We start from the raw sequence: 114,686 nt of genomic DNA, 5'->3' as shown, positions 1-114,686 counted from the left end.
ATAACCGAGACTATGCAAAAATTTCACCGGCTTCTTTCTCGGCTCATAGTGGATCAATTTGACTGAAATTTTCAGCAAATTACCTTTACACTATCTAGTTTTTAACTATTATAGCGGGAACTGCCATCTCTTTATCTTATCTCCCATAATGTATCTTTAAATCATTATTTTAAGTAAATTCACAGCACGAAGGGTATTAAAAGTTATTTACAATTCGTCTTGTTCCATATGTTGAGATAACATGAATAGGTCATGCTAGTTTCACTATTATTAAATGGTGATATCCTGTAATATACTTTATAAGGGACTGACTATAATATGAGATGGTTTACAGTACAGTGAAATCATGTAGTATATTATATAGGGAACTATAATTGGGTGGTTTGAAGTACAGTTGAATGTAATATATTATGTAGTAGACTATAATCAGGTGGTTTGCAATACAGTGAATTCATGTAGTATATTATATAGAGGATCGACAATAATTAGGTGGTTTAATTTGCAGTGAAATTATGTAGTATGTTGTATAGGGGACTGACTATAATTAAGTGGTTTGCAGTACAGAGAAATGTGGTATATTATTACATAGGGGACTATAATTAGATGGTTTGCAGTACAGTGACATCATATTGTATGTTATATAGGGAACTGACTATAATTAGGTGGATTGTATTGCAGTGAAATGTGGTAGGCCTATATTACATAGGGGACTATAATTGGGTGGTTTGCAGTACAGTGAAATTATGTAGCATGTTTTTTTGTTATATAGGGGACTGACTATAATTAGTAGACTAACATCAATGTGAAACCCCCAGTGTAATAATACTATACATATGTATGTTTATATTGTATATATTTATTTTGTTTAGCTGTACAAACTGTGTGTGGACCAACAACGTTTACCTGTACGAGAAAGGCATGTGTACCATTGAATCAGGTGTGTGATTATGCTGATGATTGTGGTGATGGCAGTGATGAAGCAAATTGTGGTAAGATGATCATCAATATTTAGACATATTATAATTATGATCAGATTTCTGTTATTTTTTTCTTGAATCCTATTTCAGTTTCCCATTTCCAATTCTACCATTAAAACTGTCCATCACAGGTGATGCATTGGGGACAAAAATTGAATATGGGTCACTTGTGATGCTATTGTAAATACCTAATCTATAAGTCAATTTTTACCATAACTGAAACTCAGTTTTTCACTCTTAGGGATCACATACAGTTATAGTCCATAAGATAAAGTTTCACATTATTTCCTTTGAATTTTAGTTATAAGCCATATCACGGTATGTATTTGACCTGGTTTAAATACATGTATTGACCAGATCCAGTGATATCTGCAGATCATTATCTCATTTCAGGAAGCTACCCAGGCAGATGTGATTTTGAACAGAGCATGTGTTCCTGGTCACAGGCTAAAGACGACGATTTCGATTGGAGAAGAACTAAAGGTGCTACAGGATCAACTGGAACTGGACCATCTAGAGATCATACTCGTGGAACAAAATCTGGTTACTATTTATACATAGAGACATCTCGCCCACAAAGACCTGGTCAAAAAGCCAGAATAATCAGCCCAACATTCTTTAAATCTGTACCAACTGGAACCACAAAAGACATTTGTACGGTATGTTTTTGAGGGTGCTATTGGTTCAAAATCAGAAAATGAAATTATAGTTTATTATAGGAGACAGTTTATAAGAAGCAATCACATTTTGCTCTTTATAAGAAAAGTTATTTATGACAAAGCAATTGTTCATGATATTGATATCAAAGTTTATTTACAGTTTATTTACTTTTTGTCAAATGATGTTATTATTCTAAATTAGAAAAAAAAGTTGTCTTAAAAAGGCTCTTAAATTTTGCAAGAATTCAGATTTGTTTATTGTATGTTTGTTTATAATATATCAGATTGCTATGTTTGTTTATTATATAGCTACGTCTCTTCTATCATATGTATGGACCAACAACAGGAAGATTAAATATCTACACAAGAACAGCAGATGGTGGTCAGCTAACTTTAAAATGGACCAAGTCAGGAAATGTTGGTGACTTCTTTGAACGTGTTGATCTCCAGCTGCTAGAACCAGCCGCTTTCCAGGTAATGGCTTTGAAAATTTCATTTTTATACACCTTCACCAACAGGATTTGGGTATCTGTTCTCTCGCTCTCTCTTTTTTACATGGTGCATATACTGGAAATTTTAAGTGTGATATTTTCTATTGTAGGTTGTCATAGAAGCTACAGTTGGAAATGGTTACCAAGGTGATATAGCTATAGATGATGTCTCATTCACTAGAGCTTGTCAGATGTCAGGAGGTAAACAAATATATTCATTTTCTTTTAAATTAACAATTATTGTGGCAATTTTATGTTGCTAAAATAAATTTGACGTACATTAATTTTTAAGAAAGTCATAGGTTTCGCATTTAAATCAACATCAATATGTTTCTCTGCACTTTCCTCAAACTTTTGTATGTTTTAGGAGGTTTAGTAACGTCATCACAGATACCATCTACAACACCTAATCCTTGTACAACCTCCCAGTTTAAGTGTTCAAATGGTAACTGTATATCAGCAAACCTGGTGTGTGATTTTGTACCACATTGTAATGATGGAACTGATGAACTCAACTGTGGTAAGTAAATCGTTTAAATGCATCAATCATGTAATGAATGAATAGTGTTCCACCATAGAATGATCGATCTCCTGTTTAGTGAACCAGCTTCTGAACTAAACTGCTGCTCCCTCTAGCACCCCAAACCACTTGATTGTGAGACAGGATATGGACCGTCTTCTGTAACAATATTTGGGTTGCTTTTGCTACAAAATTTCAATGTGGAATAAACCAAACATTTGTTTTTTCTCTATAGGAACATGTGATTTTGAGAAAGATTTATGTGGCTGGACAGATGGTAGTTCAGGAAAATACAAATTTGCTCTTGGATCAGGTGTTAATTCTACAGGTGGACCTAGTGTTGATCATACAACCAATAAAAATACAGGTATTTAATTACTTATTTTCTTGAGGTATAGTGTAAGGTAGTGAAGAAGCACAGAGGTAAACAAGCTAGATGTATAAAAATATTGTTTTTTAATCCCTAAATTCAGTCGGGATTTTATAACAACTGTAAATTTTAATATACTAGTTTACCCAATCTTTGTCCATGTCTGTATTTTTGTTTGCAGTAAGAAGTGTGTTTTACCCTTACAAGAGTTCTGTCCCATATATAGTTGCCTTAATGATATTTTTTGTTATTTTAGGTCATTACATGTATGAAACTCAAGGTTCTGGCGTATTTTATTCAAGGGCAAGACTTGCCTCTCCTATTTTAGGTATGATAGGTCCAAGTTGTACAATGAAATTTTCCTATCATATGAAAGGAATTAGTGCAGGTTAGTAGATCTAATATTTATATGATTATTATAATATTCTATTACATATATATTCAGAGTTTGTTTATATTATTTATATTATATTATTTTGATCTAATGAATTTGTGCTATTTTTTATCTTCCATTTTTTATTGGTTCAGCTGTTTATACTTGTAACTCCAAATCATTTTTACCCCAATTTCTTGTCTTGTTTTTTTAATTGATTATATATCTTTTTTGATTTAGTTTATATATGACAATGATATTTTTTAAAATTTAAATGTTGCAGGTAATCTTCGAGTACTGATATCAAATTACAAGAATAAACGTGATTACTCAAGATTATTTGGTATAACAGGAGATCAAGGAAATAACTGGAAAACTATGACAGTTGATTTAGGATTCCATAATCCAGGTTATCAGGTCAGTTTTAATCTTCAAATTAATATAATATCATTGATAGTAAACAATCAAACAAAGGTATAATAGGCATTACATTTTCAAAACAAGACTGAAAACTATTCATACAACACTATGGATGAAAAGGAACCAAAATGTATAACTTTTCAAGCACAACTGGAACTCCTAAAACAAGTATTTATTGCACTATACAAATTTGGATGTTATGTTATAGTTAATTATTTGTACTAGAAAAGTACAAACTAAGGATTGGTCATTTTCCGTTTGGGAAATTAGCAATAAACTATCAGTAACAATAATAACTGCTGAGGTTTTGACATCCTTATAATATAATGCCCTGCAACAAAATAAAAAAGACTGTTATAAAAGTAATCTTTATGTCCATTATCAACTTCCGCAATAATAATCCTGCCATGATGTATCAATAACATAGAAATTAAACAGATTTTTGAAGAAAAAAACAAAGATGTATTTAAAAAAAATAGTGGATGGATAAAACATTTAAAATTATTAAACAAAAAATTTAAAAGTTGTATAAAATTATGTAATGTAGAAAATCAAATAGAATATAAATTCCTTAAAAATAAAGGGTTTATTTTCAGGGATTTGTCCTGTTTTGGGACTGTGTACAAATGGGTCCATGTAGAGATTTTATTTTTTTCTCTATTGTTTTTTCTTCAGGTGATTATTGATTCTGCTCCATCCCCAGGATTTAGTGCCAGCTATGATGTAGCTATTGATGATATTATTTTCTCTAATTGTGCTGCTTCACAGAATGATAATGCCAGTAAGTATCTGTAGTTTAATCTAACTGGTTGATCTTTCTATTTGATAGTGTCTGTAGTTTAATATACTTGGTAGATCTTTCTATTTGATAGCCTGAGGTGATTGTTATTAAAGCTATATTAACCCATTAGTTATTAATTTGGTTGTATTACTAATTTGATCGGATTAGCCTTTTTCTTGTGCTAGGCTTATCATGAACAGTGTTTAAAGGGAGACAATCTTATAAAACTATTTGGCATTACCCGCCTGCTACTTTTCTAAAGTGAAATTTTATTTTTAGAATTTATAATATTTTTGTAAATGTCAATTTCAGAATAGTGTAATTAAATAAACAATATTAAAATATTATCCGTATGCATTAATTTTCTCAATCAAATTTTCTTATTTTTACAATTTTAGGTCTAAACTGTAATTTTGAAAATGGTTTCTGTGGATTCTATCAGGATTCTAGTGATGATCTAGATTGGACTAGAACGAATATCTCAACACAAACAGCAGGAACTGGTCCAGATCGAGATCATACAACAGGAAGAGGCTTTTATCTGTACATGGAAAGTTCATTGCCATATCATAATGGACAAACAGCTGTTTTAACAACTGGATATTTAAAACCAACACCAGGTAAAGAAATCTGTAGTTAAAAACAATGGCATTAAAACAAAAATGCAATGAATTATATTTACTAGCATTGTAGTAATATTTAAGCAATTCTTTTGAATGCTTATAAGGATACTAATTCTTACAGTGATCACAATATCGCTCTTTTTTAGCTATACTTCATTATACTTCCAATTTGAGTACAACTTAGATCATAACTTTTGTTTACTCACCCCCATACATTGACCAGAGATTTTAAGTGTGAGGTAATTTCCAATTGAGCTTTTCAATTTAATTTTGTACAGAAATTACCTAGGCAATGATAATTACTAGGGTAAGTATGAAAAATTCAAATCAGATGTACATAAAATTTCCAATTGTATGTATTTCAGGAAAATGTCTGAAGTTCTGGTACCATATGTTTGGAGCTCATGTTAATTCACTAAATCTCTACACTCGTGTTATGAATAGTAATAATAGAACTTTAATCTGGACTCGATCTAAAACACAAGGTAATATCTGGAGAATGGGACAAGTCACCCTATCAAGTGATGTTAATTTTGAGGTAAATATACTTTAAAATAATTTATTCAAATGCTTACTGTAATAGGGATTGTTTATCCCATAATTAGATTTATCTATGTACATAGAAAAGAGAGAGAAATGGGGTTTAATGTCTACTCGACACAAACTAGGTCATTTCGGGACTAACACATGGTTCAATTTTATTTCAATAATTTGCATGCGCGTATGGGTCTTTAGCTGTCGGAGGAAACTGGAGGAACCAGAGAAAACCAACAGGGTTGGACAGGCGGCCCTACTCCTCGTCACGTACAACCGGGGAATCAAAACCACACCATTTGACTCAATGATACAGCGCACACATGCTAACCATTCGGCCATTCAACCTCCCCCATAGAAAAGACATTTAATATCTTTGAAATTTTATTAAGTAGTTGGTTATTGAAAATAAACAGGAAACAACAAGTGAAAGAAAAACTGGCACTGTGTGAGTGAGAATTGTCCAAAATAATGGCATCACAAAAAATTCCATTGTACTGGAATTTCTAGAAATTGCTCAATGTCCAACAATTTTTTTATTTAAACAGTATTTTATTCATGTGATACCAAAACAGGCCAATGTCTTATATAAATTGACTTCTAATTATAACCATAATGGTTACAGAGATTATTAGAAGTTCTCCATTTGTGAAATAACATCCTATAATGTGTCAATGTTGTATACATTCAACAGGTTATAATTGAAGGGGTTGTAGGTGTTAGTTGGCAAGGCGATATAGCTTTAGATGATTTTGCTGTATTTGACGGTGCTTGTGCCCCATCTAGTAAGTACAAAACATTAGTTAACTAGTTTGTGAAAATACAGGATTGTTCCCATTGTACTTTCCTCTCATTTTTCATGACAACTATCTTGTTCGTCTCAAACTAAGTGGAATGGAATGGATTGATCATTCCAAAATGCAAGGTTAATGTGTACACAGATTGGATGGACCACGTTTTTCTTACCATCCAAAGGACTAGGCATTGTGATGGTCGTTCTTTACACAGGTCAGAATTCGAACCTGTGACATTCTAATTGAGTGGCTAGTGCTTTACTACTTAACCACCGTGGGCCTGATCCCAAATAGAATTACTATAAGTTGTTACATGTTAAATATATGAAGATCTCTTTTACAAAACACAATAAGCACCATGCACACCTTCCTTTTTCAAATTATTTTGTTGCTGTATGTTCACACATCTCAGATATATTAAACAGCAGTCATTTGAAAAATTTTGAAAAAAAAAATTATTTCATCAATTTGAATTTAGTTTTTTCAAATATAACTGAAAGATGTATTTATTTTCTTGTAGAAATATGTGATTTTGAGGTTGATTTCTGTGGCTATAAAAATGATGTTAATACTAACTATGATTGGGCCAGAAATCGTAATGGATCAACACGTGCTGGTAATGGACCACAAATAGATCATACTACTGGTAATGATGAAGGTATGTTTGCATTGTTTCCTACAAGTTAAGATTTTGACAAATTTTTCATTAAAGGTATAAAAATATTAACATGAATAAATAGATAATAATCATTGTTGAAAGTAGCCATAACACCAGAGAAATGTGCACTGCCATCTCACTAATGAAATAGACCATATAAAATATTGGATGTATGATCATCAATTAAATTATTTTAATCATTATAACAAAATATGTACAATTGTGGGTAAAAATGAAATGAAATGGGTTTACCATGCTACTGTCATGCTCAGGTTGGCATATATAATGAAGACGGGTTCAGGGAAAAAAGAAAGAAGAAATAATCAATTATTGAAAATTATAACAAAATATGTAAAATTAAAGATTTAAAAAAAAAAGAAGGAACAAGCAAGTATTGGAGAGAGAGAGAAATGGACACAAACTAGGTCATTTCGGGACTAACACATGGTTCAATTTTATTTCAATAATTCGTTTGCGCATAGGGGTCTTTAGCAGTGGGAGGAAACCGGAGGACCCAGTGAAAACCCATGAGGTTGGACAGGCGACCCTACTCCTTGTCACGTACAACATTTGAATCAAAACCCCACCAGTTGACTCAATGACAGGCCATATGATACAGCGTGCACATGCTAACCATTCGACCATCCAACCCCCCCAGCAAGTATTGGAAATTTGTGAAAATAGTGCTGAAACCAAAAACAGCATGTTATATAAATCAGATTTGAATAAATGTTAAAATGATCTTGTTCAATATATTGTTTCATTTCATTACAGGTTACTATCTTTATGTCGAACGATCACCTACTGTAAGTTCAGGAAATACTGCTAGAGTTACTAGCCCAATGTTACAGGGTATGCCACAGAAAGAATGTCTTAAGTTCTGGTATCATCTGCATGGTTCAGTAGGCAATGTTCTAAATGTTTATGTTAAAGTAGGAGGATTGATGAATTCCCCAGCATTGAGTTTTTCAGGTGAACAAGGAGATATGTGGCTGGGTGGATTTCTAACAATATCTCAACAAAGCTCTTATCAGGTAATTTGTTAAATATTATATTTTGTTTTCATTTTGATGCTATGATGTAGGGCTTTCATTTCAAAATTTTAACTGACAGTCCATTTTTGACATATGGAGGTTTAACTCAGATTACAAAGATATGACACAAAATTCCTTTTATGATGTCTTTTATCATGTTTCATTCCTCGCATTTATCACAAAATATGATTTCATATTTTATAAGAAAAATTGATTATTATTGCCAGTGTACGAATTAAGTCAATTGAATGGGGATTACAGGTAAATTCTTGTAGTGAGGTGAATTCTTGTAATGGGGGCTGTAATATTGAATGAATAGCATATTAGATTTGCAACAAGAATGTCTTCAGTTCGATTTCAAGACCCTGTTTCTTTGAATATTGTAAAAAGAAAGACTGCTGTATCCTCCTTGTAACTGGGGATATAACCATTCAGAATATAATTCTTATAGCTTTGGATCAAAATTACCTTGATTAAAGATGGTTTCCATGAAATTATGGTTCACATTTGAATTCTCATAACAAAATGAGATCAAGTACATCAATATTAGTTGTTCTGGAAATGGTATATGCTTCAAGTATATTCCATGCACTGGCCTTCTAGGTTACTGGTTCTCTTGAAGTCTGATCACTAAAACTTTGTATTTGTGTTTTAGATTGTATTTGAAGGATTAAGGTATGCATCTGGTGGAGGAGATATAGCAATTGATGATATAGTTATTGTACCAGGAGCATGTCCACCAATAGGAAGCTGTAATTTTGAATACGATATGTGTGGTTTTGTTAATGGACAAACTAAGAATGATGTATTTGATTGGGAACGATCTGCTGGAGGAACATTGACCACTGCAACCGGACCCAGTGTGGATCATACAACTGGCACAGATCATGGTTGGTATTAGTTTAATTTTTAGAAAAAGAATTACAACTAGATGAATAGTCTACCATTCTACTGTATAAAGCATGATCTACCCCTCTCTGAAATATTCACTTTTTTTGTGCTACTTTTATTTTATATTGCACTAGTGTATAAAATGTCTTTTTCAAGGACACATGAATTTCATGCAAGTTATAATCAAAGAATGCAGAATTAGCTAGTTAAAGCCTATTATTTTGTTATAAATTTTTTTTTGATAACCTATATTTTCAGGTTTTTATGTGTATGCTGAAGCTTCTGGCAGAAATGCTAAAGACAGGGCCTGGCTGTTCAGCCCTTATTTACATCCAACTACTCAATCGTGTATATCTTTCTGGTATATCATGTATGGAAGAGGTATAGTAGTATTTTTGTAAATACTAATTTGAACAGTTTTATTAACTTTTACATTTCGTCATGTAAAACAAGAAGTCATATTCTTTTATATTGTTTGAATGGCATTTACCGGTAGTAATTGGGACATAAACCTCTATTTATGGATAACAATTACTATGGTTTATTACACATTTCAATAAGATTTCACAAGTCTTTATTAATCATATATCAACCCAAATGAATAAAATGAAATGATAATAAAAAAGATATGGTTAAAAGAGCAGTGTCAACTACCCAATTTGTGATGTAAAGCAATGAAAATAAATATGATAGACTGTCATAGACATGATTACCTGTCCGAATTGATTATATTTTAAAGTCTCGTTAGTGACCGTATGGTGAGAAATATTGCAAGAGGACATCTTAATTTATTTGGTTTATATTATAATTCATTACAATATTTTAATTTCTAAAACTGTATTTCTTCTGTAACAAGCCTTACTGTGGCATGAAGTTAGTGGTAGTGGGTTATGAAATGGAAACAACTATGTATTTGTTTCACAATTCACTTTCTAAAAGTTCAAAAGTTTGGAGTGAAATTTGAATTTAACAAAAGAAGGATCTTAAGATTATTTTTAATTTTAGATGTTGGTACACTGAGATTGTACATGCCAACACCGAAAGGTACACCTTTGTTATGGAATAAAACTGGAGATCAAGGTTACATATGGATGTATGCCCAGGTACAAGTCAACAGTACATCAGGATTCCAGGTAGATTTGATTAAGAAATATTATGTAGGAAGTTGTAAAGAATCAGATTTTGTACATTAGCATTAGCCTTTTATCTGCCATAAACATGGACCCTTTGATATACTTTGTGAATATTTTTACAAAATTAGACTGGTTAATAATGCCAATATCCAACAGTTATAATGTACTAATATATCACGTTGTCCAATTTCCTTTTGCAATCAGGCTGGTTTCAGTTGCTAAAATCAAATCAAAATTATGGTTGGAGATATCCACTATGATTGACACCTAATCTTGATTACCAATCTGTGAAAGAAATAATCCTTGTCCAAACTATTGCTCTTATAACTAGTCACAAACAAGAAATAGTATGCTTAATCTTTCTAAAATACCTGAGGAGTTCACATAACTGACAATTTTTGTTGTACTCTTGTAGCTCATATGGTGTAACAAGACTCGACTTATAATCTACGCTAGTAACCGGGTGCAAAGTCAGCCAATAGGGAAAAATTGAAAGGATTATATAAATATTAAAAACATAAGGCAGCAATCAATCAGCATGTATTCAGTTTTTGATGCTACCCAAAATGTTTTAATGTGTATTTTTTATGTGTTCTCGATTAGACATGAAAGTGAATATACTTATTGAAGCGGTTGGGGAATTGTTTAGTAAAACCTGTATAATTCTGTTTGTTTTAGTTTACATTTGATGCTGAGATAGGAAATGGTTTCCGTGGTGATATGGCTATAGATGATATTAGTTATTATAAGGGTATTTGTACACAAGTGGTTACAACAACACCTGTACCAACACAAAATACAGTCACATATCGTAAGATATTTCTCTTGATAATATATCTAGTTATGAAATAAGTCACATTTTTAAATCATTATTCATGGTTCTTTATTCTCTAAATGATCATGATTATATCCTAGCTGGATCAAGTTGTTAATGATGCATTATTTAAGATTTAGATAAAGGGCTGGCCATTCTTGCTATAATGGTTCAATAATAGATGACAATAAATGAATATATTGAAATTTTTAGTCAAATTTACTTTATTCTGTGCAAAGTTATGAGTGTTTGAAGTTTTGACAAATTGTAGCGTAGATTGTTTATTGTCATAGCTACGGTACTTGACAATTGAGACTGAGTTTTGATTATTGCTTTTATTGCTTTTATTGCTAAACTCTTAAATGACTATGATGTTCTAATCTACTTAAAATCAAAGCCATCAGATGATCCAGAGGGTTGATTATGGGCTTATCATGTTAATAAATGTTTAAATAATAATTCATATTAATGATGCCAGAAGAAAGACATGCAATAGGCAGATTTAGCTTTTACATAATGTATCTTCAAGGACTAAATTGTCGTTAACTCCTGTCTGCCCATAATCTTCAAATTTGTCAGGATTGTTTTGCTTGTCTGAAGCGGGCACCCTATCAAATGTTTGCAGAGTTACTGCCCCTAACCATGAAATCATATCTACTGGTACATTGTTTACTCCTTTGCAGCTCCTACAAACCTTGATTGTACTTTTGATCAAAATAATATCTGCCATTGGACACAAGATAAGACAGATGTGTTTGATTGGACACTTCAACATCACGCTACTGTCTCGTTTAATACTGGTCCTACTGCTGATCATACTCTACAGAATAATAAAGGTTTGAACGTTACAGATTAATTATATTTTATTTCCAATATTACCCTCGTTAAAAGTAGACCCTTCGGCCACCTGTCTGTAAAATAAGGTTGTATTAGTACACTTTTCATAATTGTCCAATTTTAACCTATTCATTCTTTGATGTTTGGTTAAGAATGAGAAAGATTTTGGATTCAATCTTATTAGCGTGACATTTTTAAAACGTTAACTACCCCCTATTGTGTAATTAGTTTGACGAAGTGACGAAGAACTATGTACAATGTTCTAAGAATAGGTTGGGGAAAATACCTCCAAGGCATTATATTACGCCCTACACACAGTGAGTGGCAGTTGTCCAGGACGTAATATAACGTCCTTCATGTGCTGCGATCGTGGGGGGAATCCCTTGGGACGAACTATGTTCTAAGAATAGGTTGGGGAAAATACCTTCAAGCCGTTATATTACGCCCTACACACAGTGAGCGGCTGTTGTCCAGGACGTTATATAACGACCTACGCACTTAACGGGTTAAAGATATTTTACTCAAAATTTATAGGTGACATTGGCTTGTTTGTATCATGTCAGTTGTTTTGAAATTTTCTATTTGTTGACCTATGTGTGGAAGTACGTTCATGTGATAGTATTGGATAGCTTACCCAAACTTGTATTCTATTACAAATTATATTCTATGTATTAAACAGGTTATTATATTTACACCGAATCATCTCAGAGACAAGCCAATGATACAGCTCGTATTATAAGTCCAGATTTACCAATTGATACTTCTGGTCAGTGTCTTATGTTCTGGTATCACATGTACGGATCAAAAATTGGACAGATAAATATTTACGGCAAGCAAGGTAAATTGATAAAGTTGTCATTTCAAAATGTATTTGATGTTTATTTTCTAATTAATACTTTAGACTTTGTTCATTTTCCTGCTAGCAAAGTTTATACTTACTTTAATGGATTTAAATGATATTGATAGTAATCTATAGCTACCAGTGAATATTTTGTATAAGCTTTCAAGAAAATTGATCCCACATAAAAGCTGCATGCATTAGAAATTTTAACAGTCTGGATGTATGGACTGTTTCAGTTTCTATGCAACCACATTTTTAGGTGGACGTGTATTGTCATAGTCCCTGCCTCCCCGGACATCCATTCACATTTGTTTATGGACACTCGACAGGTTACAATTTTTATCAGATTATTATGAAACTTAAATATAGGTTTATCTTCCAAGAATCTCATTACCTTTTGAGATTGGCATGTATCAGACTGTAACTTCATAGATTGTGGCCCCTGATTGTACGAAAAATCGAAAAATTATGTTTTTAGCTTGTACATACTGTAGAGGTCACATTTTTTGTCCGATATTGATGAAACTTAAAATGTATGTTAACAACCCAAAAATCTTGGTTCCTTAAACTGTTTGCACATATCGGACCATAACTTCCTTTATTATGGCCCCTGATTGTACGAAAAATCATGGTTTTAGTTTGTGGTCCCTCTAGGTCACAATTTTATCCGATTTTAAATGCTGTCATATATATCACTGTTACACCCTAATGACGGCTGATCTAGGACTTCATGAAAATCGGACTGAAATTGCCCACCAAAATGACTGCTCCTGGTAGACAAATAGTGTAAAAGTTTGTAAAATCACATTTTTAGCTTATATAGCCTCTAGAGGTCAATCACCCTTTCATCATAAGGATGGTTGAGTTTGAATTTCTTGAAAATCGAACTGAAACTGCACGACAAAATGGATGCTCCCCGTACGCAAATAGTTTTAAAGGTATGTAATACCAAGGTTGTGGATCATCTAGAGGTCAAAATTGTTGTCCGATTTTGAAGAAACTTAATATATATGTTTATATCCCAAAGATCTGGGTTCCTTTCGATACTTGCATGTAACGAATCAAAATTTCCTTTATTATGGCGGCCCGATTGTATGAAAAATCAGGGTTTTTTTGTCCAGCATGTTCTCTGTCCATGGCAACCGCTTGTTTATATCTAATGTAATTCTTGTTCTCTGTAGGTCCGTCTGATCTACTGAATAGTCCAATGTGGACCAGGCGTGGTAACCAAGGCAACCAGTGGATGTATGGCGATGTTTATTTTACTCCACAAACTCTACCTAACCCACAAACTCAACAGACAACAATAAATGTATGTATATTTATATATGAACATGATACTGATTGATGAAATTTTGTGAATATGATACGGTACAGAATCCTATCTGGTTTTAAGATATTCAAATCATAAATTTAAAGCATGTTTTTCGAATAATCTTGATAACTAATCCATATTTTATTAAATAAAAAGTAAAATGGTACATGACAAAATCTAAGTCCAAACAATGGTGGCATCTGTGTCCATTTACATATGATTTTGTTTATGACTTACGTAGATTGTGATTGAAGCCGTCATGGTAAATGGTTATACTGGGGATATAGCATTAGATGATTTTAAATTGAAAGATGGACCTTGTCCTACTGACAGTAAATATTTAACTCAGTTGTTTCAATGATTATGCACTTCAATCCATACCTTTCACACAGAAAATGAGGAGAAACCCTATCCTATAGCTTTGACATTTTTATCTTAAATGTACTGACTGATTACAAGATCGTCAGTTGATTCATATGTGCTTGTTGATAATAAATGCTAGCATATTTATTTAAACATATTTTTTTGTTCTTTCGTCTGTCGTCCTGAGATTTGTATTGATCGTTCATTGAGTCAAAAGTAAACCATTATCAAAATTCAGAATAGCAAATTCCAGAGTTATGCCCCCTTTTAAATTCATTAAATCTTGTGAATGTGGTACTGGTACACAAGAGAGTTCTAGCCAGAATGTTTTAAAAATTGGTGTGATTGTTCAGTGTGGGATAAGAAAATAGCTGTTTCAGATTTTGACTGTTAAAGTTGGTAAACATGATACAAGACAAAAATCTTGCGCTGGTGGGCATATGGGGCACCTGACACACCCGTCTATATCCCTGATTTCTAGACTCCATTTGGCTTACACGTGTCTAGAATTTAGGAAATTTCTAGATCAACATAAATTTTGCATTACTTATCAAAGACATAATGAAATAATATTTGGTGAATTAAAATTGCTTATTTAACCTCACCCGTTGCTTCATTTAGCACACCCATTACTTCATTAAGCACAGCCATTACTTCATTAAGCATACCTATTACTTTATTAAGCATACCCATTATGGTACTTCCTTAAGCACACTCATTTTTCTTACTAATTTTTTAATTACAATTAGAAATTAAGTTAAAAGTTGCATGTTGTTTCTTTTTGCTTACTTAATCCACAACTTCTGAAATTAAAGCTTATTACCAAACAAAAATTTGTTGTCAGCTTGTTATCATCTTGTACAAATTTGTTATTATCATAAAGATGTATTCTGATATTATATTTCTAGCTTAATAAAATTGAATTCTGAATATTTCTAGATGTCTGTGACTTTGAAGGAAGTGATATCTGTGGTTACCAGCAGGATACTAATGATGATTTTGATTGGACAAGAAACCATGGTACAACTAAATCAACAGGGACTGGACCAAGCTCAGATCATACATATGGAACTCCAAATGGTAAATAGAAACTGTTTAATGTTGATAAGGAAGATTAGATTAAGATTTGTTGAAAATGGGGTATTAATTTAATGACGTGTCTCTTTTTTATATCCCTAAAGCAATGCTAATGATCATTATATATCAGCTTATAACATTGCTAACATGTGGTATATCTTTATCTCATGAATTCTCTTATGCACAGGGGGGTTGAATGGTCGAATGGTTAGCACGTACGTGCTGTATCATAAGGCCTGTCATTGAGTCAACTGGCGTGGTTTCAAATCCCCGGTTGTATGTGATAAGGAGTAGAGACGCCTGTCCAGCCTCGTGGGTTTTCTCCGGTTTCCTCCCACTGCTAAAGACCCCTACGCGCAAGCGAATTATTGAAATAAAATTAAAAACCATATGTTAGTCCCGAAATGACCTAGTTTGTGCCGAGTGGACGGCACAAGTGTTTATTTCTCATATCTGGTGTACACGACTCAAATGTGTTTACCCGGCCTGTAAGTTCATAATGTTAACTGCATGCAGGAAAAGATAACTCCTCAGAAACCTGACTTGAACGATAGATGCATCAATAATTGTCAGAACAATGGCTGTCAAGAACAAAAAAGTTTTATTATCAGGATGAAAAATGTCCTTTGAATACAGTGCATATAAGAAAACCATAAGAAGTTAAAATTCTATAATGTAATGACACCATTGTCCAGAGAATTGAAATGTATTTTTCATGTGTTTACCAGACATTTAATCCCATTCATTATGTTTCTTTATTTAAGGTTATTACATGTTCATTGAGGCATCATTACCACAGAAATCTGGAGACATAGCTCGACTCATCATACCACAACTACCTAAAACAGATGGTTCATGCTTACAGTTTTATTATCATATGAATGGTCTTAACATCGGAACACTGAGTGTCTACAGTCGCCAGTACAAAAGCCAAGCCAAATTGTGGAGTCGATCAGGGAATCAAGGCAATAGATGGAGGGCAATTAAAATTGACATCCATACTTTCACAGCATATGATGTAAGAAATTTTTAGTAGTTATATATATGGTGACAAATACAATTATCATTTCTGTCCATCTTTCTTGACAAGTTTTTCATTCAAATTTGCAGAGATTGTTCATTGGGTCATATTTTGTTTTATTGTAAATCATAAAGTTAATTCTCCATTTAATTTCAAATTTAAGAACACACAATACAAGAGAGTTATCTATAATATGTTGTTCATTGTGTCATTAGGATGAACTTGGCCAATATTCAGAGTTATACCCCAGTTTATGATTTAGCTTTAAATGACTAGATGTTGTTTGATCCCAAACCCTCCGTTTTGCACAACTGACAGAAAATCCTGAGAAACCATCACTGGGAGGGGATCCAAGACCTCCTGGTTAGCGAGCCAGCAATTTACTCACCAAGCCATCACTGATTGTGATTGGAAGAAAATATTAAATTTTAATTATATTATAATGGAATGAGATATAAAGCTCAGAAGAAATTACATTTCTGTCCATGTCAAGTATATCATGTAGTAGTTAATTAAAGTATTTACTGTCAGTGTCAGTCAGATATATATTTTTTGAATATTTTTTATTTCAGATTATTTTTGAAGGTGTAATAGGAAGATCATTTCAGAGTGATATTGCTATTGATGATGTACAGATATTACCCAATCCCTGTCCTCCTCCTGGAACTTGTGATTTTGAATCTGGCGTATGTGGATGGTCAAATCACAAGGATCATGATGATTTTGATTGGTTGCGAAATAAAGGTAGCACCGCTACTCCTGGCACTGGTCCAAAAACAGATCACACTCTATTAAATAGTAATGGTTAGTATCATTTAGAATTTTATTTCTAAAATTTTCAATATTTTAGACAGTTTAAAATCATTACCTTTTTGATGTGGCTCCTCCTTGACATCGCCTAGCCATTCGGACAGTACGAGAGAAAAGCAAGGTCTTGTGTACACATTAGCTTGCACATAAAAAACACCCTTCAATTGTTGTCTGAGCAAAATTGCCTTTAAAGCACACTGTATGACATATGCCCATCTTCATTCGTCCGATAGATGCAAAAAAGTGGAATGCTAAACCCCATTCATTCATTCATTTTTAAAAATCAGTACTGGACTTTAGTATGATTAATTTGAAAAACCTGTGATATGAAATTTGTTTTATGTTCATTTTAATATCATTAGTAAAAATGACACCGGAATTTGTGTTCAGCAAATGTAACCTTTAGACATTAAATTACAATTTTACAAATATTCATTTTGTTTTATAGGTTACTACATCTATATTGAGTCATCCAAACAACAACCAGGTGATAAAGCTCAGTTAGAATCAGAAGTACTGCTTTTGCCTTACGGAGGATGTCTTTCCTTTTGGTACCACATGTATGGAAGTAGCATTGGAAGTCTTAACGTGTATGTTAATCTGCTGAACACATCTGCAACAGCACCACCAAACAGAATATTTTATCGCGATGGTACAAATGTAAATAAATGGCAGTATGCATCTCTGTTCATCCCTGCATCTGGAGAATTCACCCTTATATTAGAGGGTGTTGTTGGAAGTGACTTCCATAGTGATATTGCTGTTGATGATATTATAGTGGCACCAGGACAATGTGCAAACATAACTCCTGTGGATGCTCCTTATAAATGTGCTAATGGTGATTCCATCTTTTTGTCTCAGGTGTGTGATTTCTCTCAAGACTGCAAAGATGGTTCCGATGAAAAATATTGTGGCAATTGTGATTTTGAGAAAGATCAGTGCAAGTGGACGGATCAGAGTAAAGGAAGCTCTTCATGGTACCGAGGACAGAATGGTTCAATAAGCAGCATTGATGGACCTGGTATCGATCATACCTTCGGAAACCAAACTGGATACTATATGTTTACGAGTTACTATAATGCGCAGTCTGTTTCATTAGGGATCCTGCAGAGTCCAAGATTACAGAATTCCTTCTCAACTTGTCAGATCCAGTTTTATTATTTTGTTAATACATACAGACCGTCATTTGAAGTGAACATTCAGCAAGGTACCAGGATAACCAATATTTTGAGACTTAACAGCCAGCGTTCACCTGTTTGGCTCAAAGGTGTTGCAGATATTGGCAGAATATCCGGAGAGTTTTATGTTCTGTTCCAAGGTAAATATGGAATAGCAATAGATGATATTCAACTTATTAACTGTGCACTGCCACCAAAACAGTTATCATGTCCCAGCAACCTTTTCACTTGCGATCGTGGTTCCTGTGTTTCGAGAAGCCAACTTTGTGATTTTACTGATGATTGTGGGGATCGAAGTGATGAATCAGATGCTGTATGTGGTTCGGCACTGGCCTGTACATTTGAAAAATCTTCTTGCTTTTGGCAACAAAGTAAAGTTGATACTAAAAATTTTGATTGGCTAAGACACCATGGACCAACAACATCCCGATTAACAGGTCCATCTCTTGATCATACAACTAAACTTAGCACAGGTTTCTTCATGTACATTGAGGCATCAAGTCCTAGAAAAAGAGGAGATAAAGCACAGATACTGAGTCCTGTTTTATCACCGACATCTGCATCTGATAACTGTTACTTCACTTTATATTATCACATGTATGGATCAGGAACTGGAAATCTTTCTGTAAGCACTTGGAACCAAATTGGAGGTCTACAACAGCAATTATGGAAGAAACAAGGCAATAATGGGGATTTCTGGGAACGTAAAACTTTGTCCTTGATCAGCAATGTTGACTATCAGGTGGTAATAGAGGGTACAGTAGGATCATACAATGGGGATATAGCTATTGATGATACCGTTTTTTCCCCAGGATGTAAAGTAACTGGTGTGACTCTTGCCTCGGCTATAACTCCACCTCCAACAACAGCAGCTACCACTAACTCCTGTCCAACAAACCAGTTCCAGTGTAAAGATGGCAGCGCTTGTTTGCCAATGGCTTATGTGTGTGACTTTAATCCTGAATGTGATGACAGCTCTGACGAGCACATGTGTGGTCCGTGTGATTTTGAAACAGATTTATGTGGATGGAGTGATGCCAGCTCCGGAAAATATAACTTTACTTACATGCAAGCTAATCCTACAACAATTAAAGTTGATCATACAACAGCACAACAGAGTGGACATTATGTTGCTGTTAAAAATTCTGATGGAGTGTACTACACCCCAGCTATACTCAACAGTCCTCCCATGCCCCAAGCCTCCAAATATTGTACTATGTATTTCTATTATTATAAAGTTGGAACAGTTTCAGGAACTCTATCTGTATCTGTTAATTATAATCAAACATCCAAAACAATATGGTCAAATCGATACTATAGAAATGGCATTTGGGTAAGAGGAATTGTATATTTGGGAAATAGAATTCCTGGTTTAGAAAAAGGATTCCACATTCAGTTTCAGTCAACTCCAGCGAAAGGGTTTATTCCTTCACAAACTAATAGTATTGCCATTGATGACATTTCCTTCAACAATTGTGATCCTAAGATAGTTCCCCCTGACATAGGATGTAACTTCAATGTTGACATGTGTAGCTGGGTTCAAAGCACTGATGATACTTTTGATTGGACACTGAGAAATGGAAGCACACCTACGACTGGAACTGGACCACCATTTGATCATTCTAATCGGCGAAACGGAAACTATGTCTTTATTGAAACATCAATACCAAGAAAATTAGGAGATTTTGCACAACTCACTAGTGTTACATTGGGACCCACACCAACAAGTGGCCATTGCTTCAAATTTTGGTATTACATGTACGGATCCACCATTGGAAATCTAACGATCACACAGACAACTGGTCAGAATTCAACATTGTTTTGGTCCAAGTCAGGATCTCAAGGAGATAGATGGATCAGTGGCATGAGGACGATTTATTCACAAACAGAGTATGTCATGGTCATTTCAGCAGTAGTTGGAAATGGTTTCCAGGGGGATATAGCCCTGGATGATTTCCAAGTCTTACAAGGTGAATGTCCAGCAGATAACAATTGTAACTTTGAAGATAACAACCTTTGTCAGTGGACACAATCAAAAAATGATACATTTGACTGGACTATCACTTCACAAAAAACACGAACAGTAGGAACAGGACCCACTAGAGATCATACCTTTGGGTCGCCTACTGGGCATTATGCTTACATTGAAACATCTGCTCCACGACGTCTAGGTGACAAGGCCATTCTTATCAGTGCATCAATACTTAAATCTTCGGCTTTTAGGAACAAATGTTTGCAGTTCTACTATCATATGTATGGCACAACAATAGGATCTTTAGGAGTGTACAGACTTGATAATGGTACTAGTACTCCAGTTCCCCTTTGGAGTTTATCAGGAAACCAGGGTAATTTATGGAGAAAAGCAAGCATAGCTTTCCGTGCTTATAAGCCTTATCAGATGATGATCGAGGGGGTTAGGGGAACAGGTTATACCGGAGATATTGCCATTGATGATGTGGAATTGAAAGATGGCTACTGTCCAAGTGCAGGAACCTGTAACTTTGAAGATGATGTGTGTGGATATGTGAATATTCAATCTGGAGATCAGTTTGATTGGTTAAGAGACTATGGTGGAACACCATCTGTGAGCACAGGACCCAAAGTTGATCACACCACATCATCCTCTAAGGGTTATTATATGTACATAGAAACATCTACCCTTGGCCGGAAACAAGGAGACAAAGCCTGGCTAGAGAGTGAACATATTCAGGCATCATCTTTAGGTCTCTGTTTATCATTCTTTTATCACATGTATGGTGCTGGAGTAGGTTCACTCAATGTGTACACAAAATCAGGAACAGACAACTCTAGCTTGATATGGTCTGTGTCTGGAAACCAAGGCAATGTTTGGCAAAAAGCTGTTGCAAGAATTATTTCTTCAACCAATTTTATCGTTATATTTGAAGGTGTACATGGAGGCAATTTTACTGGAGATATTGCTATTGATGACATAGTGCTTGGTCGTTATGGTTGTTATGGTATAACTACACCCATGCCCACAACTGTAGAGGCCACGATCCCAGTCACCTTCCCACCATCAAGCTTTGATTGTGACTTTGAAGTTGGTTTTTGTGGTTGGTCACAGGATAAGACAGACAAGTTTGACTGGACAAGACATGCCGGAGCAACTTCTTCTGGTAATACTGGACCTGTGACAGATCACACCATTGGCAATGACAAAGGATTTTACATTTACACTGAGGTTTCCTCCAAGACTCCAAACAGCACAGCAAGATTGATCAGTCCATCTTACCCCATGGACTCAAAAGGAATTTGTTTAAAATTTTGGTTCTACATGTATGGGGCTAAAATTAATAAGCTGAGTATTATAGTAAAGAGCTATTCAAATGAAAGTGAAGTCTGGTCAAGAAGTGGAAATTTTGGACCACTGTGGAAGTATTCACAAGTACACATTGTGACCACTGCTGGACCAATGAATGTGGTTTTACAAGGTTTATCTGGACAGAACTATTTAGGGGATATAGCTGTTGATGACGTTTCAATGAATCAAGGAGACTGCCCTTCAGCTCCAACATGTGATTTTGAAGATGGTAACTGTGGTTATACCCAAGATGTGGATGATCAATTTGATTGGAAATTACAGGCAGGTATAACACCCAGTACTAGCACAGGACCAAGGGTTGACCACTCTTTTAAAACAACTTATGGCCATTACCTATTCATTGAATCCTCTCGACCAAGGCGACTTGGTAATAAAGCTAGAATAACATCACCACTAAATGAAGCTACATCTGGTTCTTGCTTGCAGTTTGCTTATAATATGTATGGTCAAACTGTAGGATCACTGAATGTATATATGAGGTATGGAGCTAACTTAGGAAAACCAATATGGACAAGTTATGGAAACCAAGGAAATGAATGGCATAATGCACAAGTTCCAATAACATCCAATAACAAGTACCAAATTACTTTTGAAGGGGTTGTTGGAAGAGGATATACAGGAGACATTGCTATTGATGACCTGGATATACTTCCCAGAATATGTGAACCTATGGGTAACTGTGACTTTGAATTTGGTCTATGTGAGTGGGAAAATGTTCAAACTGGAGATAACTTTGACTGGAACAGAATAAAAGGAACTACATTGTCTCCAGGAACTGGTCCACCTAAAGATCATACCCTTGGAACCAAATATGGAGTCTATTTAAATATGGAATCTTCGGCTCCGCAGAAAGCTGGTGATAAAGCCTGGTTTGTTTCCCCACCATTTAACAATGGAACAGTCAAATGTATGAATTTTTGGTACCTCATGTCTGGCAAAACTATGGGCTCACTGAATATTTACTTATCACCATTTAGTGGACAAATGAAAAAAATATGGAGCAAATCTAATGATCAAGGAACTCTTTGGAAGAATGATTTAGTAACACTGAACTACACTCAGGGTGATTACACAATCATCATTGAAGGTGTTGTTGGAAATGGCTATTTGAGTGACATAGGTTTAGATGATATCACTATGATGGATGGTGATTGTGGCTCTATTCCACCAGACAGACAGTTCACTTGTCCAGAAGGAATCACCATATATGGAAAGGAGGTGTGCGATTTCACAGCAAATTGTGCCAATGGTTTGGAGGAGATCAACTGTGGATATAACTGTACCTTTGACAATGGTACTTGCAAGTGGACTAATAACAAAGGGGGACCTTTCAGCTGGGTAAAATATCGAGGAGCAACACCTGACTCGAACACAGGCCCTTCAATTGATCATACTACCTTATCAGCTGTAGGCTACTACATGTATGTTGATGCAAGTAATGGAACAAGATATAGCACTGCTGTTTACAAGAGTCCAGTTTTTACAATTGCGTCATCTTCCTGCGTGATGACCTTTTGGTACAGTATGTATGGAAAGTATATAGGAAAACTTCAAGTTTACAGATATGAAGGCAGTCTTCAAACTGTTTTATGGACTACTGCATCTGACCATGGAGACAGATGGGTCCAAGCTGTAATACCGATTGGTAGAATGTCATCAGATTTCTCTATAGGTATTGCTGCAAGTCGATCTTTCAGTGTCTTGGGAGACATTGCCATAGATGACATCCAATTTGAAAATTGTGCAATGCCGAAAAAGGGTTCAGGAATTTGTCCAAATGGTCAGTACAAGTGTGACAACATGGTTTGCATTGATTCCAGTCGAACATGTGACTTTGTTGATGACTGTGGTGACCAATCTGATGAAAAAGACTTAGTATGTAACTCATACAAGAGATGCAATTTTGAAAGAAGTTTATGTGATTGGAATCAAGATATCAATGATGATGATAACTGGAGAAGAATAAGTGGCAGTACACGAACAAAGATGACTGGTCCAAGCTTTGATCACACTACCAACACATTAGCTGGGCATTACATTTACTTAGAAAGTTCAAACCCTAGAAGGAAGGGTGATAGTGTTAGACTCTTCAGTGCCTCCCTTCAAGCTGACCCAATTAAGAAATGTTCCATGAGGTTTTTCTATATGATGTATGGAAAGGGTATTGGCTCTTTATTTATCTATAAGAGAACTTCAGTATCAGGACCTTTGTCTATTTTATGGAAAAGAACAGGTGAAATAGGCAGCTACTGGGTAATGCAGGTTATTGATATAGCAGAAACTCAGCCATTCCAGATTTTAATTGAAGGAACAGTTGGAAATTCTTATTTAGGTGATATAGCAATAGATGACATCTCTTTTACACCTGGTTGCACCGCTTATACTGGTATATTACCAACAGGAATTCCCCAAATTGTCACAGGTCCAACTAATACATGTGGTTCTGGAAAATGGACATGCATGGATGGAAGCTGTATTCCGCAGACAGGATTATGTAATTTTGTTCAACAATGTCATGACGGATCAGATGAGATGAATTGTGGACCATGTGATTTTGAGAAGTCTATCTGTGGATGGCATGATATCAGTGTTGGTATATATAAATGGGAACGTCATAATGGTAGCACACCTTCGGCCGTTTCTGGTCCTATAAATGATCACACTCTTGGAAATAAGGCTGTCGGTAATTATATATTTGTAGATTCTACTAAAGGATCTCAGTTTGGAAGAGCTGTAATACAATCTGCAATATTTGGCCAAACTCGTGCCAGTTGTGAAGTTCACTTCTGGTTCCAAAAATCAGGAACACAAAGAGGGGTCATGCAACTTTTCTTAGTTCCTCCAGGAATTAGAGCGGATGATCTGGATAAGACAATATTGCTTTGGACAAAACTTGGTGATCTTGGCAAGCAGTGGGTAGAGACAACAGTTGGAATTGGGGCTCGTCCTGCAGGATACAGTCTCTCATTCCAATCCTTACAGATGCAAAAATCTGGCGATATGGCTATTGACGATATAACGTTTAATAATTGTGACATACAGAACAGTTCTTGTACCCCAAACCAGTTTCAATGCTTGTCTGGTTCTTGTGTAGACATGGCTTTCCTCTGTGATTATAGTAACGACTGTGGTGATTGGTCAGATGAGAGGGCTTGCGCCAAGTATGTAGAAAGATGTAATTTCGAACAGGACAACTGTAATTGGGAGCAGGAAAAAACAGATAATTTTGATTGGACTCGAAAGCAAGGTCGCACAACAAGTATTGGCACAGGACCAAGCTTAGATCACACTTATGGAAACCAAACTGGCACCTATCTGTACATTGAAACCTCAAGACCACGAAAACCAAATGAAACTGCATCACTTATGAGTGTTGTGTTTGATAAAACTACAACTGGTTCCTGCCAGATGAGATTCTTTTACCATATGTTCGGCATACAAGTCAATAGCCTTAACATCTATATGATATCAGTAGTGGTGGGACCAAAATATCTTGTGTGGGGCAAACAGAAATCTGTAGCTAATGAGTGGAGAAGAGGTACAGTGACATTGTCAAGTCCAGTTCCATTTCGCCTAATGATAGAAGGAGTAACTGGCACAGGCTTCAATGGAGATATAGGAATTGATGATATATCATTTACACCTGATTGTTCTTTGGCAAGGGGAGTAACCCTTCCACCGGCCATCACCACACCAGGACCATGTGGTATTGGTAAATCTCAGTGTGTGTCTGATAGCTCATGCATCCCATCTACAGCTGTATGTGACTTCAAACAAGATTGTCCAGATCTATCTGACGAAGTCAACTGCCCAAAAACCTGCAGCTTTGATACAGACTTATGTTCATGGCACAATCCCCTAAAACCTGCTGATTTCAATTGGACATTGGGATCCTCAACAAATGCCATTCCGTTAACAGACCATACATCAAATACCCAATCTGGAAAATATGCTATTGTGCAATCAGTGAATGGTACATATGGACAAACAGTGCAGTTAATCAGCCCTTTGTATTTCAGAGCAGGCACAAATTGCCAGTTTTCCTTCTGGTACGCAAGAAATGGTTCTGGTTTTAGTGCTGTTAGTCTTATATTGTCCAGTGGTGGATCTGAAAAAGTACTATGGAATCTTAACAGATATATGACAAAATCAAATACATGGTATAATGCTACAGTGACTTTGCCCTCTTGTTCATCTGAATTTAGATTGATCTTCACTGCTAATGTCTTCACATCTGTCAATTCATACATGGCCATTGATGATGTTGCATTTACCAACTGTGGTCTGCCAGACATCACACCATCCTGTGGGAACAATCAGTTAAGGTGCGGTTCAGGACATTGTATTGACAAACAATTCCAGTGTGATTTCCAAACCGACTGTTGTGATGGTACAGACGAAGACAGCAAGATTTGCCAAGATTTTAACATGTGTGACTTTGAAAAAGATCTGTGTGGCTGGAAACAAGATGCCAAAGATAATTTTAACTGGACAAGACACAGTGGGAAAACATCATCCTTTCTAACTGGACCTCAAGATGATCACACACCTGATACACCTTCAGGCTACTACCTGTACATTGAATCTTCTAGACCACAGAAACCTAATGACACAGCTCGACTAACTTTTGATCTGCCTGCTTCGGATCAAGAATGTTCTCTTCATTTTTGGTATCACATGTACGGAGTTCATGTAGGAAGTTTGAATGTTTTGAGAAGAAGTATTGAAATCCCTGAAAAATCCTTGTTGTCGTTGACATCAGACCAAGGAAATGTTTGGATACGGCAAACTGTTGTATTAACTAGCCCAGCACCATTCCAAGTAATCATTGAAGGAATTGTTGGAGTAGGATATAGAGGAGATATAGCCATAGATGATGTGAGCTTTACACCTGGATGTGGAGTAGGGGGTATACCTGCCCACATGACTTCCCCAAAACCAACTTTTCCACCATGTCCATCAGACCAGTTCCAGTGTATATCAGATGGACAGTGTGTCAAGATAACAAATGTTTGTGATTATAACAAAGATTGTAAAGATGGATCTGATGAATCATCCTGTCCATCAACCTGTGATTTTGAACAAGATGCATGTGATTGGCAGTATACAGATCAGAAATTTAATTGGCAGAGAGGAACAGGGGCTACTACAAGTGTAAGCATGGCTCCCAGTATTGATGCAACTATGGGAAATTCTAACGGTCATTTCATGTACATCAACGATCAGACTGCTGGACAACCAAATCGTATGAAAGCTGTTTTGACAAGTGCTAACTTTGTTACAGCAAAGGCAGATTGTAAAGTAAGATTTGCCTATTACATGCATGGTCAGATTATTCAATTACTCTCTCTTACTATATTAGAAGACAAATACTCAACTATGCTATGGTATGCCCGTGGTGATCAAGGCAGTGATTGGAACTATGTAACAGTGGGAATAGGAAGAAGGCCAACAACTTTTTCCCTGGCTTTTAATTTTTTCTCTTCCCTAAGATATAGTGGTGCAGTAGCTATCGATGATATCAAATTTATGGATTGTGCCATGCCCCCTAAAAATGGACAATGTAGGCAAGGGCAGTTTCCATGTAAGAATGGAGCTTGTGTTGATAAAGATAGAACATGTGATTTGGTAGATGATTGTGGTGATGAAAGTGATGAAATGGATGATGATTGTGTTAACAGCATCCAGTATGATTTTGAAGCCAATATTGGTAATTTGAAGCAGGGGGTCAATGGTGTTGATGATGATTTTGACTGGATTCAGTGGGCGGGAAAAACGCCAACTACTTTTAGTGGCCCAGACAGAGATCACACCACAGGATTAGCTAAAGGACATTACATGTACATGGAATCATCAGCTCCCAGAAAATACAACCAAAAAGCCTGGTTAATCACAAACCCAATGCAGATCATGAGTGGAAAAACATGTAATTTAAGACTTTTCTATTACATGTATGGAAAGCATGTCAATACATTAGCAGTATACTACAGACTTTACAACTCAGGACCACCAACAAAGCAGCTGTGGTCTCTTAGCACAAGCCAGGGTGCTTATTGGCAGAGAGCTGTGATACCTCTGAACATGACCACACCCTTCCAAATAATCTTTGAAGCCCGTGTTGGAGATAGTTACCAAGGTGATATTGCTATTGATGATATTTCATTTACTTCTGAATGTACATATGGAGGAGTACTGCCTACCCCACCACCCTATTTGACTTCCTCCATGGGACCTTCTGCATCTACTGCACCTCATAAATGTGATCTGACCTACCAGATTAATTGTATCAGCGACGGTATGTGTATAGATAAAAACCAACAGTGTGATTTTATGGATGATTGTAATGATGGATCTGATGAAGCTCATTGTGGTGAGTAGGGAGAAAAGGAATTTTTTTATTCGTTGTGCCAATTAACGTATATTTGTAGGCAGATTATATACAGGCAAAATGACTGGTCAATTAAAGATTCCTAGAAATTCAATTGGACCTGTTACTAAATTCTCCCATAGAATTAAATACTTTGTCTTAAAGGACAATAACTTTTGGTCTTCGAAGGAATTATTAGTGAGCAGAAATTGTTATCACTCGTCACTTCAGTCATTTATAATATTATATAGAAGGATAACTCATGTTTTCCTTTTATCACTCCCGTTACTTGAAATCTTCATTACGCATCTATCGTAGCAATGATCTCTGTGTTAAAATTACATTTGTAACATGTTTAACCAGTTCTGCCAGATATGTGATAACTAGAAGAATGCCCGGCTTCGCTCGGGGGTCATAACCCCGAAACCTGAAGTGGTAGACTAACGCCACCTGGCCTATGTTACTCCCCGGTCCGAGCAACCCTATACCCCAAATTTCAGACTCGGGGCAGACCTAGTGTAGCCGCCAACCGAGAACAGACAGACAAATGACAGTCACAAATATTAGTATAGATAGATGACTGACACCAATATTGTCCTTTAAACAGACCAGAACGTTAACTATTCATTTTATTGTCGTAAATAACATTATCAGAATTCTCATTTCAACTCTGTTCTATTCACAGCAAAAGCCAATTGTAATTTTGAATCAAACAATGCTTGTGGTTGGAAAATTCCTAATTTAGCTTTAACCGGACCAGATGAAAAATATGTGTGGCGGGTGGCTGTAGCCAGTAGTGTTACAGCGGGAGATTACGTACCAAGTACAGATCATACTTTTAAACAACCATCTGGTCATTACATCTGGGTTGACAGCTCACCAGGTTGGTGTATTTTGCTGCTTGTAAAATATCATTACTTCCCTAGTTAACAAGTGGTTGCCATGCATGATAAGCCCACATTTTGCAAGAGATGGACAAAGAATAAGCTAGAAAAAAAAACTGGTGATTTTTTGTACAATCAAGGGCGATAATCCAGGATGTTACGGTCCGACATGTGACAATATCAAAAGGAACCAAGATCTTTGGGATTTTAAGTTTCATCAAAATTAGATAAAAATTGTGACCTCTAGAGGATCGACAATCTAAAATCGTGATTTTTCGTACAATCAGGGGCCATAATCCAGGAAGTTACGATCCAATATGCACGGGTATTGAAAGGAACCAAGATCTTTTGGATATAAACATTTATTTTAAGTTTCATCAAAATCGGGTCAAAATTGTGACCTCTGCAGGATTGCTGATAATCACCGGTCTACAAGCTAAAAACGAGTGGCAACTTTGTCAGGCATTTTTGGACCAATTTTCATGAAATTCAAACTCAACCGTCATTATGGTGTAGCAATTTTTTAAATCAGATAAAATTTGTGACCTCTAAAGGGTCCACAAGCTAAAAACATGATTTTTCATACAATCAGGGGCCATAATCCATTAAGTTACATGTACGTTCTGATATGGAGTTTAATATATGTTATAGTGTGTTAAATGAAGTTTCATTTTCAACCTCTTTCAAAATTTTACCCCCTATCCCACATGGCCAAAATTGAAGGAGAAAATGGGTAAATTTTGTACATTTTCAGTGTGCAATGAATTTCGAGGCTGAATATTCTGAAGAAAAGTATAAATCCCATCGACTCCAAATTTTTTGTAAATTGATAACAGACCAACTTACATTAAATATACCAATTTTGGAGGTTATGTATACCGTAGTGACTTTGCCATGGGCTGTGGAGATCTGGGAAAAAAAAGCGATTAGTTCATTTGTTCCACAAATTTCCACCTGGGGGCGTGAAAATGAATTGCACGTTGGAGGTGATGCTAAATTCGTAATCTACACCAAAAGTTGTCTTAGATTACAAAGATAGAGAGTTCTTCACCATTAGAAATGAAATGGTGTTTAACGTTCTACTGTTCTGCTCCTATACTGGGCTAATGAAGACAGGCATACGCCATACAGTGTTCTATGAGGGAAATTTTGCCCGGGCAGCAGCACTATCGCCTGCTCTTATATCGAATTCCAACTGCCAAGGGATCTTTTATGTGCATTCCAATGTATACACAGGAACTCGGTTTTCCGTCTCATCCAAAGGACTAGACAGCTGTCCTTGTCAGGCCCTCCGTCCTGCATCACTGACAAGGGGGAACCACGCCGGAAAATCTGGATGAACTTTTTCGTCCAATGCAGGGATCGAACACCCGACCTCCAGGCTAGCGAGCCAGCGTCTTACCCACTTAGCCACGTGATCCCCCCTTCTCCATTAGAAATGAGAGTTTAAAGCACCCGAAAACCTGAAAAAAACTACTGAATTTATGAACCGTTTCAGCAACCTAATTTCAAATGGCGTTTTTGACCCAGAGAGGTAAAATTTCGGATTTATTACTTTAAGGCCATATACTATAAGATATATTTTTTTTATAATTTTGGGGGGTGGTGGAGTGGGGGGATGTGTCTGTAACCCAGGTATCATTTAATCTTGTGTATTTAGCACTAATTTCTTTCACATTACTATAATAAGAAATCTTTGTTTAAGAATTCGTAAAAATCATTTAAAATCACCGAAACAAAATCATCTAATTTGTACTTGTGTCCAGTTTTTAGCTTGTGGACCCTATAGAGGTCATAATTTTTATCCGATTTAAAAAAACATATTATTATATGACCGTTACACCATAAGGATGGCTGAGTTCGAATTTCGTGAAAATTGGCCCAAAATTGACAGACAAAATGGCCGCTGTCGTTTTCAAATAGCGTAAAAGTATGGTATATCAAGGTTGTGGTCACTATCCGATTTTGTTGAAACTTGAAATGTAAGTTTATAACCCAAAAATCTTGGTTCCTTTCGATATTTGCGCATATCGGACCGTAACTTCCTGAATTATGGCCCCTGATTGTACGAAAAATCACGTTTTTAGCTTGTGGACCCTATAGAGGTTATAATTTTTATCCGATTTAAAAAAACGTTTTATTATATCACCGTTACACCCTAAGGACAACTGAGTTCGAATTTATCAAGTATATCAAGGTTGTGGACCCTATAGAGGTCACAATTTTTATCCGATTTTGTTGAAACTTGAAATGTAAGTTTATAACCCAAAGATCTCGGTTCCTTTCGATATTCACGCATATCGAATTGTAATTTCCTGAATTATGGCCCTTGATTGTAGGAAAAATCACTTTCTTGTTAGCTTGTTCTCTATCCATCTCTCGAAAATGTGGGCGTATCCTGCCTGGCAGCCGCTGGTTCTAATCTATAAGAAAATTTACATCACAGGTCTTCAACTAGGTGCTTTAATTTCATTTCATCACAAAAATTAATTAAATGGTTGATTTTATTTTTGTATGTGAAAAACATTTGAAAGATAAAAAAAAGACAAATCTGTAATTAAACTATTCATACATACACAAGATAGTTTTCTAAAAATTATGTTACAAAGGAAAAAAGGAGTTTAAATTAATTTTTCTGTGTCCGTTTAGGTTCTTACAGAGATATTACTGAGTTAAAGACACCAACTATTGGTAAGACAGGACCACAATGTAAACTTGACTTCTGGTATTTTATGAATGGAATATCTGTTGGATCCCTAGAAGTTATATCTAAGTTCGGAGACCAGCAATTGACTCTATGGACAACAACTGGAAACCAGGGTGCCACTTGGCAGCATGCCGTTATTCTTATTGGTTCTAGAAGTTTCTTCCAGGTAATTCTTTGATTATTATTAAGGGGATCATTGATGATTTAATATTTCTATAATTATTCATCACTTGGGCTGATTTGAAGCCAGGTAAATGCTGATCACTTAATTGTGTGTGCGTGTATAAATCTAAATTTTATAAAATTGTACTAATGTATGCTTGTATTTTCTATTACAGATTAGTATATTAAGTAAACGCGGTAGAACATACAGAGGAGATATAGCTATAGATGATTTAATATTTGCTGATTGTTCACCACCTGTACTGGTAGCTGGAGGATGTTCTGCTTCACAGTTTTCATGTAATAATGGTTATTGTGTTCCTCCAGCAGAAATCTGTGATTATGCTGATGATTGTGGAGATAATACTGATGAAACTGTAAATATCATTTTATTAATTAGATATTAATGAAATTATCTCTGTCCAATTCCACTTGCACTTAAATAACAGCAATATTTTTGAGGGGACATAATTAATGACTAAAAACAGAATCAAAGAACATTTCAATGAAACTTTTTTTTAGACATATCATGACTATAAGATTTTTTGAGTTTCACAGTTGAATTAAAGAAATTTAAATGGAATTCCTACCATATTCTTTTTTACTTTGACAAACCAAACTGCACTGGAGCCCATTGACAGATTCTAAGAGTCCTTTGAATTGAACATATGAACCAGTTAAACTACATTAGCCCCAAAATAATGCCTGTTCATGTTGGCTCTGATACAATTTTAAACTTAAATCGATGATATTCTTCTAACTTGTAGACGGAGCAGTGTGATCTGACATACAAAGGAAGATGTAACTTTGAAAATCTGCTGTGTTCCTATTGGTCACAACTGATAAATGATGATTTTGATTGGTTGCTATCTAATGGAGGCACAAGAACACCCGGAACTGGACCAAGAAATGACCACACAACTCTCAGTAATAGAGGTACTTAATAAATTTCTAATAATAATAGATTGATGCAGGACTTTTATACTTAATGGGTGTTGATTCCTGCACAATTCTGAACTTGAGAATTAGAACTCAGTTGTTAACAAACGAAAAAGCTGTATCTTAAAATATTTATGCTTATATTTTCGTGAACAAAGACACTGTTTTACATCCAATTCCCTGTAATTTTGACAAATTGGATATTAAGCTTAACTCCTGAGACAAATGTAATTCGTTGAAGCAATAGAACTAGGAAAAGGGTGCTTATATTGAATATTATAATGAATATTACTGCGAATATTGTATAATTACTGCTATTTCCTATTTATTAATAAGAACTATTTTATCTTTTGTAGGAAATTATCTGTATATTGAATCATCATACCCACAAAAATATAATCAAGTAGCTAAACTTGGTTCTCAAGTTATAAAAGGAACGTCTAAAGATTGTACGGTACGTTATTCATTATGTTTAAGATCTCAGTCCATTTTACTAGCATACACTTAGAGATGAAAATGATGTTATTTCATTTATCACAGGTTTATTCAACATCCAAGGTCCCACCAGGATTGATAATAAAGATTATAGTGGTACCTGACAAAATGTCATCAGACATAGGTATTTTGGTTGCCACAGAGCAGCTGATATATAGAGTGATCTCCCCTGGGCTTAGTAGCATGAGAACAGAGCTTTCTCCAGTTTTTATACAATTTTTCAAAGCTACTAATTCTACCTGGTTTCAGTTGTGATAGACTTTTTTCAAACGTGAAAAGCACAATAGAAACTGAAATAATGTATTTTTTGTGCTCTACAAATTTAGAATCATTATTATTAATATAGGAAACATTTTTTACACCCACATTTTCATGTGGACATATTATGCTGTCACCTCCATCTGTCCGTCCACAATTTGTTTGTGGACAATCTACAGGTCACAATTTTTATCCGATTTTGACGAAACTTGAGATATAGGTCTATCTCCCAAAGATCTTGGTTTCTTTTAATATTGGCATGTATCAGACCATGGCCCCTGATTGTACAAAAAACTGCCGGACAAAATAACCGGTCCTCATACGCTAATAGTGTATAAATATGGTATATCAAGGTTGTGGTCCCTCTAGAGGCCACAATTTTCATCCAATTTTGATGAAACTTTAAATTTATATTTATATCTCAAAGATCTGGGTTCCTTTTGATAAGCGCACATATCCGAACTTAACTTCCTTGATTTTGACCCCTGATTGTACGAAAAATCGCATTTTTATCTTGTGGACCGGCTAGAATTACACATCAGTGATGGTAGAGTTCGAATTTCGTTAAAATCTGACCGAAATTGCCAGGCAAATAGTGTAAAAGTATCTAATACCAAGGTTGTGGGTTGCTAAGTGGGTAAGATGCTGGCTCGCTAGTCTGGAGGTTGCGTGTTAGATCCCTGCATTGGCCGAGAAAGTTCATCAGGATTTTCCGACATGGTTTCCCCTTGTCAGTGGTGCAGGGTGGTGGGCCTGACAAGGTCAGCTGTCTAATCATTTGGATGGAACGAAAAAACGAGGTCATGTGTATACATTGGCGTGCATGTAAAAGATCCCTTGGCAGTTGGAATTTGATATAAGTGTAGACTTTAGTGCCACTGCCCGGGCAAAATTTCCCTCATAGCACACTGTATGGTATATGCCCATCTGCATTAGCCCAGTATAGGAGAAGAACAGTCGGACGTCAAATCCCATTTCATTTCCGGGAAGGTGAGGGGGATGGCCGAATGGTTAGCACGTGCACACTGTATCATAAGGTCTGCCATTGAGTCAACCGACGAGGTTTCGATTCCCTGGCTGTACATGACAAGGAGTAGGGTCGTCTGTCTAATCTCATGGGTTTTCGCTGGGTTCTCTGGTTTTCTCCTACTGCTAAAGACCCCTACACACAAGCGAATTATTGATAAAAAATTGAACCATGTATTAGTCCTGAAATGACCTAGTTCAAGTTGAGCGGACGTTAAAACCCATTTCTCTCCCTCTTCATTTGATTTCCAAGGTTGTGAACCCTCTAGAGTTCACAATTTTCATCTGATTTTGATAAAACTTAAAATATGTTTATATCCCGAAGATCTAGGTTCCTGTAGATATTTATACATATCGAACTGTAACTTCCTGGATTATGGCCTCTGATTGTACAAAAAAATCGTTTCTTTTTTTTGAGCTTGTTCTCTGTCCATCTCTTGCAAAATGTTGGCATATTTTGCATGGCATCCGGTTGTTTTAAATAATATTAATCATATTTATAGCTGAGATTATGGTATCATATGTATGGTATTGATATTGCTGATTTAACCATATACAAACAATACGACTATGGTGGCAACACTAAAGTTCAGCTGGTTAAGATTTCTGGTAACCAAGGTGATATTTGGAACAAGAGAGCTATACAGTTATCTAATGCTGACAAAGATGACAGAGACTTTATGGTGAGTTAAAGACACAGTAATTCAGACTAAAATGAAATTATACTTTGCATGTATATATGTTCTTGTTGAAGATATGTTATGTATGTACCTTTATTCAATATATTTATGTAAATACTGGAATGGGTCAATGTAAGCTAGTTCCTCAAAAAAAAAAACTTTAAGACTACTCAATACAAAAAGCACATTAGCCCCAAAATTAACGATTTTTGGATGGATTTTTCTTTTAGAGATTTAACTTTCATTATATTGTAGTCTACAAGGGCTCTAAAATCCTAGTACACAAATAAAATTTAATAATAAATTTTCTACATTACTATAGGTTGTAATCCAAGCTAGAGTAGGTAAAAGATATCATGCCGATATTGCCATTGATGATCTATCTTTGACACCCTCATGTGAGGATGGAGGTAAGTAGTGCCTACTATTGCTTGCTAAAGTTATGAATAGATGTGTGCACTTTGTATATATATTTTTACTTAATTCTGAAAAATGGAACTGTACATAGTTCCTGTTTCATTAGCAACAAGTAAACATAGTTATATCTATAACAAAAAATATCAGGACCCTCTAATGATTTATAATGGCAATTTATCTAAAATTTGTAATTAAAGGTACATTACCTGGTCAGCCAACAGCTCCCGTTATAACACAAGCCATGTGTGATGATGATACATTAAAATGTGCTAACGGAAATTGTTACGCCTCTTATCAACAATGTGACTTCCACAATAATTGTGGTGATTTGACTGATGAAAATACTTGTGGTGAGTCAGCATGGTATATTTCACATAGCTTTTTTATTTCAGAACTTTCTGATGTCTCTTACTAGACTTCTTATCGTGACCCCAGTCGGTCTAACCATCGACCACAAGTTCCTGTGAACGACCTACATTGTTTATTACTTGATCTTTTCAAAATTTATGCATGATGTTTACGTTACTATTAGTGAGATGAAGAAGCCTGGACAAAGAATTTTCGATTAAATCAATTTCAGTATCCCAAGCTCTTAATCCATTCTAGCCAGAATCGGGAATAACTATCTCCAATAAGCTTCCTTTTTTTTATAATCTGTCCAGTAATATACCCAAATAATTACGTATCTTAATTTATTTGACAGAAACTCAAAGCAGATTAATCGTGTTACAAAATTTCATGATGTTTAAAGTTTAAAAATTGTTTATGTTCTTTATAAAATGGAATTTTAAATTACTTTGATAGCTAGATCACTCGAGGAATTTCATGAATTATCAGTTCTTGTTTGTTTGTCATATCTACAGGTACATCTTGTAATTTTGATAGTGGTTTATGTGGATGGAAGAATAATGGTAGAGATTCACTGGATTGGCAGTCAAAATCTGGACCATTGTCACTAACATCATTGAAATCTGATCATACTACTGGTACAGCTCAAGGTACATAGTTTGTTTTTTTCTTTTTTGTCTGGATGATTCCGATTTGGTGTCAAAATGGTTTAAAGCATGGTTTAAGGACTGTCATTGAGTCAAGTGGTGTGGTTTCTATTTCCCGCTTGTACATGACAAAGAAGTAGGGTCGCTTGTTCAGCCTCGTTGGTTTTTCTCTGGGTCCTCAGGATTCCTCTCAGAGCTAACGACCCCTACACACAAGTTAATTATGGAAATGAAATTGAACCATATGTTAGTCCCGAAATGACTTAGTTTTTGCCAATCGGATGTTAAACTCGATTCTCTCTCTCCCTTTTTTTGTATAGCAATTGAAAGTAGATTATCCATTCTGCTAACAATTGTAATGACGTAAGCAAACTAGGTATAAATGTATCGACAGAATCAATCAGATTGTGTTTCAATTTTTTAATTTTATTTGCCATAAATCAGAATTAGATGCTCTCAGCCCCATGATAAGTATTTGTCCAAGCAAACAGAAGTGCCAACTGAATATGAAACTATCTTGATCGATCACCATAGCAGAAACATTTGATTTGTCACGATTCTGCCCATGACAGTCAGTTTTCAAGACTGACAGAACTGTGACAGGACTCAATTCCATATTACTGAATCGTAATTCTGTCAGTTCAAAACATCCCAGACTGACAATCTAGAACCCATGTGGATTTGATTCTGAGCTGATGCTTGGACGATCATGCATTTTTAATGTTAGTATATCTTTAAAGGATTTAATCATAAGACTCTAAATACATTTTCGTAATTTCAAATATAAAATTCTGAAATAATAACAAAACATTCTACAAATAATTTCAAAAAAGTGATAAAATTTTTGTCTTTTGTTTATTTTAAAGGAAAATATGTCTATCTTAATAAAAATCGTGGTCCAAGAAAATCTGGAAACTTTGGTATATTAGAAAGCTCTGAATATCAAGTCAGTGGAACAGCGTGTACTCTGTCATTCTGGTATCATATCCACGGTAACAATGTTGGTTCCTTGTCGGTCTTGGTAAAAACAGAAGTGGATGGAATCATTACAAGATGGACTAAGTCTGGTGACCAGGGTGACAAATGGAATTCAGCCAATGTAAAAATAGGAAGCAAGAGTAATTTTAAGGTGATGTTTAAAGGTGTAATGGGTTCAGGATACATTGGTGATATTGCTATTGATGATGTCCAGTTTAAAGATTGTGAATTCAGTAAGATTTTTATATTTTTATTTGAACAGCTACTGGTAGAGTTTAGTATTTATGGATAACTGAACAGAATAGACTGATCCCCATTAAAAAGTTTGCATGAATAACAATTAAATTGTTGGGATTAATGCTTCAGGTCATCTTTTAGATAAATGACCCTCACTAATTACTAAATCATGTGCGAAAACTACTGCTGGGTATTACCACTACAGTCAGGTGGTACAATAAGATTCGTGTCATGATTCATAACAAGGTCAATATTTACCAAGAAAACAACCGGATAAGTGAATAATTGATATTTTTAGTCCTGCCCATCTCAAAGACATAAGACTGTTTTATATATCACGATATTGATGTGGATCAAAATAAGGAACAAAATAATTTAAGATTTAAGAGTGTTTGTGTACCTATCGATAACGTGTGACGTGGATAATTAAGAGTAACAGGTTTTACTTACTGAAGCAACAAAAATACATAAAAAAGAATCGTGAAATTTTGATTCATTTGTCTCATGATCCAATATGCGAATCATGAGAAGATGAATTGCGATACACCGATTCAACGATGTATCTTGCCAGTACTAGAGAAAACACACACAAATAGAATCATTATCTGTTGTAGAGTCAGTAGAAAGAAAAAGCTTATCTAATTTTTCACAAATTATTCCAGGCCTGTAATAAACTTAAATTGATTATTTAACAAGAAAACAAAAACCAAAATACCAACGCCAGATAATCTCCTGCTTGGAGATTTCTGCATAGGTTATATTTAACACTGGCTAGTTTTGACAGTAGAAATTGAATGTTGACAATTCATCCCATCTTTATAAATACTTAACAGAATTGAACAATATTACACTGATTATACTTTTCGGGATTTACCTTACACAGTATTCTAGTTAAAAAAACATTTAATGATGATCAGAGGCATTAAAGGAGAGATTGTGTAATCAATATTAAATTAATGATATTTTGACTATTTCAAGAATACATTCAAGTGTATATATATATATATATCTGTATTATATAGCAATCTTAATTCTTTTTTGTTTTCAGGTTCAAAGACAGCCTCATGTACAGACAGAGAATATATGTGTGCTAATAAACTACAATGTGTGCCATTGAAATATAAATGTGACGGTAATAAAGATTGTGATGATAACTCAGATGAACAACAGTGTGGTGAGTTTTTGGGTTTTGGGGGGGGGGGGGTTTAACAAATAGTCCTCTTTAAAATCTAGATCATGGCAGTAATAGACTGGTAGGAGTTTTAAGGGCTTGAAGAATATTCCAAAGAATATATAACGTAGGTTGAAATATATACCTTCAACTCTCTGTCAAATATAATGGATTTATGGGACTAAAAACATGAAATTTAGTGTGACACCTCTTTAGCTTTAATATATGTAGTTGAAATTTGAAATTGTATAGAAAGCTTTGGTGTAACTAAGTTTTGAATTTGATAATATGTTCACTGTGTTTCAGTGGCTGTAAAGGGTGATTGTCATTTTGATCAATCTAATTGGTTAACAAATTGTCTGTGGAAACAGACCACAAGAGATGATGGTGATTGGCTGCTTGCATCCAAATCAAAGAATCAAGGAACAGGCCCACCAAGTGATCACAGTGCTGCAGTAAATGGTATTTATCTCATACTTTCTACAAAAAACAAATTAAGACACAGTTAATATATAACCTTCTCCATTTAAAAAGAGAAGATCAATAATGAATATAAGATTACATCATGTGTCCTGTTTTTTTTAGAATGAAATGTTTTCATTAAACATACATTATGCAAGAGCTTAATCTGCCTATTTCAGGTCTTTCTTTAGGCCTGAAATGTTATCTAAATTTATAATTAGACATTAATTAACCTATCCAGGCCATAATCAACTGTAGATGGCAGCGGTAGCCTGCGATCTTTAGTGGATTGTAAGCCGATTTACTGCATAACTTTCCTTCTCGATTAAACGATTAAATGGATAATCGAGACTATGCTGTTTATCGTACTGACTTTAGTAATGATGACCGAGGCTTATGGGAATTTCAGTCGCTTAGTTCTCGGTTCATAGTGGATCAATTTGAATGAAATTTTCACCAAATTGCCTTTACACTATCTAGTTTTTAACTATTATAGTGAGAACTGCCAACTCATTACCGAATCTCTCATAATGTATCTTTAAATATTTCCTTTTTTGGTTAAATTGTGTCATTGTTGTGTCGTGAAGTTAATACCCTGCATTTTATATGACAGTTAACATATCTTTTAGCTGGATTGGAAAACTAGCCACCAGTTTTTAAAATATGAAAATAGTAAAAGTTCATCCTAAATAAAGGATGAAAGAAATTGTGTAATGCATCAGACAAATTCTTGTGAATTATATATAAATTTGATTATGTTATTTATGTTTTTTCAGGTCAATATATTTATATGGATAGTAATATACAGGAAGATGGTGATTTAATCAGTATAGCATCTCCACCATTCATAGCCAGTATTGGTGTCTGCTACGTTAGATTCTTTTATTATATGTCTGGATCACAGCATATCGGACCACTCAGGGTAACACATTTTTGTTTAGTTTATAAATTTCATATGGTTTGGTTATAACATCACAGAATACATTATTTCTAGACATTTTGCTTTTGAAGAACTTTTTTATCAATAGGAGTTAAACAAGTTATTATCTCCCTTTGACACATAGCAGGGATGCTTGATTGATCGTTCCAGAATTTTGTCTGACCCAAAAATAGTGAAAATGGGAATTTCGGGTTAGAATGTATGCCCCAACTGCCTGAGAAAATATCTGACAGCTGAAACATAATTCGTTTTGTTTAATTATGTCACAATTCTACTCACACCACCTCTGCGTTCAGAACTGACAGAACTGTGACAGGACTAAATTCTGTGTCTCATGATTGCAATTCCTTCAACTAAGAATGTTCCGGACTGACAATCAAGCATCCTCGGCATGTCTTTGAGGCTTTACACCTGGACAAGTTAATTTAATTACAGTAGTATACAGCGCAACTCCAGATGTTTCTAACCCTCTTCCATCAATTATGGTACTCTAATAACTACAGGAATGTGTAATAGATTGACAAAATATCGTAAAAATGAAATTGATTGATGGCTAGTAAAATGATATTTATAATTATGCAGTAAATACTGATGATTAGCATGTATTAATGGATGTTATAATGATTTTTATAATTATAGGTTTATACAGTAAATACAGATGATCAGCGTGTATTAATGTGGTCTATGTCTGGTAATAAAGGTGATCAATGGCAATATGCTAATATACCTGTTGGTAATTCTAAGAATTATTCTGTGGTATTTGAAGCTGAACATGGTGATGGTAAACAGAATGATATAGCTATTGATGATGTTACATTTACACAAGCCTGTACAACTGGAGGTAAATATACAGCACCAATCAATCTCTTTAGTCAATTTACTCCCAATAGACTGTTTAAAGTAATAGTAATATTTAAAAATATAAATGAAATGAAATGAAATGAAATGGGGTTTAACGTCCTACTGTTTTGCTCCGAACTGGGCTAATGAAGACGGGCATACGCCATACAGTGTGCTATGAGGGAAATTTTGCCCAGACAGCGGCACTACGGCCTACTCTTATATCGAATTCCAACTTTCAAGGGATCTTTTACGTGCACGCCAATGAGTACACGGGACCTCGGTTTTTCGTCACATCCGAACGACTAGACAGCTGTCCTTGTCAGCCCCTCCGTCCTGCATCACTGACAAGGGAGAACCACGCCGGAAAATTGGGATGAACTTTCTCGGCCAATGCAGGGATCGAACACCCAACCCCCAGGCTAGCAAGCCAGCACCTTACCCACTTAGCCACTTTAAAAATATAACATTACAGTGTGATAATTACACTTTAACAGTAGTGGTGGTCCATGGTAACATGTATTTCACCAGAAATAGTGCATAGAAAAATACGGATGTTTTATTTTATTCCAGTTGATTACCCCAATTTACAAAGAAAACCAGATTAATATTTTCTTTATATGTTACTATTATAAATATATTTCAGTTCTGCCTAATGCCAGTAGTCCAATTATGTGTGATTTTAAACACTTCTATTGTTATCCCTCACGTCAGTGTATACCTACTTCCTGGATATGTGATGGTGTCACAGACTGTCCAGATGGAACAGATGAACCTAATGAATGCAGTGGTATGTTTCTATATCTGTTCATTGGATTTAATTTAAAGCAGAATAAAATATAATTTAATGAGTAAAATGTAAAGAATATAACAATTTTAAATTGCCACATCAGTAAAATGAAACTATATTCACATATATCTTTAGAGTTACATTAAGTTTTAAGTGATATTTTTAATTTATTTTTAGGTGGAACTGCTGTAACAGCTGGTGAGTACAAGTTCCATATATTTATCATAATTATATTTTATGATGATACTTAACCAGAGGAACCAGAATCTCTAGAGACGAAAATAATTATTACATATTACTTATTACCAGCATTACCACTTACCATATTATAGAGCTAATATTTAATAGTGGCGTGATTCCCCCTTGTCAGTGATGCAGGGCGGAGGGCCTGACAAGGACAGCTGTCTAGTCCTTCGGATGAGATGAAAAACTGAGGTCCTGTGTATACATTTGGAATGCACGTAAAAGATCCCTTGGCAGTTGGAATTCGATATAAGAGTAGGAGATAGTGCTGCTGTCTGGGCAAAATTTCCCTCATAGCACACTGTATGGCGTATGCCTATCTTCATTAGCCCAGTATAGGAGCAGAACAGTAGGACGTTAAACCCCATTTCATTTCATTTCATTTAATAGTGGTATATCATGTATATTTTTATATTACAGGTATAAAAACATTAACACCTACAAGCCCTTCGGTGGTAACAGCTAGCAGTAATACATGTGGTTATGGGAAATATACCTGTGCTGATCGTGTTTGTATATCAGCTGCTTTCCTCTGTGATGGTGTCAAGGATTGCTCTAATGGTGAAGATGAAAGTATCTGTGGTAAGATAACCAATTCAATATTAACCCATTAACTTTACCCATTAACATTTGACTGCTAGGGCTCCTTAGAACACCCGTCAAATGCACAGCTGTCACTCCCACACAAACTAGTAAATGGTCCTATAATATAGAAAGCTATTCACATATCTCGGACAGTTTAAGGTGGTCTAAGGAATATAAGTTTTGGGATATACAGGTTTGAAATTAATCACTTTTCATCAAGGGTTAATTCTTCATTTCTCAGCGGTTATCTAACTATATGCACTTTGTATATTAAATGCATTGAAATATCTTACTTTTTGCACCAACTGGGCTAGTAACCACAGGCATATGCCATTCATGGGTGAACATTAACTTGCTGTTTTTTTTTATGCAATTCAAAGAACTGGATGCTTTTCCTGGACGACCTCTGTGCTTACATCTCTGACAAGAGGAATCCAGGCTAGAAAATCCTGAAAAAATTTCTCTGCCAACACTGCAATCAAACCTAGGAACTTCGGTTAGTGATCACCATACTCATGGAGCTACCACGTATATTAATTGAGTTATTCTTTAATTAATTTGTTTGACATATATATTATATTGTATATAACAGGTACAGCATGTCAACCAGGTTTCTTTAAATGTGCCTACAGTCAACAGTGTATCTCTAAGACCACTCTGTGTGATGGTAATTTAGATTGTACTAGTGACAGAAACGATAATATTGGTCAAGATGAAGCTTTCTGTACAACAGGTAATAGACAAATACAGACTTTTTTAGATTCTTAAAATCTATATATTAATCCTAAACTGTGTTAAGACCATCTGAAGAATGCATTACTTTCTTTTGGTTATTACACGGCCATCTTTATTCTTAATCAATGCCTGTAACATAATTCCATGAAAATAGAGCTGAAAATGGTATCTAACCTGTTCTGTTTTTTTTCCCTTTAATCTTGTAAATTACTTTCTAAGAAAAACCTTTCAGTCCATATGTTGGTTAGATTGAAATAAGGAAATTGGTTATTAGACTTCAAGCACATTTAGGTTTTAAATGGTGACAATACTTTCCGAAAATCTAGCCCCATTAAAACCAGCCATCAACATATAGTCTCGGACACCCAGAACCTCCTAGTCTTTAATGTACCGAGGGTATACAAAATTTTACTGGATAATCAACCACATAACAAAAATCTTCCCAGTTACAAATGGGCAATGGAACTTTATATGCTCTCTGAGTAAAAAGTGTATATTTTGAACATGATAAGTTAAAAGACTAGATAATCTAGCCAATGAATTAGATATTCTCAAATGTTTAAACACATCCAGACTACTATTCGTAGACTATTTGTCTGAATGATAGAGACTATTAGAAATATTCTGATTTGATGTTTGAGAAACAGAATATTTATTTTAACTATATTTTAGGTTGTTCGATGTCCCCATGTCAACATGATAGTATATGTAGTCAAGAAACCGCAGGTAGATTTACCTGCAAGTAAGTACAGTTAATTACTTTTATTCAATGACAACTATTGAAGAAGTCATACCATGTCCCCATACCATTAATTTAATATGGTTTATGACAATTTCTACTCTCTTTATTAGATGAGTCTTTTTGCCACAACTGCAGGACCCCTACCAAGCAACTTCTTACATCCCGACTTTTCAGTTTTCCTTGTATATAATAGGTCTTGCATGGTCATACAAAACAGGTTATGTAATGTTTGGCACATGATAAAAATTTCAGGTTTGAAGAGTGCCAGATATGGGTTGTACAGATCAGGGAGATGATGTCAAAACACACCATGGTATCACTATTGTTGTTGATGACAAGGGCAGCTGTAGTTACTGGATGTGAATATTAAGGACTAAACATATTCAAACTGTAATGATTTACTGACATCAAATCTGAATTATAATTTTGACTATTTATGTTATAGGTGTAAAAATGATGGTAAAAATTTTGGTAATAGATGTCAGTTTACAGTTTCATCACCAACAGTTGCAGCACAATCAGGTTCTGATGACAGTAGCAGTAAGTATTCTAGAATACCTCTCGTCATTTAAATTAGTAAACCAAAGACATCTATGAAATTTCAACAATTTTCGCTAATTACTTCTAGATTTATGGCCCTTGTTTCATTCTATGAACGTCCCAGCTACAAAAGTTATCATCTGATCTGTATGAAATTTGTATGCATTATTTAGATTAGTAAACCAGTGAAGCCTTTCGAATTTCAATAATTTCCGCTAAGTGCTGCGACAGTTTTGGCCCTTGTTTCACTTTATAGAACCTTGTGAATGCTCCAGTGACAAAAGTTATCATCCGATTGTTGGAAATTGATATCAGTGTCTTGTAAATGCCCCCATTACAAACAAAAGAATAAATATGAGACAACCCTTGTCAACTGCTCAGATTATTTAGCTGCTGTGGGCGTATGTGTCATTGCCTGGCAACCTATATTAATTTGTGGAAGCAGAGTATATGTATATTTTAATTTTTTGCAGAGAAAGTATCAATAGGCGTGGGTATAACTATACCTCTATTACTCATAGCTATATTAGTTGGTGTTATATACTATCTACGTTACAAGAGAAACTGGTAAGTCCAAATAGCTAACAATTATTTTAGGATAAGATACTTGAAATTCTTATTTGACGTGTATATACTATGATGTTCTTAGTTCTCTATTAACTAGATGGACTTGTTCATTCGATTTTGAGGAAGACCTTTGTGTAAAAAAATATATTTTTCTGTCACAGATATACTTATCTCAATTTGAAAGTTTATGCATCACAATATTCTGAAATTGTTTCATGGTTTTTATTCGTTGAGTCATCAAATTTTAATTTTCACAAGTTTTGTATGGTAGTTATTGGTGATGTGTCATGAGAACTACTGATGGACCTTTTCAACCTCAGAGTAGGAAGAATCTTATGTCGTGAAGCAAAGCTGATCCAATTAAACAATAAATAGCAGAAAAATATGATTGAATTGTTTTATGTCTTCAAGAAGAAGTATTTTATTGAAGTTATGAACAAACAACTTGTGTTGAGTCTGATATACTGGTAATTACATAATTATTTCCCTGTTTCAGGCAATTCCGATTATTTAAGAAACAGGAAAGTGTTGGTTTAGAGAATCCAGTTTATGACTATGGCTCCCATGATGTAAGTAGCTATTTCTAGTCTGAAACAATTATCTTTGTATAGTTATCAACATCTCCATATAACAAGGATATTTTCGGTTCAAACCGGATTTAAAATGAGAGGGTCAAGATTGAAGTTGAGGATCTATGGTAAATTTCCAGATTATTGTTCAAATAGTACCCGACAACTGGAGTATACTAAATCTTGTAAACTTTAGAATTTCAAGCAGCAATTGAAGCATATTTACTGTGTATGATTCCATCACAATTTATTCACACCACATATGTTATTAGGATTTACAGAACTGTGACCGAATCTGATTCTGTGCCACTCTATTGTAATTTTGTCAATTCTGTTAGTTCTGAAACCACAATCAAACATTCCTCATGTTAGTTAAGTGTGATTTAAAGGTCAAGAGCAAGACACCAAGTAATATATTGTAGCGTCACAAGGGCATTAACCCAAGTGTTTGCATGTATCAATAAATTACACAATGTCTTTCTTGAAATCTTTTAACAATTTAAAAATACAGATCATACACATGAATTTCTACAAAATCATCCTCCGACCTTTGATTGTCAAAGTGGCTGTACCTGTATTTGAAATTATCGTACCTGTATTTGAAATTATCGTACATCATCATCAAAAGATGACGTCACGTCTGGTACCGAGTTCACAAAGCATTTTCAGACTTAAGTTAGGAATTTACTCAACTTACAATCACGGTTTATGAGATATATCTTTGATCCAGAAACACAGAAATTTGCACATAGTTTCTTATTGATGTATTTGATACATTAAAACAACAAAAGTTTTATAAATGCCTATGTTGTAGTTAAAATAAGGCGAACAATTTTGAGTAAATTATTAACTTAAGTCTGAGGATGTTTTGTAAACTTGGGGCCTGTATTTTAATTTAAACATATTGTGTCCGTGCCGTATGGTTACATGAACTATAGCTACTACTTTAAAATATTCTCCATGGACGTATGGTTACATGAACTATAGGCTACTACTTTAAAATATTCTCCATGGACAACAGTGTGTATATAAATCTTTAAAAGAACAATTTCATGAAGAATATGTAAAGATATCTACATATAAGTTCTTTTGTCAATATTTAATTTACGTGTAGAATGTACTTGGTGAAACAAGACACAGTATATAGTTTGTGTGAAAGAAAAATAAGTCTTTAAATCATTCCCATGTCCTTAAACAGGATGTGATTCTCTAGTCTTTATGAAGCCAATGAGAATCCTTGTTGAACATATTCAGTAATTGTATTTCATAGAATCAACAAATAATAACCTGCCTTTTATTAAGTGTTATAAAAATTCAATTATGACTGAACCAAGCTTTTTATGAAAAGTTTAGTAGATAAAGGGAATTGATCAATTGCTATACCTACTTTTTCAACTTACCCTCATGGATCTCTCCTGTCTCACAAAAGAAGTTTCTGTTTCATTTCAATTCTTTATACAATCTGAATATTTTTTATTATTTATTTATTTTGCTTTATACATTTTGCAAATATTTCCTTATCATTTATTCATTTTTTACTTTATACATTATGCATATTTTTTATTATTTATTTTTTCTTTATACATTATGAATAATTTTTATTTTGCCTTATTATACCTGATTTTCCTTATTGTTTATTTATTTTTTCTATATTTATTTATACATTAGGCAAATATTTCCATATTATTTATTTATTTTTCCTTCCTGATTAATTCTTTATACATTATCCATATATTTCCATATTATTTTTCTTATTAGTTCCAAATGGACGACATGAATCAACTTGAGGCACCCTCATTTACTGATCAAGATAATGTAAGTAAAATAAATTTTAATTAAAATTCTATACATTATGATAACATGGAACATGCTCGAAGGCTGCTAATCATGATCAAATTTCTTGTTACGGGGACTCCTAGAAAAGTGTATGGATATATGGTAGACAATGGGAGAGTATATAATATATTGGCAGTAATAAATACAAGTTTCTTAAGAGTGGGACCAAAGACTATTCCATCATAATCTGAGAACATTGTTGTCTTTTTTTTCAACCAAACTAAAATAAAAGTTCTAAGAATTAAATTTCTTTGACTTTGTAAATCATTACAATGTTCTATATTTATTGGAGACATTTTTTTAACATATTTTAAATCACTATCATGTTCTATATTTATTGGTAAAATTTATTTAAAATTTCAGTTGAACATTGATAGTGGAACATCCATAGAAAACCCACTATATGCTGATTGATTTAAACGGAAATAATAATTGAAACCCGACTTAGAAGAATGGATATTATTTTTTGTTATTTTTATAATTGTTAAATATGTTATGTGATGTAAAAATTATATCTAATAAAAATATATATTAAAAGTAATAGTTTGTATCATGATGTGGACCACCGGTCTATATTGTCGTCATACCTCCTTCCACGTCAACACCCAACAGGCCAGATTTCTTGTCAGATGTTTCACAATTAATTTGCTGTAAATGTTCGGCATCCTTTATTTGAGCATAAGGAAGAACTCTATGAAACTTTTTCGATCTCAAATGATATATGTTACATTAATATTATTTTGGGGTGTTTAGGGACTCTGTATTTCACTCTGGTTGTTGTCAACTTGTTGATCCCGAGTCAGGAATTAAGACAAGGCCCTTTTGTGTCAGTTTTAGGTGCTTCACATAAAAGCTGGATCATTTACCTTTCCAATGACACTTCCTCGACAATTATACGTCTAATATACATAAAATATTTGACTTAGCACGCATGTTTATAAATTTTTTAGTGGTATCGATCCAACAGATGTAGATATAAGATAATTAAAGATTTCGATCGATGTTTAATATGAGGTGATGGGGGGAAAGGACGGACCAGTTGATTTGATCCTTCTAGTGGGGGTCTATTGGAAGTTGCTGGTGCTAACAAATGCTATGAAATTATATTTGATTCAATGCGTATATATAATGCTGTGTGCCAAACATTCCTCTATCTCATACAATATAACAGAAATGAGATGAACGGAAAAAAAATCCCTGTAAAGAGTCATCGGGCGGCAACGGCGCAAAGCATAATTTGGTTGGATTGGAGGGGGGGGGGGGCTTCCCTAGAAAAAAATAGAAATCAGACGGTAACTTGAAAGCGATCAAACGTGGCCTTTTATATGTTTTTTTTGTTTTGTTTTTTTTTTGGTGGGTTATAAATGAAATAATTATTCTCCTTTAGAGTACACGGGGTCGAACGCGAGCGCCAAAATTTGAAAATTTGACTACCACATACGCGTATTCCAATTATCCCAGTCTGTGAGTTCAGGAACTTGAAATTGCTTTAATGTAGCCTTATTCGTTTGGATTTGCAACCGAAATCACATTTTCTGCCCATCTGAATTCCAATCAATCAGACTGTTGCAGCGGCATTCACAGTATACCAGAAATTTAACTTCCCAAAAAACAAAGGATTATAATGCACGAAAAAATGTCTCGAATAAAACCGAATAGACTACTCAAGAGTGACGCTGGTATTAAATGTTTCAAATTTTAATACATATAGTCAATTTAAAGAAATTACGATTCCCGAAAAATTAATGAAATATTTATCGATGCCCGAAATATGTTGCAATAAGCAAAGTGGCTCCAGATAAAATGTTTAAATTTATAGTCAATCCAGTACAAATTCGGGGTATTCAATTAAAAGAAAGTAAAATTGGTGTTTTATTAACACTTAAACGTCATCGATATTCGGGCACTTTATATTGCCGACAAGAAAGCAAAATATGTTTTAAAAAATTCTCACGTTACCCGTCTGCCCGAAAGATGAGGGGCAACTGCCCCCGGCTCGTACGCAAAGTTCTCGAGGGAATTTCTGTTGATGGGAACCGTCCTACCGGTATTGTCCTCAGTTTGTAGTAGTAGTGTACAATGTACTATGAATGACCTTGAGAACATATAATTATCTTTATAAATATTTAAAAGCCGTTATTTAATATGCATATCAACTTTATACATAACGCAATAAAATGAAAAAGAAATTTCGCATTGAGTAGATGTAGATCACAAGTAAGTAGATCACTTTATATTAACATAGCGTTGTCAATAGAAAATATCGTGACCGTCCCCTTTTAGTGTATGACTTTTAGTTACTCATATTCTATTAAAACTCGGTGATTCAATACTGATATACATATTATTCTATACCGTATTGTGTTGGCCAAGAAAATATCCGCGTAATATGACATTGAATGGCGACATTATTCATTCTTTTAAAATGCTTATATAAAGTCATTCGAATTAATAGTCGTTAATTTAAAAATCTAACCATAAACCTATGGTCTGTCTGTAACGTAATTGCGTACAGGTTTTCTGTGCTGGACAAGTATGGGTCCCGTTTTCTGTTTTAAAAAAGATTATAAAATAACTCAAACCATATATAATACACTTTTTGCGGCCAATAATTACTTTTTTAATATCTTAAACACATCTGCAATACTAAGTAGCCTACGAAAGTGGCATTTGGAGTGCGCCCTTACACACTAGTCTAGACATTTTAACCCAATTTCGCACCAGTTGCTGCTATAGAAATGCCGACCACGGTTTATGGTCGGTCTAGACGTATATTATCACTCAAAAAAAGTCCGTCCGAAATCCGTTTTGACTGGAAAATGCCAATTCTTATCCAGTTGATCGAGTTTGGTATCAAAATATATCCTTTCGGGGTCCATTTCCATACACATTTTGGTGATTAGTTACCGTGGAGTCAATATTGGAAAATAATACCAGATAGCGGTCAGTTTTGGCGGGAAAATTCGAAACGTTCCCGTCGCCCGTGTTGCAAATTAATTGATTCTGAATGTTATGGAAATATTAATCCGGCTGTGAAATCTATTCTGGATGTAATCCGTGGAGGCAAGGGTCTGATTAAGCTTGCATTAGGGCCCTTACATCATCAATTAAAAACGGACATATTTTGTACGTACATTGAGTGCGATTGGCTTTTAATATCTCTGGGTTTGGTTGGAACAAGGGAAGGGCAGCAGAAAAGGGGCACAATGTTTTCATTAGGGTGGGCATTTCCTTGTGTCAGTAAGGTAACTATGTCGAAATTCGAGGGCACATTTTCGGATAGGGCAGATATCAAATGGTTCACTGTATAGCTGACAAACAGGCGATACTGTATCCATATGTGTCTCAACATTTGAATCATTTTGTGAAATAAATCCGCAACATAAAATTCGAATTTTCACGCCACAACTGACCGACATCTTGAATAACCCCCAATATTGACTCAGCGGTAACACCTATCACCAAAAATATTTATGGAAATGGATTTAGTTTCCCGAAAAACGTATATTTTGATACCAAACTCGATCATGTTATGATAATTGGGTGGAAAATGGAATTTACAAGCCAAAACCGGCGACCATTTTGGATTTTGGCCAATTTTACCCATTTGCGCACGGATTTCAGATTGGCACTTTTTCTTTCGGTGATAATATACGTCTAGACCGACATTTCTATTGCAGCAACTGTCCGCACTTATGCTATCTTGCCTCAAAGACAAAATATCTGCAACTGTAGTGAGATTATTGTTTTCGTACCAGACCGTAATCGTATCCATTGAAATCGCCAGAAATGTACAAAACTGGATGTAGGGCAGTTATCAAGTACCTGCAACTGAAAGGACTAACCTCAACACAGATACATGCCGACATGGTCTCCCCTTTACAGGATAATGCCCCTTCCTTTTCCACAGTAAAGAAGTGGAATTTAAGCGCGCCAGCGTAATTTTTTGGCGAGATTTGTTTCCAAAAATCAAAAAGGAACTAGCCGGTCGTCATTTTCGTAGTAATGATGACTTCATGTCAGCTGTGAACGACTTTTTTTTAGGGTGACTGGCCAGCAACCAGGCCTTGCAACATCGCTGACAAAAGTGTGTACACCTCGAAGGGGACTTTGTAGAAGAATAAATGGAAACCACTTCGTACTCAGAACTTTTCAGCCAACCCTCATAAGGTGTAGCTATGATTCCGATCAAGTTGACTTCAATCAGTACCACCACATTAACAAATTTACCAAATCGATCAAGTTAATCAGCCGTCTAAACCGTCCCCTGTAAGACTTTCCCTCTCGGTCATTAGAGGGTGGATGCCTAGCCAAAAAAATCTGGGGGGTAAAAACAAAAAAACTAGCTCTGCGAAAATCCCATTGTACCAAGCAACAATCCAGGCATGTTTTTTTGTTTTGTTTTTTTTTAAAAAAAAGTCTCAAAAACTCCACCCTGTAGAGGCTAGCCTTACAATCAATGTTTCGATGACAACAATCGTCTTCCTCAACAATCCCGACAGGAATTGTTAACGGATGGAGGGATCCATACACTGACCGCTAAAGACGTCACGGAATTGAGTGTAGATTATAACGTTTGTTCCACCTATATTTTCATTCGAGTTCCATTTACTTATGTATTTTTTTTCATATCATCCAACATTTTAATTGTAACTGGCACTATTACATTATTTTTATCATTCCCAAAGACTAAATGCTTCGTTGATACAGAGGCGTAAGAGTTCGAAATACAATGCGCCCCGCAATTTTTTGAGAATATGCCCTTATTTTGCCATTGACGATGTGACTGCAACCCTTGGGTTATTTTGTCACTTGTTCTCATACTGAATACCTAAATAATACAAATACGGTTTGTTAACACATTGTTTATGGATTTCTGGGTTTATATCCTAATTTGGGATACCATAGATTTAATGAGCGTACATAATATTATGTAAAGTATGTAATACGTTTCTAATGTAACTCAAACAAAGACGTGATAACAATAGCAGTTTCATCGGACCAGGGTGATTATCTATTTGAAAGCGAGCTAATGGCTTAAGATATAATAAATTCTTGTTAGTGTACAGCAAAAACATGGTCACGGCACACCCGCAATAATTAAAAAAAACTACCCTCTGCTCCCATGTGTTTCACTGGAATGTGTCATCGAGTCATAAATTTGTTGTGACGCTTGTCATTAATCCGACACAAATGGTGATACTATGTTAAAACGAATCTTCGTAGGTTTGTAATGTGTTTGAAAAGATCAATACGTAAAATAATTAAAATTCCACCAGTAAGTTAATACAGAGTGTCTGAGTGTCTGACTCATTCCGTGGGGTTCATCACACTGTTAACTTAAAGTATACAAGTTTCAAAAACTTCAGCAACAATGATGCTATCTACGGGTTTTTCAGATTGGTTTTTTCTTACAATGAACAGATTAAAACGTGCATATTTTTCCCAAAACAATTCGTAAATTATTTCCATATCAATACATCTACAAAGTCAAAAGCTATGAATAGTTGCGCAAATCAGCTTATCTGTGAGAAAATTATATACATGTAGTTAAGAACTGGTTTTGTAAAAGAAGAAAATCATTTTTGAGTCAATAACAGGTTCCAAACAATTATTCATTTTCTTGTTCTTCTTTTTGAGGTGACACTCTTAAGAAACCCTTACGACTCTGGGGTACGATCAATATGAAACTCTCACCATTACACATCGATAAACGGATTTCGATTTTTGATATGACGATACAATTCCTAGATTCTTCTCGGACATGCATTGGTTAGCGTTATATCGTCTTAAGCAAAGATAGTCATCAATTTATTGACTGACAAATTGAGTACATGGAATTCCACTATGTTTAATATGACAAAGACTCAATTACAATCGCCGTACAGGTATACCGGATTAAGCTTGCATGAGGCCCTTGGCTGAAAATGCCACTGGGCCCCTTGCATCAAACAGTGAAAAGGGGCCATAGTCTGGTCACTGTTCGTCACACTAACACAAATCAGTATGGTAGGGTAGATAGATAGATTTATTTGACATAAATATACACATTATAAATAAAATCATAAAATTATATATTTTAGAACTAACTTGGCGACCCCTTTAATATTGGGACCCCGGGATGCAAACCAGTCACTTTTCCCTTAATATCCGGCATTGGACTAGAGAGAGAGAAATGGGGTTTAATGTCCACTCGAAACAAACCAGGTCATTTCGGGACTAACTTATGGTTTAATTTTATTTCAACAAATCGCTTGCGCGTAGAGATCTCTAGCAGTGGGGGGAAACCGAAGTAAACCCACGAGGTTGGACAGGCGACTCTACTCCTTGTCACGTACAAGCGGGGAATCGAAACCATGTCACTTGACTCAATGACAGACCATGTAACGCGCACACGTTAACCATTTGACCATCCCCAGCTTGCTAACTTGGAGTTCCCGTGTTCGTTCCCGGTATTGGCCGAGGAAGTTCATCGGGGTTTTTCGGGGTGGAGCAACGTATAGTCGTTCGGGTGCCGTGTACACATTGGTATGCACGTAAAATACCCCATGACATTTGGAATTCTATATAAGAGCAGGTCGTAGAGCCGCTGTCCGGGCAAAATAACCCTCTAACACATTGTATCGTGTATGCCCGCCGGGACAGGATAGTAGGACGTTCTACCACATATTTAAGTTAGAATGATAATCAAGAGTGCATGGATGAAAGTCGGTCTACCGTTTCAACAGATTATACTAAATTGTGTTCAGTTGTATAGAAAATAGGGTAACGCGCATAATGTCTATGATTTTTAAAATATTGCCAAAAAAATGTAGATCCGTGATGCTGAGTCATATTTATAGGCAGATCAGGTTACTATGGAAACTGATCTGTCCCTATTTTCAATTAAAATTGCGATGTAGACTAGACCCATAAAGTGACAACCAAATATTGACGAAAATGTTGGAATGACTGAACAAAGCTCTTTAGAGGACGGTAAATAAAAGTCAATAATTATGAGATCGTGTTTGACATTTTACTATGTGGTTGAGACTTTGCTTCGTCACTTTCCTCGATTATGAAACTAGAATCACGTGACTATTGTTTACTCAACAACCGTTAATATAGTCAAAACTAACCAGACATTTCCCATAGGTAAACGCATATATACAGGTATATCGCCGGTCTGTGTATATGCAAACAGTTATATGTACTCAATAATCGAGAGTACGACAGGTGCTTGGAAAACTTGCCCGCTATCATAGTATGGAAGATCGGGGCGACTTTGAAAATTTGGTAGTCGGGTTTGATATGACGTACGTGTTAATAATGAAATAGGAAGATCCCGTTTATGCTTGGGTGACCAGGCGTAGCGCTATGAGTGTTCACTAATACTGTGTCATCAGGGACAAACGTTTCAATATAATCTTTCAAGCTGAACGGAGGAATAGCAGCAGTGACGACACAGACTAAAAATATACCTATAACTCACGACAGTTTTTGGTTTTTTTATTGTTTACCAGCTGATAAAAGGAATCGCCGACAAAAATACGATTTAATATAAATCATAACAGGAACCAGTGTACATACAACTTGAACCAAATTATATATTTTACAGACAATTTTTAAACGAAAATAATGAAAAGTGTTATTATTTTATTAACAACGTTATGTGTTTCTACATTAGTTGCCGTTTCACCAGGTATGTTGATTTATGTCATAATATATTATTCAAAATCAATATTAATCTGGTTCATAATAACATAAATAATAAACACGACGTTTAAATCAATGAATCGTGTACACGGGTAACACTTGTATAATTCTTGAGAATTGTATAGTTCCTGACAGACCTACTTTTCCTGGGAATCCATAAATGACAATAGTACCAATACGCTATTATCGAATCAGCATTTCGTTCATTCCATCTATGATGACCGAGATATAGAACATCGTGACGTTATCCATAAAGACCCGGGTTTCACTTAGCCTACAGCTTTATAATGTTTGTAAAGACGATCAATATTATATATCAAATATTAGAAGTATTGGATTTAATTCAGATTCAATGTAATTGTAAGAAGTAAAGAACTGGGGTTTAACGTCTCATCAACACAGTATTCTGTCATTTTGAGACTAACACGCGGTTATTTATTTTTCCTATGTTCACGAAGCAAATTTAATCTTGACTGATCGTTTCGTGATTATTGAAAATCATGGCGTCAAATTAATCCGCCACATGAATAGTTTATAATATGTGTACAAAATCTAATTAGCTGACTCATTAATTATTAAATATATTTCGAGTATTAACTATGGTAAAGATGTTTTATAATTTTGTATAAAGATGTTAATCAACCAAGCATTTAAACCCTTTTTTATATGAACACTATACTCCCTGGGTCAGTCAAACGATATTGAACCTACATTTTTAACAGACCTCAAGGCCATGTCTTTGTTACCTAAAGATGCGGTGTTATAATGTGTCTGTCCTTTTATTACAGACAAGTCAGTATTTCATTCTTTATAAAAAGGTTCAATTCAAAATTACGTCTATTCAACTTGCATCAATTATCCGCCAATGGATATCACTATTGTCAATATCCCGCAATACAGAAAACATCTACCTGTCTAAAGTGCATACAACGTAGGGTAGCCTATATCTTGTATTTGTTAACACAAACTGACCGTGTCAAGTACATGGCCAATCTGTTACTTGTTACACCTTAGAACAATATACGAATACTTACTTGTCTACAAAGTGTAACAATCATTTTCCTTTTGTCTGAGAAAAGCATAAACATTGTTTCCTATACGCGATAGGGGGATTTTTCGCAGACAGTGGATTTTCCGTATATATACTTTTCTTCAAATTCTATCTGATAAGGATTGATTTATGTGCGATAGCGATCTTAGCAGGTTGTTTATCTCACAGGAACGGGTCAAAATTTTCTTAGGAAATTAACATAATATGGCGAGGATTGGCCGACATTTTCTATAAAGCTTATTCGCTTACGGGTCTTTAGTTGTAGGAGGAAACTGGAGGACCCGGAGAAAACCCACGAGGTTGGACGGGTGACCATATTCCTTGTCACGTACAACCGGGGAATCGAAACCACGCTAGTTGATTCAATGACAGACCTTAAACGCGCACGCGCTAAACATTCGGCCATCCAACCGTCCTGTACTCTAGACTAGAATGTCACTTTCGTAAATCTTCAAACCCGGGGTTGACAAGGAAAGTGCGTCTAGTCGTCCGAAAGAGCTAAAAAGCCGGGGTTCTTCTGTGTATACATTGACATGCATGTAAAAGAACATGGACCAGAAGGAGATCGAAGAAAAGTAGCCTGAAAGGCTGCTGTCTGGGCAAAATTCTCCTACCTAGCATCCCGCATGTAAGAGCAGAAATAAAAACAACGATAGCTATAGTTTGTCTCAAAATGATCAATGTGTTTTTTATGACTTTAAACCCATTCCATTCCAGTAACTTTCTCTACAGACATTTATACCTGGCGAGACGCTCAAACAGCAAATATAGCCAATATCTATGCTGTTAACACAAACATTTTAGGGTTCATCTTATTTTTATGTAACTAATTAGTATTAATTTATTAATGTGACATTCGCGTATGTAATTAAGTATATAAAATATAGCCTGTAGCTGATTATTTGTCATAAATCATATAAAATATCATTTATAACAGGTATATCTAGAATATATGTCCGGTTAGCTTTTCTGACTTTTTCACAATAAATCAAATATCTAGTTCTTCGAAAGGAATTATCATAGTTAGACGTCAAATTGAACAAAAAAAGATGTATAATACAAATGATAATATAAATATTACAAATCAATGACATATTACGACACTGAATATAAGATTACATTTTGTATCAGTTCCCGCCAGAACGTTTCCACTTTTTACATTATATTAAAGACGGGTCCCTTATAAAATAAAACCCATTATGTTAACCATTGGTAGAGACGAGTATCGAATACATAGGTAGAAAACATAAAATCACAATTCTGAATAAAAAATGATCGTACGTTTGTGGTAATTATATGTCCTTTGTACTCTCTTACGAGAAACAGGCATATAAATTATAAATTTAAAAATATAAACTTAGTTCAATATACTAGTAAACATGACCGCCATGGATGGTAGTGATTGAAACTATCTATCATTGATCAACATGGATAGGTATTTAACACACGTTGATGACCCTCTATAACTGTGATAATCCATGTTACCTTACAGCTATATTTTTACTATATAGATAACCGTTTACCCCCCGGCACTTCATATCATCATGCAACTCATCATATAATATCCATTTAAAATATTATATGCTTCCATTTAACATATATAAATTTTTGTTTTATATTTTATTTGATGGTTTATTTGTTGGAGGTTTCAAATTCGTATGGGTATTGTGAAATTTTAACGCAAAATTTACTGTTCACGCATAGATAACTTTTAAAAATATCCAACATATAAAATGAAATGAAATGAAATGGGGTTTGACGTCCTACCGTTCACCTCCGAATTGGGCTGATGAAGACGGCATACGCCATACAGTGTGCTATGAGGGAAACTTTGCCCGGACAGCGGGACTACGGTCTACTCTTATATCGAATTCCAACTGTCAAGGGATCTTTTACGTGCACGCTAATGTGTACACGGGACCTCTTTTTTCGTCCCATCCGAACGACTAGACAGCTGTCCTTGTCAGGCCCTCCGTCCTGCATCACTGACAAGGGGGAATCACGCCGGAAAATCTGGATGAACTTTTTCGGCCAATGCAGGGGTCGAATACCCGATCTCCAGGCTGGCGAGCCAGCGTCCTACCCACTTAGCCCCCGTGGCCCTCTATTCAACATAAGACGCACAAACATCTAATACAATAAATAATTGGTCGACTAATGCAAAGCTTTTATATACACCCGGATATATAGTTTGAATTACATATATGATTATTTTATCGGATCATATTTCGAAGATTATACAAATACACTTATTGACAAAATGAGTCGCATACAAGAGTAGATAATTACGCATGTCGTTTCTATGAAATAGCATTATTTAACGTCCGCATTAACTATTCGTATGTTTAAACCCTTGATCCGATATTCTGAAACTTTAGCCACTGATACATGTATCAGTTTAATCTGTGGCTCACCCTTTGTCTTTAATCTGGGTCACTTCACCCTTTAAAGGACCGCGAGACATCCAAGTCACTGATAAGATCATTATTTCTATTTCGGCTAGAGGTAGTGTTTTATATGTTGAATGGACAAAATGACTCCTCATATTTTACTAACTCTTTCCTTGGAATCTGCAGACATTTTATTTATATAAACACCACACATTGTGTATTCCCCGAAATTATAATTTATCATATAGCAATAAAAAGTTATGTGTACCAATAATTAATAGAATCAGGAATAACACCACTGATTAATTAAATTCTAGATATAGAGCACCGTATAACAGAAAAATATTATACATTTATTATACAACTTGTCTTTTTTAAATTAAGCATTTTGAAACTGATATTTTTTTTTAAAATTTAAATATTGGTATATCTTACTGTAGGCCTAAGGGGCAACGTACATGTATGCTTACGTTTACGTTAACAACACCTGATAGGCTTACCACTTGTAACTGGACACATCTGAGAGGGGGGTGTCATGTGGTTGTGTATTTGACTTGACATTTCATGTTAAATCCGGCATTTAATTTTACATTATCTGTATGTCATTGTAATGGACTTATAGGATTATCTGTCCTAATGGTATGTCCGTATACTGATGTATGCTGTGTGGTTTTCTGGGGAGTTGTGCTGTACTACCTATAGTTTACATGTACAGTCTATTTTAAATGTTTTAACCTAAAAGTAGCGACTTGGATAATCCCCTTTCTAAACAAAGATAATAACTTCGTTAAAAACTAACAAGTGATTGCATTGTCACTAAAATAAACAATGGAGGCTTTCTTAAAGGATATTTTCTTTCGAAATCTTCGCCTTCAATATATGTAATAATACATTCCTGATCAATACTACCCCAGATATACAGTATTAAAGGGCTATCCTCTTCCCCAATCTGTAATTATTATATGATATATATATAGGGATATAATAGAGAATCTCTCCACAAGTGTTAATATATTTATGTTGATTATCCAAGTATGATATTTATGCCAATTATCCAAGTATGATATTTATGTCAAGTATAGAAGTAGGATATTTATGTCAATTATACAAGTAGGATATTTATGTCAATTATACAAGTAGGATATTTATGTCAATTATCCAAGTGTAGGATATTTATGTCAATTATCCAAGTAGGATATTTATGTCAATTATCCAAGTGTAGGATATTTATGTCAATTATACAAGTAGGAAACATAAAAGGCGGCAAATGGAATTCCGTGGCAATCAAAAAACTATATTGAAGAAATAAAGCCTATCAGATAACGCAACGATAAGTATTAACTGATTATAGATTACACGACCGGGACTGTATATACAGCGCCGTGGACTCTTACGGCTGGCCATGGAACCATTTATTTGATTTGATATTTTTGTTGTTCGTTGCTTGCAATACTATGTAGTCTGTGTTTTGTCCGCATTTTTGTCTTTTCGGTTTTGTTTGCGTGTAGTGCGGTCCCCATGCATTTACTTAAACTAATAAATAAACTGATAGTTTTCTGTTGATTGTTTTTGTTGGTTCTACCTAAACTTGATCTCCATGTTCTGTTTTTCTCCGGTCGTTAATGACCAAACTATAGTCCACTAAATGGTCAATTACACTATGTAAAGCTGACATTTATTAATGTATATTCCATGACAAATATAAACAAACAACATAGACATTAAATAAATTTAGTTTAAAGGAACACCTTTAGCATTAGTTTTCGATTAAATAATCGAATGATGTCGTATATTTTCGTAATTGCTTTTTGCTACATGCAGCTTTATGTGATTGATTTCTGTTGGCTCGGGGATATTTTTCATGTGAAGAATTCATGGGATAAAACACTTTCGTTTTTGAATCATCAGACCAATGACCGCTGGAAGTGATGACGAATTGTGACTATAGGACCTATTTTGTAACATGTAATTAGATAATGGATGGAGTGGGGCTAAATATTTGACAGAACAAGACACAGTTTTCCGTTTTCCTATGTCATACCTATTATGAACTATTTATAAATTACACCTAAAAACACTTTAACATGTGTGTCTTTGGGTTAGTGGGAAAATAATGTAAAAATCTTGTTTCCGATGACGAGTAAATCGGAACACATGTCTTGGGTTTTTTTTAATTTTTTCATTTTATCCTATTGGTGACGACTCACCAGTTACTTGCTCTTTAATTACTCAACATCGTGGCTAAACGTATCAGTTTTACCAGGTTTGTGCCAAAATGATATATTAAGGTAGTTTCTAGGAATGTGAGTTGTTCGGGTTTAACTGGTTATTTTGGTAAAAGACGTTTACCTGTGTAAAAACACCTGTTCACCTGTCATTTAAAGGTCTAAAGAACTAAATCAGGTTACCTATTAAAGTTCATTACTACTTATATAAGATATTTACTGGATTTGAATACATTTTGAGATGGATAATTTAACATAAAAATGGATAATCGATACTTTGTTATCATTACAACGTCAGTAATGACGACCGAGACTAGCTTAAAATTCAATGGCTAATATCTCGTTTCAGAGTGATTCAATTTGACCGCAATTTGCAGCATATTCTGTTTTCATTGTCTATTTATTAACTATTATAGTGAGAACTGTCAGCTCTCTATCTAATCTTACCTAAAGCCCCTTTAAGCTATACAATTTGACAATGTACATTGGATGGACATCTATTTCGAACACTAACACCGGTGGCATAATTTAGATCCGATGATGCAGAATAACCAACTTTCAAACCACTATCAACCCTGGACCAAAAACGGTCATCGTATGACGATGCTGATATGTCATTGTCATTAATATCGCGTGGACAAAATGCGTTTTTTATTTTGAGTAAATACACATTATTTCTAAAAGTACGAGATGTTTTGCACGTCTTGATGGCTGCAAATAATTAGTCATGGTTTTAACATTTCCTTTAGTATGTTACCCTGAATATCCAATTGTAATCTACACGGATATTAATGGAGTTCCCGTGGACAGAAAAATACCAAACACGACTTATAAGGGGTGAATCGATGTTATGCAGGTTCCCCGGTGTGCTGTAATATACAGTACCGATACCAGTTTTCCCATTTTGCTTTTACTGGTCATGTACCCAGTTGCCATACGTTAACCCTTTCTACCTCGACAACCAAGGTTTGTTTTTTCGTGTTCCTTTAACTTGCTTGAACTGAAATCGCGTAAATTGTGCTGTTGACAAATAAATTATATAACATGACCAAGATTTTTCGCTTTTATGCACGCATGTTATAGACATGTAACTCGGACAGGCGTATTATTTTATAAATCAAAGTTACATTATTTTAAATTCGCACGAAAGTGTAATCGTGTAATATTTTAAGCGCGTATATAAACCCATTCCTCGAATCTTCGAAATGCATAGGAGGTTTTTTACTGGAGGAAAAATTGCAGTTTTATAAAACAGATATTTTTAATACAAATCATTTCATTCGAAAAACATGGCGGTGTCACGATACGTTTCGGTTAATCTGACCTAACCTGACGTCACATCTCTTCTGGCAAAATGGAAGAAAGGCTGAAATTTTGATTTCTTTGGCAGGAATGGTTTTAACCAACCAGAAAACTGATTTGGATCCATCTGATTCATGCTTCGGGAATATGAATTGATATAGTGTTTTAATAACTTTAAATTATGATTCATATTTCTATTTTAATTTATGTAGACTCGAACTTGTATGACTCGTTATGGGATATATTAGGAAATTTAATACGTCATAGGACTGGTTTTCATATACAGTATAAATATACCTTTATAATGTCGAAGCATTCACTTAAAACAGTGTCATATTACACATTTGCTTGTCAACAGTCATTTCCTATATCTATTCATATTCATCCTTAAAACAATATGTGATGTTTACACGTCGTGTGTCGACCATTCCTATTGTTGTTATTTACGTTATCAAATTAATGCTATGCAACAGAAAGTCATACTTCCGTGGTCCATAACATACGCATATTTTTAAAGGTGTTCCTGCGGTTTTTGGCGATAACCTACCTTGATTAATTGGTAGCCGTTTTATATAACTTGGCGGAAAAGCCTGTAAATGTTTAAGATAATAGCAAAATCATCGTTTTTCATGCTTAGTAATACAAAAACATAATATGAAACACAATTACTATTTTATTTAAAGCGACGTTTCGTTGAGGGTTCTCTCAACGTTTTCAAGCAAATGATGAATTGCTAAATGCCGCTCAAAGAAGATTTATGCTTAGTGATGAGCAATAATACAAACCCAAACTCAAACTTTTCAGCTTTGTTTTTTTTTTAAAAAAGAAGTACGGGTGCAGAGATTGGCAATTTTAAAGTTTGTAGGTGCGGTGTCTGCAATATAGGTAAAAATGGACGTCAACAAACCTCACTTGGTTATGTCTGCTTCCTAAATCTAACAGATGTAAAGGTTTTCACCATGAGTTTTAATTAGTAGTATATAGGTAAAGATTAGTTGTAGGGAGGTTAACGAGTTGACTAAGATTTGTTTAAATTGTTTTAAGAACATTGAGTCTCGACATAATTATGCAGTTTTACAATATATGCTAATCTTTTACTTGTGTTTTTGTGTCTATAAAACATGTATGTGTTCTGCATGTTATGCTTTGTATTGCAAATATATGTTAAATATTTTAGATTGAGATACTGTCCTCGCCTCGTAGTTAAGTCTGTATTCTATTGTATCAAGGCTTGGTTTGTTGATTTTTGTTCGACTCTTCTATAGTAGTGCATCTTATGTATATTTGAATACTTATATCATGTTTACACACATCAGAGAACAATTACACTAGAACCTCCTTAATTATAGTATCCTAATTTGATGTCTCCTATTATCAGCGGTCTTTGTTACGGATACTTGAACATGTTTGTTAAAGTCGTGTCATATACCTACAACAAGTATACTTATTAAAAAATGAAATGGAGTTTAACGTCAACTTTTCTGCGCCTTGTGGGCTAATGTAGACTGACAAACGCCATGCAATGTGTTCTGACGGTAATTATTTCGAATTCCAAATGTCAAGGATTCTTGTACACGCACGTCAATTTTGACATGGGATCTTGATTTGTTTTGTTTTTTGTCGTTTTTTTTTTGGGGGGGGGGGGGCGTCCCATTTGCACGACTAGACGCTGTTCCTTGCCAAGTGAAACAACGCCAGAAAATCCCGTGGAACTTATTAAAACGATTGTTATTGGATAAAAACACAATCATCCAGTGCCTCAATGAGTATCGCACTGGCTCACTACCAAACGTCTCGTGTTTGATCCCAGTTTTAGCCAGAGAAACTTCCGCACTGCTTGCCATTGTCAATGGTGTTGGATAAACGACATAGCAAAAAGTGTCTATACATTTGGATGGGACGAAAAAAAACCCGAAATCAATCCGTATCCGCGTGAACATTGTAGCATACACGTAAACATAAACCCTTGGCAGAGGGGATTCGATGAATCACACTGAATTGAGTGAGCTCGTCTTTATTAGCTCGATTGCTACAGAAGAGAGAGAGAGAAATGGGGTTTAACATCCACTCGACATAAACTAGGTCATTTCGGGACTAACATATGGTTCAATTTTATTTCAATAATTCGCTTGCGTGTAGAGATCTTTAGCAGTGGGAGGAAACCGGAGGAACCGTAAAAAAAACACCAGGTTGGACAGGCGACCCTACTCCTTGTCACGTACAAGCGGGGAATCTTGCTACAGAAAAGTAGTACAGTAACCACCATTTCATTTATATAATCACCCCATCTTTTCTTTGTATGATTTTGAAAGGATTTCAGCGTTACGTTACCATTCACGTGATGTGCCAAACACTAAGGCTTGTGTGCGAGTATTCTTCCACCTTAGTAAAAATAAAATATTTACTGAGAAACTGAGATATCCCGATTAAAAAAAAAAAAAAAAAAAAAAAAAAAAAAAAAACCGAACACGCAATTTTCTCGCCATGAATACAATCTCGCTGGGCGTGCCTTGTATAAACAATATCATCGTTTTAAAATTCGAGAAAATTCTACTTTTCTGCACTGTACCAACCGGCAACCGTGCTAATGGACACGAGCATACACCATAATATGGTGCTATGTGGGAAATTTTACCAGGGCAGCAATTGAATTCCAAGTGTCAATTCCAACTGATTTTAAGTAATTTATATATTGATACGAAATAAAATAAGACTAACGAATGAATGAAATGGGAGTTAAAAGTCCTATTTTTCGGCAGAAACTGAGATATTGAAGACGCAAGTAAGGCTAACCATAAATAATCCTAAAACATTTGAACAACCATTATGAATTATTTTAAAGAAATTGTCCTGTAGTTATGGTTTAATGTTTAATCTGGGTGAAAGACTCTTAGTATATAAATTCGATTATTGTAAAATAACCAAGTAACATTGTTGATGAATAGCACTTGAATTATGCAATATGCCCCCATTCAGCTGTAACGATTATATCTAGATTATATATATTTAATGCAAATAGCCATTCAATATAAAACCTATGGAATATATCACGCCCGTTTATTGTGCATACAAGTTTGTATTAAGTTATTCGATATTGTATTTGTATAGCCTACACTGAGTAACTGAACGTCTGCACACCATAATTGTAAATAAAAATCTTTTAAAATAAGCTGTATTAAGCATTTATACGCCCCCCCCCTCCCAACCATCCACTGTCCATATACCAATTTACGGAGCTTATTTTCTTTTAACCGATGGCTTATTTAGCTATATTGTTTGAGCGGATGGCGTGCACGTGACAGGATGTGCTTACTCGCTCTATAACATGTGGAAAGACTTTCCAGTTATCTTGGTAGTTCGCATCACTATAATGGATTTACTTTTGTATGCATAGACCCATCTATAATTAGTAAATATATTAAAGGGGATGAAACATGTCTTCGTCTAATGTACATAAAACTCACATGTGATACCATCGAACATGATTCAAAGATTATCATTTCTAGAGAAAACATTAACCCATTTCTTGTTCAAATAAACCCCCTTTTTAAACCAAGAGTAACATCCCAGATCCTGTTACTGTTAAGATAAAAAAAATATAGTTCTATTATGAATAGTGGATGACTATATCCTTTTAGGATGAGTCAAACTTCATTTAAAGATTATTATCTCACTCTAGAACAGCAACCCTTTATTAAACGTTCCCATAGAAAAATGTTGTTTAAAGATCAAGTTCCACTCGGTTGCCCGAAACATATTCTTCCATATAAGGTATTTTAAATTTCTTAGAATATTATGTAGGATGATGCGTATGCGATAGGGTATGGTTATTCTTTCTGGAACACCTTGTAACACTTGCTACACGACTCACCTGTTAATACTGTGGCAAGCTCAATAATACCCGACTGGGCAGGTGGTCCTTCGTACAAGCACATGATCTATTGATCTACGATGCACGCAGTATTCACCCCCTTACCCCTAATCACTGGTCAGATCTAACTATTAAGGCAACTTGCAGATTTCGTCAAGGTCACGAGATGTAAACAGGACGAGGATTGTTGCCGAAGATTGTGGGTGTTAGGTAAGGCGAGGGTTAGAGTTAGGGTTAGCACTGGCCCTGTTTACATCTCGTGACCTTGACGCAATCTGGAGGTTACCTTAATATTTAGACGTAACACTAACCATTCACTAGTCAATCTTAAAAAAAAAACCCAAAAAACCCCCACATAAACGAACATTCATCTTCTGAGAAATATGAACCGGTTATTACAGCTTTATTGTTTTTTTCTAAACTCTACACTCTATTTAAGATAAAAACTTTCTAAGTATTTGGATATTATATTTCAGTTTATGCATTTTAAATTGTGTTCGGTTGGAGATACGTTCGTATACAGAATAAATTATGTTCAGAATTTAAAAAAAAAAAAAATAAAAGATAAAAAAGAAGGAAAAATCCAATGCAAAATCACTTTTGAATCTTTCCTTTTAAGCTAACTTATTTTGGGTTATTATATAACCAACACTATTAAGAATTATGTCATGTCTGTAGAAAATACATTGATTTCTTTTCATTACTGATAGAATATTAATATATGCGTCACTTAGAAATCTCTATAATGTCTACCCATTAAAATTAATTCAGTCCTCGTGATACGATAAGGTGAAGCAGACTTAGTAAAAAGAAAAGTCAACTATGCAACACAATTTCAGATTAAGTATAATAATGTTAATAATTCAAGTTTTCTTTCTGAAACAATATCACTCAGAAGTTTTTATGTAAAAAGGGTTCTTCAGTTAAACAAATTAGAAATTTCCTTAAACAGACGCTTTGGTATATATTCATTCTTTGGTATTCAAAACGTGTTTGGAATCAAATCTGAATAAGGGAACAGAAAACGTAAATAATACATGTATCATATAGACAGCAATTAGACAATTATTTCATGATAAATAAACGAATGAGAAAACTCGACACGGAGCTAATTTCTTCGTTAGTATTTGACTTGTAAATTAACTTTCCTGTTGAATGATCAACATAATTAAAGCCATTGAATTCTGTGTTTGTTAGTTTAACATTTTATATAAGGCCCCGACTTATGGCTTGACATTAATAGAATATGTTAAATGCTTGTAGGTTTTCAGTCAATAGAAAGGGGTTAAGTTTTATTTATTTTGAACAACAGAATGTGATATTTATTGAAATTACTAATGCTCTACAAGTTGTTGGTATGATAAACACGTAGTCAATCAAAGTCACGCCTCAGACTCTTAATTATATATTATTAAAGTTTGCAGAATAATTAAACTTTGTAACCCAGGACTTTATTTTTGTCATCACCAACCTCCGCTTTCCACAATTAGTTATACCACAGATGAAATTGCAAATGTGATAATTTTTATACCATCTGAACCAACAGTTGTGCTGTGCCCATCAACAACTAATTGTTGTTGATAGATAAACCAAGATATGCTGCTAGTGCTAGATGAACCAACGGTTGTATCTTGTTGCCCTTAAGTTGTTGTTGCTAGATGGCCCAACAGTTCATTGACGTTTCCAGATGAACCAGCATCTGCTTGTTGATACAAGATGAGCGTACAGTTGTTTGATAGATGAGCGTACATTTGCTTGTTGATGCTAGATGAGCCTACAGTTGGTTGTTGTTGCAAGATGGCGTACAGTTGGTTGTTGTTGCAAGATGGCTTACAGTTGGTTGTTGTTGCAAGATGGTGTACAGTTGGTTGTTGTTGCAAGATGGCATACAGTTGGTTATTATTGCTAGATGAGCTTCCAGCTGGTTGCTGTTGTTAGTAACGCGTACAATTAACTTTTGTGCACAATTGGTGATCAATTTTCCCAATAGATAAAATTTATATATTTAAACCCGTGTTTCATGTTGTCAATCAAAGAGAAACTCCCCCGTAGATGATTTAATATATAATTTTGAATTTTTCAGAAACTGCCCATGTACGAATTCTGCATAATTTCATTGGCTGTTCTTTACCCGACGTTCTACCAATACAGATCACTATAGCACATGTAAATATAACATCAGACTTACAGAGAAACTATGACGTATCACCTAAAGTCCGTGTATATACAATTAATCCTACAGAAAATGGCAATTCCGTGATCGTACCAGAAGAGTCCCAATTGTTAGACGTAAGTATCTACTATGTCTCCTCTTGCTACTCCACGAGATCCAAAAAGGCAATCAGCATTCATAAGTCAATAAATACCAAAAAAAAACTGGGGTTTAACCTCCTACTCCTTTGCATGACTCTATGAGTACACCGGTGAGCCCTGATTTTTCGTCCTAGCCGAACGACTAGAAGATTTTACTTGTCAGACCCTATTCCCTGCACCACTGTCAAGGCGGAAAAAATGAAAAATCAGTGTGTGTAATAGTACCACCGAGGTCTGTCGAATCGACATAAAGAGTAGTACTCCAGAAAGAGGAAGTCTAATGAGTTTAGGTTTTCATATGTATAACCTCCAGATATCAAAAATAAAACCACAAAAGCCAATTACTGTTTATATATATATATAAAAAAACAACAACTTGAAAGCCAATCGCAAAAATGTTTTTAAAATGGTAATGAAACAAAAACACTATCCATCACATTTTGATGTAATTCTGATTTAATTTATTTTATTTCAGGAAAATGTAGCATATCAAGATGTAACTTCTTTAATAGCAGTTCTTATAAAGTGTTCAAAACTAGAAGATGCAAAAACAGCTTTAGAGTTGGTTAGTTTATGTTATTCTCTTTATATATATTATATATTTTTTTTTCTAAAAATGGAATCCGAAGCAAAATAGTTTTTTAATTTTTAATTTTAATCAGTAGTCCACACTAAAATTGTGAACTGTATTTGCCCGAAGGTAGTATCTTTAGCATTTTCTGGTGTACAAAATCTTCTGGTCTGGTGATCGCGGGTTCGATCCCAGTGTTGGCCGAGAAAGTTCATCGGTATTTTCCGGTGTGGTTTCCCCTTGTCACCGGCGTAAGACGGAGGGCCTAACAAGCACAGGTGTCTAGTCGTTCGGATGGGACGAAAAACAGGGGTCATGTGCGCACATTGGCGTGCACGTAAAAGATCCCTTGGCAGTTGGAATTCGATATATTCAATTCTATTCAAGGAGGGGCAATAACTTATTTTAATAAGTATTATCAATTATTTCTGTCTCTATCCAAGGAGGGTTCTAATTAACTTATTAAATATTACTTTCCGTATTGAAAGGGGGGGGGGGCTATAACTTATTGACTTATATCATCCATTTCTGTCTCTTTTCTTGGAGGGGTCTAATAACTTATTGACTAATATCATATATTTCTGTCTCTATTCAAGGAGGGATCTATAAGGTATAATGGCAAAGAATATACGTTAAGAAAATCTCATCGATTCCGACGCGACGTAGATGAAAATGAAGGAGAAGAATATATTTTAAATGAGCAACCAGAATTACCTCCCCAAAATCATGATTATAAAGAAGGTGAGATGTTGATTTAATCCCAATGTTTACAGTTGAAACTGTTGTTGACAAGTTAAATTGATTCCGAAAATGACCCAATGGGCGCCGTCAGCGAGATTTTTTAAGGTTAGGGAGCGAGATCTTTAATATTGTTATTTCAGATAGAAACCCATCTATGTTGTATATTTTTTTTGTGGGGTGTTTTTTTTATTTAAATTGGGGGCAACGTTAAATGGTAATTTTCTAATTTCAGGAATATATTCAACAGAGACAAAACGTGAAGAAACAGTTGTAATAGCACCTTCACGTGTTAAACGACAGTTAAAGGAATATTATGTTGATATTATTATGACCATAGATTATTCAATATATAGATAGTAAGTTCTATTATATTACAATCTCCCCAATCTGAAACATGACTACCCTACTGAAGAATGCAAATGACAAACTGCGAAAATTTGGGCTGTTAAGTTGGATAAGTTGTCGAGATTCCGTCGTCTGAAAAACTATCTGGAAATAAGGAGAGTGCAGTGTAAAGCATGACGTGACTGTAATAATAGAAACACCCATCAATTTATTTTATTTTTATTTATCATATAGATGATACTTATTCCAAACAAAAATCGTTTCCCGTAAATTCGACTAACAAATGTTGCCATACATTAGTTTATTTCTATGTACTGTAGACTGTTCTGTACGTGATTCACCTCACTTAACAACTTTTCAATTATTTACTTTGTATTAAATAGTTCAAGAGTGTAGCATTTACGTGGGACTGTTATTTGTTCAAATTTGACATTTATTTGTAGAACTGTGACAGTTTCTCTACTCAAGTCTTTTTGTTATTTTAATTAAAACAATAAGAAATTGTTTTAACTAATAAATTGAAGATAATCATTAATCATCATGCGGGTTAAATGCAAATTTCGGAACATTCCGCAGACGATATAAACAAGAAAGCGCCACCTATAAGGGTTAGGTAAAGTATTATGATGGGCCCAGTGTTAATCTAATTGAATCCATGTCATAATTCTATGGAATATACTGCTTATTACTGAGCGACGTTTCGGCTATAGGCGTCTATAGTCATTATCGAAACGCCACTCAGTAATAAGCAGTAATTGTATTCCATAGAATTGTCACCTGTATATTCCAGTTCAGTTACTAAATGCCATTGAAACAATTTAAAAGAATCCATGTCACGAGATTTTTACCGTTGGCGTGTTGTTTATGCTGTCTTAATTAAAGATACATTATGTAAGATTTAGATCAAGAGCTAGCCTTTCTTGCTATAATAGTTCGAAAATACAATAGATAATGAAACAGGAATATGTTGAAAATTTCATTCAAATTACTGTATTGCGAGTGAAGATATTAGCCATTGAAGGCTTAACAAGATGTGTGCTTGATTGTTCGAAGATAGGCCTTGCTTCTCCAATTTTAATTAAATAAAAAAGTATGGCTGAACCGTTCTAATACTTAATATCGGAGATATCCGATGGCATTGAGAGTTGATTATGGTCTTGTCATGTTAATAAATGTCTAATTAATAGCTTATATAATATTTCAGGCCCAACGAAAGATCTGCAATTGGCAGATTTATCTCTTGCATAATGCATGTTTAAATTTTAAATAATCAGTTTAAGTACATTTTAGTGTGAAAAGTAATGACGACGAGTGGCTTTAACGGAACAATGATAGCATAATTCAAAGTTCTTTTAAGATGTCTTAAAATTTGCTTCAAAAAGTTTTCCAATTGTTCTAGCTTTCTTATATTTTTCTATGAGCTTGAAATGCTGATTATTACTGTGAATAATGGCTGGTATTTATCTAAGTCCCGACAAACGTGATGGTCCAAGGTGACGATTTACCTACAACACATGTTCTATATATTGACTTTACCCAGAGCTACTCTACACATCAAAGTCAGCTTTAAAAACTAAAACCTAATTCAACATACTTGAGTTTTACATCTATATGTGAACGTATTTGGAGAAGAGGAACGAGTTGTTTGACAAGAAACGCTTTGAATGTATATTCATAATTGTAAAGGAAATTATTCAACGGGCTACATTATAACTTTTGTTTGAATCAATTTGTTTGAATCAATTACTTGGTCATTTTCATCCAAATAATAATTGAGGAAAAGTAATAAATCTCATTAAGTTTTGTAATTATGAAAGTTGATATCTATTGAACAATCTGTTGATTTCTCTTCAAAATGAATTATGTATGTACTTTCAACTAAAATGTAACGGGGAAAAGATTATAACATATTTTTAAAACTATGATCGCCATTAGCCCTTTTCGGTCAATATTTAATATTTCACGGCTTAATCCATGCTTTAATTAATGTACTCAAAATGATTTAAAGATTTAGAATATAGGATTTAAAAAAAAACCTAAAAAAAACCCCAACTGTATAAATTATACAAACGTCAATAAGGATATTAAACTAAAATATATTCAACTAAATTTATTAATTATCACTCAAAATAGAATACTCAGTCACAATCGAAGTATGGACACCCATTAACATGCTTAATAAGGGCCCCCGGTACGTCTTATTCGGTCTTTTTAGAACAGCATCTTTATTGAACTGATTTTTAAAATTCAGTAAATGGTTTACAACATGACTAGATACATGATGTATTATATGTCCTAGATGTGACATAAGTGAACTAAACATTTTTCAAAACATTATTTAAATATTTGAAAATAGCCCGACAGGCATAATGATATTTTTTTTACAACCCAAACATCCATAAAAAAAACCTTATTATATTATGCAACAACGTGATCTACTTCCAGAACAATTGGAATATAAAATTGAATTATGAATAATAATAAACAAGAAATGAATGACTTTTACCATTACGGAGCATGTCACTATCTTTTATACTGTGTAGCCCAAGGATAAAATTTTACATTTGTATTATATTTTTCCAGTTATTATTTAAAGAGTACAGCAACAAATAAAGGAACTGATGCTATCAACAAGATACGATTGTATTATGCTATTATAGCTAACGGGGTAAGTTATTTTATTAATATAGGTGTGACGATTTTAATTTTCACATAATAAACTTTCTGTTCATGTCCAGTGTCATATCCGTACCTCTGATCGTGTGTGTATATCTCGTACCTCATTGTTATACTAGACTTCCGGACAATCTTTACAAAATAAATTCAAATTCAATTCAAAGCAATGTACTGGGGCTCCTAACCCCTCAATATGAACCTTAATTTTCAAAATGAATCTAGGGTCACTGAGCCCCGGGCAGGTGTCTAAGCATATGCTGTCCAAGTAGATATGGAAATGCTGGTTCTGGTAAAAATGGCGCACCAAGAAAATAATATGAATTTTATTCCAGCATTCATGTCATTATTTTTATAGAGTTACATCAATATTTTCTTTAAATTATATCATTTATTTCATAAAATTATATCATAATTTTCTAAAAATTATATCATAATTTTCTAAAAATTATATCATAATTTTCTAAAAATTATATCATAATTTTCTAAAAATTATATCATAATTTTCTAAAAATTAAATCATAATTTTCTAAAAATTGTATCATAATTTTCTAAAAATTATATCATAATTTTCTAAAAATTATATCATAATTTTCTAATAATTATATCATTATTTTCTAAAAATTATATCATATTTTTCTAATAATTATATCATTTTCTAAAAATTATATATATATTATTTATTTTAAAAATTATATCATTTATTTCATAAAATTATATCATTTTTTTCATAAAATTATATCATTTATTTCATAAAATTATATCATTATTTTCATTATTTTCATGTAATAAAATTATATCATTTATGTCGTAAAATTATATTTATTTTTCTCAATATTTTCTAGATGAGCCTACGATATAAAAATTTAGTAGCTGAGTTTGGTATAACTGTTCGACTTGTTGCTCTCGTAATATCCAAGGTCAGTTCATGTAATTGAGAGGGGTGCATCATTTTTGTTGTAAAGCAAACTTCACAAGTTCTATAGAAAACATTCAATCTTCAAAGAATATACCAACTTCTGTGTACGATGTAATTTTAAGTTTTAAAATTTGAAATATGTGTGTTACTTATCGATATTGTGTTTTTGTTGCAGACGTCAAATACTGCAAGGTGGACAGAAACCATACGAGAAGTCCACAGTCCACGTGATCAGGTCGATGCAGATACCGTTTTAGAAGATTTTAGGGATTGGGTTGCCTCATCAGATAGTTTACCTCAATATGACCATAACATGTTATTTACAAGGTATCAGATCAATAATGTTTTTAAAAGCATGCAGCGTATTTCGCGATTTCAAAATATTCATAGTCTGGCCTACCATGACCTCATTGTTATCTTTAAATTCTGGAATGGTGTACAACTATAGTGGCATTTAGCGACTGGAAAAACATTAACATAATACAATTCTTTATTACACAATCTTGATAACGACAAGGGAATACTCGTCGAAACGTCGTGCTTGTGTAATAAAACCTGTGATAGTTTCCTATTAAAAAAAAGAACCGTGTTTTGTTATGTCAAAGACATTCACGATAATTCACGAGAAAGAAAACCTGTATAATTATAAACTCCCGGAGTTCAACCTGACATATTAATTCACCTGGAAGAAAATCAGCTGTATATAGTTACATATTTATGGCCAGCTATTATGAACCCGGAATGTAATACGATTATCAGTTATTCAAGAGAATAACAATGTTTTGCGAAATCTGTTTAATACCTGTTTACAATTGGTCCTATTCAAATAGGTGTGTGAAATATTTGCTAAGCTCATGTTCTATTATTTCAGGTATGATTTATATTCAAAACAGAACAATATAAAATATAACTCCACTGCAGGTACGTCATTAAATATATTTGATTAATTTAAAGCAACCGTGTCCGATATTTTTCGGAAAATATCAATTTTTACGGCTTAATCCATGCAAATGTGTTCTTATACTGGTTATTTAACATTTAATTAAGAAAACAAAATCAAAATATTCTCCCGGGTTATAGATTCAGGCAGATTTCGGCAAACATAAATATGGCGGTGCATATTCCTATTACAGATTACAGATTTCTATATCGGTCAAATCACCCTCGGAGACTTTAATGTTGTTTTATTTACATTATATAGAGATTACGCATATACTAACGACCGAACAATTGATGAGATTAAGACGATTCACCGATCTGATTGCATAAATCTAATATATTGGTTGAATAATAATATTTTTATATACTTTACTTCAGGTTTAGCATATATTGGTGCAGTCTGTCAGACCACAGGACAAGCTACATCTGTTGTAGAAGATGAAGGCGGTTACCAATGTGTGGAAACGGCTACACACGAATTGGGTCACAGGTAAAATATTTTACTGAAACTGAATTTGTGTCCAGTGTTCAAATAGTTTTTTCATATCTGCTAGGTGCTTTCACAAATTCGTATTGGGGGCTAACAATGGTCCGGTTAAACTGTATCTCACGAATTGACATTTGCGGGATGAAGTACCTAGAGAATCAATATTTGCAATATGAAGTATCTAAAGAATTGATATTTGCAGAACAGAATTATCCTTCAAACGCCAAAAGAATTCCCAATATCTTTATTATGACGATGTGATTTATCTGTTACTTTTTTCAGTCTTGGTGCCAAACATGATGGTGTGACTAGTGGATGTAAAGATTCGGATAGATATATCATGACAGCCGGTTCCTATGATCATACTCCAACTACCCGAACAAACCCATGGAAATTCTCAACCTGTTCTGTTAGCTATTTCAGAAACACGTTAAAAACTATTGCAGCAACAAGGTAAGCAAGGTTCAATACAGAATACTAGCATAACATTGCAGTATTACCAGGAAATGAACCATTATTCGCAGCAATACCGGGAAACAGTCCATGTAGTATTACCAAGAGATCAATCATTATTCAAAACATTACCATGAGATAACCCATTTGGTTTAGCATCTCTAGAAAATGTATTATCTGTGCAGCATTACCAGTAAATGGTCTTTTGTAGTAACATTATAGCATTACCAAACAAATTGACCCATTCTTCGTAACATTACTAGGAGATAATTGGTGGGTTGGTCCTAGCATCACCAGGTGATATTCAATTGTTGGTGTATTACCAGAAGATCCACAGTATTACCAGATAACAAACTCGAGATTGTCATAGTATTAGAGGAGATGATTATTCATAGCATATAATCTACGAAAGAGCATATCGTTTTGAATATAATATAGCTGATCTGGGTGAGTTTGGGGCAATCAGAATCCTCAGTTTTAATAGTCACTATCCTCCTTTTTTTACAGCCGAGGACGACAATGTTTAAGCTTAGCACTAGCCAGTAGTAAGATACCTGATGTAACCAATATTATGCCAGGTCAATTATCAACACCTGATCAAACTTGTCAACATATTTATGGTTCCAGTTCTAGAATGTGTAAAGTAAGTACATGTACTATATTTCATGAACTTTCGCCTAGCAATTTTTGGCATAAAACTCATATTCCAATCAACTCCCGTTGGGTCGTTTCCACAAAAAGCAAACATGTGCCGTTATCAACTATCAAAAGACAGTCGACGAATTTCACAAAATCGATGAACTGTATGTTATTAATTTCGTGCATGGAGCCATTCCCTCTCATATTTAATGTTTTATTTTGTTGTAGGGTTTAGAATTCGGTAATCTAACCGATATATGTGTGTCGTTATTTTGTTTGGATCCTCAATCTGACGGCTCGTGCATTAAACAAGTTGCCCCAAGAGGAACGTCATGCGGTAACAATAAGGTAAGAATTGTCTAACCTTCATTATCTCCCATGGATACGGGTTATATCGCTGTTTTCAAAATATTCATATTATTGTTCACACATATATTCTTTTATTATACACCAATGTTGTAATCGAAGAAATGAATTTATATGGGAAAAAAATATTAAAATATCAATATTTCTTTTTTTAGTGGTGTATAGATGGAGTATGTGTTTACGATTTCAAAGCTCCAGCTCTAGACGGTAATATTTTTTGTTTTATAGCCTACTTAATAATTTGTACATTTCATTTCCAAAACAAATACTGTAATTAAATGTCACAAAAAAACTTATATAAACATAGTTTTTCGGTTATGATTTTTGAGAAGGTGGGGATATTTATAAAACATTATACAGGAAATGTTATAAAGGAAATATTGGCCGCGTTGGCTAAGTGAGTAAGACGTTGGCTCATTAACCTGGAGGTCCCGTGTTTGATCCCGGTATTGGCCAGAAATTTCATCAGGATTTTCCGGCATGGTTCCCCTTTGTCGGTGGTGCAGGACGAAGGGCTTTGAAAGAGAAAACGTATAGGCGTTCGGATGGGACGAAAAACCAGGGTCCTGTGTACACATTGGCGTGCACGTAAGAGAATCCTTGGCAGCTGGAATTTGATGTAAGATTATGCCGTTGCGCCCAGTCGTTTTCATTTATTAAGGGAGTATTATTCATGTGTTGTTTTTATTATTCATGTGTTTTTTTTTTTTTGTTTTTCTCTAGAATCTTGTCCATTTGGTGACATAACTGGTGTGGCATTTAATGGAGAAACATGTCAACAATTCGTCGATGGTTACCCAGCTTATTGTTATCAAGCTCTGGTGAGAGGGCGCTGCTGTTCGTCTTGTAAAAAACATTATATAGGTGTTTACGGTAAGCAATACTATGTTCATAACAAAATCCTGTTTTACTTAGACAAAAATATTTTTTATATATAAAAATACCAGATAGAGGGATCGGAAGAAATAATATGTTGGGGTTTTTTAACGCCAAGCTGGTATTGGGCGTGGCTCATGGTTATTGACGTTATAAAAGATAAATATATTTCTTAATCTCAGATTAAGATTCTGTTTATAACGGATCACTCAATTGATCTCCCTATTACTCCAGACTGGTAATAGAGGAGTAATTATTATGCAAAATAAACTCCAAACAATCCAAACGCACTTGTATTAGTTTATATTCTGTTTGTCCAGGTTGTGAATATGGCGATAAAGGTTACGGTTGCCAATCGAATGGCTGTGGTCTCAGAACTACTAAAGGTGGTAATTACAGCGAAGAATGTTGTGGAACGTGTAACTATAGAATACCTGTTCCATCAGCTACAACAGTACCAGTTACTACAGTGTCTACAACAACCAGTGCTCCTGGTAAGATGTCATTCATGTTTCTAATATTTATTAGATATTTCATTATAACGACCATCACAAAATCACATTCTACCCTCTGGTACCATTTTATAAAGAAAGTTGCCTCTTGTGAAATTTCCTTTTTTTTTCAGACCACATTTCGGTCATTTTTCTAAAACGGTTTTTTTTTCTGGACACAATAATCTAGTAGCAATATCAATACCATTATGAGGATACATTATTCGAGTATTAACACCCGGGTTTCGATTTCCAAGTCTTATCTCAAACAGTACAGCGTCAAAGTTATAAAAACAGGCCATCGCAACAGGGATGTAATCTGGGGACGCCAAGATTGTTCTGTCCTGTGCACAGGCACTGGTCCTGTGTTGTCTGAAGTTTAGATATACTTCCTACTGACTTCGTCGTGGGGAATTCCCTTTGCTTTGGCTCACATCGAAGAGATATGTGAATTCCCTTCATGTACCCGTGGGCCAGTCACACTATCAAACAACCTGAGAAATAAACAACTGGAATAAGCCCGTGGACTGACAATTTATTTTTTAACCCATTGACTTCATTGAAAGTTATTTGATTATAAGAATCGGTTTACCTTTCAGTTTGCGCAGACGACAAGAATGATATCTTTGGTGGAGCAAGTTGTGCAGTGGTCATAGGACATAGTCCAGAAATGTGTTATCTTTCTTCCGTGCGGGCTAGTTGTTGTTTATCCTGCCAGAGAATTAAAACCGTTAGTTCTTGTAAGTACATGCAGTTTGATAGAGTTACCTGTCTTAGTTAACAACACCTTAGAGTTACCTAACTTACACAAGTTATTCTTGTTTAGTTTAGAAGATAAATTTAGATTTAATCAGTCTCTAACCCTGATGTGTTTCTCCCTGTATAGTAAAACCTTTGTAATTAGTTCCCATACCTTTTAGATGTTTGATATGAAGGATCCACATTCACCAACTTATAAAATGTTTTTTGTTTTTAATAGTCAATTATCTTAGTCGGAAAAATATTCTAATAATACACAGATGTCCTGTAAAATAAATATTGCCGCGAATTTCTTTCAATAGGTTAATGGCTGTGGATCTTTCATTCTTAATTCCATTGTATAGTATTTCTTTCAGGAAGCTTTAGATTTCTCCTTCTGGCTACTTTCTGCCCTGTCCTAACTTACACCATAATCTGTCCCAGCATTCGTTTTAATGTTTGTACCCAATTATTTTCACAGGGTACATTAGTTTTTCGTAGTCTGCAGAAAGTTCAATTTTGAGGTACAAATCCACATTTATGAAAAATATATTTTTTGCTGGAAAATATTGAGCGGTATATAAAACCGCGTGCATTGTTTTTCCATGTCATTGTGTTGATCGGAAATTCTATTGGTACAAAAAACTATATATTATATCACGCGTACAAATTAAAGTTTAAAAAGATCATTTCCAATATTGCTTAAACCCTAAGGTTTATTTATCGAATATTAATCGCCATTAAATTATCAAAGAGAATTTCCGAGTTCAATATGTCTGTGTCGTTGTTTGTCATTATGCTAGTATCGGTGTCGTTATAGCAGTTATTTATTATAAATAGTTTTATATATTGAAAAAAAAAATTGTTTGGGTAAGCATGTCTTCTTGTTAATATGGCAGCAGACGAAATCAACAATAATTTCACCAATTATTTAGTCTTGTTATGATATCTTATTTATGAATTGTCTTTATTATTATATTTACTGTATGTTTATTGTGTTTGCATTGGTTTTAAAACTAAACATATTACATGTAATAATTCAGTCTAATAAGCACATGTAACGATCTGCACAATAGCACCCCATTGATCAACATAAAAACATTGTTCTCTGATATTTGATTAAACGAGGTCGTGTCGCTTGCTGTTATTTTGTTGTAACGGGAATTTCGAACTTCAGTAGCTATACGGAACGTCATACCATTGAGGGTAAATGAAGGCTCCCATTGGTAGACACTCGGGTAAATCGGAACGGACATCACGTTTCAAGGGTAAATCATTCCGTGGGTATATCACACTTTACACATGAGTATATAGCACTTTACACGTGGGTATATCGTAATTTACACATGGATGTATCACACTTTACACATGATATAAGACTTAACATGATACATTGCACTTTACACATGAGTATATAGCACTTTACACATTGGCACATCGTACTTTACATATAGGTATGTCACCCTTTACATGATACACATGAGTACATATAGCACTTTACACGTGGGTACATCGTACTTTACACATGGGTACACCGCACTTTACACATGGGTATATCGTACTTTACACATGGATGTATCACGCTTTACACATGATATTTGACTTAACATGATACATTGCACTTTACACATGAGTATATAGCACTTTACACATTGGCACATCATACTTTACACATAGGTATGCCACCCTTTACACATACTTTACATGATACACATGAGTATATATAGTACTTTACACATATATGGATCGCAAATTATAAATGGGATCACACTTTATGCATGAGTATTTAGTACTTTACATATGGGGTACACCGCACTTTACACATAATTATATCACGCTTTACACATGGGTATATCGCATTTTACACCGGTAAATCGCTACGCAAATTTTCATACCACACCTGATATTGGTGTTCCCAACATGCGTACATCGAACGTTACATTGGCGTACCACACACGCACACACCCGCACACACACACACACACAAACGGTGCTGGAATTCAAGTTTCTGATTTAAAGAAATTGGGCGAAACCGGAAGGCGACAAAGGAACAGTTTATAGATTTATTTGACTGTCAACTTTAAACGCTATATTACCACTGGATCTAATGATTTTGATATCTTTTCATTCAAGAACTCTTTAGCGCAAAAACATTGAGAATTATTTAATGATTGTTTGTACTTATTGTAGCTAAATCAGCACCCGTATCGTATTCTATAACATATTATTTAGAAAGTTAATAATTGCGGAATAATCATATCAGTGTGTTATAGCATGTATGTGTTCTCATATCTACTGTTTGAAGTATTAATATCCCTTATTTAAATAACGCTATATTCTAATACCTATATCTGCAAAATATGTTCTTATTTAATATATTTATATACAGTGTGATGCATCTTGATATTCTACCATGTCTGTGCATACTAATTCCTAATCTTAACATGCCCTGATATAACTGATGTTTCTTAAATTTGGCTTAATTTACAACAAAATATTATATTTTAATGTAATGTAATAAAAAAAATAATTTAAAATTTAAAATTATTATCTAAAAAAAATATCAGTTAGATTATTCTTGTAGATAACTTATTAATTATTTTATGCCCCCCTCCTATTGCTACAGATTGTCCTTACGGTGATAAAAACAAAACATGCCAGATCGGAGAATGTGGTTACAAACAATCGAATGGAATCTACTACGATATAGATTGCTGTGCAACATGTAACTACACAGGAGGAGTTCCGGATCCACCATCCACAACAACACCACGTGCGACCACAACTACAGTTCGACCAACAACAACGACTAGAACAACCACGACAACGCGACCAACAACAACTACCAGAACAACCACGACAACTCGACCAACAACAACTACCAGGAGAACCACGACAACTCGACCAACAACTACCAGAACAACAACTACCAGAACAACAACAACTCGACCTACAACAACTACCAGAAAAATCACGACAACTCTACCGACAACAACTGTCAAAACAACCACGACAACTCGACCAACAACACGTACAAGAACAACTACAACTAAGGGGACAACCGCAACCACCAATCCAACGACAATTCAAACCCCCAGAATGCTTACATCACGTACATCCAGTACCGGTACCATTACCACGACTATGGCACCTTCGGCAACTTCCCAGTTCTCCATGACTGGAAATGACGTTCGTTCAAGCACAACTGAGAAGAATGTTCCTGCTAATGAGTTGACCACCCCGGCACCTTGTGTAGAAATAACAGCAGCTCAGAATGAAAGTTGTGTTGAAGTACTTCTACAAGGCGGGCGACAATTATGTTATAATACCACCATTTCCTTCCAATGTTGTCAGATTTGTCTTAGATTACGAGATAATAACAAAGCAGGTAATAAAATATAATAACACATACAACACATTGGGATTACAAATGTGGGTCACTGCTACTGAATTATTAACTCCCCTGTCATTCCTCATTACATACTACAAGTGTTCACAATGACATTCATGTTCACACTCAAAGATATCCCGATGTAAGGTTTACCAAATACTTGTCCATATACAAAACAAAAACATCAAACGAAAGGTTCTTATACTCTGTAAAGTGTTAATAATGTGGAGATAGTAATGTGTTTAGATTTAAAACCAGCAAATGTTGTACATAGTTTAATAGTTTGTATACCAGACACTATTGTCTGGTCTTCCAACTATTTCTGATCATTTACAGACTCTTTTAGACAGTATACAATCATTGCGTATTCGTAAGTGCAGGAGAATCGCACTTTTGTTTGTTTAATTTTCGATTTAAGTTCTATATTTATTATACCACGGTATGAACTGCGCCTTTTGCGCATGGGCGGATTTACCATTCGGATCTGGTCGAAATTATTATTTTTGTAGATTGGTACTACTTGCTATTGCAAGTCGTTGCTAAGAAAAAAAAGTCGCCTTTCCCGGTTTCGAATCGCTTGTCCAAATCTGTGACCATTCTTTTGCATTTATTTGAATGTGTCTGGTGTTTTCAAATTCCCTGTGGTTGTTTGGTTCAAATTTATAAAAGAAAGAAAGAACCAAACCAGTGACCTCGCCCGTATGGCGAAGATTTGTCCTATATGTCTTATTTGTATTGGTGTGGCAGATTGTGTACCAGAAGAAAAATATAATAGGAACATGGAGGACAATGTGGTAATAGATTCTGCACATCCTTCGCTATGTTTCTCAATAGACAAACGAGAAATAACACATTAAGTTTCAATATTATCATTATTCTATAATTTATCAAGTATTTTTATTTCATAATCATATTTTTTTTTATTACTTTAGTCTGTCCTTACGGGGATCGTAGTAGAGATTGTCGTGACAGAATAGATGCTGGTGAGCCGTGTGACAGATTAGGGGAAGAATGCTGTCACAGCTGTACTGTTAATAGTGGACGAAGAACTAGTGGTGATTCTATATTAACTCTCTCTTTAGTGGTATTAATAGCAGTATTCTGCACGTCAAATTACAACTTATAATTTAATGTTTTAACATTAAAATCGTTTCGTAAAAAGAGATTGGTCAAAGTTTGTTGCTAGTAAGAGGGCGTTGGAAAAGGTGAAGTTTATTTTAAAAAGTAAAATGGTGACCTTGATAACAAATTATTACTTGCTTGAATACAGTAAGAGAATATTCTTCGAAACGTTGCAAAAATAAATTAGTAATTGTTCTTCAATAAGCATGTGTTATAGTTTATAACTAATTTATCTGTGATAAACGCATGAATTTGTTGTTGTGTACATTTCGTAGACTTAGAGCATTCGATTTCAAGATGTTAAGTTGTGATTTTTATTAAGGAATTTTTAATACCAGTCCCAAATAATTTGAATAAGTTCCCAAGAAAATGTTTGGTCGTCGTGTTCTACATTAATTAGTCCCTTTCCTTGTTGTTCGTTTTGTCAGTCAGTCAGGTTGACTAAAATCACCGCTGGATCGGAATCAAACATATCATTTCCATTAATAAATGTATATTAGTAATGTTTTTCAATTTCAACGCATCAATAAAAGTATATTAGTAATGTTTTTTAATTTTAACGCATTAATAATGTTTTTCAATTTCTCAACATATAACTCTCTAGGTGGGGTTATTTTTATTCCGTTATATTGTCAAAATTTTATTCATCCATTTTTATATTCATCCATTTAATATTTTATTCACCCCTTCAATCATTCCGTTGCATTGTAAGTACAATTCATTTAGATTTTGACAATGAGCATTAAAGTGTTCTCTGCCTTCAATTAAAAACAAAATCACATTTTAGTGACATTTTAATGAAACATTTGTATCTGATTTTAGGTCTTCATTTAAAACAAAATCACATTTTAATGAAAATTTTAATGAAAAATTGGAACCTGACTTTTAAAGTGTTATTTTTGTTAATTTTATTATTATTATTATCATTATTATTGTATGAAACTCATAACTATTGTAAATACGCATGTACATTATTGTAAATAGTTCATATCATAAAGATTATTTAAATATTTCATCGAACAAATTATTATGCAAATTATTTTAATAGATGCCATAAATTATATTAATATATACATGGGAACCAACGAAATGTTATTTTAAAGTTGAAAATATTAAAGAGTCGATAACACGCTGTGCTGGTGAAATTATTAATGGTAATCTAGTCATTACAAAATTAAAACATGATACCGCTGAATATGATTCTGAATCATATGGGTTGAATGTTTGGATATTTTGCTACTCCGCGAATCTATTTACATAGTCCAACCTCGTGGGTTTTCTCCGGGTCCTCCAGTTTCCTCCCACTGCTAAAGACCCCTGCAAGCGAATTATTGAAATAAAATTGAACCATATGTTAGTCCCGAAATGACCTTGTTTGTGTCGGGTGGACGTTAAACCCCATTTCTCTCCCTCTCTATTTACACAGAATAAAGTCATTTTGTAATTAATTGAGAACACTTTGGTGAGTTCTGACCAAATAGTTCTTATTGCTATTAAAAAAAATATAAACGATTACCGAAATCCATTATTGTAATATAGTGATAATACCGACGAAGGGCGGGATGGTTTGTTTTTCATATATGAAAATAACTAAAGCGCTTAGATTCAATTTGGTTGAATATAAATAAAGACAAACTGGCAGTCATCCAAAATGAAAGCCATGCTGTGTTTCGTATTTTACCTCTAAAGTTTTCCCACTGTGTTCTTACATCTGATTTATGCTGAATTTACCGACTTCGGAAAACAGTAGATTTTCACTCTCGCAGTAGAATAAGTGAAGCTGACGAGTGGAGTGATAAAAAACCTGATATAAATCAGACGAAAATCGCATGTGGTTAGCTTTAGATAAAAATTAATGTGATACATTGAATTATAATATTCAAATTGTATATGATATTGGTATAATGTATAATGTGATACATTGAATTATAATATACAAAATGATATTTGTATAATGTATAATGTGATGCATTGAATTATAATATACACATGATAGGCCTATTTGTATAATGTATAACGTGCATAATTGATATGCACAAAATAACAATAAATATCGAATAATAAAATTTGTTGTGGTTTCTTTTCTGTGTGTCCCAGCGTTGGGCGAGAAGGTTTATCAAGGGACAACGTATAGTCGTTCGAATGGAATGAAAAACCGAGGCCCCGTGTACACATTGGTGTGCACGTAAAATATCCCGTTGCAAAATTTCCCTCATAGTACACTGTATGGCGTATGACCGTCTTCATTAGACCAGTAGGAAAACAGTAGGGCGTTAAACTGCCTTTAGTGGCTTTGGGGAAGTCCGTTATATGAAAACCCGGTATGGCCGTACCAGAATGAAAGTGTGGGATCACGCAGGTGCTTGCCTAGCATTCATGAAAAATTGTTATTAAACATTATTAATATTCTTGTATTGCCATACTGTATATATAAAGGGCATGTCCAGATCAGATGTACCCTTATACCTGTTTTCTCTATCGCTGTATATCGACTATAAAAGATTATTTGCAGTGTAAAAAAATACACGTGTATTCGATTTTATTCTCCAAGTAATCGCCACACTTATTAGTAGAATTGAAATGTGTTGAAAAACAACCTTAAAATCACCACGACTATTGTAAATCAAATACTTTCACGAATTTAGTTAATAATCCCACAGGTAACAAATGCATGGTAAAAATGTCTGGCAACAACACTGTAAAACTTTTTCCGTAAAATTTACGGACAAATGGCTGGCAGCTAGGTTGCCAACCAATGTACGTAAAAATTACGACACACCGTAAATATATTTTTACGAACATGTCGTAAAAATTACGTCCAAAGATTGGCAACCTAGCTGCCAGCCATTTGTTCGTAAATTTTACGGAAAATGTTTTACAGCTGTAAAAAACTTATGGTATGATAAGCATCAAAAAGACATTTACTTAAGATTTAAAACAGAATTTAATTATTCAAAACAATATAAGATACAATTAATTCCTCAAAAATGCTTTTACATGATAGTTTAAGATATAATAAAAGACCTGAAAATACTGGAAATTGGAGATTACTGTCAGTAAGTAAAGCTAACAACTGCCTTAAAAAAAAAAAAACCTGTCAACCACAAATTCATATTTTTAACACATTTGATCAAGAGCAGATTTGATATTACAATATGGAGAATGTTTAGAGATCTAACATATTCTTTGGCTGTCAAGCAGTTTGGTGGTATATTTCAACAAAAACAAAGCTCCTTTCATAATTCTTCATTAATAATAATGAACATTTGTACATGGAATAGTGACGACTTTAAAAAAAAAAAGAGAATTTGTTGCCCTATTAACAAGGGAAATAACTCTCCAAAATATTTATCAAGTTCTCACAAGACAAGCAAACAAAAATTCCCAGCAATTAAAAAATGTATGTGAAAATTTCCATGGATGTATCAAATAATGGGTAGCAACAAAATATAAATTTAACAATAATGAAATTATCCATTCAAATTCTTGTACATGTAACATTTACATTATAATATTCAAATGAATTTTTTTTATAGTAGAACAACAACATTCTGAATCTATTCTACAAATATATAATCAGTGTGTTACAATAGAATTATCCTCAAATCTTTTTCTAAAATCTTAACCAAGGTGTTGTAATATTTACCTCAAATCTATTATTTAAAACATCAACAACATGAAAGTAAATTATAACAGTAAAACATGATCTAATGAAATAATGAAATCATTCAAATTTTTGGAATTAATGAATTTGCATTCTAAATGTTTAAATGAACAATTTAAAATCTAACAATTATTGAACCCCAAAAGTATCATGACTTTAAAACAAGAACAGCATCAATGCAGAATTCCTATTATTCCACCTTAAATGTACAGCTTGTTTCAATGATTAGCTTAATCTCTGTTTGAAAATGTATATCATTAAATTTTCCACAATAACTCTGCCTAAGCATGTACATTCCTTAGTGAGAATGGCATAAATTGATTCAGTCTCGTAGATAAAAATTTAGATGGAACTCGACTACTGACAAAGTTAATGAACCAGTCCCAAAATGAAATGTGTAGATGAGAGTTACACAATTTTAATGTTTATGCAACACGGCCGCATATTTAGAGACAAAATGAACTGAGGATAATTTTACAAATGTACCAAATTGTTGATGGACAAATTAAATGACCAAAAGATTTTTCCATTAAAGTAAACGGACATCTTATCAAAAGTACAATAAGAAGATCAAGTTTAATTAAGAAGATTCATTAAAAAGATTTCTTGCAGTGCGTTTAAAGTCTCATTTACAAAGTATCACTCATAAAAGGGTTGTGGCTCGGTCCCTGATCACCTATTTTATACACACTATGTGCTGGTGTATAAAAACTAACCATAAACTCAATAGGCCTATCCCTAAAGTTTGCATGCATGAACATTATTGCATCATAGGTTGCAACGATACATATCACAGTATTTCTTCTTTGACGTGTTTCCAGCTCCCTAGCCACTGCTTTTCCATCTGACGTTTTTGATTCAAAATGTTCCTATATCCGTGATTTGTGGTTCGCCGGAGGGGAATGTACTTTCAGCGGGACACAGGTTTCATTGCCGAAAGCCATCTTTTCTCCTTCTTGTCACATGAACTACAGGGGAGTATTCTGCATCGGATGAAAATGGACAGTTAAAATATCTGTACCATGTTAACCAAACCGTGGTCCAGAATTTAAAGCACCTTGAACCAAAATGTGGCATCTATACCGTCGTATACCTTCTCACAGTACCGGTATATTGTTGCTATTGTTGTAACTGTACTTCATCCATTTAAAGTTTGACAGTTTAGTGATTAGTTATACCACTTTTTGGCACACTCGAGTCTTCCTCTTTTTCATGATTTCTGTGCGTTATCTGGGTTAATTTCAAAAATGCACCTGCAAAACAAATATTCTCAATCAGGTTGTTTCTTACGACATCCATTTCAAAAGAACACATTTTAATTAAGGAAAAGGGAGCTAAATGTGCGAGAAAATGAAGTTTCATGTCCACAAACAGGAGACTAAAGAGAGAGAGAGAGAAATGGGGTTTAACGTCCACTCGACACAAACTAGGTCATTTCAGGACTAACATATGGTTTTAATTTTATTTCAATAATTCGCTTGCGCGTAGGGGTCTTTAGCAGTGGGAGGAAACCGGAGGACCCGGAGAAAAACCCACGAGGTTGGACAGGCGACCCTACTCCTTGCCACGTACAACCGGGGATTCGAAACCACGCCAGTTGACTCAATGACAGACTTTATGGCACAGCGCGCACGTGCTAACCATTCAGCCATTCAACCCCCCCAGGAGACTAAACATATCACAAACACTTTCAGTGTATACTGGAATAACCAGACTGCCATTCAATTTGGACATATTTCGCCGAGCATAACTGATTACAAATTACACTAAAAACAGAAACGACTGAATGTAAATCAGTTTATAGACATTCATAATAGATTATTATCGTTGCGACCCATTGTGTTCATTTCTCGGGGCCAAAGAATACAGATTTAGCTCCTTTAAGTTAGGTTGAACTTTTCTGATCATGATTCATATTGGTAGTAGCTGTAACTAACGTGACACCCATTGCTTTCCGGGTTAAAACCCATGCTTTCTTCTATCGTTACCGCATCTTGGGTTTCTGATCAGATTTTTGGACTAACCAGTGGCGACTCTGCACCTATGACAGGTAAATCTAAAAGCAGACTAAAATAGGATTCACCTGTTGCTAATAAGACCTACCCCAAGGTTCAAGCTGGGAGAGAGAAATGGGATTTAACATCCACACACAACACGAACTAGGTCATTTTTGGACTAATAAACATAGAATTTTATTTCAATAATCGCTTTAACCGTAGGTCTTTTATAAACAGTGGGAGGAAAACGAACGACCCAGAAAAAATGAACACGGTTAGTCAGGCAATCTTACTCCTTTCAACGCCACTTGACTCAAAGACATAGGCTTCATTCTGACCTAACTAAGGCCCATGTTAGACCATGGATCTTATATAAGCTCCATGGTTAGACCATTCGTCCAACCACCCCTCAAATTTCAAGGTCCAAGCAGAGGGCAGGAAGTGTTGGTTTTCATTAACAATGCGCTCAACTCCCAAAATTATTATCTTCAGTAAGTTCAATCTTATAATTTTTCTTTACCGGTAGGGCCTACCTTTGAAAAAATTTTACTAACCCAGAGAAAGGCTGGGTAGCCCACTCTATAGATGACAGGAATGGCACTCAAGGATGCAATAAGCTGTGCCTAAAAAAATTAGTAAAATAAAAAATTAAAGATCATTATCCAGACAATGCATTGACAATTCAATAAATTCTTAATAATGGTTTTCAGTGGTAGGCCTAGCCTACAGACCTGAGACTATGAACTTAATGAAGCCCAGAAATGTTAGCCCTTCATAGTTCATATATTTTTTTTCTATATCAATGTTATTATTATGTCATCCGAGTAGCCTCAACTAGAACTGAAGCCTCCAAAAACAATGCGAAAAAATATTAGGCCTAGCACTAACACCAGAGTGTATTTTTACTCTGTGCTAACACTAACACTGTGACAGTGTATGTGAGTATCATGTATGTCCATTTGTCTAGAAGTAGAAGAGTCTATTCCTACTATTTCATAAATCAGTTACCGTACATTTTTACGAATGCTAAGAATCAATCTATGTCAAACAAAGATGTGTCCCTACTGTATACTTACCTAAAACTGCAATGTTTGGTATTGACTGTAATGTTCAACTATTGTGCTCGATGTTGAGGGATTCCTCTTTGCCGCTAACTAACGGTCTAACAGTAATGGCGCCCAGGAAGACCGATGACGTCACTTTAATTTAAACACCCGTATGTCATATTTACGGACGAAATTCTGTATTTCTTAAATATTAACAGACTCGTGTCTGTTATCAGGATAACAGACCTGCGCTGTAGGCGTTTTACAGAAACAAGTCTGTAAAAATTACAGAAAAGGCTTACAGTGAAAGTCACAAGTGGTAAAGTAATTAAAAGGGCCAAAATTTAAAAAAACAAAACAAATACATGCAGTTTGTTAAAATTAAATAACAAATGAGAAACATGTAAGTACATTGCTAAGAATTTAATCAAATATATACTATTTGTTACAAACAAAAGCACCTTATTAAATAGTATAATTATCATTTGACTTTAATACACATAACTTAATAAGTACCGGTAATTAAATCACATAAATTGAAGCACCAATTAAAAACAAAACAAACAACAACACACACCTAATACTGAAATAAAACAATAAAATTAAACGTAGAAGCACTATATAATGTCCATGGTAAATAATAATACTGCTAATAATATCAATAATAATGTGTTTTACAGAACTGAATCCTTGTGTATCGGAATTGTGCCATTTCCACTATTTTGCCATTTTTATCATGTCCTTATATCTTGAGTCATTTTTACCGTGTGGGCCTTACCATATTTTCATTTAACCATCTTAAAATTAATTTTGATACATCTGAGAGAATATATCATTAAGTTAATAGAATGGAACCTATATTAGAGTCTGTGGTAGGTAGTACCCGGTATATTATACTGTCAAAGGAATGTGATTAAAGGGACATAACCAATAAAATGTGTGTTTAAGATCCAGATCTTTGAATTCCAGTTCCCTTTCTCCTTCTAGGAAAGAGAAAAGGGATGGCTGGGCAAAAATAGTATGTTATCAACATTTTCATGCTTGATAGATTGGTGTCAATAAAAGAAAATAATATGTTCCCTCAGTATCGATCTGTATTCCAAAAATGGATTCAACCAAAATGTCACATGACCAACATTAGTCAAAATGGCGGATGGTAAGTAATGGGAGTGTTTTGGAATTAATTGAATAATCTTTCGCTTTGAACGAAATAATTTCACACTGAGATTTTCGAATAAAGTTATTAATCATATCCAGACCCTGCATTATGTTAAACAGCACAGGAATTATTGCAGAGGATTTTATCGCAAGACGCCTTCCCGAATGGATTTCTTTTTTCTTGCAGCTATGAAACGCTAAAGTGAATGACATTTGACAGATCTCTCATGATATGAAAGGTGATCGTCATAGTGATTTGTCGCCAACGAATTATTTATCATATGAAAAGTTTATTTTCCCTAGTAACCCATGTGATCAGGACTTGGTTAAGCTTGCATTGGGCCCCTGGTTGAAAATGTCACTGGACCCCTGCATCAAGTGATCAACAGTGAAAAGGGGGCACATTCTGGTCATTATCTGTCAAACTCACACAAATGCAATCTGTATATCAGTATGGTAGATATAGAGATTTATTTGGCACAAACATATATACTACAGCAAAATAAATAAAAGTATATTAGAAAAGTAGAACTAATTCGGGGCCCTTTTAATATTGGGGTGCCTGGCTGCAGCCTAGTCAGTCTAAGACAACTTTCACACAAAGAGTGAAATTTGATTCCGAGATAACTGAAGTAAATGTCCATGTCCAAGTGTACAGATAGATACATTTATTTATCATGATCTTATGTAGGCTATATGCTTACAAATATGTGCAGTATACATGAAAATTGATTTAAATCTCACAATCTCAGTTTGCTTCCATTTGTATTATGTAGAAGTGACCAAACTAAAGAATCATCTGAGTTTATTAAAGGAGGAGTATGTAAAACTTCAAGAACGTTTTGCTGATGTTGAGAAGAAATACCAAGTAGCTTTAGCCTCTAGTGGTGATGGAGGAGAGAATAACTTTGTTTCTAAGTTACTTGGTGTTGTGGCAGATTTATTTGATAAAGAGCAATATAGGTACAGTAAATTGTATTCTGTCACATACACATTCCCAATACATAATGACCAACGTGATATGAGAAACCATAAAGGTTTTTAGGAGATGTACCTATACAATTAAGCTTAAACAATGAAAGTAACGCTAGCTTTTGCATCCAAGGCCGTTTATTGCTTTAATTCTATTAATTGAGAAGAATGAAATTTTCAGATTTACAATAGACCAGAAAATATATATTCTTTAAATGACATCTAGAAGAAAAACTAAGTATTCACAACAAAAAACACAATGTACACAGATACAACCAAATTCATGTGTCACATTTCATTAACCAGATATCAGAGCACTAGTTTTTGTGTTTAAAACAATGAATAGGTAAAATTGAGTAAAACACTGTTCAAACAGTATATTTCCTTTCAGTGATGTGAGGATCTTGTTAGAAGGGGGGCATCAGCTAAATTCTCACAAGTTTGTTTTATCAGCCCGAAGTGATGACTGGGGTATAGCAGAAATTGGCAATGGTGCAGAATTAGACCTTACAGGTACTGTTCATTTAATTTAACAAGGTTAGTTAAACTGTCACAAAAATTGACATTAAATGAGTTATGCTGTCTTGGTTGATATACATCATGTTACCAGCATACACAATCTGCTCATTAACCATTGGGGGGTTGGATGGCCAAATGTTTAGCACGTGAGCTATGTATCATAAGGTCTGTTTTGAGTCAACTGGCGTGGTTTCTATTCCACGATTATATGTGACAAGGAGTAGGGTCGTTCTTTTTCTCCTGGTCCTCCAGTTTCCTCCCACTGCTAATGACCCCTACACGCAAGCGAATTATTGAAATAAAATCTAACAATGTGTTAGTCCCAAAATGACCTAGTTTGTGTCGAGTGGACGTTAAACGTTAAACCTAATTTCTCTCTCTCATTAACCATTGGCTGCAACACATACTATGGTAAAGTGGTGTTTCGGATTTGTTAGTTTCTGCTTTCGATTTCTAGTTAGGTTGAACAAAAAAACAGTCTTGCTCTGCACAGGTATTGTAGATATACAATGTCATGGTTTTTTCATTTCATATTCTCTGTGTTTTTGTTATTTGGCCACTTGTCTCACATGTTGTGAGTTTTATTATTATCATCTACATGTATTAATGTTTTGGTTTTTATAGATATAAAGTATGAAGTTGGACATGCTATGATGAAATGGGTTTATACGGATGAGATAAATATAAAAGTAGAAGATACATTTTTATTAGAATTATTACGAGCTGCCACAAGATTTAAGTTGGAATCTCTTCGTGTTAGGTGAGTCAAATTTGTTTATATTCATTCCAGTAAATATCCCCTTTTAGTGCATAATCTAAATGATCGGATATGGGTTGTTGTGTAATACCGTAAAGAAATACAGGTGTGAGATTGTTTTTCTTTTTCTAGATGTGAGAATGGTTTGATGTCATTTGTAAATATGAAGAATTGTATAAAATTTTATCAGACAGCAGAGGAAATGTCAGCAGAAGTATTAAAACTTCATTGTTCAGAACTTATCACTAATCATTGGGTAATTATCGTAATTAGAATTCTTCTTTATTACCTTCAGGCTTTCTTGTTAAATTCATGGTATACAGAATAGCCTCAACAGTCCAGTTCTTGTATTTTTTTTTTTTAAAAAAATTGCCTGTTGGGATCACATCTAGTTTGAGAAAATTTTGCCTTCATTGGGATTAAATTTACTTTAAATTAAATGCTGAATATAGAGTCTGCAATGCAATCCCCAATAACTGAAATGACTTACGGCTATCAGACATAATAATTCTCGCCCGGACTGTCATCATCAAGTCATTAAGACCAAGGGCTGTGGAAAATGACCGAAACTGGATCTGACGCGTAGGTCATTTTGCACGCTGGAAAAATAGCATATTTTGTGCTGAATCATAAAAGTCCTAGACACAACGAAACTGTCACATATGCTGTTGCACTATTATTTATTTATTCACTTTTACTTTCTTTTATTCACTTGAATTTTATTAAATTTGTTGACAGAATGATTTTACCAGTGATGATTTTGTTTATCTACCAGCACCTCTGTTATATAAGATGTTTAAAACTAAAACAGAATATCCTCTACATACATCTATCAGAGCACAAAGAGAAGATGTTGTCTTCCTTTTCTTAATAGAATATGATTCTAAGGTATGTACTTAAATATAATGTATGTATAATATATCTATTCTTGGACAAAAGGGTAGTAGTCATTGTTTTTTTGTATTTTAGAGGAGAGCCGAAAAAAGCTCCCCTTAATGAACAAATTGAAAAAATCGCTCCCCTAAAAAAACTCTCCCAGTTTCGATAAGAAGAGTGATTTAGAAATTAAGGAGAATGATCTGATATTAAGGAGAGTGATTAGTTGTTTGTATGGGAAATGGTTCTGAAGATCAATAACTGCGTGTAAGGGTCATTCTTGGTTACATATAAATGATAATAAACATCGTCTGCTAAATAGCACTTGTGTAGTCGTACGGTCAAGTCAAACTTCTACTGTCGTCTATAACTACAGTACATATGGTATTCCAATAGACATACTTGTCGACATTTCTAAATATATATAGCTTGTATAAATTTTGTTTAAAAACATAACCCCTATTCAAAATATAATCATAAACGCTTGAAAATTCCATTAAAATATAATCTATTTCTTCCGGAATTATTCTCATTGGAAATTTTCACGTGCCATCTCTCGTAATTTCTCACGTCTCGCGAGAGTTTTACTTTTCATTTCAGTTAAATTAACCAATGGTGCACAGTCGCCATCTATTTTTAGCAACATATTCATCGGAATTTTATTACCTTGTGCGATCACATTATACTAATCGAATACACCAAATAAATGTTCACAATGACAGCATGGTGGCGCTTGGAAAGTGAGTCTTTCACACTCTTTTGAAAAAAAAAAAACCCAAATATATACAGCGATTTTCAATTTTAAGGCGAGGGGGAAAAACCTCCCCTCAGTCGACATTCGGGTGCTCGACAGGCGCTCGAGAGCGATCGCGCGCCTCAAAAAACAATGACTGGGGTAGCACAGAAAAATGATTTTAAAGATTGCTCTCAGCTGTGAATGCCAAGACCAGATTGTTTATTTGAATTCTTATACAATAGTACAGAAATTATAAGTAAATTCTCTTATTAGCTTGATTGGAAATAATGATTTTTGATGTTTCTCACAAAACTTCAGGTAAAAATTTAGTTTCTGTGGTGGAGATTTATGAGGAATATTAGTTTCAGCACAGAAATTAGGATGTTTTGCTCCTTGAAAAATGAGGCTTACCTAAGAAATAGTGCCTAACATTCCTCAATTATAAGCAATGTTTGGTTTATTTCCAAGATTGTCAATTGGATACTAGTACATGTATAACTTATACATCTCAATTGAATATTGGTTTTTTTTGAGTGCTTGTCATATACTTTCAGTTACAAATAAAACTAAATGAACTGGATGATAAAGGTGATATTGCTTTAGACTTGGCCCTCCAGTCTAAACAAGAGAGTATAAGTCAGACTTTAATTAATCATAAAGCAGATGTTAATAAAACAGATAAAGTAGGAAAATGTCTTCTACACAAAGCAATCAAAAGAGGTAAGATGTTTTGTTTTAGTAAAAACTGTTTAAATTTGTTTCATAATCTTCTGAATTTGTGGGGGTTGGATGGTCAAACGATTAGCACATGCATGCTGTATCATAAGGCCTGTCATTGAGTCAACTGGCGTGGTTTCGGATCCCCGGTTGTACGTGACAAGGAGTAGGGTCACCTGTCCAACCTCGTGGGTTTTCTCTGGGTTCTCCGGGTTCCTCCCACTGCGAAAGACCCCTACGTTCAAGGGAATTATTGAATAAAATGAAACCATATGTTAGTCCCGAAATGACCTAGTTTGTGTCGAGTGGACGTTAAACCCCATTTCTCTCTCTCTCTTTTCTGAATTTGGACCATGGAAGAAGGGTAATTATTGTCTCCGTCAAAATTTGTTCTAATAAAAGTTGAAATTACTACAGGGAATGTTCATGAGTTTCCAAGTGATTTGATGACAAACTATATATATGAAATTTGAGGTGTAATTATCAATATATTTGTAGATAATTATTTATGGTGGCACACCGAAATTACTTCATTTATATTGGCACTATTTTGTCAAAATGATAAAGTAATACATTTTTGGGGCTTTTTTGCTAAGATATTAAAGGAGTTAATTTTTAAAATTCATTTACGATACATATCCCGATTGCTCATCATATTTAAAAATTTTTTTTTAGGAGATGATTACGCAGCAAGTTTTTTGATTAAGAATAATGCTGATGTCAATATGTCCACACATCTGGATAAAGAAACACCTTTACATATGGTGGCAACCTTTAACCCGGAAGCTGTAAGTTCTGTTGTCATGACCGGCATGGCTAGAATAGCTAAACAACTGTTAGAACACAAGGCTGATGCTAATGCACAAGATACTACAGGAAGGTAGATGTTATATTATGTGATTAATTGTATTTTCATTCCATTTGTAAGCAGAGTGTATTATAAGACTGAGATGAACTATTCAGGGTTTCTTCGTTCCTTGTTGTGGGGTTGGATGGCCGAATGGTTAGCGTGTGCGTGCTGTATCATGAGGTCTGTCATTGATTCAACTGGCGTGGTTTCGATTCCCTGGTTTACATGACAAGAAGTATAGTCACCTGTCCAGCCTCATGGGTTTTCTCTGGGTCCTTCGGTTTCCTCCCACTGCTAAAGACCCCTACACACAAGCGAATTATTAAAATAAAATTGAACCATGTGTTAGTCCCGAATTGACCTAGCTTGTGTCGAGTGGACGTTAAACCCCATTTCTCTCTCTCTCGTTCCTGGTTTCCACTTGTCAGGGTTGACACCTGTAATGATGACAAGCAAAGAGTGTCTAGTCATTCAGATGGAATGTAAAAACCTGGATTCTTTGTGCACATGGGCAGTGCACATAAAAGATCACCTGGCAAATGGAATTCAAACAGGGAAAGGAGGGAATGCTACTCTTGTTGCACACTTAACCATTTGAATACCAAAAAAATTCAAATTCATCATAGTATTGTGTTGATGAGACTTTAAACACCATTCAACTCCATTACAAAAATCAGATTTCATAATATTTTCATTTTGAAATTTGGTTGATGGAACATGATAACTTTGTAGTATTTTTCTGTTTTAAATTGATTGTTTTTATAAAAATGAAAATTTTGATATCATGTCTTGCTCTTGATTTAGTAGTAAAGAATATTTGTTATAATATTTTTACTTTAGTTATATTAATATTTATTATTTAAAGTACACCTCTACATACAGCCGTAGTTTGTAATAATCGCGCAGTATTACAAGTTTTATTGGAGACTGGTAAACCTGATTTAGAGATTAAAAATTCTGATGGTTTTACAGTTTTATGGCTGGCTTTACATGAGGTTAGTTTAAAATGTTCATAATTGAAAATGATCCACCAAATATATTGTTAATTATTTTAGAATTCCCTCATGAGTATTTCTTGTATATTGAGTCATAAACATCACATCTAACCCATGTATATTGTGTTATACCTCATTAGTATCTCACATCTATACCTTGTATATTGGGTCATATACCTCATGAGTATTCCTTGTATATTGAGTCATAAACATCACACTTAATCCATGTATATTTTGTCGTACCTTATCAGTATCTCACACATATACCTTGTATATTGGGTCATATACCTCATAAGTATTCCTTCTATGTTGGGTCATATTTACAGATCTGTATATTTTAAAGATTTTTTTTTTTTTTTTTTTTGGGAGCCACGGTGGCTAGGTGGTTAAGACGCTGGCTCGCTAGCCTGGAGGTCGGGTGTTCGATCCCTGCATTGGCCGAGAAAGTTCATCTGGATTTTCCGACGTGGTTTCCCCTTGTCAGTTGTGCAGAACGGAGGGCCTGACAAGGACAGCTGTCTAGTCCTTCGGATGAGACGAAAAACCGAGGTCCCGTGTATACATTGGAATGCACGTAAAAGATCCCTTGGCAGTTGGAATTCGATATAAGAGTAGGCAATAGTGCCGCTGCCCGGGCAAAATTTCCCTCATAGCACACTGTATGGCGTATGCCCGTCTTCATTAGCCCAGTATAGGAGCAGAACAGTAGGACGTTAAACCCCATTTCATTTCATTTCATTTCATTTAAAGATTTTTATATCATTCTATAGGAAGGGAATAACAGTAACTATGGTGATGATAGTTTTGCAGCAATGTTATTGAAACATGGAAGTTCACCAAATGCCATAGAACCAGAATCCGGTAAAATTAATAAATTACATTAAAGCTGATTTTCTACAGTTTTGATTATGGCTGCTGATTGTCATTCACGTGATTTTGAATCCCTTGCCAATTACAGTAATGTGAAATTTGAATCACTACAAGGAATATCAGTCCAAAAATGATTTGATTCCAAATCTTGCAACAATCGGCATCATTTGCAGATCACATATACAAACCACATGAATTAAGACGTCAGAATTGAAATGCTGTCTTTAAATCGAGAATGCTAATATACTATATTATTTTGTTCTTTAAGTTATAACCATTTGTTTTAGTTCTTGAACCTTAATTTTATTTTGTTAAAGTTATAACTGTTACATGTTTGTATTTTGATATAGGAAATAGTTTACTACATCTAGCAGCTAAAGAGGGTAATGAAGCAGCTGGCATATTTCTAGCTAAACATGGTGCTAAAGTTGATCATACTAATAGCAAGGTAAGATTATAGTTGAACCAGATTTGCTTAACATGGTTTATATAACTCATTTGAGGAATTTCATTCTTCAATTACATGAGTAACTTGATAATCGAGAGGAAATGAAATGAAATGGGGTTTAGTTTCCTACTTTTCTGCACCAACTGGGCAAATGAAGATCGGCATACTCCATGCAGTGTGCTAAAAGGGAAATCTGGCCCAAAACAGCGGTGCTACCCTTATTTCAAATTCCAACTGTCAAGGGTGCATTAAGTGCACACCAATGTTTACATAAGACCATAATTTTTTGTCGAGTTCAAACGACTATAACTCATTTGAGGAATTTCATTCTTGAATTATATGAGTAACTGATAATCTTGAAAAAATGAAATGCGGTTTAGTTTCGTACGGAACTTTCTCAGAACCTCCAGGCAGTCTTACTCACTGAACAATCGTGGCTTCCGATAATCGTGATTAGTACTTACCACTATTACTTCGGAGTGTATATAGACATTGTTATCCACAGATTTACAATGGGTGCCGGTGGAATTTGGGGACCTATGGTCAACACCGCATGAATACTGAAAGTTTTAATTTCTTTGAAAAGTTATCGCAGATTTTCTTATATTGAACTTTACAAAAGTTTTATTTACTGAATTTTATTTACTAAAATATATGTAAGTATCCTTACATTTATTGTTTCAGGGAGAGAGTGCACTACATCTAGCCTGTCAAACCGGTTTGAAAAAACTGGTTGAGATTATATTAGAAAATGGAGGCAATTCCAACATACAGACTAAAGCTGCATCAGATCTGATATCAAATATGTCTGACATGGAGGGTACCCCGGCCAGACAAACACCGCTACATGTAGCACTAACAAATAAACATAATGATATTGTTCAAGTCTTTCTAGATTTTAAAAGTGAGTTTTATTGTTTTATTGGCTTTTTCATATTTAGTAAAGAAGTTAACAGTGGCACGCCATCATTTTCCAGTTGAGCGAGGAGGAGCGGCTAGGCAAGGACCTTTGGGATCCCCCAATTCTCCTATGGTGGTATATAAGATTCCTGAATAAGGAACACAATCAATGCACCACAGAGTTAACAAACCAGTTGCTTAGATTAGAATAGATCATGTTAACTTGTATTTATATAGCAGAAATTTTTAAAGTTGACAAAACAGTATTCCTATTCCAATGATTATCTCCAAACTCCTATAGATCTAAACGGAGGGGTGAAGTGTTTTTGTTTCACTCTCATTTTTGTCAAACTTTTTTCACTCATATTTTCAATCAATCAGAATGTGACCACTGTCATGTTCCTTGGATAGTTAAGCACATTTTGATTGAGTGCAAGCATCTCAAGAATATTGTTGTGTGGGGGTGTTTATTCTAGGATTGTCCTGGATTGGTTTTATTTATTAAGAGTCCATCAAAACAAACATCCATCTTGAAGTTCACCCAATCCCAGAATGCTCTAGGACTAAGGTCTTTCATTAACAAGGGAAACAACTCTATGTACCATAATGGGTTTAGACCACATTTAAAGTAGCTAAGTCCGTAACTCAATATCATCCAAAATCTTCGACATTGGAAACACGATTTTTTTTGCAATTTAAATCAGCATTGGTGTTGTGATCTTAACTGGAAAAGATGGGCTTCTGATATCCAATATTTAAGACAAAATAAACATTTGTAACAAGGTGCTCAAAAAATGATGCTAGACAAGTTCCACAAGTCATGTCAAACGGTGATATCATGTTCTTATTTGAAGAGCATGCGCAATAAATAATATCGGTGTTGACTGGAATAACCAGACGCTAGAAACTGACTTGCGGTTGAGACTTCTGGCGTTTTTCGCCGAACATAACTGATGACAATTCACAGTAAATCGGACACGATTGAATGTAAAACAGTTTATATAAATTCATGTTACATTATTATATGTGTTACGACCCATTTGTGCCAATTTCTAGGTTCAAAATATTAGCGATTTAGCTCCTTTAACTAATTAGTATTAATCTACTATTTTAAAGTAGAATAGTGAGCAAGTAATAGGGATTTTATATATGACAATATATGATCAAATTATTGCCATTACAACATTTATTTTCCCAATCAGGTCAATATTGCAAACTCCTCAACTTTTTAAAAGAAACATTTTTTTATTCTTAATTTTAATTGTCTGTATCTTTTCATTTTTATATTTATGTCCTCTAAACTTTATGATATTTATTTTTTAATTTTAAAAATCCCAGGGATATTTGTTTTTATTTGTGCATGTAGATATTTTGTTTTGTGGTAAGATTTAGACGGTCTCGTATGTCACCATATGTTTGACACAATATAGCCCGGTTGGAGCTGACATACTATGAAACTCCATTTTATTTCCAATAATTTTCTTCCTTAATAAGTTATTGCTATATATTGAATTCTTTTATAGCTAATCTCTCCAAAAAACCTAACAATCTAGCAGTTGTTCCTAACTTCAACATTAAAGATTCGCAAGGGCAGACAATTTTAGGTTTATCATTATGGAATGGTCAACATGAAGTAGCAGCCAGATTATTAATGGCAGGAGCTAATATAAATGAGAAGAATGCAGAAGGTTTAACACTATTACATCAAGCTATAGAAAAACAAGATACAATAGCTGCTTTATTTCTTATAGAAAATAATTCAGATTATGAGGCAAAGTAAGTATATTATATAACTTGAAACAAAAGGGTTAGTCATTATGATAAAGGTTGTCAGTAATGCCACACCAATTCGAATTTCTGTTTTTTGTGAACGCATTTTCAAATTTTACTTCTCAGGTTGCTTGGATGCACTGTTCAAAAGCTCTTAGTTCCAAATTTTAAGTTTTGGAATTTAAAACAAAAACCTGTGATTCAAGTGGATATTTATTTACCAAGACCTCGAAAAACTGAAAATTAAATTGGTTTGCTCTAAACAGGCATTTTTATCTATCCATCCATCCATCCATCCATCCATCCATCCATCCATCCATCCATCTGCTTATAAAAAGAATTGTGAGCCTATTATAAACTTGACTATAAAACTAACTAGTCAGTTATTTTTATTACAGATCTCCAGACCAGTTAACAGCATTACAGCATGCTATACAGCGCCATCTACCTGTGGTTGTTGATACATTATGTAGTAAAAGTTGTAATATGAATGTGATAGATACTGAAGCTAATTGTCCGTTATGGCAAGCTTTAGATTCAGGACAGGAAGACATTGCTCATACACTGGTATGATAGAAATTTATATAATTTATAATCAGTGGCATTACAAAATATATGTTTGCTTTTTTGGCCATAACAATTCTTTTGATGAAATTTATCTCTTTTCTTGGAGGCTAGGTGAGTATGCTGCTGACTCAATAACCAGGAGGTCACTTGGTTTGATCCCTGTGTTGACAGAGAAAATTCCCCTGACAGTTACAAATTGAATTAAGAGTAGGAAGTAATTCCACTATCAGGTCAAACGTTTCCTTATAGCGCACATTGTATGGCTTATACCCAACATCATTAGCCTTGTCAGAGCATTTCTTATTTTTGTTCCAGGATTATTGATATTATGGTTTGGGGGTTTCTGTGATATCACCCTTTGTTAAGTCACTATATGTAGTAGAAATTATGATATAAGAATAAACTAATCATAGATATTATTTAATTAATCAACTAGAATGTATTGTGATATAATGTGAACAATATTTTACAGGTACAATATAAATGTGATGTTAATTTCTGGTCACCTGGACCAGGTGGCTGCCAACAAACTTTGTTACATCGAGCAATTGATGAAAATAATGAATCTGTTGCATGTTTCCTTATTAGAAGGTCAGTAGATTTGTGCAACAAAATGGTTTATTTCTTTCTTTATTTATTATTGTTTAGCTTGATATGAAATGTATCTGATAATGGTCAATTAATATGAAATGTAACTGATGATGGTTAATTGATATGAAATGTAACTGATGATGGTTAATTGATATGAAATGTATCTGATGATGGTCAATTGATATGAAATGTATCTGATGGTGGTTAATTGATATGAAATGTAACTGATGATGGTCATGTGATATGAAATGTATCTGATGATGGTCAATTGATATGAAATGTATCTGATGATGGTTAATTGATATGAAATGTAACTGATGATGGTCATGTGATATGAAATGTATCTGATGAATTTCAATTGAGATTGAAACACACTATTAAACACTACTAATCAGCACAGTAATTCGGGGGATCCCTCACCTATATGTTCAGCTTTCTTCTCTTAAATTTATTAAAATACTTTATTCTTGCAGACCAATGTAATATTACTACTCAAGGTTTTTATTGTGTTGAATAAATACGAATAGTATAAGGAATAAATCGAAAAATGCGATACATATATGATATATTATTATTTCAGTATGTGTGATAAAAATAGTCCTAGAAAAGAAGGATTGGATGGACAGGGTGGAGATGAGGCTAAGTAAATAATCTTGTTTGAAGTATTTTTTTTTCAAAATCAGGAATAGGAAATGAGTTGTTTTCTTTGTCTTCCCGAATAATACAAGACCAATCCAAAATTTATCATTTTTAGGAGCATCTTTAATCTATTAAAGGCGCAGTTGTATGGCCGAATGGTTAGCCCATGCACGTTGTCTCATTAGGTCTGTCATTAATTCAACTGGCGTGGTTTTGATTCCCGGATTGTACATGACAAAGAGAAGGGCCGTCTGTTCAACTTTGTGGGTTTTCTCCGGTTTCCTCTCACTGTTAAAAACCCCTACACGCAAGCGAATTATTGAAAGGAAATTTAACCATATGTTAGTCTCGAAATGACCTAGTTTGTGTCAAGTGGACATTAAACCCCATCTCTCTCTCTTTCTTTCCTCTATTTAAGGACAGTATACTACTGTAACTGATAGTGGCTGTCTGGCAGATGCATTTTCTGAGGTTTTGAAAATTATTGACAAATCTCAATATATAAAAACATGATTTTTCCCAGAAATTTTCAGGTAACCAAGGTAAACAGTATTTCATTGTACCTTGTGTTTAAAAATGGTATATCTTTTTTTCTCAAGTAGATTATAATAACAATAATTTAAAGGGTTAAAATGTTTTGCTTTGTAGAGATGGTCAGGCACCTTTACATCTAGCATGTGCTTGGGGTCAAGAAAAGGTTGTTCAGTGTTTAATGGAACATGATGTTAATATGAATATTCAGGTATTTATTCAAATTATTTCATCTTTGTAGTGAATGTTTATCACATTGTAGTAATATGTCAGTTTTTGATAGTGTATGAATAAAATACTAGGCATGTAAGTGCCTTGGGGATGATTGATTTTGGAGAATTTTAAATTTGGATGTGGTGTGAGTAGAATTGGGATGTAGTCAAATGCAGCGAACATGTTTCAGCTCAGATTATTTCTTGTGTTTACTTGAATGTCCGTATGTGGGATTGTATGAATTCATTTCCAGGCATTTTAGTAGATTATCTCGTTAATTAACCATTTCTGTAGATCTACATCAACTTCTATTATCCTGTGTCTGGGGGGGGGGTCTTGGATGGCCGAATGGTTAGCATGTGCGTGCTGTATCATATGGTCTGTCCTTGAGTCAGCTGGCGTGGTTTCAATTCCCCGGTTGTACATGGCAAAGAGTAAGGTCGCCTGTCCAAGCTTGTGGGTTTTCCCCGGGTCCTCCCCATTTCTCTCTCTCTCTCTCTTTATACTCTTGTAGACTTTTTGTGATATTTGACCGCCAGGGGAGAGGCAAAAAGACACATGTCAAAGGTATTGACTCTGGACTGGAGGTATCTACAAATTTTCTGCCTGTGACATATCTTACATATACTGTTCGACAGTTAAATAACTTACATGTACATCCATGCAAATCCTTTGACAAACACAGATATACATATAGTAGTTATTCCTTTAGCTATTTACAAGTGTCTTGAATAATTTTTAAAATATGTGCATGGATGTGGGATGTAGACATTTGTTATATATTATTTTATATTTGTAACAGGATGCTGAAGGTAAAACGCCAGTCCACATAGCTATAGAAAATCAACATGCAGTAATTATCTCCCTTCTGTTAGCTCATCCGATGATAGATCTTACCATTAGAGATAAAACTGGTCAAACTCCATTTTCTGTTGCTATGGCAACTAAAAATAATAAAGCTGCTCAAGCTATATTAAACAGAGAACCAACTGCAGCAGAACAGGTAAAACCTATGCGATAAAAATTGTTTAATTATCTGGCTCAACAACAACTGAGCGTGCTTGATTCTCAGACCAGAACATACGGAATTGCAGTCGAGAGGCACAGAATTGAGTCCTTTTACAGTTTTGGCAGTCTTGAATACAGATGTTATCTAACAGAATCATGACATAATCAAATGACATTGGTAGAGATAATGTCATATTCAGTTGACACATGGCCCAAAATTCTTGTGTTTATTATTTGATTGACACCTTTCAACTGTTTGAGATAATTTAGTTCTATAACATTCAGTCAAGTATCCCATTACATTACTACATAAATAAGATACCCCATTTTACTTCAAATGTGATGGAGCTCAAACTTGGGGCACAACAAAAAATCTGAAGTTTTCTTTAAAATGGGATTGGTGTTATTGCACCTGACAGATAATCACGTTATTTCAAACTACTATATGAATAATAATTTTGATAATAACACTTTTCTGATAACATTATATTAAATTATTCACTCCGACACTTTTATCTTACTATTTTTGATTGTACTTTCAGAATGACAATAGAGGTAGAAATTTTCTCCACCTGGCTATACAGAAATGTGATATAGAAAGTGTGTTGTTTTTGATAGCTGTACATGCTAATGTTAACTCTCGGGTACAAGATTCTAATCAATTAACACCATTACATCTTGCTGTTATGGCTGGCTCCGAAATTATCGTAAGAAATCTGGTAAGTTTTTATAAACAGACAAATATATCTATGAATATATATGTCAGCCTTTTTTGTTAAAGATACCTTGACATGTACGAACTGGGTGATTTGATGATATATTTGGACTAAAAACATTCAAACTAATTAATCTTTTGATCATTTGCTTCAAATCCCTCTCAAAACATTGTATTCATGAGGAAATACCCCAAACTATAAAAAATCTATAAAAAGAAGTCATGTTTGTGTCACGTGACTTGGCAGTTGCGGTAACTAGCAATGTATGAAGAAGGGAGGAGAATCCATTACATATAAAAGACAATGTTGTCTTTAATCACTATCCATTGACCATGAATATCGAAGCCTGAATAAATTCTATTGTAGCAATGATCTCTGTGTTGATATTGTATTTGGAATGTGTTTAACCAGCTCTGTCACATGTAATATTAGTGGACATCAAGGGGGGTTGGATGGCTGAATGGTTAGCACGTGCCCGCTGTATCATAAAGTCTGTCATTGAGTCAACTGGCGGCGTTTCGATTCCCCAGTTGTACGTGACAAGGACCAGGGTCGCCTGTTCAACCTCGTGGGTTTTCTCCGGGACCTCCAATTTCCTCCCACTGCTAAAGACCCCTACGCGCAAGCGAATTATGAAAATAAAATTGAACAATATGTTAGTTCCGAAATGACCTAGTTTATGTCAAGTGGACGTTAAACCCCATTTCTCTCTCTCTCTCTAGTGGACACCAACATTGTCCTTTAATGCTTAAATATTCGAAATGCTTGTATCAAACTGTTGAGGAGGATAGAACCGATTATTAAACCTCATTAATGTTGATTTTTGTTGTTTTATAGTTATTAGCAGGAGCCAGTGTAAATGAACCAACTAAATCAGGTGAAACAGCTCTCCATCTAGCCGCTAGTAACGACAGTAGTGCTATATGTGGAGTATTATTAGAAAATAATGTGGATTATGATGCTGTCGATGAAAATCTCAATAATGGTAAGTCATTCATAGTCGTTTATTTGTAAACCTTGTGTGAGATTTCTCGATTGTCACTGGTCATGGGATGAGACAATGCAGCCCTAAAAATGTTCCTTCAAGTATCTGTATGCATTCTAGCACAACCGGTGTCACCCATGACTAATTTGAAATCCTCTTGAAAATAAAAATATAATTCAAGAATATTAATTTGAGTTGTATCACTAATTACAAGTGCAGTGTAGTAACTACTATTCTCCTGCCACCTTAACAGTCAATGAGAGCAGGATTCCAAATCAACAATATAAAAATGTAATAAAAAAATTGTTTAATAAATTTCTAAGCAATCGATTTAAAATCTTTACTGGTAGTTTAAAAATAACTAAACTAAAATATTTTTGAGTATTGAATAATGACATGTGTACTAATTGGTTTTTTTTCAGCTTTACATACAGCTGTGTATCATGGTCATCTAAATTCTATTAAAATTCTTCTCACAGAATCCAGAATTAATGCTGAAGCTGTTAATGCTAAGTAAGACAGGAAATTTTATTTTTAATTGATTAATTATGAACTTTGCAAATACAAGTCTATGAACAACATTTTCTACATTGAAATTTATCTAAATGACTTAATTAAAGGGCGTATGACTCTATTCTTTGGAAATGGGTCTAAAAGCACATTGATGTAATATGAATGTATATAAAATGCTTTATATTCAGCTTTTAAAACATTTATTGTAATTTCTAATCAGATATGATTGGTGAAATACTTGAATAGTTCAAACTGACCGACAGTTGTTTATGCCCCCTTAGCCACACTACATGTTTTTTTTATTATCATTTTGTTGTTTGTGAATCAACCATTACTGATTTCTTCTGCATTGTCTTATAGGATATGTTTATCTTTATTCATTACAAATGCTGCCCAAAACCATAAAATTACATGACTTGTGTAGTAATTAAAAAATGTTAATTGTGTCTTAAATATTGGATATTAAGATACTATATTTTCACAGCAAGACAACAACATCAATATTGATTGAAATGGGACAATATTGAATACTAATTCATGTTTTTAATTTCGAATATTAAGGAAAATAGTAAGTTAGAGGTTTAGCCCTTTTAAGTCTGAATACTTCATATTTCATTCAGTAAACTACCTGTACATATTATTGACAATGATTAATTGCATGAAAAATGATATTTTAAAACTATTTGAATATGATTGATGATTAAAAATTATTTCAGAGGTCAAACTCCACTCCACATCTTAGGTCAACATAATCGTGAGAATTCCGCAGCCATATTTGAATTATTCCGTGAAACGATGCCTGAGTATCCGATTGATATTCCTGATGATGACGGAAATACAGGTAGTAAAAGGAAATTAATAAAACATAGATACAATAGAAAATTGTTAAATATTGGTCTCTTTATCAACAGCTTTTTTTTAAATTTTTAAACCAAGAAAATTTTTTCAATGTTTTAATCAATTAACAGTTAATTTATATCCACTGATTATTTAATTAAGAATATGATATTGTATATTAACATTATTGTCATCAGTTTATATGATATTGTATAATTACAGGGTTATTATTTGCCTATATGATATTGTATAATTAATTACAGTGTAATTGTTAGTCTATATGATATTGTATAATTACAGTGTTATTTTTAGCCTATATGATATTGTATAATTACAGTGTAATTATTAGTCTATATGATATTGTATAATTACAGTGTTATTATTAGTCTATATAATATTGTATAATTACAGTGTTATTATTAGCCTATATGAATGGTAATGGTAACCTATGTAGAGCATTGGTAAGAGCTGGTACGTGTATGGGTGTGGTCAATAAGCAGGGTTTAAGTATATTTAATGCACCAGTTGCTACAAAACAGTTATTATTCAAGTTATTAGGTAAGTCATTAAAACATTGTCAAGAGAAAAATGTCTGATTAAATATACAATTTATTTGATTAAGTAAAATAACTTTTAGCCCGAGTTACTAGATTGGATATACTGTGTTTGTGTTTGAAGTCTTCATTTGTAGATGTCCAACCATGTGGGTTTTCTCCGGGCCCTCCGGTTTCCTCCCACTGCTAAAGACCCCTACGCGCAAGCGAATTATGGAAATAAAATTGAATTATATGATAGTCCTGAAATGACCTAGTTTGTATCAAGTGGACGTTAAACCCCATTTCTCTCTCTCTCTCTCTCTCTCTCTCTCTCTATCTCTCATTTGTAGACAGCAGTCAAGGTAGTCATGAGTCATGACTATATTGTTGTTGTTTATTTTATTATTGTAGATATGTTATCAATCAAGGTTGTTTATTTTATTATTGTAGATATGTTATCAGCAGAGCCACCATGGAGTGAAGGAGAGCATTGTTTAGAATGTAATGTTAAATTTGGTATCAAAACTAGAAAACATCATTGGTAAGTCATGTGTTTGTTCTTTCTCATCTTTCTTCTAAACATTACTTTGCATGTCTTTATATGGACATGGCTAAACATCATTTGTTTCATGGCAGTCTTACTGTTCCACCAGTGTATATTATATTTCTTCAGAATGTGTACATTGTAGAATGTAAGTCCTGTTATATATGGATCATGGATTCAGTCTCAAGTTTGTAGAGGAATTGTGTCGCTTCCCAAACTTTGGGGTTTTTTCTGGTTACTCGGGTTTCCTCCAACATCTATCGACTGCTGCATACATGGACGTAATGAAATAAACTAGTACGAGTGTACTATGGACCAGGAACTTAGCATGCCATCAATGCCACCATCTTGGAATTGTGGGGTCATATCAAAAATTAAAGTGTGTCAATTGATGCACAATTTTCATAGGAACAAAGCATGCCAAATTTTATATCAATCATATTTGAATTGTTCTGATTTTTTTGAAGAGCGAGACCAACTGCCCCACAAATGAACAACACGATGAGAAGTGCTTGGCGCTCAGTTCCTGATCCAAAAGTGTATCATATATTAGTCCAGAAATGATTGTTTAGTGTCGAGTGGACTTTAAACCCAATTTCTCTCTCTTTTAAGAAGGAATATTTCACCTTACAATTTTTTCTTATCATTAACTATTCTTTATACTGATATCGTTTATTTTTCAGTCGTCATTGTGGACGTTTATTATGCTCAAAGTGTTCAGCTAAAGACATGCCAATTATAAAATTTAATCTGTCAAAACCTGTACGTGTGTGTAATACTTGTTTTGAAGTTTTAACTCTTGGTGGAGGCATGTAAACATCTCACAGTTATTCCCCCTGTCACCTATTTACATTATGAGATGTATTGGTTTGTGAAAGGAAAATGTGTTTCTAGTAAGATGTGAAAAGAAAGAATAGTGTATAATACAGTTATATGTATTCACAACCTATCACTGGTTATTCTTCCACAAATTTGAATATAGATAATGTATTTGAAATGTGAATCAAGTAGCGATTTAGAAAGTGAAAGTAGTACACATGTGATAATAAATAGAGAGACCCATTTATTCCATGTCAGCTTGTATATATAAACAATGGGATGAAATTTAACATCCAATCTGATTTTCAAGAGACATCTTGCCGTAGCTAATTAGAACAACACAAATTTCCTTTTTAGTTAGAATATTAATTACCATAATAGTTTGCAACAACTGCCATGGTACTACACATGTATGTATGAAACAAGTATTATTTTCTTTCTTATTTTGAAAATGTGAGACATTTTCTAAGGCTAATAGATAGAAGATTTTTTTAGAAAATCAATGCTGTAGAATTGAACATTTTCACTTACCATTTCTTAGAATCATCTAGGTTATAGGGTAGATTAAAGAGTAGAGGCATATGTAGTTATTGTTTAATGGATATATTTTTTATTTAAATCCAAGATTAGCCGAGTAAATAGGGTATATATATATATAAATATATATATTTGTTAATTGCTTAATTGTGACTTTCAATGCTTCTTACAAATGTGTAATGGATGCTATTTCCCATTTTTTTACACCCACTTTGAAATGTTGTCAGTTATTGTCCTCACCCCTTTTCATGGTTTGGTCATTGACACTCTAGAGGCTAAAGTTATAATATGATTAATAACAATTTTTGGTAATTAATTTCAGAGTTAAGAAAACCAAATCATGAACTGAGCTAGTAACATTTAAAATCATGATGTAAATTTTTTCCTTTCAAATAATTAAATAATCTGTTATAGATGTATTATTAGATGCATTATATATTTAAAGTGAGAACTGTTAGCTTTATCTAAATGTTACATAATGGGTCTTTAATATTACCACATTAGATGAATATAAGTGCATGTTTTGTAATTACATGGTCAATATTTAGTTTAACTAGGACAAAGTACATGCATCTGGTAAACGTGTCCTTAAATTACTGACGTGTGATTAGTCAACTTCTTTATTATTTTATTAATTAAGTTGTGCTGAATATTAGAATTTGAAATTATCTCTTTTGGGCCATTTACTTTATTTCGTGAATAAACAAAAATATCACCAATTTTCATTGAGGGAAATCAAATTGTACAGGATCTGAACAAGGGATGGTAGAGATTTGAAGGAAATAACTATCATCCATACTCTTTTCACTGTCATAACGAAAGTAATAGACACTGGCATCAATGAAGACCATAGTTGAATTTTGATTATTAATTTTGTTTGCCAAAGAAAATAATTCTTAACCTTATGCTAGTCTGAAGCTAAATTTATGATTAATGACAATTCACCAAAATGTTGGGTTTTTTTTTTATGTAAAATTAGAATGGCAGGGAGAATATCTGTACAATATGCAGATTAACCTCCATTTGATATATGTATGTATGTAGAGATATTTATCCCCTCATAAGAATCTGTAATTGTCACAATGGCATTATTCATCATTTTTACTTTCATTTTTATGTTCAAAATATATTTATACATTATATGGTGCAATTAATTCGAATACACTCCACTTTACTAATATAATATAAATCTAATTAGGTAGAATAAACTTATAACCTTAATAGAGAAATTTATGAATTTGTATCCAGTTAAAACATCTCTTCTTCTCATCTGTACCTTTTAGTTCAATGCGTAGATGTCATAAGTCTGTCAATCACATGGAGTGGTAATCGAGTAGTAAGGGCACTGAGCTCTTCATTTTTCTGACAAGAAAAGTATTGCCTAGTTGTTAGGATGGAATGAAAAACAAAGTTTCACCTATGTACACACTAGAGTGGGCGTAATAGATGTATATCAATGAAAATAGTTGGAAATACTGATGTTTATCGCAATATTCATTACATAGAATAGCATGTGATTAAAAAACTCATATTTTAGTCACAAAATGACCAAAGTGTTGTATTGACAAGTGTTGTATCATGTCCACCAGATCAAACAAGTTCTTCTATCGAACAATATAAAGTAGATATCAGTTCTATAAGTTGTAATCAATACAAGTTTTGGTAGAATTTATTTATATGTACCCTCTTTACACCATGTTTAAAAACTAAGATACTTCCATTAATTATTAATTTTGTTTATATTGTTGCATGTTTTTGTTTATTTTTTACATTCTGTTGATTATTTACTGGTTGTTTATATTTTGTTTTATTTAAGATATAACTGTGACCCGAACAATTATTGTATCAATATAATACTCAATTATTTTTTTGTGTATACTAACAGTCTTAGACATATTTTATTTTAGGTTTCTAGCAATTTATTACACTTTGATTATTATAAAGGAAGATGTTGAAATCAGGGCACAATTGGAGGGTCTAGAGCACAAGTGATCTAACAACCAACCATTTTAGTTGGTTGTTAGATCACTTGTGCTCTAGACCCTCCAATTATCCACCTGGAAAATTTACCTGGCAGTCAATTGACATGGCATAAAATTAAAAATCTAATAAAACACATTAACTACAGTTTAATTTATTGTGTAAAAACACTTTAAAATATATTTAAAAATTGGGATAATGTTAACATTTGACACATTCTTTGACAAAACAAAATAGGTAAAATTGACTGTCTGGCAAAATTTTGAAGTGATAGCCCTGGTTGAAATCTAAAATTCTATTCCTTAGTCATACTTCTAAATAAATGGCTTTTGCAATTTTAATATATAAGTAAGATACCTTTTACCCAACAATGACATTATTATTATATTATCAAGGACTTTGGCTTGCCCATCATTTTATCAATAAGTGTTTATATTAATGCCATTGGTGATAGATTTCATTTAAAGGATTAATTTCATCAAATATTAAACTGAATGTCATATTACCAATTATTTGGTCACAATAATGAATGTTGTTAGAAACTCACAAAGAACACATGATTTAGATATTTTACTATTCAACTCTGTCTGAACTTATGCATAATGTAAGTTTATATATGCTTTGTTGTCACTGGTTACTAATGCTACCATGTTGTTTGTTATATATATTGAAACATAACAAAATGTTATTTATCATATACCCAGTTGGATATTTAATTATAGCTATTAATGTTACTAAAGAGATGATCAGCAATGATAAAATTTAGAATTTGAATTACACTAGCCATATATCTATATGTAACTAAACCTGGACCTCCAACATTATGTGTGATTCACTCTAGAGCAGGTTTTGGTACAAGGCAGGAGATTAGCATGGCTCCAAACAGCATTATGGTCAAGCCCTTGTGTGTAATATTTATCAAAGTCTTGCCAAATGGCTTCACTGAAATTGGTAAGCAACCACATTCTTATCGCCACCATTTTCTAACAATAATTTTTGTATCTGGTGTAGGAAAGTGGCCATGTATATGAAATAAAGTTTTAATTTACTGAATACAGTAATTGTAAGTACTCGCCAATATGCACTAAGCATTCAAGCCTGTATCTATTATGTGGAAAACACTATAGTGCAGCCACTATGCTATTTTGTTTTAAACTGAGTCTTACTTGCTTTTTGTGTGTGTTCAAATTCTTAGACCTGTAAGAGTCTCTACAGCTATACTTAATAAATAAAACTGTTAAATTAGGAGTATAAAGCAGTATAAAAAATGTTATAGTAAATATAATATACAGTATATCAAATATATCATGTATTTATTAATATGCAGTCTTATATGTTGTAATAAATTTATAGTCATATCTTATTGGCGTGAAATCATAAGGTCTGTCATTGAGTCGGGTGGCATGGTTTTGATTCCCCACTTGTATGCAACAAGGAGTAGGTTCATGTGTCAAACCTCGTGGGTTTTCTCCGGTGTCCTCCTACTGATAAAGACCCCTACGTCCCGGCGAATTATTGAAATAAAAGTGAACCATGTGTTAGTCCCGAAATGACCTAGTTTGTGTCAAGTGGACACCGAAAGGTTTGCGAATCAAACTTGTGAGAGTGCTTGGAAACTACAATTCGTCAGTAGGCAGACGAAGTGACTTATCTTCCTACCGTAACCTATTGACGATAAGTCACTTTGTCTGCCTATTGACGAATTATAACTACATGTATATCCCCCCTGTGGTCCTTTTGATCTTCCATTACTTTGCATGCTTAGCATTATTATT

At 34.2% G+C, this 114,686-nt stretch overlaps 3 protein-coding genes, 1 long non-coding RNA gene and 1 pseudogene across 5 annotated transcripts; 4 read left to right on the top strand and 1 right to left on the bottom strand.

The window, feature by feature from the left end:
- The first annotated feature begins 1,963 nt into the window (after positions 1–1,963).
- LOC130013133 (MAM and LDL-receptor class A domain-containing protein 1-like) lies at positions 1,964–20,809 on the top strand. Its single transcript, XM_056101715.1, has 18 exons — positions 1,964–2,110; positions 2,238–2,328; positions 2,495–2,647; positions 3,674–3,807; positions 6,443–6,533; positions 7,063–7,200; positions 7,975–8,234; positions 8,890–9,124; positions 9,384–9,506; positions 10,131–10,258; positions 10,937–11,069; positions 11,756–11,908; positions 12,589–12,747; positions 15,368–15,508; positions 16,270–16,523; positions 17,099–17,330; positions 17,785–19,847; positions 20,738–20,809. Exons 1-18 carry the CDS (start codon positions 1,964–1,966, stop codon positions 20,807–20,809), a joined length of 4,707 nt encoding a protein of 1,568 aa, XP_055957690.1.
- A 106-nt stretch (positions 20,810–20,915) lies between these two features.
- Positions 20,916–48,517, top strand: LOC130013132 (MAM and LDL-receptor class A domain-containing protein 2-like; annotated as a pseudogene).
- A 6,646-nt stretch (positions 48,518–55,163) lies between these two features.
- LOC126824627 (zinc metalloproteinase-disintegrin-like MTP4) lies at positions 55,164–85,689 on the top strand. 2 transcript variants are annotated; one of them, XM_050553893.2, is made up of 19 exons: positions 55,164–55,703; positions 68,640–68,845; positions 69,345–69,434; positions 70,037–70,181; positions 70,414–70,537; positions 73,110–73,194; positions 74,045–74,119; positions 74,294–74,445; positions 74,990–75,039; positions 75,436–75,547; positions 75,827–75,997; positions 76,505–76,640; positions 76,865–76,984; positions 77,158–77,209; positions 77,726–77,875; positions 78,199–78,372; positions 78,969–79,109; positions 81,734–82,495; positions 83,431–85,689. In XM_050553893.2, the coding sequence occupies exons 1-19, from the start codon at positions 55,640–55,642 to the stop codon at positions 83,622–83,624; spliced, it is 3,003 nt and encodes a 1,000-aa protein (XP_050409850.2). In that variant the 5' UTR covers positions 55,164–55,639; the 3' UTR covers positions 83,625–85,689. The 2 variants fall into 2 exon arrangements, with proteins under 2 accessions (XP_050409850.2, XP_050409851.2); XM_050553894.2 differs by lacking the exon at positions 81,734–82,495.
- Positions 85,690–86,540: 851 nt separating this feature from the next.
- Positions 86,541–90,620, bottom strand: LOC126811208 (uncharacterized). Its single transcript, XR_007675430.2, has 3 exons — positions 90,358–90,620; positions 89,836–89,904; positions 86,541–88,537 (listed from the first exon to the last, which is right to left on the bottom strand). It is a non-coding gene; the product is annotated as an uncharacterized LOC126811208 (long non-coding RNA).
- Positions 90,621–91,464: 844 nt separating this feature from the next.
- On the top strand, positions 91,465–110,885 carry LOC126824626 (rabankyrin-5). Its single transcript, XM_050553892.2, has 25 exons — positions 91,465–91,483; positions 92,262–92,448; positions 92,849–92,970; positions 93,601–93,736; positions 93,866–93,989; positions 94,472–94,621; positions 95,900–96,065; positions 96,738–96,942; positions 97,778–97,907; positions 98,678–98,768; positions 99,128–99,225; positions 99,910–100,129; positions 101,649–101,901; positions 102,294–102,462; positions 102,935–103,053; positions 103,634–103,696; positions 104,341–104,434; positions 105,239–105,439; positions 105,987–106,163; positions 106,998–107,145; positions 107,568–107,658; positions 108,375–108,499; positions 108,907–109,053; positions 109,482–109,572; positions 110,259–110,885. Exons 1-25 carry the CDS (start codon positions 91,474–91,476, stop codon positions 110,389–110,391), a joined length of 3,450 nt encoding a protein of 1,149 aa, XP_050409849.2. The 5' UTR covers positions 91,465–91,473; the 3' UTR covers positions 110,392–110,885.
- The last annotated feature ends 3,801 nt before the right edge of the window (positions 110,886–114,686 follow it).

The sequence above is a fragment of the Patella vulgata genome, chromosome 6 (assembly GCF_932274485.2).
Source record: "Patella vulgata chromosome 6, xgPatVulg1.2, whole genome shotgun sequence".
NCBI lineage: Eukaryota > Metazoa > Mollusca > Gastropoda > Patellidae > Patella > Patella vulgata.
The sequence above is the reverse complement of the archived record's forward strand: the minus strand, read 5'-3'. Positions and strand labels throughout refer to the sequence as shown.

Coding starts and splice junctions, on each gene's coding strand:
- LOC130013133 (XM_056101715.1), top strand. CDS start 1,964: ATGTATGGACCAACAACAGGAAGATTAAATATCTACACAAGAACAGCA. Junction 2,329..2,494: donor AGCTTGTCAGATGTCAGGAG/GTAAACAAATAT, acceptor TGTATGTTTTAG/GAGGTTTAGTAACGTCATCA. Junction 17,331..17,784: donor CACTCTATTAAATAGTAATG/GTTAGTATCATT, acceptor TTTGTTTTATAG/GTTACTACATCTATATTGAG.
- LOC126824627 (XM_050553893.2), top strand. CDS start 55,640: ATGAAAAGTGTTATTATTTTATTAACAACGTTATGTGTTTCTACATTA. Junction 74,446..74,989: donor CATAACATGTTATTTACAAG/GTATCAGATCAA, acceptor CTATTATTTCAG/GTATGATTTATATTCAAAAC. Junction 79,110..81,733: donor AATTAAAACCGTTAGTTCTT/GTAAGTACATGC, acceptor CTATTGCTACAG/ATTGTCCTTACGGTGATAAA.
- LOC126824626 (XM_050553892.2), top strand. Junction 93,737..93,865: donor TTGGAATCTCTTCGTGTTAG/GTGAGTCAAATT, acceptor TTCTTTTTCTAG/ATGTGAGAATGGTTTGATGT. Junction 107,659..108,374: donor GCTGAAGCTGTTAATGCTAA/GTAAGACAGGAA, acceptor AAATTATTTCAG/AGGTCAAACTCCACTCCACA.